A 138,635-nucleotide genomic window follows, 5' to 3' on the forward strand; every position below is an offset into this window, starting at 1 on the left:
AGTAGCTTCCACAGTTAACTGGAACAGATTTTTAGCTGGATTCCTTCATTTGCAACCACTCCTGATTATTAGCACCATCTTCTTCCAAAACTTAAGATGTTCTAAATTCATTGTTGAATTTTAGTTTTAAGTGCCACTAGGCCCTCTTCTTTCTCCCCAGTGCTAATTTCCCCCACCCCTATGTCTGTTTGTGGGTCTCTTGGCTTGGTGGGATGGGGTCTTTCATCACTCACATTTGCCTTCTGTTCCTGTGGAGCTTTTCAACATGGACAGAGTCAGGGCAGGGATTGTTAAGCAGGCCTTTGTGAAACAACAGCTATAAGAGACCCAGCTTCAGTGGCCGCCTATATAACTGGCTGGTGGCTTCATAAGCTCATCATTTCAGGCCTGATTCTCATAAGGCCCCTTGCACTAGTGCTGGTGGCAACATTTGGCCACATCTCGTTCTCTGTGCTGCCAGGAGCTGGGAAGATGTACCCTTCTGTCTCAGAGATCCTCCTAGACCATCTTCTGGGCCTGGGACTCTGAAGGGAGATGGCTGGGTACAGTGTACAGCTTTCTTAGAACAGGGGAACCTAATTACCTCATGAACTCAACTTTGGATCTTAGTTGCAAACAAAGGACCACAGGAAAACCCTCCTTGCTCTCCCATTCCTCACCCAGACCCACAGAGAATATCCTGGCTTATTGTACATATGTTTCAGTAGCTTTTTAGACCATTTCACCCTAGAAATCACAAAAGCCTGAGCCTCCCCTTCCCCATCAGACACCAAGTTGCTCACCCTGTCTCCTTCCTCAGTCCAGCAATGTCCACTCTCTTCTGAGAACTCCAATCCAGCCCTGCTCCTGCCTCCTGCCTGCCTGCAGCAGGCTGCCCTCCCCTTCTCCTTCTGGTTCAAAATTCTCATTCTGCCCTGAGTTCTCTGACCTCTGCTGCATCTCACTCATTCTCAGTTGGAAGCATTTTAGAAGCAGGGATGAATTTTATGGGCATGGAAATATTTCTAAAATATTTAGTTACTAGCTTTCCTATTACATTAAGTGCATTGAAGTGCAATTATTTAGTGGCTTACAAATTGGGATTATAAAAACCACCTGGCTCTCAGAGACCACCCTGGGCAACTCCCACCACTTCAGATTCAGAGAGAGTAGAAAGCTGTCCTCATGCTCCACCTCCAGCTCAAAGCTGAGATACAGCCAGTTCCTGGTTCTCCTTGAGGTGTCTCTGCCTCAACTTTGTGTTAACCAGCAAAATAGAGGCTCTGCAGCAGTGCTTTGTTGATTCACATGTTTTACATCTAACCTGCACAATGACCTGAGCTTGTGCCGCACGAGAGAGAGATAGATAGATAGAGAGACAGAGAGAGAGAGAGAGAGAGAGAGAGAGAGAGACTAATTTGTACCCATGCTCAAGGGCCCCATGATTTGTGCTATTTTCAAGTACACATTGGTTTGAGATGCCTGTGGGACCTTGAGGTGGAAATAACCATAAAATCTACCATTTATTGGGGCTGTGGCTGTGGCTCAGTGGTAGAGTGCTTGCTTAGCATGCATGAGGCACTGGTTTCGATCCTCAGCATCACAAAAAAATAAAATAACAAAATAAAGATATTGTGCCCATCTATAACTAAAAAGTAAGTATTTACAAAAAAAAAATCTACCATATATTGAGCATGCAGCCACTGTCACTCCCTTTGCTAAATGCATGTACAATTATCTCATTTAACCCTCTTAGTCTCTTCAGGCAGGAGGACTGTGATCCATGCTTTTCTTTTCTTTCTTTCTTTTTTCTTTTCTTTTCTTTTTTGATACAGAGGATTGAACCCAGGGCGCTTAACCACTGAATCACATCCTCAGTCCTTTTTAAAATATTTTATGTAGGGACAGGGTCTTTCTAAGTTGCTTAGGGCCTTGCTAAGTTTCTGAGGCTGGCTTTGAACTTGCAGTCCTCCTGCTTCTGCCTCAGGAGCCACTGAGATTATAGGTGTGAGCCACCATGCCCAGCTGATAAGTGTATTTTGATGTTTGTAGTTGACTTCTCCTGTATATAGGAAGGGCTTAATGTTGGTTGTACTGTCAGGGAACGGCAGTTGCCTTGGGTGGCAAGATGGCCTCCAGGGAAGCAGAGTTCATGAAATGCCAGGTGCTGAGCTGGAAAACTCTTTGAAGAGATGTCCCAAGTGCCAATAATCATCCTGTGCACATGGGGGATGTGTTGAGTCATTAAGTGGGTATCAGTAGCAACCTAGGGCTCCCCATCTTTGGCTGGGTCCCTTGCTCTCTCCTTCCCCTTGACAGAGTGGTGTGGGGCTTAGAAGACTGGTTTTAGGTGTCAGGTGGACCTGACTCTTCTACTTACTCTTCACAGCTGTGTGACCTGTCCACTTAACTGAGTGCCAAGGACCTCTGGAGTGAGAATAGTACATCTTCCAGAGGCTGTCATTAGCCTGCCCCTCGCTAGTTCTAGGACTTTCCCATAAGGCACATGCAGGACTGCCCTTCTTTGCTCTTTGATGTGACTGGTTCCACATAGTGAGGTGTGAGGGACAGTGATGCACTTACTTCAAGTAGTCCTGAAGTTCATTGTCAGTGTGATACTCCCCAGACTCTGTCCCCTGCCAGAGCAACTGGAAAAATTCCAGGGAATGGTTCTGCCATTGTGGCTGGCCCAGGGGCATCAGAGTCCTCAGGCCACAGTGGTGGACGTATAGTATGAGTTGGAAGTGAAATGCTGTTGTTTTAAGCTACTGGGACTTTTAGTCTGTTACCACCAAAAAGTGTAGCCCATTCTGGCTGATCCCCTCCCCTCCACACATGGGATTATAGGGTAAATCAAAGGAGCCCATTCCTGCCAAGCACTGAGTGTATTCTGCCTGTTGAGAACATTTGATAATAAGGGCAATGTTTGTCATTTTTCTTCATCGTCTTCATATTCATATCCCACGGGCATCTCAATCTCAGCATATCTAAAACTGAGCACAGGTGCATACCTACCTGAACTTCCCCCTGCTCCCTATGTGGTGAGATTGCACCACCTGCAAGGCTGTTGCGCCAGCAGCCGACCTGTGACCCAACATCTGGACCACTCACTTCTCTCTCCCAACATCCAACACATCAACAGGCTCTTCCAGATGCCTCCTGGTTCTTTCCATCTCCCTTCTCTACTTCCTCCAACACTATCTTAGCTGTCTTCTTAGCTCAGGCCTATTTCATGTGATAGCTTGTTAAGTGAATTTCTGCTTTAAGTTCTGATAGTATGTTTTTTACCCCACTACTTAGTTGGTCTGGTCATACAGCCAATCTCTTTCCTCCCATCCATCCATCAATTCACCTGTCACCATCCAGCCTAATCCCACCACTATTGTATGGCATTATGATGAAAATTCTTCCCTGTCAAGGAGAAAGTCCCAACTCTTAGGTGTGATGCACAGATTCCATGTCTTGGCCCTGCCCATGTTTCCAACTTCACTTCTCATCACTCTGCAGAGAAGGCCTTGGGCTCTAGCCATGCTCACTAGCTGTGCCCAATGGGCATTCTTGCTTGTGCCTCATATTTCTGCACACACTGCCTGGGCATGGGAATTCAAGACCTGGTTCTGGAACCATTTTCTTTTAACAGAGCCTGGTATCTTTGAGTGTCTCTAATAAAATGTTACGGTACTAATCACACTGTACTGTAGATGTTTGATTTTCCATCTTGTCTAGTAGACTGTGAACTATTTGAAGGGAGGGACTGGGTTTTTTGACCATGTTGACATTGCTAATGTTTAGTACAGTGTGGGACAAATAGGATCTCAAGTAGTTGTTGAAAGAGTGGACGCGTGGATGATATTAAGGCAAAGATTCACGGTCAGGAAGGAAGATGAACATTCAGTGGCCACTATGCTGTCCGTGTGCCATAGAGCATCAGCTGGCATGGCTATTGTACCCTTGCCAGACATATTCAGGAGTTAAGTAAAGGCTGGCCGCCAAAGATGAATGTCAGGGGGAGGAGTTTTGGGTGGTAATAAATAGGGTTTGTTCTGTAGCTTTGCTCTCTGCCAACAGGGCCCCCCACTCCAGTCCTGGTGGTTTCCTACCTGGGGAATTGTTCTTCAGTAGCTGAGCATATCAAAAGATCCAAGCTGAGATCTTCCCTTCTATATTTTTTGGGACACCTCATAATATTGCTATTGTTCATAAGGAATCCAACATTCTTCAAGCTGGAGGCAAATCAGAAAAATCATGCAGGGTATTCCTGTACTCACCAAGTCCATAGAAGAGCCCCAGCTTTCCTTTGGCAATTTATCTAGCATTCTGCAGCTCAAAGACTGTTTCTATTTTGCAACATTTATCAGAATCTGGGTTCCTGAATAGCTCTGTGTAGGACCGCATCCCTGCTGACCAGTGTATACCCTCAGCAGTGTTAAGTAGGAAAGGAATAAGAATTATTGAACTTGAATCATTCAGTGATTAGTGGGGCACAGCAGGGTGAGGGTAGGGAGTGGTGGGAGTGGTCTACATTGTGTATAGGCCATAAGGGTAAGATTGTTTTTTTGTAGAGAATTTTAAAACAACAATAAAATGGACTAAAAACCAGTCTGTTTTCATTATCACCAATCACTATAAATTTAAAGAATGTCAATGATAAGATTCTTTCCCACCAGAGTAGATTGCTTCCATCCCCCTCCTCACCTTGATGATACATCACTGGAACCATTGTCCATACTTTTAAAAGCAGCAGCTATCCTTCCTTATAATACAGGAATACAGCAATGTATTTAGTTATCTAGGAAGTTCTGTCTTCTCCAAATTTAGGTTTTTCTGGGGAAAGTGGTCCCAGATGCTTGGCTCATAAAATTAGCATACTTTGTGTTAGGTGGCCCTGGGCACAAGATAAGCAGGATTAGGTCTGACATTTGAACTTGAACTATAGGTAATCGTGACCAGCCTGAGTGTCAGAGAGCAAGCCAATCTTGATGAGGAACTCGCCCAATAGGGATGCTCCACATGGAGTGTTGGGGAAGTAGTCTAATCTGTTTTTATCTTTGGGAGTATACATGTGGTGCCCTTCTCTATCTTTGGGAATATACATGTTTCTCAGAGAAAACAGCAGGAATGTCTTCACTCTTGTGAAGATAGCATGGCATTTGGGTTACTAGAGATGCTGTTTATATTGAATAGCAATGAGCCTTCTATGAGTTTTGTACACCTTGAAGCAACTTGATGCTACTGGTGAAATGGATGTCCTGGATTCCTCATGTCCTTAGTCTCACAGTAATCTCTCAACATGTAAACTGCTGAGACATGAGTCTTCCTGGAATCCCGAAAAGCATGATGAATATAAGGAATTAATAAGTAGACATGGAATGTTAACAAAAAGACATAATTATAAATTCTCAAATTATTGGGATGGACCTCATGTCATAAGGACAGTTCACTTTATATAGATGAAAGATCTTTAATATAAGGGTGAGGAGAATCATACTCTGAAGAAGGCATTTGAAATTCCCTGGACTCAAGGAAGGAAGTATTTAAATAAGGATAAAAAGATTGAGAAAAAGAAGCAAAATTATGTGGGAACCAACCATCTCATAAGAGGCTGGAGAGGATGTTTTAAAAATAAAGAGTAGAAACCTTTAATATTATTGAATGAAGAATTTCAGACATCAGAACACCTGAACATAGATGCTAAAACAGAACACCTGAAATTCTTAAGATTCTTCCCCAGTAGTTTTATCTATCAGAGGGAGGAGGAAACCATGAAGATAAGTGCTTCTTCATCCAGGAAGCTCTGGTTAGTGATGTGGCAATAAATGAACCCAGAAGAAAGCGACCTTGTCTCTAGCAATGGAAGAACATTTTGGACAAATGAGTATTTTTATTAAGACTCAAGAAAAGTACCTATTAAATTTAAGTTTCAAGAAATTATTAGTATGAACACAGTTGAGACCATAATAAGGAATATAAAATGAATTCTGTTGGTACTATCATGCATAATTTTAATGAAAAAGGAAAGAGATAGGTATTTAAAGAAATCAATGTTGCTAAAGAGAGAGATAACGGAACCAAGATTTTAGAAGGCTACTATCATATTACTTCAAAGGCAGGATGTTTTATATTGATTCCCAAAACAATAACATAAATTTGTTTTATTTTCCAAGCAAAATTATTGGAAGCAAAAGAAGCTTGGTGGGCACAGATGAGGTGGGCACAGGTGAGATGAGGGACAGGGAAAAAATGCAAACAAAGACATTAAGAGAAACAAAGACTAACATTCAGGGTCTGATTGCTTCTTTCTTCCCCATCAGAGTGAAAATCTTCACACTTGAAAAGCAGGAAAGTCCTAAGGACACTCTTGAAGCAGGTGAGCCATAAGAAGAATTGAAGTTCAAATGCATGAGAGTGAGGCTGCATGCATTTTGATGCTTTAAAGGCCTGGGGTTCAGTAATCTCACATTCAGAGAGACTGAATGAACTTACAGAAATGATGACAATAATTACCAGAAATCTTGGGGGAATGATGTCAGCAAGATGATGGAATAGAGGTTTCAGTTCTCAGTCTCTCAGAGAAGAACAAATTTACAACCGTCTATGGACAAAAATGATAGAGAAGCTCCAGGCTTAGGAACTCTTCTATGGGAGAAAAGGACAGTTAACGAGTTTCCAACTTTGCCATGAACTTTAATACTGAGCTTTAATATTAACTCCAGGGCAAGCTCATTTAATACTAAGCTTTATCTTGCAGGTGAAAGATTCAGCAAGCTCAAAGGCATTTCATTTGAAATTCACCAGTCAAAGGAACAAAAAGATAAAAAGAAAAAAAGTGAAGAAGCTTATGGGGCTTAAGGATACCCCAAGCAAACCATTATACTCATTATGGGAGTTTCAAAAGGAGAAGAGAAAGACAAAAGCACAAAATGTTTATTCAAAGAAATAATGGATAAAAACTTCCCAAATGTGGGAAGGAAAATGGAGATTCAGATTCATGAGTTCCAAAGGATACCAAATAAGTTGAGCCTAGAGAGGTCTATATTGAGACTCATTATAACTAAACTGCTAAAAGCCACAGACTAAAAGAATTTTGAAGGCAAGAGAAAAGTGGCTTGTCACATTCAAGGAACCTACCCTCCTTCTTACCCACCAGTATCAGTGAATTTCCTAGCAGAACCCTTGCAAGCCAGGAAAGTGTGGGATGATATATTCAAACTATGGAAAGAAAAACCCCACCAATCAAGAATACTAACACCTGGTAAAACTGTCCTTTAAAATGAAGAAAATTCCAGTCCCATCAGATTTTCCACATCCTGGTAGTGGCCGCAGCCTTTGTCCACTTCTATGGGGTCTCCATCTTCAGGAATTCCGTTATGGCCTGGAAGGTGGCTGTACTGATGACTCCCTTTTCTGAGCCTTCCCACCTTGAGGTGGAGGAGGAACTTCTCAAGTGCTTTTAAAAATAACTTCTTTGCTGAAGTGAAAGGAAGAGTCTGAGTTGTCTGTTTCTAGAAGAGACCTCTTAAGAGAATTCAGCACCCATTAAGCTTCAGCTCACTTTCACAGCCACTGGGCAGGGACCTTTCCGTTTAACCCATTCACCTAGCTGGGGAGAGTGGGGGTGGTCAACGTAGTCATCCGCCTCCTCAGCAAGACAACTACTGGTCCCTCACAAAGACAGTACTCTGGAGTTCATTGTGAGATTTTATCCCCTCCTTCAACCATTTTGGAAAAAAATTATGGACTGGGAGTCTTCAGAAATTCTGTTTTTTTTTCCTGAAAGAAAATGTCCCTCCTTTACCCACATTCTTTCTTTGTAACCTGGTTCATAACAGGCCATCCATTTTTGTAGCACACTTTTCAAAAACAGTTATAACCTGGGCCCATCTTTCTAGAGCCTAGATCTGCTTACATAGCAGGAAGAATAAAGACACTGACTTTTATGTAGCCCAGCTAATCATGGAAGTGTGAAATTCTGTTTTTTTCCTGAAAGCCTTCAGATAACTTGAGTTTAAAAACTTTTTTTTTTCTTGGCAGAGTAATGTGAAATTAAACTGGGGAATGATATTTAATACTAAGCTTTAAAAAGAAACTCGCTATCATTGCTATGCATCTTGATGCAAAGACTATGATGATAATAAAAGAAAGTACAGAAGACAAAAGAAAGAAAATATTAAGACTTTCCTGGGCAAACAAAAGCAGAGGCAGTTTGTCCCCACTAGCTTAGCCTTACAAGAAACGTTAATGGGAGTTCTTCATGTTGGAACAAAGGACAATGGCGCTGGGTAGCAACATAAAAACATATGAAAGCATTAATTTCACTGGTGTTACTGTTTGGATGTGAGGTGGCCCCCAAAAGCTCACATGTGAGACAATGCAAGAAGGTTCAGAGGAGAAGACTGGGTTGTGAGAGTCTTAACCAATCAGTGAATTAGGGATTAACTGAGCGATAATTGAAGTGGTAGGGTGTGACTGGAGGTGGGCATTGGGGGCGTGGCTTGGGGGTATATATTTGCATCTGGCAAGTGGAGACCTTTCTCTGCTTGCTGATCAACATGTGAGCTGCTTCCCTCTGCCATACTGTTCTGCCATAAACCCTGAGGAATGGAGTCTGCTGTCTATGGACTAGGACCTCTGAAACCATGAGCCCTTAAATAAACTTTTCCTCCTCTATAGTTGTTCTGGTTTGGTCCTTTAGTCACAGCGGCAAAAAAGCTGGCTAAAACAACTGATAAAGATAAATATACAGACAAATACAGAATCATGTAATATTGTAATACAAGTATAAAAGTTAAAAGATGAAAGCAGGAGGGCTAACTATAACCACAAATGTTGGGGATAGATACAATAAAAGAGGTACATATTGATATTAAGAACATAAAGTGATAAAGTAAAAGTAGAGTTTTTACATGCAATTAGAGCTGTCAGCTTAAATTAGACTGTTACAGCATACAATTTGGTTGATACAAGATGAACAAGTACTAGAGAACTACTGTATAACAACATCATGCCTCCAGTTAACAATAAAATATTGTACACTAAAAAATTTGCTAAGAGGATAGATCTTATGTTAAGTTTTTTTTTTTTTTTTGGTTTAGGAATTTAACCTTTATTTTTATTTATTTGTTTTTATGTGGTACTGAGGATCAAACCCTGGGCCTCACCCAAGCTAGGCAAGCACTTTACCACTGAGCTACAACTCCAGCCCCTGTTAAGTGTTTTTATCAAATAATAATAATAATGGTGACGATGATAATAATATAATGATAGAGTGTGGTAGGAAAATTTTACTGGTGATGGGCAGGTTCATGACATAGATGGTGATGGTGGTTTCATGATCTTTGAACTCATTATGTTGTATACATCAAATATACATAGCTTTCGGAAAGACAGTTATACCTCAATAAAGTAATTAAAAAACCCCAAACATAAAAAACAAGTCTGTAAACAAAACGAAACAAATAAGATCTTGATTCTGGGAACAAGATGGGGGCTATTGAGGTTGGAGAGGTGGTGATCTCCTGATTTCCAAACCTGGGAAGAGGAAAGTTTTGGAAATATTAAAATAGCCAACTTGATGTATGAAGGACAATTCTGGAACAGGTTGTTTTAACCAAGGTAATAAGTATACACGAGGAAAAGTACAGTCGCCTCTTGTCCATCCCACCTCTGCACTCTGGACTGAGTTTGTGTAGACAGAGATGATGCAACAAAGCTGGTAATTAATTGGGTTGATGATGAGGGTAAGAAATTGATATCAAATAATTTATCTGCAGATCAAAGTTGATCCTAATATTTTCTTATCACTTCCAGCTCTCCCTATCCACTCCCTTGGCACCCCATTCCCACCAAATTAATTTACTGGGACGATGTCAATCCTATAGGATGTCCTTTACCATGGAGATCTGCACAGTCTGGGGGTGGGGGAAGGTTGCAAGAAAACAAAACTTAACTGATTTTAGCCAATCTCACATTCCTGTCAGGCTTTGCCACATCCGACTCGGCTGGTAGAAGACTCCCGAAAAAGAGAAGATGAAAAGAAGTTTACAGAGTCATGTATGGTGCTGAGGATCAATGAAGTGATTATCTATCTATCTATCTATCTTTCTGTCTGATCATGTTATCTCTCAGTCTATCCAGTGGACTTCTAGCATGCACACAGTGGAGTGACGGTCTCTAAAGGTTTTCACTACAAGGCAGAATGCCTGTCTTCCCTGGGAAATGTTAAGAGTCATCTGCTCTGACCTTGGTTTGTATGGTGGAGAACACTGGGGACCAGTGAGGATAGGGGACTCGTACGAGGCTGCACAAGTCAGCAAAGCCAGGAAAGCACTGGTGACACTTAGCTTTTGCACTTGTCTCACTGTATTACTGCCTTTTTTGGTTGTGAGGACAAGTGTAACCCACAAGTGAGCCTGGGGCCTCCTTGGTCCCTCCTTCTCTCAATGTCAAATTCAATCTGTGAAGAATTCTCTTTGGCCCTTGCTTCAACTTCTGCTCACGGCCGATCACTTCTCACAGGGCTTCCTCCTGGCAGGAGCCTCCCCCATCTCCTCAGACCCAGATCTTCACAGCCCTCTCCCTCCTCTCTCTGCTGCCTCACCCACCGTCTGCTTCATGGCGGCCATCATAGTGGTCTTGTTAGCATGTCAGGTCATGTCACTTCTCTGTACAAAACTCTCTGAAGTTCTACCCGGCTCTCTGTGGGAGCAGATGTCCCCACAATGGCATGCTGGCCCTTCACGATCCGGGTGGAGCTACCCCACTTGGTATCTCTCTGGTCTCTCCCTCATTCTTGCTGTACAAGCCACACCAGCCTCCTTTCCTTGGTCCATGTGGCTTATCCCTTTCACCTCCCCAAAACCTTTCCCAAATAGCACCTTCTCAGTAAGGCCACCTCTGACCACCCTGTTGAAAGTATGCTCTCTCTCCCTTTTAGCCTTTCTGGTTACTCTTGTTTCTTTCTGGTTTCCATAGAATTTATCGCCTGAAAAAGGAAACTAACAGAAACTAACTAACTGAGACCAACCCTGCAGAGCGTGGATAGTGAATGCTGGTTTCCACGTTGCTGTCCTTGGTTAGCATGTCCGCTGTGAGGGAGCTGCTCATATTTGGACACACCTCTTCCCCACTGGTTGAGGTTATTGTGGAAGCTGTACTTCTGTGGAAGGTGAGGGGCAAGGCAGTGGCCAGGGAATGAATGGGTGTTTCCTTCAGAGTTGGGTTTATAGGGCATCTCCCAGCCCTTCTCTGGTGACTTGGGTCCCCCAAGGGGCCCTCTCCTGTAGACTCACAAACAAGGCCTTCATCTCAGACTGGTGCTCCCTATGGCTCTCTCTGGATCCATCCTACATTCTGTGATTCTGTCTTCTTTGTCCTCTTCCTGGGAGGGGTGTGTATGTATGTTTGTGTGGAGAGAGAGAGAGGGAGAGAGAGAGAGAGAGAGAGAGAGAGAGAGAGAGAGAGAGAGAGATACAGACAGACAGAACCCCATTCTCTCCTGTTGTATTCGGTTCTTTTCTTGTGCACCGCTGCCTCCTCCCTGAGGGGGAGTCCAGAAGATTACTCTTCACTCCTGTTTCCTGCACAGAGAGCTTTCCCCATCAACCTGGGGGCTGCAGGTTTGGCCTGACTGTGGACAGGGCTGTACTGTGCCCTATGGAAAGGCAGGTGCTTTCCCCTGTTGCACCCCATTTCCATGCTGTCCTAGGTGCACTAAAGAAGGTGTCCTGTAAGATGGGGTGGGAGTCATGGATAGTAACCCCTGTCTTTGTGAGGGATCTCACGCACTCAATCGTTCCCTCCAGGGATCAGGTTTGCAATGTGGCTCTGCATCCCAGCCTGTTCTCCTGCCAAAGCTTATCATCACTGAGGACTTGGCTGTGGTCTTGCCTCCTCTGTGACCCTCCAGCCAGCCTCAAGTGGCCCTCCTCAGAAAGCAAGGGCACGCCCTCTGTGCTCTGTCTCTGGTTCACCATCCCCCCGCCCCCGTTTCCCATGGATCTTTCCCACCTCTGCCGGGTCTCCCCAGTTCCTCAGGGGCCACCTCTGTCCTTGTGCTTTGCATTCCTCAGCACACAGGCTGGGATCTTGTTCTGGTTGACCTCAGCATTTGTCTGCTCCCAAGGCAGCTGCTAATCTGGCCTATGGTGGAGCGTCCATTAGCAGTTGCAGATGAGCTAGAGCCATTGGCCACTCCTTCCTGTGTCAAGGCTGTTTGGTCAACCAGTGCTTCCTGAGGACCTGACTGTGCTCGTTGTTAGGAGGATAGGAAGGTAAATAGATATGCTTCTGGCCTTCGAGTGGCAAACTTGAAGTGGTATTCAGTGGCCACCCTGTGGGTGAGGGATGGCAAGGGAAGATATGAGGAGTTCCCACTTGTGCTGGCCTGGAAGGTCTCACTAAGGCCATGTGGGACCTTAATGGGTTATAGGACCCTTTAGTTCCAGGAAAGTGCTGGCTCCAGCCTCCACCTGCCTATGTGGGATGGGGACTCCTGGTCTAGTCACAGCATTGGAGGGAAACGAGGGGCTGGATGGATCTGTGTGGGCCCGTGGGGGTGAGAGGCAGGGGAAGGGCTTGTTGTCACTCAGGGTCTCCTCCGTGTGCCTATTAAAAGAGATGAGTTTCAGCAACCTCATGTTGCCTAGCGGGAGATTCCCACGCTCGTAAATGGCATTAATAACTTTCTCCTGCCTTTTATGTGGTCAGGAAGTCTGTCCTCTGCCCAATAAAAGGCAAGAGCAGTGACAGGGCTCTCTGTGAGGCCTTGTCATCCTTCACTCCTCTCCCTGTCTGTCCAGCACAGCAAAGGCATGGCAAGCCGCTCCTACCGCATCAGCTCGGGCCGCGGGGTGAGGAACTTCAGCTCCTCCTCTGCTGTGGTGCCCAAGCTGGGGGCTTACAGCTGTGTCAGTGCCATGGCCCACCGTGGGGGTGGTCCTGGGGGGCCGGGCTACAGACTCCTTGGGGCCTTTGGCAGCAGGAGCCTGTGTGTGGTGGGCTCCCCCAGGGTGGCAGTGAGTCGCCGATGGCCCAGTTTTGGCTACCGGGCAGGGGGTCTTTGTGGGCCCAGTCCCCCCAGTATTACCTCTGTGTCAGTCAACGAGAGCCTGCTCACGCCCCTCAACCTGGAGATCGACCCCAACGCGCAGTGCGTGAAGCACCAGGAGAAAGAGCAGATCAAGCACCTCAACAACAAGTTCGCTGCCTTCATCGACAAGGTGGGTGTCCTGGATCACAGGGTTCCTGAACAAGGGGTGTCTGTGAGCTCCTCCCTGGGGCTGCGGCTTAGGAAGGAGCTAAGTTTCAAGTAACTGATGAGGGGTTAGGTTCAAATTCTGCTACCAACTGGCTTTTGGCCTGGAAAACACAGCTAAATTGGGGTCTTGGTTTTTAAATGTTGTCATGAGAGTCAGGTCTAAGAATGGATGTGAAACCACTGGACTGAACGGAAGGTTTATTGCTGCTGCTCATGCTGCACAGCAAGCTGAGTGTGCATGGTGACCCTGTCTCCCCCTCAGCTTTTACCCAGTAGGTGGTGTGGGTGGGGCATGCAAGTGTCTTAGAGAAGATGCTGGCCTCCCTGGCATGGAGAGGGGACCTAGGACCAAGAGGGTTTTGTCTTGCTTCTTGTTGGGGTGCTCTGGTAGGAGGCTGCATTTGCCTGGAGGGCACATCTTTCCCTAATTGGCTCAAGGTACTGTGAGGGCCTGGCCATGCAGACTCAACAGGATGTTTGCGCGTGGTTTTCAGGACATAGCTCCTCAATGCTTTCCTCTGTTGAGAGGAGTCAGTTCCTGGTCTGGGGAGATACTCACCACTGTCCCAGGCCAGTTTTCCCCTCATCTGGAGCTGCCGATAGATAGCCACTCCCCCCCTCCAGGGTCCTTCCTTTGGGCTCCAGATGGCTTTGGGCTCCAGACTACAAACAGCATAGATTTGATGGGTTTAATCCTGCAAAGCAGCAAGCCAGAGGGCTATCCATGGCCTTGACCTGCATGTTCAATCTCAAGGAAGATGCCCTTTGGATAATCAGGGTTTGGGGTCCTTTTCCACAAGCATAGACAATTGAGCATTCTTTGTACCAGGCTTATATTCCCAGATTGAGCTCCAGAGAAAATCACTTGGTTTGGGGCTGGCAATCACAAATTTAGGTGGGGGTGTGGCAGGTGGTGTGAATGAAGCCACACGGAGAGGTGTGCCTATCTGGGAAGGGGGTGGGGGAAGGTGGCGCATAGCTGCTACAAGACATCAGTCATAGGCCTAGCATTGCCAGAGCCTCTGTTTGCAATAAGAATTGGAGAGAAGGAGGCCAAGTGGCCTGGTTGGTGGCCTAATTAGGCAGCTGGGTCCCCTAATTCCTGGGGCCCTCCCCCCTTCTGGGTTCCAGTGCCCCAGGATCAGATTGAGTGAGAGTTGTGGAGGGTGCATTTTTTTTTAAGAGAGAGAGAGAGAGAGAGAGAGAGAGAGAGAGAGAGAGAGAGAGAGAGAGAATTTTTTAAATATTTATTTTTAGTTTTTGGTGGACATACATCTTTATTTTATTTGTATGTGGTGCTGAGGATCGAACCCAGCGCCCCGCGCATGCCAGGTGAGCGCGCTACCGCTTGAGCCACATCCCCAGCCCAAGGGTGCATTTTTTAATTGCTGCCATATGAATGCCCACAAACTTAGTAGCTGAAAACATCACAAATTGACTTTCTCATGATGCTGACACCTGTGTGTCGCAGGGCTGCATTTCTTTCTGGAGGTCCTGGAGATTGTCCATTCCCAGGGCCATTTAGGCTTTTGGCAGAGTTGAGGTCCATGTGGTTGTAGGATTGGGATTGTGGTCCCTCGCTGGCTGGCTGCAGGGGTTCTTCTAGAGACTGTCTATAGCCCTTGGCTAGTGGACTCTTCTGCTCATAATAGTGGGTTGATGTCATCCTATGTTTCAAAGGGTTCTTTGCCTCCTCTGAGCATCTCTCTTGCTCTTCGGCCTTCCTCTTCTACTTTGAAGTGTCCCTATGACTACCTTTTGCCCAGCTGGAAAATCTAGGAAAATCTCCCAATCTTCAGGTCCATAACCTTAATTCCATAGGCAAAGTCCCCTTTGCCGTGTAACATAACACATTCACAGGTCTTGGGGACTAGGGAACAGACATCTTTGAAGGACCATTATTTGGTCTTGTGGTACAGAGTCTGCAGGATCAGATGCCATTTTGTTCTGTGCAGAATGAACAAATGATGGTCCATCATGTGCTCCTTCTGGGATGGGTGGAGGACGTTACTTGGGGAATGATTATGACCTGAACGTCCAGACTTTGCCAATGAGCTGGTCTCCTTGGGAAGCTCATGGGCTTCTGCAGGGCAGGTGCTATCCCCAAGGGCTGAGAGAGTTCTGGCGGACATGGCGCCCTCCCTAGGTTCCCACCCTGAGTTTTTCCTCCACTCTGGGTGGCAGGTACGTTTCTTGGAGCAGCAGAACAAGTTGCTGGAGACCAAGTGGCAATTCTACCAGAATCGCAAGTGCTGCCAGAGCAGTCTGGAGCTGCTGTTCGAGGGCTACATCGAGACCCTGAGGCGGGAGGCCGAGTATGTAGAGGCTGACAGTGGGAGGCTGGCCTCGGAGCTCAACCACGTGCAGGAGGCGCTGGAGGGCTACAAGAAGAAGTGAGCACGGGAGGGTTGGCACAGGTCCAGGGAGTGGAAGTAGGGTTTGGCTGAGGCCATGCAACTCTCCTGGAGACAGAGACTGCTGAAAGTCAGGTTCTGCTTTATCATACTGCTCTGTCTTGTCTCCACTCCCAGTGTTCACAGTCCCGTCCTGGAAACCAGGGAAAGATTTGGAGCAAAAAGAGCTTCTAGTGTAGGAGGGGTGGAATATACCACTCAGGACTCAGATTGGCATAGAGATGGAGGGAGAAGAACAAATGAAGGTGGAGGACCAAGGGCTCCCAGTAGGGCTGGAGAGCAGGACCTGGGAGAAGCCAGTCTAGCCTGGGTGGCAGGGAAAGGCCCTGGAAGAGGAAATCTTGAAAATGGTCTGGCTGTTGCTGCCCAAGTATCCGAGGGTCTTGGATGGGTCCTTTCTTTCTTTTATCAGATGTTGATGGACCTTTATTTTATTCATTTACTTATATGTGATGCCAAGAATCAAACCCAGTACCTCACACATGCTAGGCAAGTGCTCTGCCACTGAGCCACGACCCCAGCCCTCGTCCTTTCTTTACTCTGCAGATAAATCATCAAGCTCTCCTTACATCAGGCTCCACGATTCAAATGCCAGTGTCCATCTTTTGTTTGAGCCTGAATTATTGAGTTTGGCCATTATCTGTGCTAAGCTCACTGGGTCACTGTTAATCCACTCCACCCACCACCGCCCCACCACAGATCCAGACAGAGTGAATAGAGATTGTGACATGAATCCATCCTGGGAATTCTAATGCTAACCTTCCTTGGAATCATACCTTTTACCATCTAGAGGGACACAGCAGAGGGTCTTTACCTCCCTTGGGGTGAAGCAAATACACATATAATTTTCAGTGGTCAGGTATCAAGGTCTGTCTCCCATTTGGGGCATGTGAGGACTGGTAATTACAGAGCTGAGAGTTTATTGCAGCCCAAATTTCCCTGTAATTAAAGAGTCGTGGAAAGCAAGCTCTGGGAACTCTGCTTTCCTTGTTAGCTAGGGCCAGTCTCCTCCAGGGATGGGGCCTCACTGGCAAGGGGAAGGGGACCAGGCTGGTGGAGGAGGCTTGGAGAAATGCCCTAGACTGTGCATTGCCTCCAGGAATTCAAGTCTTGGGATACTGGGGTGGGTGGAGGAGGGGAAGACAGAACCTCATAGGGTGTAGCGTCAGAGAGTTTCATTGATGTTTTGAACAATTTCAGAGTTGAAAGACTTGAGGGAACGAACATCTGTGTGCCTTTCACTTATCACACAGATATTTACTGTGTGCCTTGCCGCAGAGCAGATGACTTAAGCCAAGATGCAGAGAGTCAGTGGTTTGCAGTGACTGTATTCCAAGCTGGGACCACAGTCCAGTGTCCTTTTGCAAATTCTTTTGTGTTTGGAAAATAGAGATTCAGAGAGACCAAGCCTCTTCTTCAAAGGTACACAGAAAGAGGGGGAAGACCAGGGCGTTTTGGAACCCTGGGCTCTGGCGGGCTGTCTTACAACCTGTGCCCTCTCCTCAGGTATGAAGAGGAACTGGCCCTCAGGGCCACAGCTGAGAATGAGTTTGTCCTGCTGAAGAAGGTGAGTAACTCTGACTTGTGGGGAAGAGCTCAATCTTGGATGCTTGAGATTTGGATACTGGGTTGTGTTCTCATCAATCCAAACCCCTGGCAAATGATGGTGGACTGGTTTGGCTGCAGAAGCCATTTTGGGCCCCCAGCAATACAGACAGTGCTGATGAGGCTTGAGAAAAAAAAAAAATCTCATGATGTTGGTCTGTTTATAAGCAGCTTGATTATCTGAAATGTTCACTTGTGAAGCCAAGGATGCAGCTCAGTGGTAGAGCACTTGCCTAATATGTGAGGTCATGGATTCAATCACCACATACACACACACACACACACAATCAAAATGTTCACTTTTACAGCTGTTTAAAGCACATGTGAGCATGGCCTCCTCCCATCATCCCAGATGCCAGGTTCTTAGCTTGCTAGTGATTTTGAAAGTATGACTGTCATTCAATGCCACCAGAGAGGATTAAAACAAAACAAAACAAAACACCCTAAACTCAACCCAACCCAAACCACAACAAAAAAACAACCCAGGAAAAAACTGCTCATGATTTCCTTTTTGTTTCAAATTGGTGAGTGAAATAATGTGCTTGCTGGGCATGTTGGCACACACCTGTAATCCCAACAACTCAGGAGGCTGGGACAGGTGCATTGCAAGTTTGAGGCCAGCCTCAGCAACTTAGTGAGGCCCTAAGCAATTTAGCGAGATCCTATCTCAAAACAGAAAGGAAAGGGGGCTGGGGATGTGGCTCAGTTGTTGAGTTCCCTAGGTTCATTCCCTGGTACCAAAAAAAAAAAAAAAAAAAAAGAAAGAAAAGAAAAAAAGAGAAATAATGTGCTTTTCAGTCACTTGATTTGTAAGTGATGGTGGAGTGGAGTGGAGGGCTGGTGACAAATCTGCCAGCTACAGTGTGACCTGGGTCTCAGGCAGGAGTGTCGGTTGTTGGGTGTGGGGTGTTGCCTGGCCTGGGCCCCTTTGCCTGCCTATGCTTGTGCTCTGAGGGCAGCTGGGTGGGGAGGCAGTGAGGCCAGGCCTTGCTTTCAACAGGGTCCTCAGCCCAGGAGCGGGTCAGACTTCACTTCCTTCCTCCAAGTGGTTCCATGTTCATGCCATGGGAGGGAATGCAGTAGCTGATAAAAGAGAGAGGCCCTGAAGGGGAAGATGAAGAGTCCAGGTTGGAGGGAACACGCAGGCTGGAGCAGGGACAGGCCAGGCAGAGAGTGGGCTGGGAGATGGCCTCAGGCCCCAGAGAGTGCAGAGGCTTAGGGAACAGCGTGGTGGGTGTGCCCTCCCAGTCCTCTCTTGTCTGTCTCCACAGGACATAGACAGTGCCTATCTGTGCAAGGCAGACCTAGAGGCCAATGTGGAGCCGCTGAGGGAGGAGGCCATCTTCCTGAGGACCCTCTACGAGGAGGTAACATAAGGGCATTTGGGGTGTGTCCCCTCCTGGTTCCTGGGTCCTAGGAACATTCTTTACCTTCCTAGGGCCAGAACACCTTCCTTTCTGTGACCCCCAAGGGACTTTCCTCTTGTTTAGGCCTCCTCTCAGAATGGGTGATTCTCTTCCTTTAAAATGATTTGAGAGACTGTGATTCATTCCCTGTCCACTTGGCATGACTGGGAATGGAGATGTGACAATTAATTCCCTCCTCTGGGTAGTGTAAAAACCCAGTTAGATAATTCAGGATGTTAACTCTGGCTGTTACCTGATAGATTCCATTTGGACGGGTAGCTACAGCTGGTGTGAGGAGGTCAGGGCCAGCGGTGGAGAGATCAGTGGGTCTGCACACACAGAAATCTGTCTTTGGGGGTGCTAGTGGAAATCTGTCCAGGTGCTAGTGGAATTCTCCCTTGCTCACTGCCTGGGCTCATGGGCCTCTTCTTCTCAAAGCTACATTTCTAAAACGTCCTTTCTTGCTGGTAGTTTTCTAATTTCTTTCTTAAGGTCTGGAGATGGGGCTGATTGCCCACACAGATGGGATGGGAGGGGGTTTTGGAGTCAAGGGCACTGGTTGTCTCCCATAGGAAATCCTCATCCTTCAGTCACAAATCTCTGAAACCTCAGTGGTGGTGAAGATGGACAACAGCCGGGAGCTCAATATGGACACTGTCTTGGCTGAGATCAAGGCTCAGTATGATGATATTGCCGGCCGCAGCCGGGCTGAGGCCAAGTCCTGGTACCAAACCAAGGTAAACGGGAGGGCGAGGCTGCCCCTCTGAACCAGGAGGATGGCTGTGAACCTGGAGCTGCCTGGGACATGCACCCCTGCGCCCCAGAGGGGCTGCAGCTGAGGTCCCAGGCAGAGCAGGGCCAGGGGGTGGGACTGCTACAGAACCATGGGCTGGCTAGTAAGACTCTCGTGGTGACATCCCGCTGCGCCCTCCAGCCACTGTGTCTGTACATCTGCCTCCCAACCTGCAGTGCGAGGAGATGAAGGCCACAGTAACCCAGAAGAGTGAGAACCTCTGCAAAAGCAAGGATGAGTTCAACCAGCTGAACCGCAGCATCCAGAGGCTGACAGCAGAGGTGGAGAACGCCAAGCAGCAGGTCAGGGATGCGAGGGCCCTTGGGGCCTCAGCCACTCCTCTGGTTCTGTTTTCCTGCTCTCTTGGGGAATGCCACGGTCTTTGAAGAGGCTTGTATTCTAACTGTGCCAGAGAACCCATCCCCTCTCCTGTTGCCAGCACTTGCCATTGACTTCCCAGTGCTTATGGATTTGATAGATGTAAACAGCATCAATCTTTTATTTCTCTGGTTTTATGAGTGATAAGGAAATGTCCTCATGCACTTGCTGGTCATTTGTCTTTCCCCTCCTCAGGATTGCCTGGGTGTGCCAGTTGCCCGGTTTCCTACTGGGATTCCTGTCTTTCTCTTGGTGATTTGTAGCATTGCTGGTCCATTCTATCTAGATTGTAGCCCTTTGTCAGCTGAGTGTGTGTTGTGATCCATTGATCCTCTCTCAGTGCTCATCTGTTTGCTTTGCTTAGGGTCCTTTCCTGAACAGAAACCTTCATCCTGGATGTGGCCAAATCTATCAGTTCTTCCCTTAGGGGCTTCTACTTAGAAAGTTTTGAGATAAACCATAGTGGCCTCTAATATTTTTGTCTTCTATTAAATTATAGTATTACCTCTCACATTAAATTCTTCAGTCCATTTGAAATTTATTTTTTGTCTATATAGTGAAGAGGGTTTCAAATTTAATCTTTCTACGTATAGTAAGAAAATAAATAATGCATTCTCTGTCCCCAATTGTGATACCACTTCTAATGGAATGCTGAGCTCACACGTAAACCTGGCTCAATTTCCATCCTTTCCCTCTTGTGTGGCTCTTCTCAACTACAGTTCAAGATGTATCACAAGTGACTTGTCACTAGTACTAGTTGAGCTAATGGCATGTGGGAACAGATTACTATGTAGAAACGAAACTGGAGAAGGTTTAAAGTCGTCCCCATCCTGATGTTGGTCTTGCTCATTTGCATCCCGATGGTCCCTCTCCGTGGGACAGAAGGTGAGGCTGGAGTCCAGCCTAAGGGCAGTAGCTGTTCTTTGGACTCACTGGGCCAAACAGTGAGATCCTGTATAGTGGCTTCTGAAAACCTGAGCTTGTCATTGCTTAATTGGGTAGCCTAGGACAAATCACAGCCTCTCTGACTCTCAATTTCTTCATCTGCCTAATGGGAATAATCATGCCTGTTCTGACAAGCCCACAGAATCACTTTGAAGGTCAAATAAGATAATACCTGTGAAAATGCCTTGTAAACTAACATTGGTGTTCAAATCTATGGTAATATCACTAATGATTATCTGCGCTATTCCGTTGTTAACATTTCCTCCCTCTAATGGTTGGCTTGTAAAACTCAACTGGGTTATACAATAAAGTGGTACAAAAATGAAGGGAAATAAACTCCAAATGAGCTATTCTTTTTCTGCCCAGTGAATTTTCCATTCTTCCATTCCTTTTAGAAAGCATCAAGTTCCGAAGTTGACCATTTTAAATGGAGGCAAATAGGATGACCAAGGCCACTGGAGAATTACCAAGGACTCCACGGTCTGCGTGCCCTTTGCAAACTCTTTATCTCCTCTTTTTCCCCACAGTGTTGCAAACTCGAGGCTGCCATAGCCGAGGCAGAGCAGCAGGGCGAGGCAGCCCTGAGCGATGCCCGCTGCAAGCTGGCTGAGCTGGAGGGCGCCCTGCAGAAGGCCAAGCAGGACATGGCCTGCCTGCTCAAGGAGTACCAGGAGGTGATGAACTCCAAGCTGGGCCTGGACATCGAGATCGCCACCTACAGGCGCCTGCTGGAGGGCGAGGAAAACCGGTGAGGGCTGCGGGAGGGTCTGAGGTCCCTTCACATCCTCACTCAGGGCTGGAATGGTGCCTCCCAGGACTGGAATTCTCCAGGCAGAGAATGTTCAAACTGGGATCAGCTCAAACTGATCATTGAGTTTATCCATTTTCCCATTTTGTAGACAGGAAAACTGAGATCCAGAGTAGGGAAGGGGCTTGCTCAAGATCACAGCCAGGTGGTGGCTAAGCTAAAATAATACCAGTATAGTGCAAAAGCAAAGGAACTTGGCTCTAATAGCTCCCTCTTTCTTTTACCTGCAGGTTGTGTGAAGGCGTGGGATCAGTCAACATCTGTAAGTTAGTTGTGGGGTGGGTGTGTGGTTGTGGGGGATGGCTTTCTTAGGTGTCAGTCTTCATATCAGGGTACATCTAACTGGGGATTGAACCTCTGTTTGGATGAGGGAGACCAGAGCTGAAGTCCCTGAGATATAGTCAAAATATTTGTCCCCAACATGGACCCATCTGGAATATCCATGAATATGATAAGTTCTGATCCCTCTAATTGGTTCTACAAAATAGCCTAAGCCCTTCTGTTATACATGGGTGACTCCTCATGTGGTCTCATGTGAAAAAAATGCTAGATTTATATTTTGATCATTTGGGGCCTCTGTAGGTAGCTTGATTTTTTTTCTGCTGTATATACCCTACCAGGCCAGGTACCTATTTCTGACCCATTTGTTTTGTCCACCTTTCCAGCAACCATATTTCTAGATGATTCATTTAGTGTGATCCATCAGGTTTTGCATGAATACATCTTAACTCCAGTCTGGTCCAAATAGAGTGAGGAGTCCAATTTGCATATCACATTCCTGTAAGAAGCAGATTGTAGTGGCTTTAGGTTTGCCTAAGACTTATGTTGCTGGTCCCTCAGAGCATGAAGAGAATTAATCACAGGTTATAAAAGATTCTGGGTCATACCATGTCTGGGATAGAAGAGACTTCTGACCTGGTGTTTCTGTCCACAGGTGTAAGCCGTTCCCACGGTGGCGTGGTCTGCGGGGACCTCAGTTCCACTGTCTCTCGTGGCCTAGGGGGCATGGCCATCGGTGGAGGTGCCTTGTGCTCCCCTTCTGTAGTGGGGGCCTGTTCAAGTGCAAGATCTATGCGGTTTGCATAGACGGGTGTGGGTCTCTGGATGGATTGGGTCTCTGGGGGGCACTGGGTTTCGAGGGGCAAGTCTTTTTTCTTATGGCCCAAATGTCAGTTTAATAACTTTCCATTTCAGGAGTATAGAAGTAATTCTCCAGTTTCCTTCTTATTAGAGTTGTGATTATTCATCAATTGTAAACCTTGGGTTTGGCAGGGAGGTAGGTAGAAGCATGCTTAGCATATGGGAGAGTCCTCATGCTCTGCCCTCAGATAAGAGGGGCTGCAGATGCTGCCTCACATGGTAGGGGTATTGGGGGATGTGGGACTAGGGTTACAGGGAAGCCTCTCACTTGATCTGAGAGATTGGATGTTCCCTGAGCCCCTTACTGGGCCTCTTATGTATTCATATATCAGAAATAAATGATTGGCTGAGGCTCATCAGCTGAGTGTGTACTGTTGATTCTTTGACATCCTGTTGTGTTTGCACATGAGTTTTCCACAGGACTCCTTATTTCTTCTTGTGTGCTTGATTAAATGTCAGTGGCAAAAGGCTATCTCCTGGGGCTGGGGATATAGCTCAGTTGGTAGAGTGCTTGTCTTGAATGCACAAGGCCCTGGGTTCAATCCCCAGCACCACACACACACACACACAAAAAGCTGTCTCCTAGCAACCGAGTGCCAGCCTCCTTCATCGTTTCCTCACCCATCCAGAGTCCTGATTGTTTTGGTGCTTGTCAGGATATGTTCCAGGGATGACCATTCACATCAGTATCCCTGTGGGTTCTGGGCTCCATCTAGACTATGACTCAACAACTCTAGGGATGAGCCCAGAAATCTGGATTTTTACATGCTCCTGGAATATTGCTGTGCCAATTAAAGTTTGAGGATCACTGGTTCATATGGGCAGAGGGAAGAAGAGGGTCAGATAATTCTGGTTATGGTGAGTTTTCCTCCGATTCTGCAGGCGAAATGAGTTACTCCCTCTGTGTTCTTCCTTTGACTTTGCTGAAAGGTCAGAGCCACAGCCTGGGCCACACACACCAGAATGGGGTGTGGGTAAGGGGAACCTCTGTTCATAAAGCATCTACTAAGCATCCGGCACATTATGTACATATTTCATTCATTCCTCACAGCAACAGTATTATTATTCTATTTTCTAGATAAGGAAATTAAGGCACAAAGAAGTGACTTTATTAAGGTCATACTTTTGGTCCAGGATCCAAACCCCATTTAGGGAATGCGAAGTTCAGATACCTTTCCACTGAATTCTCTAATTGTTCCTGCAGGGTCAACATTCTGGCTCATCAGGTACTCCTGGGCAAGGGATTCTACCTGACTAGTTGTTGATACTTCAGGGATAAGAAATGAAAGGGGACATGGAGGGCATCTTGGAAGCTTTGTACAAACATCTCCCCATGGACTCTGTTCTCTAAGAATTCTGGATGGATCTTACAATAGTGCATTTAAGGCAGGCCTTTTGGGTAGGGATAATTCCTTTTTAGTAGGTAGTTCCCCGATGGCTTGGACTGAGGTCCAGGGTGAACTCTGCTTCTGGCCCATTCCTGAGCTGAGAGTCCCCAGGAAGTGTCACCTGGGGAAGACTGCACAGAGCCTCCTCTTGTCCAGGGTGACCAACACTGGATATGACGTGTTGATGAGAGGGATCTCAGATGGGAAACTTTGTTTCTCTTCTTGTATTGGAAGAACTCTGCTTTTCTCTCCTTATTTAATTTGGAACCTATTTTTTTTTATTAGTTGCTCAAAGCATTACAATGATCTTGACATATCATACATTCGATTCGACTAGTATGGTTGTATGTATAAACGTGGCTGTATAACCAATGTGATCCTGCAATCTGTACATGTAGAAAAATAAGAACCTATTTTTTTTTAAAGATTTATATAAACCTGGCTGGGTAGAAGATATTTTGCCACAAGAATACATATTCGATCTCAAGACAGAAAAACCTTTGAAAGTACTCCTGGGCAATGCAATCCCGCTGACATCTTTGGATCATGTCTCCAGGGTCCTCATTGATCAGGTTATTGTAAGAAAGTTCACAATTTCCCTCTGAAGGTTCTGACTGAGTCTGCTTAGATGAACTGACAATGGACAGGTTAATAAGAGAAAATTCATATGATTTATTAATGTGAAAATGTGTATGGGAGACACAGACAAAATCGAGACTCAAATAAAGGACCAGATGGTTGAAGCTTCAGCAGCATTTTGAGCTACAGAAAGAAATAGGGGCTTGAGGTTCCTGGGAGGTGGCAACAAGTTACGGGAAGGTGAAGGGAAAAAATGTACTTCAAACAGATGTTGTCGTATTACGTAGATAAAATGTCCTCAGTGCTCTCTCAGAGTTACTTTTAGAAGAATAGATGAAAAGTCTGTGCATTGGTGACTTTGAGTTTTTACTCTTTTCTGGGGGTTAATTTTTCCTGGTTATTTGATGAGAATTCTACTGAGGGGGCTTAAGAAAGCTGCATTTCTTTTGAAAGAAGTTTCCTCTGCCAGATAGGGGAGAAGAAGATGATCAAGGGACTGTGGGGGTGGGGGAGAAGGACACAGAGACTTTGATTCCAAGTCTGTTTCTCAAGTTCAGCATGTCAGGGGGCGCTCTTTGGAGTGTTGTTTTCTGAGCCCTTCTCAGTGCTTTGACCCAAGAGGACTAGGGTCTTTCTCAGCAGGTTAGTGCTCCAATTTTCTTTTGCCTCCGGCACCAAGAGGGTCTCACAGGGGGCTATATCATGTTCTGAATCCCACCAGGTTTGGGGTAGGGGCAAAATCAGGTTGAAAGGGCCACTCGAGTAGCTCTGAGTCCCATAGAACACTTGCTGTCCTGGAGTGAAGGATCATGAACGGGAAAGGGTCTGTGTTTCCTTTTTGATGATGGTGGTGGTGATGGTAGTGGTGATGGTGATGGTGGTAGAGGTGATGGTGATGGTGATTGTGATGGTGGTGGTAGGGGTGATGGTAATAGTGGTGGTGATGGTGATGGTAGTGGCAATGGCAGTAATCGTCATGGACGGTGTGTATTTACCAATTTGTGCTTTGGGTGTTTCCTTCATTTTTAATGTATAAGCTTATTCTTTGTGTGCTGCCCTCTCACCCACGTCCCATGCAGGCGACGGAACTGGGGCTCCTCTTGGTGAAGTGGGCTGGCTGTAGAATAAAAGCTAAGAAAGAGAAGGCGGTGACAAAGCCACAGGGCACAGAAAGTAATTTTTGAAAAGCGAGGGCAGGATGGCGGGAAGATCTTGGGGAGCAAGCTTCCACACTAGAAAGAGAGAGGGAGTCCACGCTTGCTTTATTTATATGGGGAAACATCAAGGTTTTCCATGGAATGTTGTTTGACAAAGGAAGGAGGTGGGCAGACAGTTCCCAATGGGTTACACCCAACTCCGGAGCTACGAGAGCTGTCTCTAGTAGAGTGAAGACAGAGACCTCATGCCTTGGGTGATCTGATGCACATGGGAGAGCTGGGATAGTTCCCAAGGGAAAAACCTAAGTCTCCATGGCTTGGTATGGAGTGAAGACCCCTCAAGTAGCTCACAGGTGGCTCCCCACATGGCCCCTACTCTATTCCATTTCTATTCCATTTCCTGACTGATCACTTTTCACCATCACTGCCCAGAAGCAGTGAATTACGGTGGACACATTGGAGATCTCGCTCTCTTTTGCTTTTTTTTTTTTTTTTTGGTATTGGGGATTGAACCCAGGGATGCTCTACCACTGAGCCACATCCATAGACTTTTTTGTCTTGCTAAGTTGCTTAAAGTCTCAGCAGATAACTGAGGCTGGCCTCAAACTTGCAATCCTCCTGCCTCAGCCTTCTGAATTGCTGGGATTATAGATATGCACTACCACTCCTGAATGGATCTCTTGGTATTTGAACAAAGCAAAAATGCTCAGGCATTTCCAGGGGCACAAAAGTGTCTAGTGAGATTTGAGGAGGAGAAAAGTAGCACAAGGCAGTGTGAACTAAGCCTTCTTCCATTGCTGGTTCTTCCAGATAGATACCCATATCCAAGAACAGCAGAGCTTAGTGTTAATGTCCTAGTTGCTATAATCTTCAATAAACAAAACACCCTCTAATGTCTTTGTTTCCAGAAAGCAGTAGTGATGTGAAGAGTCCAGATAAGGGGTAATTCCTAGATGGTCATTTCCATGTCCATGTGGAACACACTTTGTAATTTCCTCAATAATGTGCTTAATTTGTGTTTCTCATGATGCTTGGGTTAGGTGAGTACTAAAAAGTCACATTTCCTGAGATCTCAAAAATTGAAGCAAGCACCAATCCAAGACCCTGGGGCCAGGAGAAGGAGCCATCTTGGGAGTGTTGGTGAGGACAGCCGAGGCAGAGGGGAACTGAGACTTGGTGGGGGAGTGTTAGTGCTTTAGGAGGGAGATGACCAAGCTCAAATTTGTCTGTAGATTTGGAAGGGTTATAATCCATACTTTTCAAATATTTGGAAACTTTGTGTTTGGGGAAAACATTGAATATTTAAATAAGAATTGATTTCAGACAAAGATGAGATTTCCTCTGATGAAGATGTTAGCTTGGTTTGTGATGTTTCAAAGGAAAAGAGAGCCTAGGAAAGAGATCTAGACTCACTCCCACAGACAGTCCTTTACTGGGGCTGCTTCTCTTCTGACTTTTCCTTAATCTCTCAATGTCAGATCACGTGACTGCAAACATTTCATTTCTAATTAAACTTCAATCCTTAGTTACTTGGATCATTCCTGTCGCCTCCCTCAGGGAACAAAGCTTTTACAGGGAGAGAGATGCAGGAACCCCAGAGCCTGAACCTAGAAGAGTGCGCTCTGACTGAATCAGTTGCCTCATCTGTATACCAAGCATGTAAATGTATTAAAAAGCTTATTAACATCTTCCAGATCCATCAATTTAACTTTGTGTGGTTCTTTGTGTGTGTGTGTGTGTGTTGCTAAGGATTGAACCCAGGGCCTTATGCATGTGAGGCAAGCACTCTACCAACTGACCTATATCCCCAGCCCTCTATTTGACTTTTTAGTGCATGGTTTCATATATTTTGGTTATCAAATCTAGCATTTTAGTTTTTCTTGATCCACGGTGACATAGTTGTTTTCCCTAAGCATGTGCTCACTCCAGCATTCCAGATCCGAAGGAGGTGGCTGGGCTGGAAAGACCTTAACCCTCTCCTCTCACAGTCCCCCAGAATGATGCCCAAATTGTGAGAGAATCTCTGAAACCTGGCAGTACTGGCAGAATTGGGGCTCAAATCTCTATCTCCTGACACTTTAGCCTTTGAAAGTTAACCTTTCCTGTGGACAATGATATACCCTAAATTGTAAGCATGCCCTCAGGGACAAGAGAGCCAGGAGAAAGAAGAAGGACAGGCAAAAGTCGGAGGAGGCCTGCCTGGGTGACCCATGAACGTCAAATGCAGTGGCAGCCTGAGTGCCTAGAAGCTATGAACCCAGAAGAGCTGGGAGACAGAATAAGAGATCTCATCTTGGGGCTGGGAGGGGATGTGTGTGGTGAGGGGAGGGCTGGCAGGCAGGGAGCAGAGGAGAGTCCTGAGAAAAGACCAGCTAGAGGAGGGGCATGGGCTGGCCCACGTGGAGGTGAAGAGAGCGGTCCCAGGAGCCTCAGAGGGTGGACTTGCCTCACTGCGGGCAGGTCCAGGTCTGGAAGGATCTGCCCTGGGCAGAGGGCTTGGACGTGGCTGAGGAGTAAGTGGGGAAAAAGGAAAGGGAGGGAGTCGCCACTGGTTTAAGAGGTACACCTGTGTTGGGAAGTCATCTAAAACTGGCAAAGGGGATAGGGTTGTGGCTTCTGAGAGGGGTTATAGGTATAGGGGTGCTGGGGCTGTGGTCCAGGCCTACAGGGACTGAGGAGGACCAAGTGGAGTCGGGCAGTGGAAGTGGACAGGAAGAGGCATAGTCATGGGAATGGTGGCAACAGGAGGAATCCTGAGTGGGGCTGGACTGGGATTGGTTGGCTGGTCCTGGGGCAAGAAGGGAGCAGAGATTCTGTAGCTTACAAGATCACATACCCTTCTTGCATTGCAGCAGCATTTATTGAAACATAGATTGAGACAACCCAGAAGGCATGGCACCCACAGACAGTCATAACCAGAGGGGACCCAGGAAGTGACCTAACCTTCTCCATCTGACCAACTCTGCATTGGACAATCCCCTTTTTCTCTGGGCAGGGGGAGATCTGGAGCAAACATGGAGCCTTTGAAATGTATAAAGGTGCACTGAATAGCAAGACCTGTCCAAAGTCCCCTAACCAGGGGTTACAGGCAAAAGGATTTCCACCATAATGGGCCTCTCCACTGGGAGGTCACAGGAGGAGTCTGGCTGGAGCAGGTTAACCCAGAAGAACAGTCAGCCAGAGAGACAAGCAAAACACAATAAAGAATAAACAGGCAGGGTCTTGCCCAGAGGCCATTCTTGCTGGCAGTATAGGGAGTGCTGGGAGTGGGGCCTCCTCTGGTTGCGGGAGGCCTGGCTGGGTGGTTAGGATCATGCCTTGACCCAGGGGAAGGCTCAGCTTCCATGCTGTCCAGCCCTACAGGGTCTGAGGAGGACCAAGTGGAATTGGGCACCCAAGTGCAGTCAGGTGACTGGTAGTGTCCCAGAGAGCTTGGTGAATAATTCAAATTGGCCACAGGTATTTGGAGCTAGCTGGAGTTAGGTGAGGGCTAGGAATGGCCCTCTAAAACTGAAGCCAAGAGGAGAACTAGGAAACAGCTCCCTAAAACAAGAAGGTGGAGGAAAGCGGCCCAGGGGTTTTTCCCTCTCTAGGAACATCTGGGAGATTCTGGAAGCAAGCACACATTTTCCATTCACACATCATTCAGTGCTGGGGTGGACACCGGTGGGGCAGGCGGCTTGGCAGGAGGCCCCCACACTACGCAAAGCGGACTGAGCGGCTGCTCGCGCAGCTGAAGCTGGAGGAGCGGGGCTGGCAGGGGCTGCAGGAGTCGGGGGCCATTACTGTGATGCTGCCCCCGGTGGCTGAGGGCCCAGAGGTGATCTGGCGCCCAGGGGTGGTGCTATATGAGAGGCCCCCACAGGTGACTCCACCACGGGAACTGCTGACACCTGTGGGACAAGGAGACACGGAGGGGTGAGGGGCTTGCTGTGATCATCTAGTCCACCCCAAGATGGGTCCAGAGCACTCCTCAAGGGGGCTAGTGGTCAATGGCGGGGCCCAGTTCCTCTCAGCTCATCGGGAAGGAAGCGAGGACTCCTGGACCCTTTTCCAAGCCTGCAGCTCACTAAGGCCACCCATAAAGGGACTCAGCTCTGGTTCTGTTCTTCCCTTACTGGTCTTTGGTGAGAAGCCAGGGGAGAGAAGAGGTCCTCTCTCAGTGGGGGACAATTGAGGTTCACTGGCTTAGGCCAACGGGTTCACCTTTGCCCATCACAAAGCCACTTTTCTGGGGAGTTTCAAGCAATACTTACAGACATTCACGGAGCCCACACCCTCGCACAGCCTGGGGGGAAAGAAAACTCCATGAGTTCTAGGCACTGAGTAGAATTCTTGAGACCCACGGTTGCCTGGGGACAGAAAGTCATCCTGTGTCCTGTGTACAGAGTCTGTTCCTGAGGGGGTCCCCCAAATCTCACTCTCTTTAATGGCTCTCCCTCCATAGAGACCAGCTCCTCTTTTAGCCTGAGTGCGGGTGGTGGTGGTTAAGAGAAGACCTTCTCTTGCTGCCTCCAATCAGATGCCCGTGCCCCCCCGCCCCCCCCCCCCAGCACCGGGTTTTCTAAGGGAGCTCTTGGCAGAGCAGAATCCAGTGCTCTAGTGTGTTGAAGAGCTTTTGGGGTGGTGCAGAGCTATGTGGGGGTGCATCATTGTGTGATCAAGCCCCGAGCAGCCATCTGAGGAAGCTTTGCCACAATAATGGGTTTTAGAGGCACGTGACTTAGGTGCAGGTCCCAGCTGGGCTGAGCTGCTGTATGGCCATGGGAAAGGCGCTGAACTCCGAGCCTACTTCTTTGTCTTTGGATGGAAAAAATGAGACCCACCTCATTGGATGGTGACGGTTATAAAGTGAGTGCTTGACACCGAGCAAGCATACTATTAAAGATACTATTAGATACTATTAAAGCCCAGTACTACCCTGGTCAGTTATGGGTCACACTTGGACCCAGGACAGTTCGCTCTGGGAGACCAGGGCCTCCACCTTGTCCCATTCAAGTGCTCCTCAGGCCTGACTCTGCTTGCCCCAGGCCTGGGCACACTCAGGGCAGTATAGCTGTAGACAGGCCTTCCCCTTCTAAGCCCATAAGGTCTTTCTGGGACTCACCTGTGCTCCTCGCCCTCCAGCAGGCGCCTGTAGGTGGCGATCTCGATGTCCAGGCCCAGCTTGGAGTTCATCACCTCCTGGTACTCCTTGAGCAGGCAGGCCATGTCCTGCTTGGCCTTCTGCAGGGCGCCCTCCAGCTCAGCCAGCTTGCAGCGGGCGTCGCTCAGGGCCGCCTCGCCCTGCTGCTCTGCCTCGGCCACAGCGGCTTCCAGCTTGGCACGCTATGGGGTGGAGATGTGAGGCAAGGCTGAGAGAGAAGGCTCAGCTTGCCTCGCCTGAGCTCATGAGGCTAGGGCAGGGAGAGGGAAGACCTGCAGAAAAGGTCGGGGCCACGACCAGGTAGTTCATAGGCTGGAACATGATGGAGGAGTGGGGTGTGCTTTCACCTTCCCACGGATGCAGGGTGCCTCTTTTGGAAGTCAGTGGCCTGCTCATCCCAGCCAGAGTGCTGTGCAGTATGGGGGAGCCCCTTCCCTCTCTCTGGGTCCTTGCTTCCTCCTGGAGGCAAAGGACCTGGCATTGTAGCCTGCTTGTGCTGAGTGCTTGAGTATTCCCTGTAACCTACCTGGCACTTGGCATTCTCAATCTCAGCCGTCAGCCTCTGGATGATGCGGTTCAGCTCATTGATCTCCTCCTTAGTGCGGCGCAGGGTCTCCCCGTGCCGGATCACCGTGGCCTTCATCTCCTCGCACTGGGGAAAGCAAAAATGCTCATGAGGCTCAGCATGGGAATCCCCCCCTCTCGGGATACCAAGGATGCCTGACAGGTGGTACAGTGCTCAGCCTTGGCAGCTTGGCCCTGCACCCAACCTGACAGCTGTCAACCCTTACCATCTCTTACCATCCTTCAAGTAAAAGAAGCCTTTTCTAATAGGCAGTTCACTTTCCTCCCACTGCCTTGTCAAGGAGGCAGGTGTCCTAAGTCACTCACCTTGGTGCGGTACCAGGACTCAGCCTCAGCCCGACTGCGACTGGCAACATCATCATACTGAGCCTTGATCTCAGCCACAACGCAGTCCATGTTCAGGTCACGGCTGTTGTCCATCTTGACAATGACTGAGGTATCTGAGATGTGGGCTTGGAGAACGCGGATCTCCTGTGGGGCCAACAGGCAGTGCATTTGGGTCTGGTGCCTGACCCTGGCTGTGTGCTCCCCCAGGGAACCAGGCTCGCTCTTGGGCGGGGGGGCTGATCAGGAATGCCGTTTACCTTCTCCTTCTGCTACCACCCCCATCCACACATATAAAACAACAAGGCTGGAAAGGGCCCTAGACATCATGTCAGAACAGCCTCTGACCTCACCATGGGAAAACCAGGGCCCAGAGTGTAAAATAGGCCTGTTACCCAGTAGGGGAGCAGGTTGTGGTGCCCAGGGGAGTGATTAGTCCACTAGTTAAGGCCCCTTCCTATGTGGGAACCCCCACCCCACATATACCTCTATATTTAATCATAGACCAACACTCCACCGACCAGTGTAGACATGACACTCCAACCCACAGGGGTGCTCATAGACCCCGGAAGCTATGCACACACATACACTCCATTGTTCTCATACATATGAACACAGATGTGGCCCAGGCACATACACCCCACATACCACACCCTACCCTGGTCCCCTCTCACATGGGTGCCCTTGTTCTTTTCACTTGGAAACACCACATGCATACGCACCCTACCCCAGCTCCCCCAGTCTTGCAACCTCCCTTCCAACAGCCCTGGCTGGTTGGCAGGTGCCCTCACCTCTTCGTAGAGGCGCTTCAGGAAGCTAGATTCCTCCACCAGGGCCTCCACGTTGGCCTCCAGGTCTGATTTCCGCAGGTAGGCGCAGTCCACATCCTGGCATTTGAACAAAGAGGAGGTGGGGGAAGGAGGCCAAAGGAAGGACCTTGAGTCAGTGTGGTTCTGTGCCCAGTGCTGGAGGTTGCACAGATGGGTCCCCTTCCATCCCTCCCTCCCCTGCAACCAGCCCCCTTACCTTCTTTAGAACCACAAACTCGTTCTCAGCTGTGGCTCTCAGAGCCACTTCCTCTTCATACCTGGAGTGAGAGAGAAAGGCTGGGGCTGAGAGGTCTATTCAGCTCCTGACCAAGCTCTTCCAGGGGTTGAAAAGGAATGAACCCTCTTCAGGTATTATCTTGTCTTCTCTGTCATCTATTAGTACATGGTTCATGGCTAGCTCTGTCCCAGCCTGGCTTCATTTCACCCAAGTCCTCTGCTTCTGGAATGAGATCAGGAATGCACATTCCACCCCCAAGCCTAATGTTTGTGCATCCTGGATCCAAAGAGAGCGAGTGTTACTGTCAGGAGAGCACGAAGCCTGCATCAGAAAGGGAAGCGATGACGGCTGTAGGACTCTCTGGGCTTCCTTTATTTACTTCCCTGGAGATTAATTCCAAGACTCACAGGGCCTCCTAGGGGTTGAGGGGGAGCCCAGGAATTTGGGGAAATCTAAGTCTCACCGCTCAGCCCCGCTGGGTCCCAGGAAGTCTTGTTAAGGGAATCTTTAAGAAACTGTTACACAGGGCTCGTGGACAGAACCTTCTAGATTTCCCTTTGAGTTGCCCTGGGCATAGGCACTCACTTCTTCTTGTAGCCCTCCAGCACCTCCTGCACGTGGTTGAGCTCCGAGGCCAGCCTCCCACTGTCAGCCTCCACACACTCAGCCTCCCGCCTCAGGGTCTCAATGTAGCCAGCAAACAGGGGCTCCAGGTTGCTCTCACAGCAGCGCTGGTTCTGGTAGAACTGCCACTTGGTCTCCAGCAGTTTGTTCTGCTGCTCCAGGAAGCGCACCTGCCATTTGGGAGAAAGAAAGAGACTCAGGGCGGGGAACTGGGGAGGTGTCTGGTACCTAGAGCTCTCTGCTCTTGGATGCTGGAAGCTGAATAGGGTTGAGCCATGCAGTTGAGTATCTGAGGCTCAAGGGACCCTGTTCCCAGCACTTAAGGGAGTCACTTGATTGACCTAGGCTTGGCTCAAAGCCAAAGTTCTGGTTAAACTTTCTGCCACTTTAAGTGGGCAAGTTTTAAAACTTTTTGGTATTAGGTTTTCTCATTTCTAACACAGAGCTAATAGCTGATGGAGCTGTGAAGATTGAACCAGTTAATACATGTAAAGTTCTTAGAACAGCCCCTGACATGTATTAAGTGCTCAGCCAATTTAACTATTATAATTACCAGTTTTCCTTTTATTCATTTATGCAACAGACACTTAATTTATGCAACAAACACTTAATTGCAACAAATACTCACTATGTGGTTCCAGGGCCTGCACTGGGACACACACATCTTTGTATCTATGTCATCTGTCATTTGATACCCTGTGGATTATCACAGTCCTGCAGGGGTAGACCTTGTCTTGCCCATATCACAAATGGGGAAACTGAGACTCCCAAGGTGTGAAATGACCAGCTCATGGCAAGTGATGGAATGAGGACTCAATGTCCCTTGCATCCCTGTCCACTGTCTTCACCTGCCTACCCCAGTATGTCTATCTAGCAGCTTATCTAAACTCTCTCAGCTCCTATTTGTTATTATAATACTCCAGTGGGTTATTTTCAGGATTAACTAAGATCTCTAAAGAAAAACAGGAAGGTCACCCCTTTGCCCCAGAACCCCAAACCTGATCCTTCTGCTGGGCGGGAAGGTGGCTTCCCGTCTCCCTCCAGTCTCCATTGCAGCACTCCATCCGTGAAGAGGCTGCCAAGCTTGGGTTAGTTAACTGTCACTCACCCACTACTGTCTTTGGAAACTAATAATAACAGCGAGCAGTTATTGAGCCTGGACTATTTGCCAGCATTTTCTATGCAGGAGCTCATCAGTCCTCCTAACGAGCTGAGGAGGATGGACCTGTTATCCAGACATATAACCTGTCTGGGGCCTCACACTGCTGACTGGCACAGCAAGTTCTTGGGGGAGGCAGTGTGCCCTGAGTGGTGCCCATCACTTCACATGCCATTGGGCCATGCACCATGATGCCTTTTATTCTCCTCTTTATCTCCTGCTCTTCCCACACTCAGGGCCCAAGTCCAGTTTTTTAAGGACAGCTCTGTGACTGCCATTCTCTTGGCTGCAGAAGCCCACACAGCCTGACCACCACAGACACAGTTTCTAGACCACACCTGGACCTCATAAACTTGGCTGGAACAAAGTGATGGAGATGGATCCTTCTACCTGAATTGGTCTGCGTTTCTTTCCCTCTGCGGTTTCCAACCTGGCAGCCAGCCTGTCTCCCCAGCAGACTTTTCGAGGGAGGGCAGGGCTGAGGTCTTCTCTGCACCATCATAGGCCTCAAAACTGACCTTGTCGATGAAGGCAGCGAACTTGCTGTTGAGGCACTTGATCTGCTCTTTCTCCTCATGCTTCACGCATTGCGCGTTGGGGTCGATCTCCAGGTTGAGGGGCGTGAGCAGGCTCTCGTTGACCGACACGGTGGTGATGCAGGGAGCGCTGGGTCCGCACACGCCGCCGGAGCGGTAGCCGAAGCTGCGGCCGCAGGACCCAGAGCGGAAGCCCCCAATGGCCATGCGGGGTCCGCAGGAGCCCAGGTTACCAAGGCTGCGGCTGCTGAAGCCCGTGAGCCCCCGGTAGCAGGACACTCCCCGGTAGGGGGTGGCACTGATGCAGCAGCGGTTGCCAGTTTTGGGGGCCACAGCTGAGCAGGAGCTGAAGTTCCTGGTGACCCCACATCCTGAGCTGATCCTGTAGGAGCGGCAGGACATCGTGGGAGTCTGAGCAGAGTGTGAGCGGCTGTGAAAGTCAGTGCAGGCTGTGGAGCTGAGGCTGAGGATCCTTCTGGTCTCTCTGATCCTCCCTGGTCCTTTTATTGGTGGGGAGAGCTGGGGTTGGCTGCATAAAAGGAGTGAAAAGCCATTTTATGTTGTTTATTGGCTTGGGGAATTTTCCAGCAACTCCCAAGGACTCATCTTAAAGGTGAGCTCAGCAGTGATTCCGGCACCGTAAAAGTATTGAAGATGTTATTAGGGACACTGTACGTTTGCACTTTTCATCTTCAAAGCTCGTTTACACACATTAAGTAATTAATTTTCTCGCAGTCTCTCTGTGAGATGGCCCCAACCCACACTTGGAGACGGAGTTGAACTCCACAACAGTCTGGGGGTGGATGGGTTTGGGTTATAGGCAGGGCCATCATCTCAAGGGAGAGTTTTTGGGGTCTCTGGTTCGGTGAGCCCTGGGGAGCCATTGCTTCCACCCAATTGTGGTAAGGCACATTCTCTGGTAAATCACTATCTCAGGAACTGATAGGTCAGGAGTGTCTACATGCACCCCCGCAGCATTGACTGGAAGGTAGTTCAGGACCAGAGGGGTGTTTTTGACCATGTTCCCTCCAGTACAGAGGCTGCAGGGGACCATCCTTTGGAATCTTCTGGATTTCAGCCCAGAGGGCTCTGTTTCAGGGTCTTTATTTCTCTCTAAGCAAAAATGCAAACCACTCAACTCTCAGTGGCCACAATAATGACCACTTGTGGATAATGGGGAGACTCCCCTTCAGCCACTTTCTTCTCTGTGGCCCAATGGAGTGGAGAACCCAATCCTGAGATTATCTGGTGGCTACAAATTGCTCTGGGCACCTTCTCTTTGCTCTGGAAGAAGAAACAAATCCTGTGAGTCTCCCCTCCTTCTGACCACCAGCCAGAGGAGGGGAGCTCATTCAGTTCACCAGCCCTGGTTGTCCCTCTTAGAGGAATGCTTAGAGACTGCTCTACACTTGTCTCAGGACCCTATAATTTTTGGCTCTAGGGGGGCTCTGAGAGTCTTGGCTGTTTATGTCCCTGCGTGTCCTTGGGCCAAATATTAGGATATTGATTGCTATCCTTTTAACAGCACGAACCTTGAAGATGTGGTCTCTGCCCCTGGGGAGGCTAGTCAGTGACCTGAGGTGTTAGGAACTTAGGAAAGAAGATCTGATGAACTTCCTCAGAGGGTGACTCCTCCTTTAGGGGCCTTTCAGAACCAAACTCTGCCACTGCCATCCCCCGACATCCTCTGTAGGGTACCCTGCATTCTATCCTGATGTTCATGGCCAGCCACCTTAGGTGTCCATCTAAAATCATACTGACACTCCTACCCCATGTCTTACCCCTGTTCTTCAGGGAAGGTAGAGAGGTCTTTGGAAGTGGGTTGAGGAGAAACATCTGGGGTTAGTAACTTGGGCAATGGAGTCAAAGTTGAAAGACCTGGTTCAAGTCCTAGCTATGTGGCTTTGGGGAAGCACTTAACCTCTTTGAGCCTCTGTTTCTTTTACTGTAAAGTGGGATTTATTCTTACCCTCCAAGGTTGTTGGGAGAGTTAAGTGGCTAATATGTGAAAATGTTCTCTAGGTGTCATAAAACTCTGTATAAGGAAAGGGATCATTGCTTCCGGTCAGAATCAGCCCCCTCCCTCCCCAGCATAGTGGCCCCACCCAGGGTCTTTACCTCCCCTGTACATTTATGACTTCTTTACCCTTTCAAGATTGTGTTTAATGTTTTCTTTAGCCTGATTTCACTCGTATAAAAATTTGGGGTGGAGTCTGGGGGCAGAGGGAGAAGACTGTCTTGGGGGGAGCTCAGGAGATGACTCCCAGCCTCACCCCTGGGCGGGGTCCCTGGGTTGTTATTCTCAGTGTCCTGAACAGGAGTTCACTGCCCAGGTGTCTTGGAGACCTGGGGTCATGTGCTATGGACAAGAGGGATTGGGGAGGAGGACCTGGTAAGCAGGAGGTAGGGGCGCCTTGAAATCTCATCACCCCAACTTGTAGAAGCCTCTGCTCGCCTCCGTTTGCTCAGATGGTGGAGTCAGACCCAACCCTGCTCTCCTCAGAGGCAGCAGGAAGGGGAAGCTCTGTCTGAATGGAGGTTTTATGTCAGTTGCTTTGTCTTCCCCAAACTTGCTGTGGAAAAGATGGAGGACTGTGCTGGGGAGAGGGGAGGGTGGCTGACTCCTCCTGGCTGGTCCCATGTAGGCCAGAGCAAGTGAGAGCTCACAGGCCAAGTCAGCCTGGAACAACTGCCCTGGAGGGGCCTGGCCTTGGCTGTACGGTTCTACCCTCTGGAGGGGCAGGGCGTCCTGAGCCCATGCCCAGCTCTTCCTATCAGCCACACACTCTGGGGGACCAGGCCCTATCCTGAGAGTCAGGATCTTTTGTGGGTGGGGTGGGAGGCCTCCCTCCTTTTACTGGTCTCATCATCTCTGCCCCCCTATATCCTGCTGATTCCTGCACTGCACCCCTCTCTCTATCTCTTAGACTTCTCTCCAGGCACACCTTTGTCTGGAATGTTCCAGAGCAGCCACCTCTTCCAGGAAGTCTTAATGAACTAATTAGAGGGCGGCTGGGATTTCTTCTCCTGGTGTCTCCTAAAATGCCCTCTCTGGGCTTCTCAGGTAACTCCCAATTATCCTCCTCTGCACACTCTTGAGCTCGATGCAGTCACGCATCACCCTCTTTGGTCCTGCCCCGTGCTGGCCCCTAACTTTGGAGGCCCCCACCCAGTGCCAGAATGTCTACTGGAGTCCATGACCCTTCCATGATTTAAAATGCTCCTCAGAGGACTCTTCTTCCAGGAAGCCTTCAAGAGCTAATTGGGAGAGAGCAGTTCTTTGCCCCACCCAGGAGCCCCTGGTAATTTCTAAGATCCTTTAGGAACCTGCCCCGGTCCACTAAGCATACTCCCAGGGGCTTCCTTAGAGGCCTTGCAACTCATGCCTCAGCCCCACCCATGCTGGTCCATCCTCCTCCTTTGTTTGACTGAAGCTGGGATGCCTTAGTCACCAGGGACTCATTACCTCCCTTCCCCTCTGCTCTTTCTACTATGTCTGACATTCCCCATCACCACCTCCAGGAAGACTTCCTGGATTTGTCAAAAGGCAGGAGAGCACAAATACCTTCTGCCTATCCTTAGAGCCACCGCAAACCCTCCCAGTTTTGTATTTGTATCTGCTTGGGTTATTCTATCCTTCCTGGCTGGCTGGTTCTCCCGAGTGGATGCTGATGAGCTCCCCATAGACAAGCCCTGTCCCAAGCAGGGGCTTGATGGCTTCCTGTACATCTGGTTCACAGTGGGCCCTCATGCTGTGGACCACACTTTCATTATGCATGCAAATCAATGCCACCTGCCTCCAGTGGGACATGGCTCTTGAAGGGGCATCATAGCACCATGACCCTTTCTTTGGCATTTGGAGGCTTGGGTATGATTCAGAGACTCGGTGTGGGAGGGATGAGGGTCAGAGCTGTAAGAACTTGGCTGAATGGACAGCTGCTTCTCTGTGTCATAGGGTGGTTCCTCTTCCGGCTGGCCAAGGGCTCCGTGGCCTGCCCCCCTTTCTTTCTTCTCAGGGCTTCCCCACCAGGAACCCCAGGAAACTCACTTTCCTCCCAGACTCTGTGCATCTTCCTCCCTGTGGTCACTGTCCCTGGTGGCTTGTCTTTTTCTCAGAGCTTCTAATTTCAGAATTCAACTGTATTAATTAATGGTTTTGAGATATTTCTTCTTTTAATTTTAGCAATAGAACCATTTTCCTAAATCTTAGTAGGAAACTAAATATATAAAGCTATAAAATCACCCCTGGGTATCCATGGAGAAATGGTTCTGGGAACCCCAAGGATACCCAAATTAAAGATGCTCAAGTCCCTTACATAAAGATGGTGTAGTGTCTGCTTATAACCTGTCATATCCTCCTGTATGCTTTAAGTCACCTCTAGATTACTTACAAAATCTGGTACAATGTAAGTGCTATGTAAATAGTCTGTCATACTGTGTTGTTCAGGGAATAGCAAGAAAAAAAGGTAGTTGTTGTTCAGTTTAGACACAATTTTCCTCCACTCCATGGATGTGAAGCCATGAATAGTGAAGGTGACTTGCATATTTTCTTAGAACAAATAAGCGTGTCATGTTAGTCTCCCTGCTGGCTGCTCGCCCCGCCCTCTGGACTCCATCCCCAGCACAGGAGGGTACCCCATAATACATTAAGTCAGATTGCTCCAAACCGCTGTGACTCGACACCCCACCCCTGTCCTAACGATGGCTCAGGAGGTCTTGCTCTGCCTGTCGCTTGCCCATTCTCACTTCGTCTTCTTCCCCTGATTCCCCACTCTCAGCAACCACAGTGCTCCTTGAACATGCTGGGAGCCCTCCCATCAGGACTGTGGCACTGATTCTTTCTTCTGCCCGGTGCTGACTTGTCATCCACATGACAGGCTCCATCGCCTCCTGCGAGTCTTTGCTCAAAAATCACCTCTTGCAGCCCTCTTTTAAAAATAGTAACCTGCTTTCCTATCCTAGGGCATTCTGCGCCTGGCTTATCTTTTTCCGATCTACTTTATTCTATTTATTTTAGTAGTTGCTTATTTATTTATTGCTGCTTATTTGCTGACCAATTGAAGTATACATGTGTAAATGAATGAACATCTCAGATTTTTTAGATGTTTGAGGTTTGGCAGAAATTGCACTTGTGGAAAGCCTTGGTCTTTGAGCCCTAAGGTGCACGCCCGGTTTGAAAACCACAGGACTCTTGCACTTCAAGGCTGTAGATTTTGAAAGCACCCTTGGGAACAAAGTGAGAAACACAGGTGATGGAAACAGGGTTGTGTAGTGCTGGTAAGAAAGGGAATAGATTTAAGAAAATATATTCATTGTTGTTATGTCTGTGTCCTTCGTGCAATTTTGGTTGGGGAAAAAAAAAAGTTGAAAGACTAAGCTCACCTTTCACAATGTTAGCCTTTGAAAATTCCCTGTGCCCTGTCACTGTGGAAGGTGGCGGCCAGCAGAGGGCAGCAAAGCCCCATGACTAGCCTAGCAGAGTCCGTGTGGTGGCAGGAGCAGGAAAGGCCAAGGAGGTATCTGCTTCCCTGACAGCTCAGACTTTAGGCTCTTCAGAAGCTGGATGCAGTCCACTGACTCTTGCCTAGACTATTGCAGTAGTTCCTAACTTGGGCCTCAGTGGTCGCTGTAGGAGTGATGAGAGGCAGTTGGATTCTGGCTATTATTTAAAAGCTTAGCTGATGATATTGGTGGATAGATTAAACATGGGAACATGAGAGGAAAGAGGGGTTAAAGATAACTCCAAGGATTTTTGACTTAAGCAGCTGAGTGGAGTTGCCAATAATGTGGAAGGAGCTGGAGAGGGAAGCAGGAAGAGGAGCTTGTTTGGGGACATGATTAGTTTGAGTACCGTTAGACACACAGGGGGAGATGTTGGTGGGTGAGTTGCATATACCAGCTTGTAGCTAATGGGAGGTCTGGGCTGGAGACACAAATTCAGGAGTCACTGGCTTATCCATAGCATTTAAAGCTGAGACGGATGATGATGTCACCCATGGGGTAGGGCAGAAAGATGAGAAGGAATCTGATGACTAGAGCCTGGGAGTCCCAACATTGCCTTGTCATCTAGCTCGAGAGTTGGAATCAATGCCATTCCAATGGCATGCATCCGTCAGCCAGGGCCCAATCAGGAGACAGCACCCCGCAGTAACTTGAATGGGGAGTGTTTAATACCAATAATATGGGATGTCAGCGTTATGAGGCATTGGCCAGTGAGAAGTAAAGAGAACTCCAAAAAATAGAGAAGCAACAATGTGAGAAACGGTTCCTACCCCTCGGGCCATGGTGGAGGGCCCAAGGGAACAGGCTGGGATCTAGACCTCCCTGGAAAGAGCAGAGTGTCACTCACTGGATGCCAGAGAAGTCACTGGGGGGGGCCACTCCAGTGGAACTTTCTGGAAATCTTCAGAGCTGGAAATCCACCTTCTTTGGTGTGGGGAAGGCTTTTCACAAAGAGGGAACTTGCTGGAGGCGCTTGGCTTTGAAACTGCCCAAGAGGGTATCAAGGGCAGCTATTGGCATCTGGTGCAACTGGCTGCTGCTGTGTGTTGCAGGAGCATGGCACTGTAGAAGCCTCTGTGGGGAGGGAACTTGGCTCTGGAGAACCCAAACAGGGACCTGCAAGGAGGCACGTGGAAGGGAATCTCTTATTTGAAACACCAGCCGACAAAGCTTGGAGTTATCTTTAACCCCTCTCTTCCAAAGGGACCAGATCATTTTCACAGTGTAGGCAGGCAAGGGTGACCTTAGAACTGAGGCCATAAATTGAGCCCTGGCACAGGGTGGATGTAGGTCTGGCTGAGAGGCACCAAGGCCACATGAGGAAGCCTTGGTATTGCTGTCTTGGAGGTGTGTGCAACTTTGCATAGGGGAGAGGAGCTGGAAGTCAGGAGCCTCTGGAAATGGGGGCGGGGTGGCTGGTGAGGCCAGGGTCAGGCAGGCCTGAGGCTGTGAGCAGGGCACTCTGTATGTCCTTGGGTTGTTGACCAGGGTCTGGGTAAAGCTGAATATATAAAGATAAAACATGTGCTTCCTGATCTCTAAGAAGAGCTATCTGGGGGGAGGCTGACCAGCAATCAATTCCTACTATGACAGATGTGCCCTAATGGAGCGCATCCAGGTTCCTGGTCATGACCCACATTGGCTGATTCCTATTTCTGCTTGAAATAGGAATGCTGTGTCTTGGCCTCTATGATGTAGCCAGACTCAACTCCGGGCAAGTCTCAAGTTTGTCATGCTCTCTATCACCTCTTGGTTTTTGCACACACTGTGGCCTCTGCTTGGAGCACTTCTTTCTTCTTTGTGTGGCTAAGGCATCATCCTTTGCTTCTCTGATAGGACATCACATTCTTTAGGAAGTTTTTCATGATGCCCCAAGTCTGCATTAGGCCTCTACCCTGTGCCAACTCTACTCTTAACAAAGAATCTATCAAATCGAGACTTAATTACTTGTGCATCTGTTCTACCAGATGGATTGGAAACTCTTCGGGGATAAGAATCGAATCTCATTCCCAACTCTTATGTAGTGGGCATTTATCAAATTGTTGAATGTGAGTAAAAGATGACAGGCCGGAAGTGAGGTGCATGGAGGAGATGGCAGTAGGAAGTGTGTGGGCAGATCACGAAGTCCTTGAAAACCATGTGAAGAAGCCTGGGCTACTTCAGGAGAGCAATGGGGAGCCATTGAGGTCTATAAGCAGGGGAGAACCACGACTGGTCTTCCATGTGAGAAAGATCTCTCCAGCAGCTTGGAGATGAATGAGTTAGGTGGAAACAAGAGCAGAGATGGAAAGACCCCAAGGTCCCTGCAGTGATCCCAGAGGACCTGGCACTGGGTAGGACCTGGGAACCAGGTGGAAGGGTTCACTTTGGTGAGGAGGAGGGCCCCTCTGAAGGGTAAGGTGAGCTTGGGGAGAAGTGGGCTGTTTGTCACTTGTTCTGAGAGTCTTTGCTCCATGTCTTCTTTGTCTTGAAGAGCTGAGCCCCTCCCTGGCAGGTTCTGAGCTTTCTTTTCCCAGTGCTTCCCCTGGGCTCAGGACACCAGTCCTTGGCAAGTCCTTAGGAGGATGGACTGGGGGCCTCTAGGAGACAGTCTCCCCATCCCCAGTGTAGTCCAGAAGGAGAGGCCAGAGTCCTGTTAGAGTGAGCTTGGCAAGTTTATTGAAAACCCAGAAACATAAAGAGCAGAACAAACAGGTGGCACCCCCACCCCCACGTCTCTCTGGAGCTCGTAGACATAACCCTGCTGTGGCCAGGGCTGGGCCTCACACCACCAAAGGACAGGGGCAATGGAGTGCTACAGAGACCACCTCTCCAGCCGCAGCCACCACCTCACCAATACCCCAGGAAGAGGAACACTAGGACATAAGCCACTGGAAGAACCACTGTGGGTGCCGTAGGGGTCCCTGAGCCACCAAAAACTGTGGGTATTTCTGGGCCAGGAAGAGAAGGAGAGAAGTGTCCCCGGGCAGGGAAGGCAAGAAGCAGGAAGCAAGAGTTGGGGACACCTGCACTGTGCAGTCCACACTGTGCTCCAGCTCTACCAAAGCCGCAGGTGGCCCTGGAGCCCAAACACCTGCTTTTGGCTTGAACAGTCCTTTTCTCCCCAGGTACACTGCGTCTGGAATTGGGCTCTACCTGCATTTCCCTGGGAAATGGACCGTGAGGAGTGATCCCAAGGAAGGAAATTGGGAATCAGAGAGAAGCCAGTGGGGCTGAGGCTGTGGGCAGGATATCTATACTGTGGCAAGATCCTTTAGGGGATGTCTGACAAGGCACAGCTGCTGTTGGTGACTGGGCAGGAGGGGTGGCTGGAGACTTCTCAGGGGCACAAGCAGGGGACGTTGAGTTGGTTCTCCTCTGGACAGAAGCTGGGGCCTGGGGGTTGGCTTAGTACTTGGTCCTGCCAGAGGTGGTGGTGGACGAGAAGCGGACTCTGGAGCTGCGGGTACTGCGGCCACCACTGCAGCTGCTGAAGCTACCCTCAGTGGGCAGCGGGCACGGGACGCTGGGGGCGCAGGCCTCACCCACAAGCACTGAGCCCCCCTTGGTGCCCGCGCTCAGCAGGTCCCCGTGGCTGCCCCATGCCCCACCCAGGCTGGAGCTGCAGGAAGTCAGGACCCCTCCTGTGGTGCGGATGCTGCTGCCGCCAGAGAAGGTGACTCCGCTGCGGGACAGGGTGGAGCCAGCGACCAGGTGCTCAGGCCCACACACCACGCCACCCCGGGTGCTGCTCACAGCTGCGGAGAAGAAACCATCAGAGGGGCTGACTCCAGGAGTCAGGGTCCTCTTTTCCTTCTCTTGTCTTGGATGCCCAAAGACTGTGACTGCACTAAAACCCAACAGCCAGGTCAAGGTGGGAGAATTCTGGAAATTCCTCTGGATGTTTGCATCTGTCCATCTGCTGACTATCATATGAGGCCCAAGTTGGTGGGAGTGAGGGTGGGGGCGGAGTGGGCGGGGTGGGCTGGATGACCCAGGCACTGGAGCCTCTAGGAAGCTGTGACCTTCTCTCTGCCGTTATACTGGGTCCCTGGTGCATCCCCACGTTTTCCACTTACTCTCCCATAAGAAACCCTGTCAACATGGGTCCCTTGTCAGCTCTGGACACATTTCCATGTCCCAGGACTTGAACCCTAACCTCTGCATAGACCAGCCCCAGCCTGTCACTACACACTCTTTCTGCCCCCTTCTCTCACCAGGGTCTTTGCTCCATGTGATCTCCCCTGGAGCTTAACCTCCTGCTGAAGGGCCATTGCCTGCTGCTCCTTCCCCTGCCTCCAGGGGCACTCTCCTCCTGGAAGGGGTAGCTCTGACCATCTGACCCATCCAGATTAGCACTCAGTCCTACCACGCATCTGTGTACATTTGTGTTTTCGAGTCAGAAATCTGGACCTGGATTCTGCCTAGTTTTGTGACTTCCAGCAAATCACATCTAGTATGCCAAGGCCTGCTCCTCCTCCCAGGGGTCCTTCCAGGACTAGGGTGGCAGTAACTAGGACTCACCTTTGCAAGAAGATTGAAATTCTAGAGAGCAGGGGCTGGCCTGGAGCTACCCCATAGTGCTCTGCTCAGTGTCCTGCGTACTTTGGGCACAACTAGTACTATTTGACAGGAGGGGGAACTTCCACTCAGTTTGTCCCATCCTTGCCATCAGGGAATGACAGACCTCCCTGGCACAGGCCTTTCCATTCCTTCTTTCTCTGAGATGGTTCCCTTGAAGGACAAGGTCATTCAAAGCAAAAGGACTGAGTCTCTTCTGGAACTTTCTCCTACTTTGATGACTCTGCACACCCTTGTCAATGCTTTGCTCTGGGGAAGGCAGACTCCAAGAGATCTTGGACCTCAGCTGAGGACATGTCCCAGTCCAAGGGGCAGGTGGCCCCTGCTTCCCTAACTGTCTTGGTCATAACCAAGGAGCTTCTTGGGAGGGCCCTGTACCCTGCATGAGCCTGAGTTTAAAAGAAATTTGAAGGAGAGAGAAATGTGAAGAGGAAAAGGCATAAACTACTTACATATGTTAACTGGGCCAACGCCTTCACAGATGCTGGAGAGAAAGGAACAATTTAGTTCACAGGCAGGGGACACTTGGCTCTCAGTCTCAGCTGTACATGCGACTGGGGAGCTTTGAAAAAACCATATGTTCCTAGAGCCTACCCCCAAATTATTTTTTTTTGTCACCGAGGATTGAACCCAGGGGTGCTTAACCACTGAGCCACATCCCCAGCCTTTTAAATATTTTATTTAGAGACAAGGTCTTGCTGAGTTTCTTAGGTCCTCGCTATGTTGCTAAGATCTTCTTGCCTCATCCTCCTACCTCAGCCTCTTGAGCCACTGGGATTACAGGCATGTGTCACCATTCCTGGCTTACCCCCAAACTACTGAATTAAAATATTTAAGGAAATGTATTGTTATTATTTTTAACAAACCAGCCAAGCAAGCAAAACTCATGAGACACTGTGCAGGTTTACAGACTTCACATTCGAGAGCACAGATCTAGAGCTACCTTCTAATCTCTGGACAAGGACAACCAACTAATGTTTGTGGGAAATGTATTGCCATCTCTGGGAGCAGCTTAGTTTAGCAATTTTTCCCCTGGCTCCTCCCCTTACTTGCTTAACCTTCCCAGATGCCTGTGTCTGACCTCCTCCCTCCCAGAGCGCTCACCGGACTTCCTCGCCCTCTAGCAGCCTCCTGTAGGTGGCGATCTCGATGTCCAGGCCCAGCTTGGCATTCATGAGCTCCTGGTACTCCCGCAGCTGCCGTGCCATGTCCTGCTTGGCCTGCTGCAGGGCGCCCTCCAGGTCCGCCAGCTTGCATTTGGCGTCATTGAGGGCCGCCTCGCCCTGCTGCTCTGCCTCTGCCACTGCTTCCTCCAGCTTGACTCGCTGCAGGGAGGGCAGTTTGCAGTTGGGCTTTGGCAGGGGCCCAGGGGGGTTAGAAACACTGCCCATGGCTGATAGGGATGTAGCTGGGGCCAAGCCAGGGATGGAGCCTCTGGTGGCTGTTTTCCTAGGGATGGTGATCCTGTAGTTTGCTGTCACCAGAGGGTAGAGCTTGACTTTCCCTCCCTTTCCATCCACATTGACTTCACCCTTCCTGATTTTTGCTGCCCATGGGGTCCAGAGAATCCACCTGTTCTTTTGACCTCCCCTCCCTCTCTGGGTCCGCCTCGGGTCATTCCTCCTACGTGGGAGATTCTCCCTTCTTCCCTATTTCCTCCTCCAGGAAGTCTTTCCTGCCCAAAGCCTCTATTCCTCTGTTTCTGGGTCTTGGCATGACCCTGACTTCATCGGACTTGGGGCTCCCTAAAGCTAGGGGCCCTACCTCTCCCGCTCTGTGGCTTTCTCTCGTTTTTTTTTGCCCACCTGAGCCTTGGCATGCTCGATCTCTGCCTTCAACCTGTGGATCAGCCGGGTCAGTTCATTGATCTCATCCCGTGTGTGGCGTAGGTTGTCACAGTGTTGGCCAGCTGTCACTCGCATCTCCTCATACTGGGATCAGAAGGCAGTGTTTTGAAGTTTCAAAGGTCAGGTAAAGACCACAGCCCCCACTAATTTGGGAACTTCAGAACTTCCCTGGCTCTACTCCATTGAAAGGAGCACTCTCCCCCCAGGGCTAGCCACACCTCTTTTTGCCCACCTTGGTCTGGTACCAGGCCTCAGCATCAGCACGGCTGCGCCTGGCCACCTCCTCATACTGAGCCTTGACTTCGGCGATGATCCCGTCAAGGTTCAGGTCCCTGCTGTTGTCCATCTTCACGATGACTGATGTCTCTGAGATGTGCGACTGCAGCAACTGGATTTCCTGTGTTGGAGGAACAGCAAGGCAGAAGGGCTCAGAGTCTCATCTGTGGCTCAGACCCTGCCATAGAGTCCCTAGGATGTGACTGGGATCAGGGGCAGAAAAACATTGCTATTTGGTTTAGGACACATCAAGATCCTCTACACTGAGGGTAAGGGAAAAGACGTGTCCGAGAACCATTTCAGTGTCACACTAGAACCTTTGCTATCTGCTGGGAGATAGCCCTTCAACCCTCTCCCTTGCTTAGTAAATAGTAAAACTGCAGTGTCTGTGGACTTGGTGGGGAGAGTGGGAGCCATGCTAGGGATTCAACTTTTCTTTGGCTCATCCAGAAAGTGGCTTTGCTGGTCACATTCCATTGAGAGCTGCCAATATTTTAAACCATGGCCTCCCAAGTCTCAGAACTAGGAGGCTGGAGCTGGCTGGCAAGGCGAGGGCTCCTGGGAGTGTTCACTCAGGGTATCTTTGCTCAGAGCTGAAAACTCAGCTCTGCCTGGGTCTGCTCCAGACAAAACGGAACACATATGAAGCAAAAGATAACGAGTTAGTTTGGCTACTGGATCAGAAACACGTTTTCTTACATCTCCTGGCAAATCAGTTTTCCAGAGTCATCTGGCCAGTAGAAAGGAAGTGACATTCCTAGACCCCTGTCCTTAGCTTGGCTTATGGAGATTTGGATCACACATGCAAGGTGGCCATTCATAGGCCTGAGCCAGGCTGCTGAGAAGCCTGCTCCCCTGACCTGCTCCACTTGCAGATCCATGACACAGCACATAGACTTGGGTGGTAGGATGTAGGATGCCAACGTTTGAAAATATGCCAGCCTAGGCTAAGCCACCGGGAAGTCCAGGTCAAGCACTGATCCCCTTGGATGCCTTAGAGACGAGCCTCACCTCCATGTACAGGGTTTTAAGGAAGTCAATTTCCTGAGTTAGGGCATCCACGTTGGCTTCTAGATCAGATTTATTCAAGAAAGCTGTGTCCACATCCTGCATAGAAGAGAGAAGGATAAGATACTTATTACCTGTATGCTGCTTACCCTTCCCAACTTGGCAGGATCTGCGAATGGGTGGAAGATCTGGTCAGTTTCCACAGGACCAATTCCTACAGGCTTTTGGGATGGGTGGAATGTCACTGAGTGGAAGTGACTATGGCTCTTCTGAGAACTCCTCCAGAGGCTGCTGGAAATTCTCCAGTGCTCATTTGAAAGCAAGGATTATCTAGCTAATTCACAATACTTAAAAGGTCATCTTTTCATACCTCTGATTCAAGTGACCCAATGAAGTAATCTGATGCCAAATCAGAATTTCCAAGGGAACCTGATGTGATCTTTGGGATTCTGCTGTCTTTGTGTACTCACAAAGCACTGATCTCCTCAGATGCCTGAGAGATGAGCCTCACCTCCATGTACAGGGTTTTAAGGAAGTCAGTTTCCTGAGTCAGGGTTTCCATGTTGGCTGAGTTAGGGTATCCATGTCTATATCTGAAGATAGATGCCAGCCATTCCTGGCAAGGCATAACTTGCAGAGGAAAGTAGGTGGGTGTGGTACTACGAGGTGTATTCTGGGATTGTAAGTCATACCCACCACCTCAGATATCCCATCCACTGAGATGTGTAGAGCTGGAGAAGAACTCACAGCCCCCAACCCCATGTTAGACATGGAGACACTGGAGCTCACATTCCCTTCCATTTTCAAACATAGTCCCTGATTCCATGGGACTCCCTGGGATGTTTCTGGGGGTTCTTGAGAATATTTGCCCTTCTGGAGGAGAAATTTGGGTTTGTTGCTCTTCTTTACCTTCTTCAGAGTCACAAACTCATTCTCAGCATTGGCTCGGAATCCCACCTCCTCCTCATACCTGGGTAATAAAGATGAAGGGGTTAGTTCTCACTGCAAACTGAGAACCAGTTACTCCTAAGCCCTCAGCAAGCCTCCTGAGGAACTCTCTGCTCCATTGGGTAACTTGGCTCCCTGTTCCATCTTTAAGACCTATGAGTTGGTGGTCTTAGTTCTTCCAAATCCATTTTACCTTTTCAACTTGGATTTGGGGGTCTGGAGATCTGGACCATTGCTATACTCCTCTATTAGAAATGACTTAGGGTCATTGCACTTGACCATTGACAGAGTAGGATCTAACTCAATGCTGAATGTGGGCATTGTTTTCAGAATCAAGGGAATCCTTTTCCTGGGAATCTCACTTATTCCCACTGGCAGTATTAGGGACAAACCATGCCCAATTCCAAGACTTCTTTATCCTCAGGACTCGTGGAGGCACTCTTCCTCCCCTTCACATATTACTATCCTAAATCCTGTCCCCAAGCTGTATATTGTAGCCAACCAATTCCCACCCTCCCAGTTGCTGTCATATGAGCTGGGCTGCTGCTTTGGGAGCAGCCTGTGCCTGTCATCAGTGTGTGCAATCCAGGTTCCACTCACTTCTTCTTGAAGCCCTCGAGGACATCCTGCAAGTGGTTCCTCTCAGCCTGCAGCTGGGCCTGGTCATTGACCAGTGTCTCCAGCTGCCTCCGCAAGTTGGTGATGTAGTTCTCAAAGAGAGGTTCTAGGTTGCTCCTGGCACATTTCTGCTCTTGGAGGAAGCTCCACTTGGTTTCTAAGAGCTTGTTCTGTTGCTCTAGGAACCGTACCTAGATCCACAGGGACAAAGAAATGAAGTGTTTGATAGAGTCCCCACACGTTGGCCAGTTCTCTAGATGGCTGGCAATGAATCTCCATCACATATGGACAGTGTTGTCTCTTTTGTTGACTTTCATTTCTCTTCCAATGCAGGTCACACTGGAAGGGCATATCCGTGACCCTCTACTCACGTTCAGTCAGTCTTGACTACAAATAGACATGTTTCAGTACAATACCCTCTTTCTCCCCCTAAGAAAGATGTAAGACAGTTCATGGGGAAGGTGGAAAGACTGATTCTGCTTAAGCTGGGGTTTTTCTATAGCTGAAAACAGATGCCAGCCATTCCTGGCAGACCATACCTTGCAGAGGAAAGTACATTTGGGGTGGGCGTGGTACCAGGAGGTATATTCTGGGATCATAAGCCATACCCACCACCTCAGATATCCCATCCACTGAGATGTGTAGAGCTGGAGAAGAACTCACAGCCCCCACCCCCATGTTAGACATGGAGAAACTGGAGCTCACAGAGTTTCCATTTTCAAACATAGCCCTAGCTTCCTTCTCCATGGACATGGCCTTGGGAGGTCAAGTCTTTTGGAAGTTCATGTCACTGTTCCTCTGCATCAGTGACTACCAGTGTTGGGACCTAGATTTCCCTCAATCTAGGCAACTTGGCTAAACATTCACAGGAGGATGTATTTTTTTTTCTTTTTACATGAAAATTACTCAATTCACTGTCCAATTTCCTAATCCTGCACAGATGGGGCCACCCAGCTTCAGAAACTGAATATCTTATTAAGGAAACCACAATTTCAAAGGATTAAATCTTTTGAACTTACAACACTCTACATCTGACTGAAGTCCTGGTACTTCCAGCCTGTTGAGGAGACATTTCTAAGTGACCAGATAGTAGGTCTCATTTTTTCCCAGATGCCCTCAGCTTTGGTTAGCCGCCCCTCCTTCCTCCAGAAGACATGACCAGGCCTTGGCCTGTGTTACCATGTAGCAGTTTCTCTGGCTTGTCCTCGTTCCTTGATAGAACCTCCCAGAGGTCATACCTCAATGCTTTGGTAGACACCCAAAGGATCTGGGTCAAAGGTGCTGCCCCAGAGCTGGACTAGTTCTTTTTAAGAGACAGAACTCCCAAGACTTTAGCCTCCCTATCCCAGACCCAGAGATTCAGCCATTATAACTACCTTGTCAATGAAGGAGGCGAACTTGTTGTTGAGGGTCTTGATTTGCTCCTTCTCATCCTTCTTCACCCTCTGGGCATTGGGGTCAATCTCCAGGTTGAGGGGTGTCAGCAGGCTTTGGTTAACAGTCACCGCTGTGATAGATGGGGCTGCTGGTCCTCCAATTCCTCCAACTCTGTAGCCAAAGCCAGGGCTGCTGAAACCATGGCCAAAGCCACTGCCGCCTCCAAAGCCCAGACCAACACCACTGCAGGCCCTAAATCCCAGACTGACACCACTCCTGTCACCAAAGCCGAAGGCCATCCTACTGCCAGGACCAAAGCCAACTCCACAACGGGTGGGATGAGGGCCTACAGCTGCCATCCGGGGTGCATGGGATCCAAAGTTGATGACACTCCGACTACCAAAGGCACCAAGGCCCCGGAGACCAGGCCCACTCTTGCAGGAGACAGAGCTGGCCTGAAAGTGGCTCAGGGTCTGGGGGGTCACGGCTGAGCAAGAGCTGAAGTTGCCCATCCTGCATCCAGAGCTGACTCTGTAGGAGCGACAAGACATGGTGGCTTCCTGGGTGAGAGCCAAGGATGATTGCAGAGTGGGGAGAGCTGGAGTGGGGAGTCCCTTTGAGGCTAGTGGATCCCTCTCACCCCTTTTATGTATGTGGGGATCTGAGGATGGGCCCCATAAAAACAAAAAAGGCATTTATGAGCTTGGGTAGTTAGCAGAAACTCTTCATGCCTATAACCTCCTTAACAATGAGCTAACTCGGACACACCTATTCTCATCAGGATGAGGACTGAAACATCAGACCCATAAACATTAAAAACACATAAACACATAAACATTATGGTCCTATTTTTCCTCATAAGTCCACCACAATTGCCATTATGGGGACATTAATTTGCTTTGGTCATAAATTCAGAGGTTTTTCCACTGCCAGTGTGGCTAACCACCAGAAGGTTAGGATGCTAACAGTCACGGCCAGAGGCTCATGAGGGGTGCATCTGTGCAGACATGTCACCCTAAAAAGGCGAGTGGGTGTACAGAGGAGAGAGACAGGGTCTGTGCAGCTCCACATAAGAAGCGATTGCAAGAGAATATGTTTTTTTTTACATCCCTGCGGATAGATGGAATAATCAAAAGACCTTTTGCAGTGTTTTATCTCTTCTCCATGGTCAGGTTTGGGTGTTTACGTAAGAGTTAAATCCATAGTAAAGTTTGTTTGGGCCAGTGTAGACATAGTTCTGATTTGAGACGCTCAGAGGAGATTCATTCATTTAAGAATTGATTGTCCACCCTGTGCCAGGCTATGTGGGTCTGTGTGTAAAGTTAACCACAAGGTTTGGAGTTCTTCCAATAACAGACCATAGATCTGATTTATAATCCTGCCTATGCAGGTTCCTTATTATTAGTGAATCTTTGGTTAGGGTACAGATACACACAGCAATAAGCATCTGGATAGAAAATGAAAAGTTCAAAGCAGCTGGATATTGTTCTTGTCCACAACGTTGGACATTGAAGCTGATTTACCTTTTCTGTTCTCTTATGTGACATGGTTCCTCCTTGTGGTCCTGTGCCTGGGAGAACTTGTGTTTGGAAGCTTGAGCTTCTTTGAGAAGCTTGGGATTCTAACTAAGAAGGGAATACGTGCTCTGGACAGGAAGTATACAGCTCAGGTGTGCACTATTTTCTGTAGATTCAGGTATCAGCTGTGTGTCTAAGAGGAAGGAAAAGCTGGAAAATAAATAACAAGTCGAGCTCCCAGTGGCCTCTGTGTTGCTGGGTTCAGTGCTGTTTTGGGTCTTCTTTTCCCTCAACTCAGCCATATTTAACATACTTGGTTCATCCTTGATGCACGTTCTTGTGTCCATTTCCAAGCATCACATTCTCCCAACTTCTTTTTAGTCTTCTTAGCCAGTTCTCCCTAACTTCTACACATCACAGCATCCCTGGGCTCAGTCCTGTGCCTTTTCTCATCTTTGCATACACCTTGGTGACATCAGTCAGACTCATGACTTTAAAGACTGTGCATCAGCTACTCCCCAGGCAGGGCTCTCCCCCAGACCTCCCCACACATGTGTTTTAATTGATAGCTCCATTTGGATATTAGACAGGAAACTCAAACCTAGTGTCCCAAGATGTTCCCCTAATCATTCCTATTAAATACTTTCTACTTGCCATCCTCAGTATCCCTGAAGCAGCTCAGACCAAAAATCTTGGAGTGGTCCTTGTTCCCTCTGTTTTTGCCATATCCCTCGTTCCATCCATTGGCATGTATATCTGGACTCTGACTATTTCTTGCCACTCCACTGCTGCCATGTGGGTCTAAGACCATCACTCCTCACTGGCTCCATCCATTCACCCTCCAGCTAGACTCCCTGCTTCCTGGACTGCACCTTCAGACTTCTCGCAACATTATGGTCAGTGGGATCCTTCGAAAGCCTGTTCGGCTACATCATTTCTGTGCTCAGAGCCAATGCCAAGGAAGATTCTCCAGCATGCCTCCCATTCCTGCTCACCCTGCTCCCACCACCGTGGCCTCTGGCTTGTCCATCAAACAAGCAGAAACACTCCTGCCTTAGACATTTACCGACTTGCTGGTTTCACTGCAAGGACATTTCCTCTTAAAAGCTCCTCAGCCATGTCCCTCAACTCTTCCAGGTCTTTGATCATGTTCCCTTCTGACCTCCATCCAGGCTCCCTGCTCCCTTTTCCTTAGCACTTCTCACCATCTGAGGTCATCTCTTGCACAGAATTGCAGTCTATCATCTGTCCACCCTGGCTGGAGCATAAGCTTTAAGTAGTGACAACGTTGTGGATTTTGTTCTCCTGGGTGACCCCAGTGCTTGGTAGAGTGAGGGCACATGGCAGGTATACTACCTAGTTCTGTTGAATGAATAAATACACCACAAAAGTTAAAAGCAGGAAGAGAAAGGAACGAGGGGAGCAGGGAGGATAAAGAAGAGGAATTGGGACATTAGGTTTTTGCAGATATTTTAGAAAGAGAAGTCTCCAGGCTTCACAGTGAGCAGGAATGACCCTGGAGATGCTGGTAGTGCAGAAACTCAAGAGCTCACAGGAGAACTAGTCCAGTTTCTCCAGATCCTGCTTCTAGGGCTTGAATCTGTCTGGTTGAAGGAAAAGACACCTCACTCCTCTAAGGATAGGCAAAAGTTTCCAGGATATTGAGAAGGGAACCAGAGGAACCCCACTGGAGGAGAAAGAGGGAGGGGAGCAGGAGGATGTCATCGAGGGCACCAGTGAGGACAGAGAACTTGATATAGACTTTGGAATCAGATGGACCCGGGTTCACTCCAGTTTTGCCACCTGTCAGCAGTGTGATCTGGGAGAGGGATGCACTGAGGGGAGGATGGTGACAGCATCCTGCTTCAGGTGGGTACAGGCCGTAAAGGGTGCTTGATTGTAGACAACTTGAAAACAGTAATGCAACCAGCTAAAATCTGTCTGTTTTTCATTATCAACATGCCCTGGCTGTTCTAAATAATGCTGGTAGACAAAGATCACCCTGACTCCATGGCATATCAGTGACCTTGGCCAGGCGGGTGGGGTGTTTAACCTCTCTGAGCCTCAGTTTCCTCATGCGTATATGGAGTTAGACCTTCTTCACATCGTTCCAAGGATTCAACGTGGACACATCTGGGATGTGCGTTGTCAAGGCCTGGGGACCCTTCCCGAACTCCATTGCTTTCCCTCCTCCTTTTCCTCCTTCCTGTCCTCTCTACCCTTTTCTCTCTCTTTAGCCCAAACCTCCCTCCATTTCTGGGCAGTCCTCCCTATTCCTGTCCTGCAACCCACACCCCTCCTGTGGCTCATTATCCCATTAGGCATTCCTGGGCTGTCCCAAGTTTCAGCTTCCTTGATCCCTGAGCAGAACGGGTGGGGTGGGGGTGACTGGGACCAGCCAAGCCTAACCCTGTCACCATCAGCACTTTATAGTTCTGAGGTATCATTTCACCAGATGATGCATAACACAACACTCAGACATTTTCAAGGGGGTGGCAGGTAGAGAGTGGGGAGGAGTTGTCCTGGCAACTCTGGGCTCGAGGTTTTGCTGCCATGACAGTTTCTTTTTGCTGTCGTCAGTCCACCTGAATGTAATCCTGGAGATCTGGCTGCGCCCAGCCGCGGCTCCTCAGCTGTGTCACTGGCCGACTGCTGGGTCATCATGATGCTATCTGTGGAGTAGGGAGGCGGGCCGAGTGGCAGGGGAGGGGACCCCCTCCTGGTTGGCTGAGCAGGGTCTGGGAACCCTGGGCATGTGGTGTGGCAGGGTGTGTGTGGGTTGGGTGGGGGGGGGGATGAAAGGGGGCAGTCCAGGCGCTGAGTAGCCTTTGCTAAGTGCCGCCTTCTGAGTGCTTCTGTTTTGCCTGGGGAAGAGTTTGTGCTGGAGCGAGACACTGGCCAAGGAGGAGGTCCTTTCTCACGCTGAGACCTGCCCCTGCTGGGAAAGCACGTTGGGAGTCCCCACAGAAGGAGCCGGAATGGGAGGGGAGGCTGAGTCCACTCTTGCCCATACCTCCACTTCTGCCCACTCAGACTAATGACCACTTGCTTGAAACCCAAACATCTCCCCAGGGGAGATAAAATGCATCCTCTTATTGGGCACCCTCTTCCTGCAGGAAGGATGAGGTTTCAGGTTTAAGCCAAATTCCTCCCATTACTCACGCAGTGCCATCTGGCCAGAGTGAAAATGTTCCTGCTAGGTGCGGTTTGCTTCAATAACCCTTCACTGAGTGCTCATGTGTGCCCAACACTGTAACTAGGTGCTGGGATGGCCAAGGGAACCCTTTTTCTGCTATCAGATCCACTAACTGAATCACTGTGCCATTTAGGAAGTCATTGTCCCCTGCCAAGATTCTTTCTGGGTGCTCAAGTAACCCTAGTAGAGAGAAGCAGCAGTTAGAGGGCTTGGGGCCACAGTGAGGAAGGGACCATTTGAGGCAGAGGCAGTGGGCACCTGGGGATGGGCCATCGGAGCAGGTCAGGGTGTGGGGGGACAGGAGAGGCTCTATGTGAGTACTTGAGAGCCAGGGGAGGATGAGGGACAAGGAAATGGAGACATTCTGGGAAGACAGGAGCTCCATCTTGTCCTTCCACCATCCCCGACTTGCTTGTTCCCACGCTGTCCTCCCTGGCACTCTGCGTGGGATTGAAAGCTGGATTCTCCAGGCAGAGTCAAACGTCGTGAAGTTCTGGCTTGCTGTAGACTGTTCTTAGCCTGCCTCCACCCCAGGCTGGTTCCTTTTGTATCCCAGCATCCAGGGAGCTGGCCCAGAGGGGAAGGAAGCTCAGGAGGTGTTTGCTGAGTCGAATGGAATGAGAACACTGTGCTCCCACCAGGAGGCGCTTTTGTCTCACCTGTTTTGAGTCATCACCACCCCATGGGAGGAAGGGAGAATGGGTTACTGCCAGACAGTGAGGAGTGGGGGAGTCCTTGGAATGTTCTAGAGGGGACAAACCCAGGTCCATGAGCTTGTCTCCAGACCTGAGCAGGGGGCGCCCCACTGCTGGGATGAGTAGTGCTTAGTACGTGGTTCCAGGCAGCCTCCCCTTTCTAGCAGATCTGTTAAGGGCCCAGGTACTCGGGAACCAAAGTCTCAAAGGGGTGGCAGGCAGGCCAGAGAGGCCCCTTGTGAGGGTGAGGGATCATTTTAATTTTTACTGAGCTCAAACACCTAAAGGGGGCGTCCCCGGGGCCTCAGATAGTCTTCTGTGAGATAGAGGTGGCCAGTCTCTTTGGAATCCCAGGTTTTGGTGTACTCCTGGCCAGAGTGTTTCTGTTGGTTCCAGAGCTGGGCTGGGAGTTCCGCTGGTTTCGGGGCCAGGTCCAGAGCAACAGGGATGCAAGTGGCACTGAGGCTCCTGAGGCCCACCATCCCCTCCCTCTTTCCCTTGCACCTGGCACACACCTCTGGAATCACAGGCTCTGCTGGGCCCTGGGCACATGTCTTTCCACTAGAAGCTCCCACTGGCTTCCTTCCCCTTACAGTCCTGCGGCTGTTAGGATTCAGGCTGGCCTGCTTCCTGCTGCTTCTCCTGGGGAGCTTCCAGAGTCCTGTGACTCAAGAGGGACCCTCGGTTATGTTTCCCATGCCCCTCTGCTCTGCCACCTTCACAATAGTCCTGGTAGCTGGAGTTTCCTGTTCCAGGCCCAAATTACTGCTAAGCTGTACATTCCATGGTCTTGGGCCAGGCTCCTTTTAAAAGGAGCCTCATGGACCTGCTATACTCATTTATAATGTATGATTCAATGAATTTAATCTATTCCCAGATATGTGGAACCATCATTGCAGTCAATTTTAGAACATTTTCATCACTAAAAAAAAAAAAAGAGAGAGAGAGAGAAATTTTAGTTATCTCCCAACTCCTGTCACCTACTTCCTCCAGCCCTAAGCAGTTACCACTCAGCTCCCTCCCTCTCTAGATTTCCCTGTTCTGGACTTCCAATGCATTTATTATGTGAATGAAATAAAATAATAAAGAACTTTCCTGTGTGGCTTCCATCACTTTGTAAAACGTTTTCATAGTTCACCTATGTTGTGGCAGGTATAATTATTCCATTCTTTTTTTATGCCCAAGATAGGATTCCATTGTATGGATATGGATCCTATGTTGTTGATCTATTCCATTCACCTGTTGATGGGCATTTGGTTGTTTCCGCCTCCGGCTACTTTGAAACATGTCGCAAGTTTGTTTGGCCATGTATTTTCATTTCTCTTGGTATATACCTAGGAAAGGAATTGCTGGGTCATATGGTAACTCCATGTTCAAGAGTTTGAGGAACTGCTAGAATGTTCTACACATCATTGTACCATTTTACGGTCCCTATCCTGGGTCCTCAGTGCTGGGCCTGCTGTATGTACAGGGCTGTCTTGTTCACCATGGTGCTACCAGGTCCTGGATGGTCTGACCCAAGCCGATGCTTGATAAATATATATTGTGTGACTGAAAAAGTGAATGAATGAGTTCTATTGAACGTGTTGCCACAAATATGCACCTCCAGGCTTCCTGTCAGATTCTGTCCTTGCAATCTTCCCTTTGAGCTTCTCTCTGACCCTCTTTCCAGCACAATCATTTGTTGCTTCTTGTTGTTCTCATACTTTTTAGCATCATTATTTATGACTCCTTGATGAGGCTGAGAGTCCCTCCAGGGATAAGAGGGTGTATTTGTCATCTCTGTATCACTGGCTTCCAAAGCAGTGCTTGGCATGAAAGACCCTCCGACTCCCTGTCCAAGGAAAAGCACACGAGACACTGGCTGCAAAAGCAAGAGGCGATTTATTGATACACAGGCACCTGCGGGTGCTCAGCGAAACCTCAGCCGGAGCTTCGGTGAACTGGCACACCGGGCTCTAGGGCACAGATCTTTTATAGGGAGCAGGGGGTTAGTTTTTAGCTTAGCACGGTAACAGTTATTCTATTGGTTTCTCTGAATCCAGTTGTTAGGTCACCTGGGGGGTAAACTTGTTTTTCCACTTTATGTTCTCGAAAAACCATAAAATTGCATCCTGTCCTTTTAGTTCCTGTTTTTACCCTGTTTGCTCAAGTTTGGCCCCTCCGGGGTTATCTATATGGAACATCTTGTGGTAACATTGTGCGAGACTTGAAGTGCTACGTGCAGCTGGTGGGGTTTTGACATGGGGGTTGGGTAAGGGAACATCTTGCAGCTTCAGGGCACAGGGGTTAGTTTTCCTAATGTTGGGCCTGGGGCCTTGAGGTCCTTCAGGCACAGGATGGGTGCTCTGTGGCAGTGAAGGGAGGGCTTCATCCCAGCTCTCAGGAGGGGGAGAGAGCCCTAGGGGAGGGGCTGTTTCAGGGGTCATTGAGGCAACAGGGAAGAACACTGGAACCTTGCAGAGGGTAGAACCACTGCCACTGAATCTTGTCTCCAGGTCTCAGGGTTTCCAAATGGGAAGAGGAGGTTGAAATGTCCTGGGCTTCCTTCCTTGCTGGGCTGCTGCCCATCTTCACTGCTTTGCCCAGGCCACGACTATGTAGGCCCTGGGAATGGTCCAGAATAGGGAATGGAGCCCAAACAGGGTTTGGGAGCTGCTACATCTAAACATGATAGTGGGCTCCAGGGTTTTCTATAGATTGTATGCAAGGCCCCATGCAGTGAGGAGGTCTCACTGGGTGCAAAATCTGCACTGGGATCGTATAATACGGTTGCTTTTTTAACATGGCAAGTGATATGCAAACTAGTGGGGTGTGACATGCAGGTTTTGAGTATGAATTATACGGAGCCATATTTATTCCACAGGCCACTTGCAAATTGTGAATGTGTTGTTTTCCCATTGGTAGAATGACTTTCCTTCCCATTCCCAAGCTTCCAGTCCCCAAAGATGGCTCATGATTCCCTTCAGCCTTATCTTACCCCCCGCCCCCTGACACAGAGCAGGATGAGCAATCCTGATTCTCAAAGTGTGAATAAAGTTAGTTTATTGGGAACACAGAGCCCAGAAGCTCCGGGCAGATAACTTGTATCCCAGGTGGGCAGGGCTCCTGGGAGGTGGGTGAGCCCAGCACCTTCTCCTCCCTCTCCCAGATTCCAAACTAGAGCCTCCAAGTGGCTGGGGCAGCTCCACAGAACTGTTGTGGAGAAATGTGTTCATGTAGACCCAAAGCCCCAAATCTAGAGGGCTAAAGGGAAGAAGCAGGAGCTGTTGGCTATGTACAGAATATGGGGTGGGGGGTGGGGCTTAATCCCATTGAGTAAATAATGTCAGCTCTTGATCATCCATCTTCCCAGTAACTATTTCAAGTCTTCTTACCCTTTGTTTCAGGAATATTCCACCATCCGCTGCCAATGTGGGCTCAGGCAACAGACTCATTTGTGTAGTTTGAGATCAAACAAATTTGTGTAAGTAAAGCTACTACCCAAAGACTGCTTTTTGAGTTTTTGTGCTGGCAGGAGATTGGCAGATCCCAAATGATCTGAAATCTTGGCACTTGGTTTTGGAATTCAGAATGGGATTCTGGGGTGTCTCCTTTTGATGTTTACAATAGTGCATATTTCAGGAGGGTGCTAAAAGAAGTTTAATTTTTTTTTAGGTGCATGAGAGCCAGTGGAAAGGGAGGTGGGAGGCTTGGGTGGAGTGGGGAGGAGGAGGCTGGCTTTGAAGGGAAACTTGCATGGGGTTTTCTGCAAAGCAGAACTGTGATGTGCCCATTTGGTTTATCTGGAATTGAAGTGGTTGGGGTTATTGCCATTCCTGGGCCATATCAGGGCTGACTGTCACTAGTTTGGGAGGGACAAGAGAAATGCACCCTCTCTCTCTGCATCCTACCTCACCCCAGGTCCCAATGCAGATTTTGTACCCAGCTACTTGAAAATAAAGATGAACTTGAAGGTCAGCTCAACCCCAAGCAGAAATCCCAGGGGTCTCTGGAGTCAATACAGGAAGGGTAGGATTTTGGAACAGCCTTTGGCCCTAGTGGGGTACAACATCCAGGGCCCTGTCCCTGGGTCTCCAGTGTTGGGGGCAGTGCTAACACTAGTGCGCGCAGGAGCTGCCCCCAGTTGCCAGTTTCATGTTGGAGCTCCGCCCACTCCCACAGCCCAGGAGCCCCTGGGCCTCGCAGGGGATGTAGAGTTCCCCAGTGCCCACCACACTGCAGCCCCCGCTGCTCCTGAGGACACCTGTGCTTCCAGGGCAGTACTCGGTCCGCAGCATGGGTGTACCCACCACACAGGGCTCGTACAGGATGGCGCCTTTGGAACTGCTCACAGCTGTGGGAACATGAAGGGATGCTCAGGATCCCACCCCATGTGGCTCTGAGGGAGCTGCCCTGAAACTTCTCAGCCAGGCCCACACCTCCCACCTGCTGCCACTCATCTCCAGCTACCAACTTCCATGTCTCCCCACCCTAGCAACATCCAGTGCTTGGAGATCCCCATGGGCTTCTCTCTTTTCCTCAGAGCCTTGGAGAGGTCAGGCCCGATGTCACCTCCTCTCAGCTTCTCCTTGTCTTCTCTCTCCCTTTTGTGTCTACCTCAAACCCTTGCCCTCTAGCAAAGCATCCTCTGGTCTATGTGTCTTCTTGGGGACTCTGAGACCATGCTGGGCATCTACTCCTAGTTGTGATACCCCAAATATGGATAGTCCTGCCAGAGACCTTCTCCATCAACCCAGGGCTTTTTGTGAGGTGGGAGATGCCCCAGAGGTCTGGATGGAGTGGTGCCAACTTGTAGGTTGTGTTATCAACTCCCGCCACCTGGCACTTTGGGGCCAAGGTTCATCTACTTACAGATATTCACAGGCCCGATGCCTTCACACAGCCTGGAGAGAGGAGGAGGAGAAGACAGGGTGACTGCATCAGAAAAAAATGAAGTGGGAAGGTGCTTGCCTAGCATGTGTGACGCCCCTGGGTTGCCATCCCCAGTACCACAAAGAGAAAACAAAGAAATAAACAGAGTGAGGCACTCCAGGTGGAAGCTCCCCTTCTCTTGCCCTCACCATGTCGAGCAGGAGGGCTCAAGGACTGTGTGCTGTTCTGGATTTTCCACCACCCGTGGGTGGGTCACGGCAACACTTCCCCGAGGGCTGGGTAACACCCTGATCCCTGCCCTCCTTTGCAGAGCTCACCTGTGCTCCTCGCCCTCCAGCAGGCGCCTGTAGGTGGCGATCTCGATGTCCAGGCCCAGCTTGGAGTTCATCACCTCCTGGTACTCCTTGAGCAGGCAGGCCATGTCCTGCTTGGCCTTCTGCAGGGCCTCCTCCAGCCCCGACAGCTTGCACTTGGCATCGCTCAGGGCCGCCTCGCCCTGCTGCTCTGCCTCGGCTATGGCGCCCTCGAGTTTGCAGCGCTGGGGGAGAGGGCATAGCATGGCATCACTGGGGGCCCCTGAATCTCTGAGTGGGATGCTCAGAAGGATAAGCAGACATGTGGTGGCACCTGCCAGGTTTGAATTTGCTGTGGGCTTTATCCTAGGATTGTGACATCTGGTTCTCCTGGGTATAGGGAATTGTTTTTTCTGGAATACACTCAGGAGAGTTGAGATTTCCTCCTAGATAGGCTTAGCACTGGGGGTGGAGTGAGGTTAAGCTCTTATAGAAAGGATCTACTTCTTCACCAGTGGAGGCGGTCAGGTTTATTCCCTCCTCCGCGGTGCTCCCCGGGAGCGTTGGACCTGCCCCACAGCCTGCGGGAGAGTCACCTGTGCTGGGCTCCCACAGCAGAGGCCTCCCCTGCCTCACCTGAGCTTTGACAGTCTCAATATCTTGCTGAAGCCTCTGGATCAGCTTGTTCATTTCCAGGATCTCGTTCTTGCGGTTGCGGAGGTTGTCACAGTGGTTCCCAGCTGTCTGCCTCAGTTCCTCGTACTGCCGGGACACAGGTGTCACACCTCCAGGCTCTGCTCTGTGGCATCTCCTAGCTTCTTCCTCACTGTCCCCAGTCTTTTCTCCAGTGACTTCCTAGCTTGGTGCTCTCTGGCTTCTGATACTTGTCCTGCTTTCAATTCCCTTTTTATTTCTGACCAATGTTTATGTCCTTCCATGGGCCGCTCCTTATTTCTGTCTCACCCCTCAGTTCTGAGACTTCAGGCTTGTTAACTTCCCCTCCAAGCTCCAAGATCTTCACCTTGCCTATCAGATCCCCTTCTCTCTGCCCCAGAGCCCTAGCCGTCTGAGGACTCTCTCCCTTTTAGATGTCCCTCTGGATCTTGGGAGGGGTTTCTGGGCTCAGCCTAGAATGCTAACAGATCAATAACTCAAAACAATCAAAACCAAAATGCAAAGTTATGTCTTACCTCAGCTAAACACTTTTTGAAAACCTTGTCCCTTTGCATTCAATTTCTGAAGAGTAACTGTATACAGATTACATTTGTATATTATTTAAAAAGTTAGCCGGCTTTAGATTTTCTGATAGTGGATGGGAATATCTTTCATAAGAAAATACAAAGCAAGGGGATTATAGCTCAGTGGTAGAGGGCTTGTTTGACATGTATGAAGTCCTGGGTTTGATCTCAGCACCACAAAAACAAACAGGTCCGGAAAACATGGCAGCTGAGTCATTTCCCACTTAATTCATATTAAGCACAATCAAGTTGGCTCTTCTGTTATTGGGTTACTGTGGGGAAATCTGCAGCTGCCTAATAAATATCCACTCCTTTTCCCTTAAAACAGAACCCTTTGAACCCAGATAGGATAATATTTCCCAGCTTCTGATCAATGAGGTCTATGGTCATTGCTGGGTAGGGATTCTAGGAAAGCTTTTTAAGTGGGGAATGACTCAGCTGCCATGTTTTCCACCTTCTACTTTTCTCCTTCTTGCTGAACATTAGTGATGTTTGTAGCTATCTTGGGACATGAGGCAATCATGAGCCTGAAAATGATTGTTAAAGAAGGTAGAATAGGGTCTGGGGCTGTGGCTCAGCAGTAGTGCACTTGCCTAGCATATATGAGGCACTGGGTTCAATTCTCAACACCACATATAAATAAATAAAATAAAGGTACATCAACAATTAAAAAAGTATTAAGAAAAAAAATGATGGTAGAATTGACTGGGCAAGTGGCACATGCCTGTAATCCCAGTGGTTTGGGAGGCTGAGATAGGAGGATTTCAAATTCAAATCTAGCCTCAGCAACTTAGTGAGGTCCTGAGCAACTTAGCAAGACCCTGTCTCTAGACCAAATATATATATAGGACTGGGGATGTGGCTCAGTGTTTAAGTGCCTCTGGGCTCAATCCCCAGTCCAAAAAAAAAAAAAAAAAAGGCGTAGAATGGAATGTTGGAATGAGATGGACATCATCACCCTAAGTACATGTATGAAGACACAAATGGTGTGAATATACTTTGTATACAACCAGAGATATGAAAAATTGTGCTCTATATGTGTAATATGAATTGTAATGCATTCTGCTGTCATGTATAACAAATTAGAAAAAAAAAGGATCCTGAGTCCCTGGTGGTATGATCCTGGGCAGTCTATTTTTGTACTCTGTCACATGAAAAAAAAAAAAACTGAATTTAATATTTTTTAAAAAATTTTCTGATTCTTATAGCTAACTAAATACAATCTTTAACCAATAGAATCATCTTTATGGTTCTGACGGGATGATGGGAAACTGAGCTTGTGTCCCCTGAGCCCACTTGACTGATGGATGGTCCAGGAGCAACCAGAGAAGGGGCCAGCAGGGTGAAGCTGGCCATGGTTGGGCCACAGACGGAGTCACCAGGGCTGGCTCCAGGCCAGGGTTTGTTATTTCTGATTACCACAGATCTTCAGAAAATAGGCAGAGCAGTACTTGAGGCCCTGGCTGGGTGGGGTACCTATTACCTTCAGAAAGAGCCCCAAAATATTTGGCACAGCCCTGCAGACATTTGGCAACCCAGCCCCCAAAAGTCTGTCTGGACCCAGCTTCCTCACAGCACACCGGGATCTCACTTTCTTGCCTCTGCGTCTCCTGCTCCTCAGCCTGCTTCCCCAGTCCTCTGCTTATTGACATCTCTACTTACTGACAATTCTTCTGCCTGTTCAGGTACAACGTGTTGCTTCTGTCTCCAGGCCCCTGAATCTGCTGCTTGACCTTGGCAATCACCACACACTCTTTGTCTCTCATGGTGATTAGTTATACACTCCCCCTGTCCCCCAGAAATATAATTCCTCCAGAACAGGTCTGGTCTCACTCTTGGTATCCTGGATGTCGCCCTGCTCCATAGGGCCATCTTTCGCTGGCCCCCATCTAAGCCACCCTCCACACACTCCCTACCCTCTACCTGACCTGTTTCCTCCCTAATATACACCACTATCTAACATACATCCTCTGGACTTTCTTGTTTCCTTCATTGTCTGCCCCCTGCCTCTGCCTCTAAGAAGGAAGTGACATGTGGGCCAGGTTGCTGTCTATTCTGTTCGCTGCTGCATCTCCAGCTCCTAGCACTCGATGGATCCTCAATGAACAGTTGCCTGAATGCACGAACCAGTGAGCGGACGCATGCGCGGTGCCTTTCACAGACAGGGCAGTGACACTGAGATGATAGTGTTTGTTAACTCAGATTGCCCTCAGGGGCTCCCCTGCCCTCCCAGCAATCCCCTAATTACTAAGTCTGGGCCCACCTTAATCACTGTTTCTGCTGTACCATTAGTAACCACCCCATGCCACCAGCCTCCCACGTCTCCAAGCCCAGAGCCCTCTTTGCCATCATCACCAATTAGGTTTATTGAAGGCTGTTTAGAGGAGCGCTTCTGGTGAGTCTGAAGGTAAATAAAGCCAGGCACCCTGGTGACAGGCCTGGCCTATCTGTGGGGGTCCCTCCTACATGCTCTGTAGGGAACTGGCGTGAAGCTTGGCAGAAACAATAGAGCTGGGATTTATGGGATTCCCTGGCGCTGTGGCATGGCCCAGTCCTTACTCACTTCCTGGGGCCCAGAGCATCTGGGGGTCCTCCCCTGGCCCTGCCTATTTCCTCTCTCTTCTCCCCTCTCCCTTGCTCCCTGTCCCTCCCTACCCCCAGCCCAGCCTCTGCACCCCAGCTTACCCGGCACTGGTACCAGGCCTCTGCCTCAGCTTTGCTGCGGCTGGCAATGTCGTCATACTGGGCCTTGATCTCGGCAACGATGCCGTCCACGTCCAGATCCCGGCTGTTGTCCATCTTCACAATGACTGAGGTCTCGGAGATCTGAGACTGCAGCAGGAGGATCTCCTGGGGAGGGCCAAGGTGAAGGAGTGAGCTCTGAGAATCAGCAGCCGGATGGGGACAGCCTGCTCTGATCTCTTGTGGGAGATTTGCACAGGTCTCTGCTGTAGCTGTTCCAGGACTTCCGCCATCAATATCCTCCTGGTCCCTGTCCTTTAGTGTCCCAGAACTTTCCCTGAGGAGCCTGAGAGCCTGGGATCTGGATACTCCAATTTCTGAGAGTCTCACTCCCTGAGCTCCAGCTGTCCCCGGGGGATCTATCTGTTCCAGGCACCTGCTGGGTAGATGCCTTCTTAACCCCCTGGCCCCTGACCAGCCATCTAGAAGGCAGCATGGCTGCAGGTACCTCCTCAAACAGGCCTTTCATGAAGCTGATCTCCTGTTCTAGAGCGTCCACGTTGGTCTCCAGGTCAGCTTTCACCAGGAAGGCTGTGTCCACATCCTGCAGCAGAACAGTGACAGAATCATGACCTGGAGCTGGGGGTGTGTGGGGACCATGTCCTCCACCAGCCAGGTACCAGCTGATGGCAGGTGGCAGGTGTGGGGCCCACTTTTCCTCAAGGAGTCCATGTGGAAGTGAAGGATGGAGCCAAGGTGGAAGGGCGGGTCGCCGGCCCTGGGACCCCTATGCCTGGACCCGACACCCTGATAGGGAAGGATCTGAGGATTGTCGGGGTTTAGAGGAGCTACCATGTTGGCCTACCATGTTCTCAGCTCTGATTGTAGAGCTCAGCCTAGAAATCCCCAACTGTCTGTCTAAGGAATCCTGGCAATCAGTTCATCTTTGGGCGTTTGAGTCAGAGTTTTGTTTTGTTTTTGATTTGGCATAGCCACATCTTCAACTGCTTGGGCAGGTGCAGACATGACCCTACCTGGCTTTGGCCTACTGAGTTGGGAGTGGGGGACAAACCAACCCTTGCCCCTAGCAAGAGGGATGGGAGTGGACTCTGACCTTCATCTTTTTCAGGGTCAAGGGGGTTGGCAAGGGAGGGTGGGAGGGACTCTTTGGATGGGATGGCTGTAGACATGTTTGGACACAGTCCAGGGGCTGGGTATCTGAGGCTGGCCGGTCCGGCTCAGTGGCCTCTGCCTCCCTGTGTAGCCCCCTCACCTTCTTCAGGGCAACAAACTCGTTCTCGGCACAGGGGCGCAGGGAGAGCTCCTCTTCATACCTGATGGAGTGGGCGGGAGAGAGTCTTTAGTTGGCATGTGGAGTTTGGAAGGGGTCTTGGCATCAGGTATTTGGGGGCCACTGTCTGTCAGTGACTGACCACCCTAGGGAGCCTGTCTCTGGACACCTCAAGATAATTATTACCAGAGCTTCTCACAGCCACTTTCCAAGAATATCCCCTCCCACTTCCCTGTAGCCTGTTTCTGTGGTGAGTCAATCTCTGGGAAGTCCTCTTTGAAGCTATCTTCATTTTTTTCTTGCTGCTGAGGAAGCTCCTTCATCTAGTTGATTTCTCTGGGAATCCTCTGCTGACCTGGCTGCTTTTCTTGACCTGAGACTGGCTGCTGTTTCTGAAATACCCAGCTGACCTGGGGCCTCCTCCTTGCTGGGAGGGTGCTGAACCTGATTTCGACTTGCAGTCTGGTGACAGAGGTAGCAATTACCCACTTCACCAGACCCACGGAGGCAGCCCGACTATTTCCTGCAAGCTGCCTGGGAGCTCCGCAGCCCACACAGGGCTCCTCTGAGGGGATCAGTCAGGTTCAGCCTGGCCATGGTGACTCAATTGGATGAGCATCGTGGATCTATTAGAAGCGGCTCTGTGCTTCCTGACGCCCATTTCCCCCTTCCCAGGAGAGCCCCGGCACAGGACTCGGGGACCTATCACCTGGGTTTGAATCCTGGTTCTGTCACATGCTAGTCATGGCCAAGACGGGTAAGTGACTTGGCCTTTCAGCTCCTCTCCTGTGGAAGGAGGGTAACTCTGGTCCTGCCACACAGGGCTGTTGAGGGTCAGTTGATGTCTACCACACACTAGGACAGTGCCCAGCCTGAGCCTGGGCTAAGTGTGCTGTCAATGATGAAATACCAGTGGCATCTCATCCTCTCCTTTTGGCCATTTTGAAAATCCCAAGTTCTCCTCTTGAACTGCAAATCATGTCTCCCAATGTAACCTTGCTACTGTCTTCTCAAGAAGGGCATTGCTCCTTCTGAGGGGCCAGTCTCCACTTTCCCACAGCCTGCCACAGTCTGTTAGAGACGTTCCCCTTTCTTGGCACATTCTGGACCTTCCTTGTCTCCTGCTTCTATTTCTACCTGTTTCTGAGGTCTATTCTGGGCTGTCCTTTTGGAAGAAGCCATCAGAAGAGACGTTATCCCTCAAGGCCCCAAGCAAATGGTGCCTCCTCCAGGAAGCCTTCCTGGCTCCCCCTGCTCACTCCCTCTCTTGGGATCTGTTCCCTTTCTGTTCTGTTCTGCATTGCAGCTGCTTGGGTATAGGTGCAGGTGGTCATTGTGTACTAAACTGGGCCACCTAGAGGGAAGAAGCCACCTTTTCCCTTTCTAGAGCATCTCTATTTCCCAGCACAATGCCTGCCGCTGAGAGGGCCCATGTTGGCACCTATAGCATGAGTGTCCCCGACATGGCTCCCCTTCACTGGCTCCTATCTCTTAGGAACTGCTGCTCTTGGTGTGTGTTTCTCCTCAGTGAAAATGTATCTCTCTTGACTCTCTTTCACCAGCATGTGTTCCCATGAGGCCCTGCGCCCGGGGCAGACCCACTCAGGACTCATCAGGAGGCAATTTATCTGGCTTCCGACTCTTGCAAGCACTGAGCTGCTTTCCTGCTGGTTCCCCATGAACATGTGCTCACCAGTCACCTCCTCCAGGCTGTGAATCAGACCCGAGGCGGGTACTTGGGGCAGGAGAGAATACACGAGCCCAAAAGCACCGAGAAAGAGGGAGTTCAAGCTCCTAATAGTGTGTGTGTGGTGCATGTGTGCACGATTTTTCCAGATCATTTCCAGCTGTGCTGGGGAGGGATGAGGAAGCCGGAAGTCAAGGGTGAGGGGAATGTGGGCTGGCTGGATGGCTGGGGGGCAATGCTGAGAGGGCTTATCAGGTGGAGGGAACAGCAGGTGCATAATCTTGGAGGGAGGAGCCTGCGGATCTTTTAGGGGACTAGGAAGAAGTCCTGACCTACAAAGGGACTCATGAAGCAGAGCAGGTAGGTAGCTCAGAGTAGAGATGGGGACTCCTTCATGGTGGGTGAAGCATGCTTAGGGAGAAAGAGCGTGAAGGCCTTCCTTATTTAAGCAGGGTGGTGGGAAGGGAGATGAAGACAAATGCACACATTCAGGGCTTCCACCACGCACTACATACATGATCCTGTAGGATGCTCTGCCTATATTATCCCACTTAATTATTGTTCCACCTAATGAGTGTTTTCCCATTTTATGGGTGGGAAAATCGAGGCCCAGGTCGTTTCTGTAACTCATCCTAGATCCCCTCATGGGATGAAAGCTGAGCCAACTCACTTTTTCTTGTAGCCCTCCAGCGCTTCCTGGAGGCTGCAGAGCTCCGACTCCAGCCTCGTGTGGTCCCCTGACACGCAGTCCAGCTGCCTCCGCAGGGCGCAGATGTAGCCCTCAAAGAGGGGCTCCAGGTTGCTCTGGCAGCACCTCTGCTGCTGCATGAAGTTCCACTTGGTCTCCAGCAGCTTGTTCTTCTGCTCCAGGAACCGGACCTGCAGCCAAGAATGGGGTGCGGTAGGGGGGACCCTGGGAACCAGGTCTTGGAGAGGGTAGTAAGTGGCTTTTGACCTTTCCCAACACACCAGTGCCAATGCTCTGGGATTCGCAAAAGTTAAGGTCTCTGCATTGACTGGCACCTGAGGTGTCTTTGTGTCTCCTCGACTTTGGGGACAGTAGAGGATGCCTACCTTCCCTTCAGGAGTTGTGTGTTTTAGCTGAAAGAATATCACCCAAGAGGCCTGGGCAGGTCTGTAGTACAGCCTTCTCCGCCTGCCTCTCACTACCCTGTAGCCTAGACCAAAACCTTTACCTCTTCAAGCTCCACTTTGCTTCCCAAAGCTCCTACTGGGACTGTGAATGGGAGAGCATCCTGCAAGCCTGCGTCCTAAGGTCCCGCTGTGACACTTGGGAGGCCAGGCTTCTGGGCACTTGGGGAAGACGATCAGCTCAAGGGTGAGAGTTTTAGGACTCCAGCTCTTCCCACCCATCCTGTCCCATCCCACATGGCTGTAAAAGGAAAGAAGTCCCGGTCATAGGAATAGGGACAGTTTCTGGCCCACATCCCCCATTTTTGTGGACTGGAGCTGAGGTTAGAAGCAGCTGAGTGGGTAGACCCTGGTCACCCACTGGTCATGGGCACAGGGAGCATGGTCTCTGGGCCTTGCCCTGGGACTTATTCCCTTATGGTGCTTTGCCTCTCAAGAACATTGTAGAAAGGAAGTAGCCCCAATTCTGGCCAATGACCACATCAGCAGGAGGCTCCCGGCCTCACAGAAGGTTGATGACCAGGGCCCATGTTGTTGGATGAGTTTATAACCAGAACTTAAAAAAAAAAAACTAAGTGTGACTGAACGAGTTTATTTCTGAAGCATCCCTGTGGTGTGGAGTGCTTCCTTTCATCCTCCCCCTCTCTTCCTCCTTCCCCCACGAGGCACCGGCATCCCTGAGGCTGAGCAGCAAGTGCCTTGCTCAGGGATCTGGGCAACAGGAGTGGAGTCAACTAGGGGCCAGGACTCCTGGCTTCTGTCCCACAAGCCTAGCCACCAGAAACACCAGCTCAGCCTGTGGCATGGTCCAGATCCCAAGAGCCTCCCTGGACTGGGGACAGGCCCAGGGGCAACTGAGGGATGACGCCTGGTTCAGCAGCATTTAGAGGCAGTGTGTCCCCCTCCCTGCAGCCTTTCCAAGCTGGCTCTGGGGTGGACAGATGTAAGACTTGGGTGATGGCCACCTTGTGCTCCCAGCTCTGACTGCTCTTCTATTCCCTCACCCCAGGCCTAAACCAATGACAAATTTTGGGGGTCACAGTACCCATCCTCAACTTCAGAGCCTTCAAGAGCCTCAACACAGCTCAGGCACACAGAAGGCAGTTGGATTGTTAAAGCCTCATCAGGAAGGGCATTTCTTTGGTTATAACCTGCTTTGAAAGTTTCTCTTATAGTCTGACCTCAGGCAACCTTAGTGATTTTTTTCTCAGATAACGTCCAGAGAGACATAACTAAAAAAATGGACTGGAAGCAGAAACATTCAGTGCTGAGCCTGATCCGATCACTTTCAACAATGAAGGCTGGAGAGGCCGATGGGCAAAGGACAGCTTGTGTATTGCCGGCCTTTTCCTTGTCCCTTGACTGGCCACCAGGTACACTCTGCAGTGGGTCTTGTCCCCACCCCAGCATCTTAGGCCCACAGCTTACCTTGTTGATGAAGGATGCAAAGCGGTTGTTGAGACACTTGATCTGCTCCTTCTCATCCCTCTTCACCCTCTGCACCGTTGGGTCGATCTCCAGCTCCAGCGGGACCAGTAGGCTCTCATTGATGGTGACAGGAGTGATGCAGGCAGAAGACCCACAGGTGGCCCCTGCTCGATACCCAAAGCCAGGCAGGCTGCACCTGGAGGCCACCCGGGGCCTCCCGAAGCCCACATTGCACAGGCTCCGGGAGCCGAGGCAGCCTAGGGCGCGGAGGCCCCCACCAGCCCCAGGCCGGTATGGGCCCTTGCTCACCTCATAGTGGGTGACCATTCGGGGCATGATGGCCGAGCATGAGCTGAAATTCTGAGTACCATACCTGGAGCCTGCCTGGAAAGAGCGGCACGACATGACAGGAGAGAAAGGCAGAGAGACGGAGCCCTGGAGTGGAGAAGAGAGGGCAGGAGTGGCCAAGTCGTGGTTTGACTTCCCCTTTTTATCTCGTAGAGGGATGGAGGGCTGAGCTGGGTCAAACCCCAAATCACCATTAAATCTGGTTTACAGGCTTGGGATATCGGCAGCTTCTGGCGAGCAAGGTGGATAATTAGGGTAGCAGAAAGCCAAGAGAAGGAGCCAATGGCCCATGCTGGTGGGGCCTATAAAAATCCAAGACTTCCTTGTTTATGGGGGCGATGAAAGGGTCCATACAGACAGAGATGCCTGCCATAACCCGTGGCTCAGCCTCGAGGAGGGGTAGAGTGGGACTTTACATCATTTCACAGGAGGGAAGGGGAGGGACATGAAATACACACCCCAACTTCCCTGGGATTCAAGGGCAGATCAGACACATGGAGGATGCTCTCTTTGCCCAGGGCTGTCTCTGTCTTCCTATAGATCTTCCAACCCAAGTGCCCTTCATGGGCTCTAGGTGATCCCAGGAGTTCCTAGGGAGGTAGCCTTTTGGGCTGGAGGGAGCCTTGCTGGATCTTCCCCTTCTCAGGAGGCAAGGCTCTGGCTATGGTTCAGCGATCCAGACCCCCCCTGGGGTCTTGAGGGCGGAGGGCTCCAGGCATATACACTTCTCTCCAGGGACCCATTTGTACACACACACACACACACACACACACACACAAATGCTGTATAGGAGTCTCAAGAGGAGTTTTGGGAGAGGAAGGGATGCTTTCCCCCACACATGGGGGTCCCCCAGGACATGATGTTCATGGAGCTGGTCGGGGGATTCAGCCTTGGTCTGGGGTTCTGTTTTGTGCTCTGGAGCCTCCCTGAGGCACATTCAGCTTGAGGACCTCTCTTCAGACAGTGCCTGCTCTAAAGAATGTGCCAGGTGGATGTGGGTCAGGCTGTCTTCCCAGAACTAGGTCACAGACACAGTCTCTTGGAGAGGCCTGCGGCCCCTGCCAATTTTCTTTCCTCTTCTCTCGTCCATCTCCACAGTGCAAACTCTGCTTGGTCTTGCACTTCCATGCTGAGACTTTTTTCCAGGTCAAAATCAAGCCAATGATAATAATAGTGACATTGACTGAGGTTTAACATTTGCTGGGTCCCTCTGAACTCTTCCTATCCATTATCTCATTATCCTCCACAGCAACACTTTGCTGTAGCAACCATCTTACAGACAAAGAAAGTGAGGAGCAGAGTGAAGGGCTGTGTCCCCATCACTCAGCTTGTCAGTGATAAGGTTGGGATTGAGTCCTGTTCCTCCTAACCCCACCTTGCTCTGCTGCTCTGAAGGCCTGGGTTGGGGACGGGGAATCTGCACCAACATGCTTCACATTCTTTGCCTGTAGATTAGGAGCCTAGAACTTAAACATTTCAGCACCTTGAAAATTCTCAGTCTGACTGTGCCATTTCACACTGTTCCCTCTTCAGTAGTCTTGACTTGGGGCCTTGAAGTGAGGGGTGTCATGGGAGGCCTGGGGAATGGTGGGAGGTGGAGGGTGGTGTGGGCTGGGACACTGTTGCGCAGTGTCAGGGAAGGAGACTCTCACTCTACCCTGGTGGGCCCAGGAGATGATGTTCATGGAGCTGGTGCTGCTGAGAGACCTGGCCAAATTTCAGACTCTTTAGTGGATGGGGACAGGGCTCACTGGGACCACATGGTACAGTGGAGCTCCCTCAGCATATCCAGACACAATGGTAGTCTCAGTGACAGTGCTGGGCTCCCAGAAGCCCAGGACCAGAGCTCAGGGGCAGAGGGTAGGATGGTTCATGGCATTCATGGTGGGCAGAAGGCATGCACTCCCAGACCTCCTGATTCTGAAGCTGCCCTCCAGGTATAAGACAGGACACGACTCAGTCAAGACCTAGAGTGCTCAGTGACATTTTATTGAAGCAATTTCAGCAACTTGGCAAGCGAGAAAGGAACAGGGAGTTAGAAGTTTTAACTTGTTTTCTGGAGCTGTGAATTGGGTCTGCATGGCAGCCGAGTGGCAGGGAACCTCCTTCTCTTTTGATCGGGTTTGGTTTTGAATTCATGGCGGGTGTTTGAGGGTTTACAACTCTTCAAACGAAACAAGGAAATCACCCATGAAGGCCAACTCCAAAAAAAAAAAAAAAAAAACTCAGTGCAGCCCCTCACCCTGTTCACCTGCCTCTTCCCTCTGTTCCCTTGGTGAGACTGGGCTATTATGTCCCTTCAGAGGGAGGGGACACTCCAAAGCCAGGACTGTCTCTCCTCCAAGCTCACCACCTCAGTTCTTCCCCACGGGGCAGAGAGTTTGAGGTGCTGCCTTAGAGAGCTTTGTTCTCACTGGGACAGGAGAATCCTCATAGCTCGGAGACATTTCAGAGGCTGGGATGTGGGAAAAGAAAGGCTGGAAGAGCAAAAACAGAAAATATGTTGCAAAATGGGAAGAGTGGGAAGGATGAAAGGAGAGAAATAGAGAAGAGAGGCGAGGAGAGGAGAGGAGAGGAAGGGTGGGCAACGAGGGAGAACACACAACGAGGGGCCCTGAGGATGAGTAGGAAAAGCAGTGAGGGTGAATAAGGTAAAAAGGAAAGAGAAGCTTCCAGAAGAAATAGGTGGTTAGCATAAGGGAAAGGGAGAGAGGGCCGAGGCTGGAGCATTGTTTTGCAGGAGGATTCTCACAGGGCAGTTCTCTATATAGGCTAATTGGATTCCTTTTTTTGGTGTATCTTGTGCGGGCATTTTGGGCTGAGTGGCTGCCTCCTACCCCCTCATCACTGGGATCTTTCTGTTCAGAGTCAGCCATCTAATATTAGTTTCAATGAGGCAGATATGGAAAGGAATGTGGCTAGAAGCTCATGCAATGCAGCTGCAGGCCACAGAGAACTCGGGCTCTTGATAAATTTTTTCCCAATCTAGTATGAATAATCACAGTTGGTACTGTTTTGAGGGCTATTGATTCCTTGTTCAAATATTTTACTGGGGGGAGTTGCTGGTGGACTTGGCTGAGGGCCTGGACAGAGACAAAATAAAAGGAGGAGAGAAGGCAATATGTGTGACAGGGTTAGCAAAGATATTTCCTGGTCTGAGGGCCCAGCAGGAAAAGTGTCATCTTTAGGGAGAAACAACCTATGTAGAAAATTAGACCTAGACGGCCCTGGACTTCTTTAGGGTCCCTGGGTCAATTTTAAGGTTCCCATGAAGGACTGAGCAAGAGGAATCATCTTGGGATTGTAGTGGATCTGGGTCAGACAGAAGGAAGAGATCCTATTACATCTCCCAATTCTGGGAATTTCTTAAGGGCAAAATCCTAGCCCAGGTCTAAGCCCAGAGCAGTTGAGTCAATGTGGGCTGGAATGAACCCGGGAGGGCTCTGAGACCAGGATGGATGAGCTATCTCTGTGGGGCCTGTGACAAGAGATGGACAAGGTGACCTTTAAATTCATAGCCACTTGCCACTCCCCTGCCTGCTGCGGTGGATGTGAGCATGGGATGTGGGCAAAGCATCAGGCCTGAGGCTGGAAGCTTGGACCTTGGGGGTGGCTGCCCAGGACAGGTGGGCGCCTTAGCTCCTGTAACTCTTCTTGGTGGAGGACGACGTCTTGGAGATGATGCGCATGCTGGAACTGCTGCTGCTGCCACCGCGGCTGCTGGTGGAGCTGAATCCGCTGCCCCCGCCGCTGCCACCGTAGCTGAGGCTGCTGCTGTAGCCGCCCCCACCCATGCACAGGCCGCTGCCCCCGCTGTAGCCTGAGCCTCCAGAGGAAGAGACCACAGCTGTGGAGGGAAGACAGACACGTTAGCAGGTTCCTCTCTTTTCCCAAGATGCCCCTCTGGGGTGGGGTCTCATACCCAGGCCTGTCCTCCCACAGCGTCTTGCTCCAGGCAACACTCTCCCCCCAGGGAGCCTTGGGAACAGTGGTCAGGCTGAGGCAGGGTGGGCATGGGCCCATCATCCTACAGTTTTTAAAGCCCTTTCACAGCTATGACCACACTGATCTCACTGAGGCCTGAGAGGGCATCATTACAGTGTCCCCTTTTAAAAAGAAAAGATGAGATGCAAAGAGATCAAATGCCTTGGCCAAGGTCATGCCTGCCAGAATGAAGACTTCGGGCTCCTGTGCTGTGTTGGTTCCTCTTCTCTATCAAGAGGCTGTCATGTGGGGTGCAACATGAGGCCTCGGATTCAGGGAGAGGACCGCAGACTGCCATGTTGCAGAACAGGTCACCTGATGAACCCCTCCGGAATTGGAGTCCCCTTGACTACGTCACTGAGAGGCAACACTTTTGTGTCTATGCTATGTTTTCAAGGATGAGGAGCTCCCTCCTGACAGGGACAGCCTCCTGACTTTATCCAACACGAGAAGGCTTTGCTTCAACCCTCACTTTCAGAGTTGGCTTCTCCCCATGAAGATCCTATGACACCCCCATTCTGGAAATTCCTTAAGGGAAAAATCCTAGCCCAGGTCTTGGCCCAGAGCAGTTGAGTCAGTGTGGGCTGGAATGGGCCCTGGAGGGCTCTGAGACCCGGATGGATGGGCTATCTGTGGGTTCTGTCTGGAGGAGAGGGATGGCCAAGGTGACTGACTCCAATTGGTGGCAGGCTCTCTTCCAGGCTCCCAGGTGTTCTGATTCAGGGACGCCCAAGGAGCTTTGATTTCCATGACCAGGACTCAGGGCTCCTGTGGCATCACACAGGATGCCCATCTTTTCCTGGGTGGGGGGATGTGGCTCTGTGACATGATTCCTCCTGGTCTCCCTCCTGGGAGTCCAGGCCAAGCCAGGCCAGTGACTGTTCTACTTGTTCAGTTAAAGTGCTTAAATCTAAATAAAAGTCTTTTCCTTGAACCTGGTTCACAGCTTCTTATTATGTTAGTTTCTGAATCTCAGAGAAATCAGGCCATTGAACTGGGGACCCATCGCTGCTTGAGCAGTCCTGTCCCATAATTGGATCCTCAGGGGCCAGGCTGGTGTCACACTCCTGAGGACATGTGACCCCCACTGCAGCCAGCTTAGGGGGCGAGGGGTCACCTGGGGAGATTATCCCAGAGTGAGGAGAAAGTCTCTGAGCTCTACTCCAATTCCTTCCTTAGGGACATGGAATGTCCCAGTGCTGAGTTCTCTTGAACCCACTGGGAGGAGAGGGGTCTCCACAGAGCCCCAAAGAGGGTCTTAATGCCACAGGGTGTTCATTTTCTAGCCACAAAATCCTAATTAGTGATGCTGTTAGCACCCATTTTGCACCCCCAATTTCTTTCATCCCAAGACAGTTACTCACAGATGTTCACAGATCCAACGCCTTCTCCAGTGAGTCTGTGGCAGGTGGGGAGAGAAAGGGACATTTCATTGCTGAGAAGTTAGAGAGTCCTGGGTTCCACTTACCTCTTTAGCGTTTGGAAACTAAAGAAAATATGTGAGGGGACATTTAGAGGGGGGAGGGATTCATGCCAAAGGTGGACCAGGATGGTGACATTATAGGGCATCTCTGGGAAGACATGGGGCCTCTGAGGCTGGTCGTGAGTGTGGCTAAGTTTGCTATAGGCCGTGCATAGAGATGGCCTGCTTAGGGGTTCCACATGGTCATGATCACTCCTCTTTCTGATACTTTTGGCCCTGACTGCTGCCCTGGGTCCAGCAGGAATGGTAACAGTGGCTGCAGCTACAGGATGTCTCTAAAGGAGCATTGGCATGGAATTTCTCTGTGGGGGGCTGACACTGTGGGGCTCATGCAGCCTCTGTAGCATTATGATATGCTCTGGTGGCATCTGCTTTGGCCATGGTGGGAGCAGAAGTTGACCCACCTGCACTCCTCGCCCTCCAGCAGCTTGCGGTAGGTGGCAATCTCAATGTCTAACGCCAGCTTGACGTTCATCAGCTCTTGGTATTCTCGGAGCTGCCGCGCCATGTCCTGCTTGGCCTTCTGCAGAGCATCCTCCAGCTCTGCCAGCTTGTTCTTGGCATCCTTGAGGGCCATCTCCCCACGCTGCTCTGCATCAGCAATGGCGGCCTGAAGTGTGGCACACTGCCAGCGGAAGATGGGAGATTGTGACACCATTCACAGAGAATGTAATAAGAAGTGGACTTTATGATAAAAACATGGAAGGATTCCCTGAAATGGATTTAAGGTAAAGGAGGCTGGAGCTGGAGTGCTCTCTGTCCTCCTCGGATAATTAGAACTGCATCAGGATGGAGAAAATGGTTTTCTGAGGCCCTTTTCAATGCCACACTTCCCTGGCAAAGGGTAAGTAATGCAAGCCAAGGTGTGGCCATTTGAGACTCCACAGGAAAGGACAGGTCCTAGTGGATACATTTCTATATATCTGGAGACCATAGGTCCAGGAAGCTTTTCTCTGCATGGGTTGAGTTAGGCCCAGGTCCAGCTCTTCCCAAAGGTAAGGGCATGGATGGGATGACCTTTGGGAGCTAAGACTGACCTGTTTCTTCAGGTTATCAATCTCCGAGCGCAGTCTCTGCATGGCCCGGTTTAGCTCGGAGATCTCCATCTTGGTGGTGCGGAGGTCATCCCCATGCCGGCCGGCGGACCGCTGCAGCTCCTCATACTAGAAGAAAAGAGAAACAGACCTTGAGTAATGGATGTGTGCAGCTGGCAGGAAGAGCAATCGAGAGGAGAGCAGATGGTGGCTCCAGGCTCCACAGGCTTCCTTTGTCCTGCTTGGAGACTCCTGGCTTTGCCGGCATCCTGCCCCATCATAGCCCCTCACTCTCCGTGTCCACAGGCTTCACCCCACAGCTGACCCATGGCCAGGCTCTTCCTTCTCCCTCCACTCCAAGCACTGCACCCTCCCCCATACAGCATCACACTGGGTGCCCAGCCCTTTCTGTTTCCGTAGCTCCTCCATAGTTGTTTGTCCTGACACCACATCTCATCTTTCAAGATCCCCCAGCAGAGTGTCTACTCCATCCTGAAGAATCTCATTCTGTGACCTCTCAGTTTTGCCACCCCAGCCAGTTCCACCTCTCTTCTCTGGATGCTCTATCTTCTACCAGGAGGTTTTAGAGCTTCATCATGACCATGTCCCCTCCTCATCCTCCTGTTGGCATTATGGCTGGAACTGTCCAGTTGTACCTGTTCTCTGATACAGGGCATTGAAAGTGTGTGTCCATCTGTCCTAGCAGTGGAACTGATCATTTTCTGCCTGCATCTGGCTATTCCCCAGCTCCTGATGGTGCTAGATTAGAGGGCGAGTCTCGAGCTGAACTCAGATGCCTTTGACCCAGGCTGGAACATCTGAGAAGACAAGGCTCTCATCTTATTTGTGTTTGAAACCTTGGCTCTCTGTGCTTGTTTAATGGATTTTCTCTTGATAGCTCACCTTGGTCTGGTACCAGGACTCCGCTTCTGCCCGACTGCGGTTGGCAATGTCCTCATACTGCGCCTTGACCTCGGCGATGATGCTGTCCAGGTCCAGGCTGCGGTTGTTGTCCATGGACAAGACCACGGAGGTCTCAGAGATCTGAGCCTGAAGCTGGGCCAGCTCCTGTGATTGGGCCCAAAGGGGAGAGCTGAGGCGGGGCATTCATGTGCCTGATTGTGTTGGAAGACAGACCCTGGCATAGAGGGTCTTGTATTTTGGGGTCATGCTCCCTGATTATCTCTAGAAGCCTTCAAAACTCGGGAGGGACATTAGGAAGTTTACAGCTGCTTTTTATCATCATCGGCTCATCTGGCCTGGGGAGCAGCAGCACAGGTAACTCTAGCCAGAATTCTCCAGAAACCACTCCCATTGCGGGATGGCGGGGGGTGGGGGGAGCACACCTTGTTATGACTGTTAATGTTCTGAGAAAGCACAGCCCTTCATACCACATAAAGAAATCAACTTGGGAAAGAAAACTGAGTCAGAAGGAGCCAGACAACTCGGCTATGTCCTCATTCTGTTTCCCAATTTTGCTCCTCAGGACTGGGAAATGGAAATGAGCTTGGATTAGCAGAAAGCACATGGGGCTGAGAAATCCAAGTCTGGCTCTGCAGAGCAAGTTTGGAGAGCATCTCTGGGTCTCAGAGAGGCTCATCGCAATACTGCCTTGCAAGACTTCCGTGAGGGCTCAGTAGTAACCCATAAAAGATGTTTTTTGAACAGTAAGCCCACAATTAATTTGATTTGATCTATTTTCAGAATTGACCAAAGCAGTGGATTTTCTCACTTCAGATGGACAGTATCAGCCCCACCCACCTGGGAGCAGGATGGGAATGCCACATTCAGCTCCCCAGACATCCTCAGTCCAAGCTGGTATGTTAACAAGACTCCAGAAGGTTCGGATGCTTTGGAATCTGAGAATTGCTGCTCCAAAGCATAAATCAAAGCAAAAATACCCCTCTATCCTCTTTAGTACCAGCTGCTTCTTACATTTTCTGTTTCAGCAAAGGGCTATTTTGTTCTTAAGCTGCAGTTTGGTTTTTTCCGTACAGTTTTTCCTGCTCCCTGACCTCACTGTGGGTGGGGTGGGGGTGAGGTTCAGCCCATGGGCCTGCTGGACAAGGGGCCCCCTCAGATTTAGGAGCCAGCACCACGCTGGTTGCCATAATGAAGAGAATAAGCAGAGCAAAGGACAGCTTTTTGTCTCATGCAAGCTCTGAAATGGTCACTGGAGGCACCTGGTCTTAGAGCTGACAGTTCTGGTCTTGGAACATCATGGCAGGCTGCTGGTGGGCACCAAACATAGCTGACCCTATAGATGTCAACTGTCCTACCTGGAGACCTACCAATCCCCCTCCTCTCCCCACCTTGACACTGCTGTCCCACCTCCTCACTCTGCTCTAGCCATGCTGTTCTTCCAGATCCCTGTGGCTGAGACACAATCCACCTCCCCTTGTCTTTCTGGCTCATATCTTCTCTTCCTTCAGACTTATTAAATGTCACTTGCTCCTTGCCTTCCATGGCTGCCTCTTGCCATTTTTCTTCTTTGCCCCCATTATGTCTGAAATGGTAGTTATTTGATTACCTTGCCATTGCCTGACTCCCTAACTATAAGACCTAAGAATCTAGGGGTTCCATTGGGTTTTCTCAGTACCATCCTAGTGGTAAGTGTCTGAGAAGAGTATCCTTGAATAGAGGTGCTCAACAAAATCATGTCTTTAGGAGAAGCAGGCAATTGTGTTGCGGGCTTTCAGAAGCATCTGCAGGCTTGCTAATTGCTGCTTGATTTGCGTAATTGTGTCATTCTGCAATAATAGCTCTAGGAAGAGCAGCAGATAGGGCTGGGCTGGGCTGGGCTGGGGGAGCCAGGTTGCTCAGGTGCTTCTGTGGGAACTACAGGCATTTCAATCACAGGAAGTCCATTCTTTTGTTTGCCCAATGGAACATGGTTGGTTCAAGTGGTCGAGGCTAAATTTTCCACCTCTCCCTACCTTCTAGCTGTTCTAAGGAAACTTGTTTTCTCCCTTGTATGGGAACCTGCATCTGCCTCATGAATTACACCCACAGATGGAGAGAGGGACTGTAGCAGAAGGCCAGGGAAGGAATCAGCAGCCACTGTCCCAGCCACCAGCCCTTCCAGAGGTTGGGGGAACACTGGGTCCTCTTACCGCCTCATAGAACGCCCTCAGGAAGTTGATCTCATCCATCAGGGCATCCACCTTGGCTTCCAGCTCCACCTTGTTCATGTAGGCAGCGTCCACATCCTGGGCACAGAACATGCTATCACCTTGGGCCCACTTTTGGGCCCAGCTTGCTGCCTCTGGCCATGAGCTAGAGGGGTAGCTTCAGCTCCTGAGGGGGAACCTGTCTCTTCCCAGCTGTGGAGTGGAGGTTGGAGGAGGGGGAAGATCCATACCATAGGAGGAACAGAGTCCTCAGGGATTCTTCCTGGTTGTTAGCAGGTACCATGTGAAAGGTCTTCTATGGCACCTCACATGGTGAAGAGACCCCATCCTGGGACCCTGGGCTCCCACTGCCTCTAGGTTCTCCAAGCCTCCCCCCAAAGCCCACCTGGCTTCCAACCTTTATAGCTGCAGCTCTGTCCCCTTCCAACTCAGCCCCTGGAAGTTTCTCTTCTCCCTTTGATAGTCCCATCAAGCAGAAAGTTCCAGACCTCTGTGATCTGACCCCTATACTGCCCCCGTCTCCCAGCCTGGCTCTCTGTCCCCTCACCTTCTTGAGCACCACAAACTCATTCTCCGCTGCTGTTCGCCTGTTGATTTCCTCTTCATACCTGTGGGAAGAGTAGAGAAGGAGTGGGAGTGGAGGAGGGCTCTGGAGATAGGTCATTGGAAAATATCCTACTCTACCATAGCTCTCCAGGACACATATACCCCTAAGTCGCCAATCAAACACTGCCCCAGTGCAAACTGAGAATAGAATAAAACCACCCCTCATTCCACAGCTCATCTCCTTAGAATACTTGGGTCCCCGGATGAAGCAGACATGCTTCCTTATTTTATTTTATTTTCTAATGGGCTCACCCCAACACAAACAGAGGTAGTGAGAGGAAGAATGGAGAGAGCAGTAAGAGGCTCCTGGGATCTGACCTGGCTCCTGTATCCCACTATACTGTCCTGTCCCCTCTGGTGTCTTCAGCCTGCATACCCCTCAGGTGTCCTCAGCCACCTGAACCACACCTAAGGAGCAGAGTCCATTCCCCTTGTTGTCTTATTCTTGGGTTTTCCCCTAGGCAGCAACACACCCCCTCCTGCTCAATGGGGCTATGGAGATACTTTCCTGCTCACCCTTCTCTGAGAAGGGAGCCTCACTTCTTCCCCAGGTGACCCACTCCCCACCTGAGTCTCCGAAGCATCAGTTGCATTAGATAGCCGGGGTTCAGCTCTTGGCCGGGAAGTCCCGCCTGCCACTGAGTCACCCTGGGCAACTTCACTGGCTAGCTAGATCCTAACCTCTCTGAATTCTTTCCCGTCTATGGAATGGCAAGTCTTTAATCTTTGACAACTACCAAGTCTGAACACATACAGGTGTGTTACTAGAATTTCACTGCCCCGTGGGACCTGAGCACCACACACTTTCCTGCCATTGAGACTTCAGTGCTGTGCCTTCTTCCATGTTCTCTGGGAAAACCAATTTGGTGCTCCTTATTGTTGCCTTCAGTTGCCTTTTTATGAAATCTGAACATTTTTTCTTCACCTGACTCCATGCCACTGTCCTTGTCTTTGATGTCTCCCAGCTCATAGTCCCTCTGCTGCACAGGCCACCTGGATCCCACAGGAACACTGCCTAGCTGTTAACCAGGAACATGCTCTTCAACAGATCCCACGTCCCTCCCCCTGTGCTTTCAGCTTTAGTCTCCTCTTCCTCCAGAAAGCCTTCTCGGATTAAAACCCTGTTACCCCATGTTTGTACTTGCATTATAAATTACCCATCTGCTCCTTCTTCTCTCACCTTGGTCTGTATTACCACACACAGATGCCTAGTCATAAGGACAATCAAAATAGATAACATTTAAGGACTTACTATGTCAAGCACTGGGTGCCCTACCAAGCACTTTCCATGCAAGTTTTGATTTAATATTCTCAACTCCCTTATAAGTGGAGCACTATTGTCATCCCTATAACAGATGAACTGAGGTTTGGAGAAGTTAAACAGTTTTCTTGAGATCATTCAGCTAGAGAGTGCCATTGACTAGGTTCTATAGCACTGTCAGATAGAACTTTTGCAATGATAGAATGCTATGTATCTTTGTTCATTACAGAAACCATTAACATGTGTGATTGAGCACTTAAAATGCAGCTAGTGTGACTGAGGAATGGGATTTCAAATTTTATTTAATAGATTTAAATGTGACAAGGGAAGTTTCAGAAAGACTCTTATCCAGACAATAAGAAGATTAACAGCATTGATTAAAAGAACAAAATAAGAGCAGGAGAAGGGAGAAACCAAGACTTTGAATTTACGAAGTTCAAGTTTCTAACCCTATAATAGCTGTTTTGTGTTTTTGTTTATAAAAATAATGTAGAGCCAGATAATTAAAAAAATTTTAAGTTACTTTTCTTTTTAGTCCGGCACATGAACTTGATCTTTTGACAAATGAACTATATCATATTAAATTCAGTCAGTATGTGCCCACCACTGATCAGTTTTCTCGAGGTGTAATTGATCAATAAAATTGCATAAACTTAAAAAAAATAGTTACATGTGGATAGTGGCTACCATGTTGGTTAGGTTTTAGCAGGATTCTGTTTTAGAGTCCTGAACTCTCACTTCTACAAACAGTAACCAAAACTCATCATCAAGTTACTAATTTTGGTTGGGCCAAGATAATTGGAAATCAATTAGAACAAGAAAAATAAAAAGGAAAAAAAATCATGTTTATGGGCATGAGCATACCATGACCCTTAAAGGTGTGTGTGTGTGTGTGTGCGCGCACGAGTGTGCACACATGCGTGCTTGCGCATGCATGTGTGCAGATAGTCCTGAGGGAAGTCTGCAAATAGGCTTTCTTCTCTGTTCCTCCAGCTTCTTGGCCAGGGCCATAATGCATAAAGACTGTCAAGGAGCCCTGGGATTTGGTTGAATAAATGTGCCAGTGAGATTCTCTGGGTTTAACTCTTACCTCATGAGTTGCCACCTCAGAGCCTGACTTTCCTCATCTGCGGAGTTGTGTTTACCTAGCCCTTCGTACCCATGTCACTCATTGTCATCTGTAATTCTAGTTCCTCCCTAGGACCTCGACATTCTTGACTACCGGGTCCCAGTTCTCATTCTACTTTTGTGTCTATTTCTATTCCACCCCATGCCCCAGCTGTGCATCTCATTTCCCATTGGACTGGGCATTTCTGAAGAGCAGAGCCTATTTCTCTGCTGTCCCTGGTCTCTGCCAGAGCCCTAGGGCAGGACTCTGGCCCAGGAGCTGGCTGAGCCTCCACTCACTTGTTCTTGAAGTCCTCCACCACGTCCTGCATGTTCTTCAGCTCCATCTCCAGCCTCCCCCGCTCTCCTCCCAGGCAGTCCAGCTGCCGCCTCAGGTTGTTGATGTAGGCTTCAAACATGGGTTCGATATTAGCTCTGGTGGTTTTGTGGTCTTGCAGGAGGCTCCATTTCGTTTCCAGGACTTTGTTCTGCTGCTCCAGGAACCGCACCTGCCCAAGCCAGAGGTAAGAGACCATGAGGGCTTCTGTGCAGTAGATTCCCAGAGTGCTCTGGGATATGGGACCCCCAACAGTTCAGGAAGTCTCTGCAAGATTCAGAATCCAGGTGGCATTCTCCTCTTCTTCCCCATTGCCTGCAAGGATCCTGAGGTTTACAGATTTTGTTGCAGAGGGCTTGGGGCACAGGTGGTAGTTTGATTTGAAGGGGGACAAAGTAGGGAAGTAGGTGCAGGAAGCCATCTGAACACACCAAACCATACTGATGTGTGCTAACGTAAGAAAAGAACCCTCTGTCACCATGTCACTGGCGAGATTTTTATTTCTATTACATGAGTAGGAGGTTTATGGCAGAAAATTCCATCTGTCCATTTTCTGGGAAAGGATTTCTCAGGATCTAGGATGTAAGCTACCAAGCCTGCACACTCCAGAAATTCTGAGTAGGGGGTCACTCATGAGTTGTGTTCGGGGGACCTGGGCACAATTCCAGTTGTGTCCCTCACTAGCCATGTGGCCTTAGAAAAGCCCCTTTGTCTCTTTGCTTTCTTGAGTTCTTTGAGGTTTTGTGCTGTTAATTTGAGTTTCTTAAATTAGCCTGGGAGGCATTACCCTTCCCCTTGACCAAAGCCTTTCCACTCAGAGGAACCAAAATGAATAAAGGAACAGTTTCTCCAAGCCTTTGGAGATGGCAGTATCCTTATAGAGAGTTATTAACAAATGCATCCTTTCTAGCTTCTCCTGTTGTTGGACGAAGGAGAACATCCTATCTCTAAGCCCCTCCCTAGTCCTAGGCTCTCATCTCCCTCATCCCCTCCAGATGAACCTGGGAAAAGCAAGGCCCAGGATCTTCTCTTCATAGCCAGGCTCCTGAAAATCTCCCCTCTGTTAGTACAACCTAGGCTAGGTGGGATGACATGGGTGACAAAGCTAAAGGACCAGTGCCTTGGCAGTGCTCTTGGTGAGGTCTGTGTGCTCAGTGGTCTTGTCCATACCAGGAGGCACTCATAGTTTATCAGACCTACAAAGGGACCTTAGAATCCATCTGTCCAACCCAACTCAAACCTGAGAAATTGGTGACTCTTGCAGCAGTAGAACCAAATTGGAACCTGGCAGGTTGCCTCTTAGCTCAGCATTCTTTCATTCAGATTCCAGATATGGAGTCTGATAGATCAAGATCCTTGAACTGGTTCTTCCCAGGCAAAACCAACCAATTCCGGTGCAATGGGGATGCAGGGGTTCTTTCCCAGAGTTGGGAAGTCCCTAGAATCCCAGAGTGGGATTCAGGCTGAAGTCACAAGTTTCCTTTTTACCAAAGAACGTATGCTAAATGCTCTGAGTGTCCCCTCTCTGCCCACTTAGCTTCCTAGACATCAATGTCACCAGGCAGATGCCTACTGCCATGGGAACACATGAGTGCTGACTCAGCTGAGTAAGAAAAAAGGACCCAGTTCACTTCCATGAACTTGTAAACTTGACCCCCTTCCCTCAAAATGCATTCCCCTTGTGCTCATTTTAAGCCAAATACATGAGAAGAGCAATGTCCTCATAGTGGGTCAGAGAGCTCTTGGGTCTGAAGAGGGAAATTTTTTTGGTCTCAGCTCAGCAAAGTGGGAGACCACTCTCCCTCTCCCCACCAGCAGGCTGCTTAGTCCCTAGGACTGAAGGTCCTGGGAAGTCATAACAGACTTCAGAAAAACACCAGAAGGCTAAGATCCCCCGGCTTCGGTGCTTTCCAGGTGGGGACCCATGTGTTTCTCACCTTGTCGATGAAGGAGGCGAACTTGTTGTTGAGGGTCTTGATCTGCTCACGCTCCTCTTTGCGCACCCGCTGGAGAGAGGGATCGATCTCCAGGTTCAGGGGTGTCAGGAGACTCTGGTTGACTGTGACCTCCTGGATGCCCCCAGCTCCAGCCATCATCCCACCTCCCATTCCGTACCCACTGAAGCCTCCCCCCATTCTGTACCCTAGGCCACCGACACCCAGCCCACAGCTAGCACCCCCAAAGCTGCTGCGGCTGGAGCGGTAGCCCCCGCTGATGGAGATTCTCTTGCTTCCTCCCAAGCTGTGGAGGCTCCTTGTCCCGAAGCCACCCCCAAAGCCGCCCCCAAAGCTCTTTCCACTCTGGGACATGGAGACAGAGCTGAAGCTGGGCCGGCAGCTCGCCGGGAGGAGGCTGGCTGAGGAGGCACTGAAGTTCCGCGTGCCCCCCGATTTGATGGTGATGGAAGATCGTTGGGTCATGGTGGGAGCTAATGCCAGAGGGCGAGGGAGCAAAAATGAACGAGGAGCGTCCAAAGTCTGGCTCTCTAAGACTCTCTTTGACTTATATCCCTTTCAAGAACTGGGCTTGGCCAGAGGAGATCAAAGACCACTCTGTTGAGTTCACCCCAATGGCATGTCTGGCCACAGCCCATTTAACTACCCCGCTAATCACCATGGGGAACACCCTACCCAGGGCAGGACCAGGCCTGGGGATTCCGGCCTGTGGCAGGCCTGGGTTCCGAGCCCCCCAGCCAACCCCATTCCAGCCACAGGCCATAGACACTCCCCTTGCTTCTCATCTGCAGCTCCAGCCTCCGTTTCCAGATCTCAGGCTCTGAATCCAAGAACCTGACTATGCCCATCCCATCCTGGTCACTTAATAATAAAAAAAAATTCTGTTTACTGAGGATGCAGTCTGTGCCGGACCAAGAGGCAGATCTGCCAGGAGCGTCATTTCCTTTGATTCTCCTAACTCCGTGAGGGTAGATGGTGAAGATGATGGCCCACGCTTTTCGAGCAGCTTCTCCGGGTGGCTGCCTTACACCTGTGCTCTTGTTTAGCCCTGGACATCACTATGGAGTAGCTATTTTTATTCTTGAAGCAATAGAAGCTGAGTAATGAGGCAGCCTGGCAGAGGCTTGTGAACCTTCGGGCCAATATTAGAACTTGGTGGTCTGACCAGGTTACGTGCCTGGAATCATTGGGACTTGCCCAGCAGGGGAGTCAGGCCCAGGGAAAAGAGGAGGCTTCACTTTAAATTTCTATCCCTCTACGGGTCCCTTCCCTGGTCTTAACATGCCCTTCCCTGGGGACTGGAGGACCAGGGGATTGAACAGTTTCTCCCTTCCTTTCATCTTCATCCTCCCGAAATTTTTCATACTCGTCTCTCTTTTGATGCATGACTGCTCCCTCCCCTGTTCTTTAATGTCCTGCTCTTTCGCCCGCACAAGTGTTTCCACATCCCTGGTTTGTTCCTCTCATCATTTCCACTCTTGGTCCTGAGCATTGAGCCCAACCCCTCCAAATCCACCTTAGCCTCACTCTGGGTGAGCCCACCAGGCCACCCCAGGCTCAGGCCTGATGGGAGGGGACCAGGGAACTCATAAAATCAGGAATGTGGAACCTTCCTGGATGTCTCACTGCTGCCTGCAATTATGGTCTAAATGGCTCCTCTGCTTGGCCCCAGGGCTGACTTTTAACTCCTCTCTGTGGCCTGTTATTTCTCTGCTCAGGTCTGCAAGTTTGAAGCTGTCAGGGAACAATCGACTCCTTTGCTGGCAGAAGGCTGGGCCGCCCACCCTACGTCAGTGTCCCAGGAACAGTCCAGTTTGGGGAGGGGACGGCATCGCCCTGTATGACATACTGAAAGGGAAGCTGGGCAGGGCCTCTGCCCAGGGGCTTGGGCTTTCCAAACAAGGTATCCCAAAGAGAGGTAAGAGGAAGTGGGAGAAGCTAGGGGAGGAAGACTGGTGGTCTCCTGACCTCCCCATACCTCTCTCTTGGCTTCGAAGGAATGGGGCAAGGGCTGATGTGCTGGGAGCCTGCTTGTGAGTAGTTCTGCGCTGGGACAGCCTGGGAAGGAGGAGGATTGTTCTTGGTCCATAAGCTTTGCAAACAGAGGGCCTGATGCGAACACATTACACATGCATTTAATAGACATATTCCAGGGAGGGAACAGAGGAGCACTCAGACCAGCAGGCAGTTTATAAGCACCCTGAGACAGACTGGGACAGCCTGGCATTGAAACAGCCTCGGAGACACAGGCTCCCCATCACTGCAACTGGAGGGAGGGAGGGAGGAAGGGGGAGCCCAAGGGGTGTTTGCAGACTGCCGAGGCCTTGCAAGATAGGCTTCTTGTGAACTTTGGAAGAAAGAGGTCTTTGGTTTTTGCATGGCTAGCACAAAACAGGTGCCAGGAGGAGCCTGGAGACTGCCTTTGGCCAGGGAGTGGGGTTCAGCCAGGTCTCCAGGCTTCCCAGCATCATAGGTGGGCCTCGTGGAAGGGAGACAAGAGCAAGGACCTGGATGTCCAGGTTTAGGTGTGAGTGAAAACAGGCTTCAGGGTGGGGCAAGGGTGCTGAGGGGCTATGCTCAGTGCTTGTAGCTCTTCCTGCTGGAGGATGTGGTAGAGACAAACTTGACGCTAGAGCCACTGCCCCCCAGGCCCCGGTTGCTACTGGCAGTGAATCCTGAACCCCCCAGGCCGTGCCCGCCGCTGGTGGTGAAGGAGTAGCTGCTGCCTGCACCGAGACCCAGACTTCCACCTCCAAGGCTGCTACCACCGCCATGGCCACTGGAAACGGTGGAGGTGACTACAGCTGCCGGGAGAGAGGACACATGATGAGAATCAAGCACAGGAGGGAAGACACCAGGGCTGCCAGGGTCTGTGTCCTGAGGAGGTCCTGGGGGTGGGTCTAGGGTGTTCTCGCAGGCAACAATTTTTCCTTGCAGTCTCCCCACCAGCTTAGTGAGATTCTGTCCTCTGCTCCAGCCTGCCTTTCCCAGCTGTAGTGTTGGGTGTTCTCCTAGGTTAGAATGGCTTGCTGCCTGTCTTCTGTTACTTGGTACCTCCCTTCTCCTTCTAGAACCTATTGGAGACTACCCCTCTCCAGGAAGCTGTTTCCCTGTGACTCCACCACTGTCTCCCTGCTGCTCCATCTGATACTGGCTCCCTCTCTGGACCTGGCTCTGGAGTCTCCCTTCCTTCTGGCAAGTTCTAGGGGGCAATCCTGCTGCTTCTCATTTGCTGTCCCCAGCCTAGGCCCTCTGAATCCAAGAGAGGGGCTAGAATATTCTTGAAACACCAAAGATGAACCTGTTGTTTAGTTAACTCTGCCTCTTTTCTCCTACCAACCTGGTATTCTCCTAACTCATTGCCTTAGACATACTAATACCCTGGTTTGGGTCTTACAGAAGAAAAACTGAAATGAAAAATGAACTCTTAGCAGATGAACCATCCTTCCCCAAACTCTGTTAAAGCCCTAATTCCAACCACCTGAGAATATGGCCCATTTGGAAATAGGATCTTTGTGGATGTAGTCAAGACAAGTCTTTAAGGGTGGGCCCTGATCCAGTGTGACTGGTCCTGATTAAAAGATGGAAGACAGCTGTGTGAAGACAGGTGCACGGGGACAAAGCCACATGATCACAGAGGCAGAGACTAGAGTTAGGCAGCTGTAAGCCAAGGACAACTGAGGATTGATGGCTGCCACAAAAAGAGGCAGGGATGGATTCTCCCCTACAAGTTTCACAGGGAGCACAGCCTAGCTGACACCCCAAGGTGGACTTCTCGTCTATAGGACCGTGAAAGTACGCTTCTGTTGTCGTAGGCCAGCCCGTTTGTTGCAGCAGCCCTAGGAAACTAAGGCAGACTCACAGGTGTATTTCAAGAGAAAGGAACCTCAATGTTATGCCATTTGTTCCCCAAATTAGCTTCGAGGGTGTCTGGAACCACTAGACGAGGCATTAGGGAGGGCGGACGCTAGGGTAGTTCAGAGGACTCTGGCTTCTAGAATCACTGGTTTGTTCAGTCAGTTGCTCTTATGAATCCTTCATCAAGAAAACCAAACTCACTTGTAGAGTGTGAGCTGCCAAAGTTATTTCTGTTGGCCTCCCGATACCAGCACTGAGCTCTGTGAGAGACAACTTCTGCTCTTACTGGCACGCTGGGAACACCTCTCTTGCATTGCGACCACTGTACCCAACTGCCGTGTCCCATGCTGCCCTGGCTGCCTGGAAACCCCTGGCAACTTCCTGTGCTTGTGCTCTGCAAGGTGGAGCCACACACTGAATTCTTCCCAAACTGTTTGGAGGCAGGGTCCCCTGATGGGCCAGGCCCTGGTGCCTAGCATGAAGGCTGCCTCCAGAGATCCAAGGTAAACCAGTGATTTTCCTAAGTTCTGTCTACATCAGACACTCATCTTGGAGGTCTGAGTTAGACTTGTAGCCCCCAGTCTCAGGTGTGGAATTCTGGGAGATGAGAGAGATGGCAGAGGTTTTCTAAACCCATGCAGAACAATTACAGCAACCCGCCTCCCCAGTCTTCTTTCTGTGGCTCTGTCATTCATAAAGAGGTAAGAAATGTCATATTAAAGCCTCTCTCCTAATATGGCTTTCTTTTAAACAGACTTAAAACTTTAAACTCATTGGATTAGAGAAAAGGGAATGAAGGAAAGGGAGGGGGGATGGGAATAGGAAAGACGGTAGAATGAATCAGACACACATTTCCTATCAGTGTAACTCCACATCACGTACAACCACAAGAATGAGAAGTTGTACTCAATGTATGTATGATATGTCAAAACACTGCACTCTCATGTATATCCAAAAACAACGACAACAACAGCAAAACCCTTAAAACTTCTCAGAACGTAACCTTTCAGTGGGATTCCCCCTAATACCTTTTCCCTTCTGCAAGCCCACCACCTCCCTTCCCTTAAGCACACACTCCAAGTAATACAAAAAGGATGTCATACTCACAGATATTAACTGGAGAAACTCCTTCTCCACTCAGCCTGATTGGGAGGAGGGGAGAAGGAAGGTTACTATGGTGTCCAGCAGCTTGTGGCCATTGGCAGTGACATTTTTGCAATTACTTTAAATGCATTAAAAACCCCTTTATTATTTTTATTGCAGAAGTTATGCAAGTTGAAATTTTGTAAATACTTATAGTATCAAAAATAATCTAATGAGTGACGAAGTGTGGAGATTGAGGTTCATGGGAATGAAACCTATAATCTCAGGAACACATTTTTTTGTTAAATTTGTCACACATTCTAAGAAAATAAAGGCTAATCACAGACTAGTGTCAGTTGGAAAGGCAGAGCTTGTCTTATAACAAGACTTCTCTCTCAACAAGGGACTATTGTCATATACTAGGCCAGCACTGAGGTTGTTATAGGGAGTCTGAGTCATAAAAATAATAATACCAACAATCAGTCTATTATTGTCTTAGCAACTGGTATGCACTCATAAATGAGTACTTAGAACTTTAATAAGAGCTAACATTTATTGAGTACTTGGGACTTACATTATGCCACTTAATTCTTTCAACAACCCCATTAGGTAAGTATTAATGTCTTAATTTTACAGAGGGAAAATTAAAGCTTTAGAGGTTAATTATCTAGCCAGTGGTCAGAAGGCTGGGTTTGAAGCCAGGTCCATCTAACTCCACAGCCCTTAACCAAATGCTAGCCATCATTTATTGAACACCAGTTGCATACCAGGCATTGTTCAAAGAGTTTCATGTACAGTCTCTTATTTTAAACCTCTTAATACCACATGAGATCAAAACTATTATGATCTCCTTCTATAGGCACAAACACAGATGTGGAGAGCTTGAGAAATTTGCCTGTAGTTATATAGTTAGTAACTGGCACAGCACCAAGGAACACCAAGCTCCATCTGAGCTTTGGGGAACATATCACATAGCTCCTTTGTTTTGTCATTGAAGAAACTGAGGGCCAGGGAGGGGAAACTGACTTTCTGAAGGTTACATAGCTAGGTAGTGGGAGACCTAGAAGCCCAAACTACTGGGATAGTATATGCTGGGTCCAGAGCCTTTTAAACCACATTTTGAGATTTGCCTTGTAACCAGATTTCTCCTTTGATAGAATGTGATTCCTTGGATCTGCTGAGGTGTTAGATTTTTATGGGGTACTAAATGTAGTTGCACCTCAAATTATTTACCAGCCTGGAAGAAAATTACACCTAAGTTCTTAGAGCCCAATTCTACCTGTGTTGTGGTCCCATTTTCAGCCTGCAGCACCCTGAGCCCCTCAGAATGGCCAGGCAGCTGAGGGAGCTCCTTTTGCTTGGAGGATGGAGTTGGACATCTGCCCCTCACCTGCACTCCTCGCCCTCCAGCAGCTTGCGGTAGGTGGCGATCTCCACGTCCAGGGCCAGCTTGGTGTTCATCAGCTCCTGGTAGTCACGCAGCAACCGGGCCATGTCCTGCTTGGCCTTCTGCAGGGCCTCCTCAAGGTCCACCAGCTTGGCCCGTGCATCCTTGAGGGCCAGCTCTCCGCGCTGCTCTGCGTCAGCGATGGCCGTTTGCAGGCTGGCGCACTGGAAGGAAAGGAGGGAGCATGAGTCCTGCTGCCAGCCCCGGGAGTCATGGTGCCCCCAGGTACAGTCCTGTGAGACGGCAGGAAGACCCAGAGGAAATGAACATTCGAGGAGCTCTTGGCCTTGTCCAAATTTTACCTGTTTCTTGACACTGTCGATCTCGGCTCTCAGCCGCTGGATCATCCGGTTCATCTCGGAGATCTCTTGCTTGGTGTTGCGGAGGTCATCTCCATGCCTTCCCGCTGTGACCTGCAGCTCCTCATACTGACAAGACCAGAGCAGACTTGGTCACACAGCCAAACGCCTGGCCTAGGCACTCCCTGAGGGCCACCAACAGGCCCACTCATTCCCCAGTCCCTTGCTCCTGCCTCTCTCTATTCAGCCAGTGCTCCTTGAGCGCCCTGCTTGTCCGGGAGGCAGCAGGTAGCAGGTTCCTAGAGGTACTGCTCTGGGAACACCATGAGCAGTACAGTCAGGCCCCTGCTCCCCCAAGGCTCACAGCTCACTGAGGGAGACAGCCACTAATCCCATCAGCATGTTTCCAAAATTACACTTTCAAATGGTGAAAAGTGTCCTTTAGGAAATAGGGTCCTTGAGAGTGTCATAAAGGAGCCTGACGTAGACTTGGAAGTGGGGAGGGAGTGATAAGATAAGTCTCTCTAGGGATGGAGATGCTTGAGCTGTAATCTGAAGGAGGGAAGAAAGGGTTGAAGTGGTCAGTTTGTGGGGAGAACATTCCAGACAGATGAAACTGCGTGTGAGGATTCTGGGGGCAGGAGAGAAGATGGCAAGTTCTAGGAGTGAGAAGTGGGCTTGGTCACTGTCCCTGGGGAATTTCTGGCCTCAGGCATGTATCCAGACCAAATGTGTGCTAGGGAGATGAGGTTGATGCTGCAGAGACTGCAACTTTTTTTAGCTGTAGATGGACACAATGCCTTTATTTATTTATTTTTATGTGATACTGAGGATCGAACCCAGTGCCTCACAAGTGCTAGACGAGCGCTCTACCACTGAGCCACAACCCCAGCCCGAGGTTGCAATTTTGACCTTTGTAAAAGAGTCTCCAATCTCAGTGGTTCTGGGTCTAATAGTGCCTATCTGGGACACATTCACTTAGAAGAAATCATTCTACCCTATGTCCTCTGGCATACCAGAGTCACACCCACACCTTTCTTGACAGAAGGAGCACCCTTGCCAGAGCCAAGATCTCTTCAGTTTCGGAAGTTTGCTGCCTCAAGTATAGCCAGCTTCCTCTGTTTCTAGATATTCATGACTAGAAGGAACAACATAAGGAGTTGCTCACTGTAAACTTCCATCACTTCACCTTGGGGTGAAGGGCACCCTGCCTCTTCTCACTGCCAAGGATCTGCCTTGTAGACACCTGGCACCTGATACCCTCCTTCCTTTCTACCGTGCTGCCAACCAGAAGGGACTAAGTGCAAGGGACAGGAGCCAGTGTGTGGGTGATTGGCTGCCCTCTGAAAGGGGCCTGGGTTTGGCAGGGAGCTGGTCTAATGGTAAATGCTGCCTTTGGACAGCAGCTCTCTGTGGTCACCCCACTTCCCCTTTCACTCTCTTATCCACAAGGTGCACGCTCCCGCCTTCCAGCTACTGGTTCAGCCCTCAATATTTTCCTGCTTCTTTGCAACCGTTTTCCCTTCTTTGTTTCCCTACTGGGCTAAAGACCCACTTCTTTTAATAATGGCAGCTTTTTATTACTGCCATCTTTTCCCCTTCCATAACTCCCAGATCTTGGGTTCTCTGTGGTTTATTCATTTACAACCCTGTAACCCTGCTTGGCGGATGGTAGGAGCTCAGTATATATGAATGAGATGAATGTCCCCTTTAGAAAGTGCCCTGTGACTATTTCTTGGTTATTTTAGAGTCTCCACTGCTCACCGGGTGAGCACCGTGGAGCCCTGCTCTGGGTTTTGAGCACCCAGCATTGCCCTGGCAATATATGATGTTTCCACATGCATTTCGGGCTAGTTGCTCACAGCATCAAAGATGTTCCTGCCAAGTGGAAAGAAATGGAAATGCTTCCTGAGTGAAGTGATGATGTGGAATCTCAGGGAACACTGACCCTAGAACCTATCGGCAAGGTGCCCACACTCACCTTGGTCTGGTACCAGGACTCTGCTTCAGCTCGGCTACGGTTGGCAATATCCTCATACTGGGCCTTCACCTCAGCGATGATGCTGTCCAGGTCCAGGCTACGGTTGTTGTCCATGGAGAGGACCACGGACGTGTCACTGACCTGGGTCTGCATCTGGGACAGCTCCTGCAGGGCATACACTCAGTCACGCAGGTACAGAAAGAAGGGATCTTGGATCCCCACCGTGACTAATTGTCTAGAGTAGGAATTCCTTCTTTGGTGTCCCTAGCAGAGATTCTTTCAGCTGTCCAAGGGGTACTTCCAGCTACTGAAGGGATTCCATCCTGTCCTGGGAAGTTTCTGGGCCATTGACCTGTGTGGTGGGAGTCTTTTTCCCACTGTCACCTCTCAAGTTTCCCATCAGTGTGCCTTCCCTGGGTATGAGGATGGGTAGAGTCTTCTGAATCCATACTGCATAGACTTGAATATGACATATCTTTATTAAAAAAACCAGCACGAGTGGTTTCTTCAGGATCAGGTGATGTTTAGGACCTGGCTACCCCCAGGTCCTTCCTTCCTTCCCCTCTCTCCCTTTGCAGATGCACCCAGATCTTAGCCTTCAATGGGGCAAGGTCCTGAATGAGGCATCTTCAGGGGGCAAGAGACCCCCTGGACAATGAGCTGAAGGGCGGCTAGCCTCTTTGAACTTTTCTGGGAGGGGGAAGGGAGCAGGTAGGCCTGGAGTCCTTGGGAATATTACCAAGTGACCTAAAATTTGGAAATCAGCATATCCTCCTTGGTAGGATTGCCATGCCGTGGAGTCAGGGAAGAAGTCTCAGAGCTGGGCTAGCTTAGTGTGACAAAGTTCCAAACAATTCTCCCTGGTTCCCACTATCCCCAAGACCCTTAGCTTGAGGCATCTGTCAAGGTTCTGGGTAGAGACACTACGGGAATGACATTCTGCCACACCCGTTTCTTTCTAGGCTTCAGACCTGGGAGGAACAAAAATACTTGCAGACTTACTGCCTCAAAGATCATCCTGAGGAAGTTGATCTGGTCTGTCAGAGAGTCGACCTTGGCCTCTAGCTCCACTTTGTTCATGTAGGCACCATCCACATCCTGGAGCAACAACATGGGGGGCTCCTCTGAGGTCCCTGCCCCAAGCAGTCAGCCCCAAAGCAGCAGAAGAGAGACCTTCCCAGCCCTTCTAGCTTGAACCCGAGAGAACTCAGTGTCTGGGGCTTTGGGGTTGGGAGTGAGCCATTACTGAGGCTAGGAGCTTGATTTCCCTGGTTTAACAGTAAACCTGAGCAGGTTTACTGGGGACTTAAACACTGAGGGAACATTCGGGCAGGTTAGAGCTCTCTAGATAGCCTCAAGACTGAGTGACATTTCTTGGGTGTCACAAGGGTCAGGCTCCCTCACACTCCTAGATTCAGTGCTAAATCTCCTCTGAGAGACATCGCCCCTCACCTTTTTCAGGGCCACAAACTCATTCTCAGCAGCCGTGCGCTTGTTAATTTCATCTTCGTACCTGTAAGGACAGGGGCGAGGGGGTGGGCTATTGAGCAAGACTTCCCTTTAACTCTTCCCAGGCTGGTGGAGCAAGAATTAAGAGACCTCAAATCCTTCCCACCTCTGCGGCTGACCTGCATGTGACTATGGGTGATTCACTTAACCTCTATTTCTTCCTCTATAAAAGGGGGATAATTTCTTCTGCTAGGTATTAAAAAAAAACTTTTATAAGGCTAGAAGATGAGCATAAAACTAATAGGAGTAGAAATGCGTGCTTGGGCAATGTCATCCCTTTATAGAAGCACAATTCGAATTTTCACAAAAGTTTGCTGCCTCAATTATTGGCTAAAACTATAGAGTAAGCTTTGCTTGTTCAGGACACTGTTCCAGGTAGAATTTGACATATTTCCCTGAACTTCAGGGTGGCCATTGAGCAGTGAGATTTTTGTAACTAGGTGTAGCCCAAACTCGGAAGCCCAGGGTATGCCAGGTAAGTTAGCTAGAGCTGTCCCCTTCCATTGGCTACCTCCCATACCATGCAGACAAAATTTGCCTCCATGAGGAAGGTCAGAGTGGCCTATGGAAGCTCCCACTTCTTCCTTGCTACCTCGCCTCACTCCTGAGCTAATGCCATCTTAGTAATGCAAGTTCCTCTGTCACTGAGTCCACATCTGATGGAATGAAATAACTTGCTGAAGGTAAAATAGTAGTATGCTTCTAGCATCAGGAGCAGTGTTTTTAGTTAGATGATGCTGGCAACCCTTTGCAGTCATAGCAATAGATAAGAATGGGCTCCTTGTTAATAGTTACCCGTGAGATGAAGGTCTCTTTGTGACCCCCTCAATGCTGCTTTATCTATGGGATCATGATGACAAGTTCTGAAGCTCTCTGCTGGCACTGGCATTTGCTCCTTTGGACCTCTCTGGTCCTCAGTAAAAGGAGCCCTGGAATGGCCATGTGTGGCCAGGAGCCTGTCTCTGATTTACCTGACTTTGAAATCTTCCACTACCTCCTGCATGTTCCTCAGCTCAGCATCCAGCCTGCCCCTCTCTGTGGTGATCCCCTCTAGCTGCCGACGGAGGTCATTGATGTAGGTATCAAAGAGGGGCTCCAGGCTCTGCCTCACGGTCTTGGTGCTCTGCTCCTGCAGGAGGGTCCACTTGGTCTCCAGGACCTTGTTCTGCTGCTCCAGAAAGCGCACCTGGAGGGGAGCAGAGAGAACCAATCTTGAGCATCTTGGGGAGGTAGCAGTAGATGCTCCTATTCAGAAGGGAGGGAAAGATGTTTTTTCACCCAATGACCAACTGGCAACTATGTAATTGACAGCTCCAACCCCAAATGAGAAAGCCCATGAAGCTACCCCAAAGTTCCCCAGGGTTTCTATGGAGTGGGTACAGGCGCCCAGAGCTTCTATGGATAAGCCTCCATGCTTGGGTTGTTTTGCACACCTCCAGCTCTGGTGAGGGTTTTCACTGAAAGCTCTCCTGTTCTCCACATTGAACCAGCACCGAAGACCCCCAGAGAGGACAGTGGAGCATTTCCACAAGGCGGGTCAGCTAGCCTGACTTGAAAATGCCAGGGCTGCATGACTGGTACCTGTTGGATTTGAAACACTTCCCAGGGGACCCTTGTGTTAGTGTCTCCCTCTGGGTCGGGCCCTCCCCCGGAGTCTGTTTACCCAAAGGCAATGAGACAGAGGAAGTCTGTCCCACCTTGTCGATGAAGGAGGCGAACTTGTTGTTGAGGGTCTTGATCTGCTCCCGCTCCTCCTTCCGCACCCTCTGGATGGTGGGGTCGATTTGCAGGTTGAGGGGAGTCAGGAGACTCTGGTTGACGGTGACCTCTTGGATGCCTCCGGAGGGACAGGCGGGGAAGCCAGGGCCACCAAAGCCCCCTCCAATGCTACCCCCATAACCAAATCCACTGCTGACCCCATATCCACCACTAGCCCTGTTGCCAAAGCCACTTCGGAAGTTGCCGCCGCACCCACCGATGGAGACCCGCTTGGTCCCCCCTAGGTTGTAGAGGCTGCGGCTTCCAAAGCCGGCCCCAGCACCACTGATCCTGCCCAGTCCTCCATTGCCCCCAGTGGAGCGGGCCACGGAGACGGAACTGAAGCGGGAGCGACCCAAGGCTGGGGTGGTGGCCGAAGCTGTGCTGAAGCCCCTGCGGTTGCCCGTCTGGAAGGTGATGGTGGACTGCCGAGACATGGTGGGTGAAGACGGTGGCCAGGAGTTCCCGAGGTAGGCGCGAGAAGAGGATGGAGAAGACAGCAGCTGGGGAGCCGTGGGTCCGTGGGCTTTTATGGGCACCCAGGAGGGGCGGGGCTCCTCTAATGAAGGGGGCCTTGCTGATGGCATCCCCTAGGCATTCGCCAGGCGTGAGCTCACACTCAGCACCCCCTGGGAAATGGCAGAAAAGCCACTGGTTGGTTCCCTGCCTCCCTCCCCCACGTGGAAACTCCTTTCCAGTTGCAACTTGATCAGCAGACCAGTGAGAAGCAAGTTAATTACTTTCAGTCATGTCCTAATCATGCATCTTTTAATGGACTCAAAAAACACTGCCTCATTTCTTAACCGCTTTCTTAGGCCTGGGACCAACTCCCTCCTGTCCAAACAGCTTGTGTCAATACAAGCCACTGCGATTCACTGTTTCCTGTTCCTTGGCGTGCTTCCTGTGCTTGAGGATTTTCTCAGAAGCTACTGCCGGTTCCTCCCATCCCATCAGGCTGGCCCTCCAGATCTTGAAAATTCTGCTGCACACTTCCACAGACATCCACCTGGTGTTGCTTGTCCTGTTCTTTTGCTCTTAAGCTTTCATTTCTCTTTCATAAGTCACATGTGATTTTCTGGTGCATGAGTGTGTATATGCATGTGTATACACACGTGTGCACCCTGCCTAAGTGACTTTAAAGGCCAGCCCTCCATCTTCTGTGGACAGAAGTTGTGGGAGAAGAAAGAATTGGGTTTGAATGCTAGTCCAGCCAATGACAGCTGAGGGATGTTAGGCATGTCATGCAACTTTTCTGAGCTTCAGTTTGTGTGTAAGATAGTTGTGTAATGAGTGTCATTGTGAACACTATTTTTGCTTTGACTATGTAAGTGCTCAATAAATCTATTTTTCTTTTTTCTTTCTTTCTTTCTTTCTTTCTTTCTTTCTTTCTTTCTTTCTGTACTGGGGATTGAACCCAGGGACACTTAATCACTGAGCCACATCCCCGGCCCTTTCACTGAATTGCTTAGGGCCTCTCTAAGTTGCTGATGCTAACTTTAAACTCATGATCCTCTTGCCTCAGTCTCCCAAGTTGCTGGGGTTACAGGTGTGCAGCACTGCGGCCAGCTAGTAAATGTTTCTTGAGTCCATTCCTTCCTGATATTCAAACAAGTATTAATGAGGGGCCAGCTCCATTCTATCCTGTGACAAATCCTGTGGGGATTCAAAAGAAACACAACATATGAACATTGTTTCTTTAGTAATAAACTCATGGTCCTGTGAGATGCTAAAGAACTTTCTTTTTTTTTTTTTTTGGTACTGGGGATTGAACTCAGGGGCACATGACCACTGAGCCACATCCCCAGCCCTATTTTGTATTTTACTTAGAGACAGGGTCTCCTGATTTGCTTAGTGCCTTGCTTTTGCTGAGGCTGGCTTTGAACTTGTGATCCTCCTGTTTCAGCCTTCCAAGCTGCTGGAATTACAGGCATGCACTACCGCACCCAGTACTAAAGAAATTTTGAACAAGATGGTATTGATGGTATCCAGTGAAGCGCTACTTCTAAGCTATCTTTGAGGCTTTCTTCTTCCAGATGGGTCACAGACATCCCCTCCTCCCAAGGATGGGGATACCCAGCTCTTCACTCCTTCATCAAAAGAGCTCCAAATCTGCATCTAGTGGAAGATTTTTTCTCCCCCACCCCTGCACTAGTGACAGGCTGACAAGGAGTCTATAATGCTCCTTGTCCCCCTTCTTCCTGTTTCTCCTCCCCTTATCTCTACTATGGGGACATTCACCCAGAGAAATGGCTAGATTATCTTGATTTTGTTGACCTTGTTTCTTGCTGTGGGTTTGAAGGATGGGCGAGTGAGAGAGGAAATGATAGATATTCAGTCTCCATTGTGTGGATAAGGAAGTGAGGCAAGTGATTAATGCAGAAGGCAGGCTATCATGACCTCTTTGGTGAGCAGAGCCAGGTGCCATGGTCCTTCCACACAGCTGTCCTTTGAGAAGCACATGGGTAGCCAGTGGCTGGCAGATGCGCTCACCTGCTTGGAATGGCAACTTGGCACTTGGAGTGGTGGATCTCTGTCTTCAGCAACCTCCTCCCTGAGGCTCTGGTCAGGGGCTGGGCCTCTGCTCCAGTTAGACGTTGTCTGCGAGTCTCAGGTTCCACAGGGAACCTCTGAATCACAACTTTTGTTGACATAGGCCAGGAAGAGCTCAGGAATTCTCTCAACGGCTTGCCAATGTACCCAGGGCCTAGCCTGGGTGGTGCAGGTCTGTCTTCTCCAGTGGGAAGAATAAATATCTTTGTTTTCTATACTCCTCATTACATGACAATCTGTCTCCCAGAAGGAACGCTTGTTTGTTTTCTGAGATGAGCTGAGTAAACTCCTTGGAGCTTTCCACAGAATAAAGGTTGGTAAGGGTCTGGGCTCCGGAGCGGAACTGGCTCTGAGATGCCCAAGGGAAGGAATGGAAGTCCCACTGTCTGCCTGAGTGCCACCAGGGGGAAGCTGACTCCAGGCTGCCTACTTTCCTGCCTATTCCATCCTTTCCCACTCTCCCTCCTGGGAATCCCACTTTCAGGCATGGCCATCTCATTTCCACTCCTGTTTCTCTCAGCCATGACCTCTGGTCTGCTTATTCTTATTCTTCCTCCTCCTCATCTCTCTAATGTTCCCACCAGGATGGTGGTTTTCTAACGACATCGTCTTACTAGTGGCAGTTGGTAAGCTACATTGACAGAGGTGAGTCTTTCTTCCCTCTTCCCCCTTCTGACCTTTCCCCTGCACTGTGACCTTTACCCTAGTGGACAATGAATGCCTAGGACACCAGGCCCACTTGACAGCCTGTGTCATCACACTCTTGAAAGCTCGAAACTTAACTGTTATTGTCCTTTGCTCTCTGTCAGGAAGGGTTTGGTGTTGTTTTAAACTCCCTCTGTAATTCTGCTCAAAACTTCCCATCCCAAGAAACCTTCTCAGATAAACTGTACCGAAGTTTGTCCTTCAGGACACTTGTGTGTGGCCTGTTCTTCAGCGTGATGGTTTTCTGCTGGCCTGGGGGTTAATCTACCACTGAGGCTTGGGTAGCTTCTTTTCTCCTCAAATTGCCTCCTAAGCTCCCTAAATTGAAATGTGGCAGAAGTTCATGTGATCGAGGGTATCTGGCTTATATTCCCTTCTGTTCTCCAAGCATTCTTGAGTCTCTCCAACTCTATATTATTGAGTATGTTTGGGTGAAGTTTTCTTGAGGTTTGGAGGAGTGGTGGTTCAAGGGCAGGCTATGCACTCTGGCATCCAAAGCTGGGACAGCCAAGCCCTCTATTTTCCTGAGGTGTGCCCCTCCTGCTCAGTGTGTTCCCATCTGCCTCAGAGGGACACAAAGGCCTTTAGCAGGTGACTGATTCCAAGGAGGCTGTACCAGTGGCAATCAGGTTGTGGAGGTAGAGGGAAGATGTAGAGATACACCTCCTCAGGGTTAGAAGTTGGGTATGCACCATGGAGCATTGGCTTTTAATCAAGGCCAAAGGAGGAGCCTAGACAAAATGCCTCTCTCCATAGCAGACTGGTCTGATGACCCAGGCCACAGTCACTGCCCCGCCATTGCCCAATATGCAAGATTGCTTCTGCACCCCTCCTCCTCTCTGAGGGAGTCCTGGCTTTAGTGAGTAAGTATATATTAGCACCTGTCATGTGCCAGTACTCACTGTACTAGACATAGGATAAGGAAGTGAGGCAAGTGATTAATGCAGAAGGCAGGCTATCATGACCTCTTTGGTGAGCAGAGCCAGGTGCCATGGTCCTTCCACAAACAAAGCAGACAAAAGCCCCTTCTCTCCTGGAGCGCATGCTGGAAGAGGAGGGGGAGCAGAGGTGTTTTGCAGGTGCAGTTGTAACCTGGGTCTCCCCTTGGCATGCTCCTTGGGCCGAGTGTGGAGAAGGTAACTTTTGCAGTGGACCCTGAGGTAGCCCAGCCAGAAACATTTATCTACCTTGACTATTCATGCAGGGACAGCCATACTTCCTCAATATTTGCAATGTCTAGTAGGTGCCACCCAGCCTGCCTCTAAGGGGCTCAGACCTTCTTCCTCACGACCCTCTTGCTCCTGCATTAACTGATCATTATCAGTCTCCAAAGGGCACTGACAGACCAGTTGATCTCAATCATCTCTTGAGATTAAGGACTTGGGACTTTACCAACATGTAGCCAGTGTCACTCATCTGCTCCTTCCACTGGTCAAACAGATCAGGCCTTTCTCGTGGACCCCGATGGATGGGCTGCTGCAGATCCTTCTGCAGGCTACAGACAGCCCTTGAGACCACTTTGGTGTACTCTTATCATTCAAACTTGTGTTTAAGAAAAGCAAGATGGAGCTGTCCCTTTGCTTCATGATCAAGTGCTTGACACAGCCAACAGATGTACCTGTACAAAGCTCAACACAGGCACTAAAAACTTTCACAAAACAGCAATCTAACATGCATGTGCTGCTGACTGAGTGCATCCGGAAAGAAAAGTGAAGCAAAGGAGCAGAATTTGTCTTTTAAAACCTGAAGAAGCCATGCAGATGAGGAAACCAGGGTCAGTGTGGGAACAAAAACTATAATTCTGTAATTCTGCTCAAAACTCCCCCATGTAAAGAAAGCTTCTCAGATAAACTGGACCCAAGTCATGTGCTTGCTGATTCCTAAATCTCTCTGCTCCCCACATTTGCTCTGAGCTTTCCTGACCTTATAAAACCCAAAGAGAAAAACTCCCTGCTGCTGGTGACACACAGTTGGGGACTTCGTAGGGGGAGGAGTGGCTAAGATGTCAGCATCTCTGCAGAAATCACTGGAAGGTTTTAGACAAGACAGGCTTCCAAGTGTTCCTTGGCCATTCCTCCCAACCACTTTCATGTCCTTGTTTGTTCCCAGAATGGGGATGCTTCATCCACCAAGTCTCTCTAGTTTTTGCAGAGATGGAGCTGCCCAACGAGGAAACTGGTGAGAGGAAAGTGGGGGTGGGGGTGGGGGATGAGATGCTGCTCCAGTTTTTCCTCAGAGGAGGGCACCCAGCAGCCACTCTGAATTGAGGAGTGCAAGACCTAGAAAACCGGCATGCTGAGCACTGGCACAGAGCCACAGCCCGTGGGCACAGACTGGTGGGCTGGATGATACTGGCACACTGAGGGACGCTGTTGACACCACCTCATTGGCTTGTGACTGGTCTGGTGGTTGCTGCTGAGGGTTGGGGGATGTGTCACCTGGTAGGAAGTAAGAGCCAGAAGCAGGCACCTCACCCCTATGCCAGGCCTGGTGCTGCCTCTGTTTTCATGAACTTAAACATCCTGAAAACTCATGACTCCATCTTGCATCCTGGCTTCCTTCTCTCAGCCTAGTTAGGTCTAAGAAACACTTCTGACTTGAGCCTTCAAATAGATTGCACTTGTGCATTCATTCATTCGTTCTTTTAAGAAACACATGTTGGGGACCTGTGATATGCTTGGCACAGGGACATAACAATAGATGGAGAAAAGTATCCCACATTGTAACAAGAAAGTGGGTCATACTGGTGAGCTGTCACCTTAGAGGTAGCCCAGATGTGCACTGGGAGCCTTGAGACACCCGGAAGGGTGCCGTTCTTGGTGACCAGGCAGTGACCAGCTGTGAGTGCATGGGCAGTGCCCAGGCCTTTTTTATCTACTTCAGGTCCAACAAAGTTCATGAAGTGCACAATACAGAGGTCCCATATTTTATGGGTGAGGAGAGTGAGGCCCAGAGTCCTACAGGAAATTGAGAATAAAACTGGGACTAGGATCATCATCTCCTATCCCCTAGCACAGTGCTCTATTCCCATGCCACATGGATCTCCAGGCTGGAAAATTATCATTCTTTATAATTCCCACGTCTTAGGGGCTTGCTGAGCTGTGGAAGATAAACCCAACATGTCTAAGCAATAGTCATATAATGATGGAATTAGAAAATGTGAAATTCAAGGAGTAGTGAGATTCATCTCTGGATGGGACTTGAGGATTTCAGATGAGCCTTGCTTACACTTTTGGCTTCAAATATCACATTTTGGGCACTCACAGAAGACTGCAGGAATCAGCCCTGGAGCATAGAAGGGGAGGTTCAGCAGGCTGGCTTGGCTTAAACATTTCTCAGGGATAAATCACAGAGTGAATCCACCCACACTTGGGATGGGATTGCATTCATCTGCAGAACATATACCTACCTCATCTGTATCAAGCTGCACTCCTACATGAGACATCTAGGTGATGCACTGTTTACCTGGGTGTTTCCAAGGACAGGGCCATCTGAATGTGGGTTGTGTTTCCCATGATCCCTAGGAAGGCTAGTTCCAAGGGGCACCCATACTTGTCTAGGAGTTCCTGCCTCATTCTGAGCTGTACAATGCCCAACTGAACTGCAGTACCAAATCAGTCACTGGTAACAAGGTGGCAACAATGACATTGATGATGATTTTGGGAAACAGAGCCATTGAACTGGGACTGGTTGACTGGATATAACTGTAGAACAAGAACCTTTTCTTGCTCTTCTTTAAGAAGGGTAAATATTCCAAAGCCTGGATATAGAGGAAAGGAACATTAGGGCCCATGACTCATTAGTACAAGGGAATTAGTCTCTTTGAAGAAGGGCACGGCACAGGGCTGTCTCATTAGTCAGCTCTTTTGGTATGCAATCCAAGTGCAATTGATCAACATGCAGCTTGCAGAGGGTAAAATCAGAGAGATGTCCTACTGGAATCTATGGAAGAAATGGTGTCCATGAAGCAGACCAGCTCTGTGTCCATGATGAGCAGCCAGGATACTACTCTCTCCTCCCTTCCAGGGAAAGGGATAAATGGCAATGACCTCATGGGCAGATGCCCCAGTGCCCTCTGTGTGATTCCTACCCTGTGCATATTCTGGATGTGCTTCATCAGGCCAATGAGAGAGACAAATTCCTTTTGAAGGAAATACTTGCAAGTGCCTTTCATTCACCCCTGAGCACTAGTTTATTAAGCAAGAGTTGGCCAGCCCTTGAGGGAGCCCAAAAACTCATGCAAATGATGAATGAATTGGGAAATAGGAGGTATGAGGAAAGGAGAAAGGAATTGTGATCAGAGACCAATCTGTTTCTTTGTCGTTGTTATTATTGATACCACTAGGGAGTAAACTTAAATTTCACCAAGTGGGATTCAATTACTTCTACCTTCTAATACCAAACAGGAATGTATTCCCTGGAGGGAAGTTTTAGGGATGAATATAGATTCTTTCTGGAATAATTTATGAGATATTATTGGGTAATAAATGGAAGTGAGGCTTCTAGTTTGTTTTGAGTGCTGAATGTTTCTGTAAGATCCGCATGTATATACTCTGCTATGATAATGTTATTTGGGCATCATGGTATTTTATAGGTTTAGTATTGAAGCAGGGTTTCCCTACATTTTAAAAATTTTGTCCTTGAAGGAATGGGTGCTACTGAGCACCCCTGAAGCTGGCCTGCCATTTCTCATGGGCCTTCACACTTGGCATTCATTGCCTTGCCTCTGGGGCTCTCTCTCTCTCTCTCTCTCTCTCTGTGTGTGTGTGTATGTGTGTGTGTGTGTGTGTGTGTGTGTGTGTGTTATGGGTAGAGTTCTAGCTTGGGCAGGTGAGAAGTTTTGCTCACAGGAGACCCATAAGTCAGCCGCACTTAACAATGTACCTACATTCCTTTAAATTATTCTTTAGGGTCCAGAACCTTGCCATGCCATAGGCTGCCTTTGACTACATTGCCAAGTGACTGCTGGACTGATAAATGACAGAGGGCACATAGGAGTGAATTGTGAAGATATTTTCAGAGGCAAATGTAACGAGCTAATTATGGTCACACTCTACTCCTTCCTTCCTCATGGCCCAGGAGTAGACAAGAAGTCAAAGTGGGAAAAGTGGAAAGGAGGCTTTAGAGAGGCTCTTGGAAAGAGGAAGGACAAAACTGGCCAGAGTTCACAGCTAAAGGAGGAGATAGTGGCAACAGACCCAGCCTGGGAAAAAGCAATCATCTTCCTCCTAGTGTGGGCTGGACTCCCCAGGCTAGAGGGGAGGTGTTGCTTGGTGTTTTTGCTGGTGTGTATGTCATCAGCTGAGGTCATGGGCCAGCATTGCTTCACTGAGGTGAAGAGAGAGCTCCTGCCACTGCTTTTGGCAGCCCAGGGCAGGGGTGCCTCCACCAGAGGGCAAGAAATGCAAGAGGCTGGAGCCAAGAGAAGGCACGGGTCAGTCCCTCCCTATGGCCAAAGGCCAAAGGCCAAAGGGGAGCAGAAGAAGCCTGAGTCCACGTGAGACCACACATCCCAGAGAAGGGGAGAAGCACAGATTACGAATCGAGGCCCATCAACCCTTGGATCCTGCTCTGCCTCTTCGTCGTCATGTTACTTAACTTTTTTGAGGCTTGGTTTTCTCATCTTTAAAATGGGGATGAAGTTTAACAAGGTGATTGGGTACAAGAACAAGGTACAGAAGTCAACAATATTCACATGCTAGCTTTAGATAAGAGAAAACGATGCAGCAAACAAGAAGAGTAACCAGAAAATACTGAAAACAAACCATGAGTAGGACTTGCTGAATCAGGAAACAATGTATATAAAAAGCTGTCATATAAAGCTCTACAATGGTGTAATCAGGCACAGAGATCAATGTGACTGAAGAGAAAACGTGTGAATTCGTGTAATAAAAGTGGTATTGCAGTGGGGCAGGGCAGCAGGACACTTATTCTTATGTAGCAGAAAAGCACAAAAAGAAAAATAGTAATTATCCAAGTTCTCACTCCTCACAATCAAAAACTTAGTATTTTAACATCTTTGTGTCCCTCCTTTTTTCTGGGTTAATATCTTTTAATAAATAACAAGCATAATAAATACATTGTCTTTTAAAACAACCTATGGGCCACCAGCTGGAGGATCAGTCTTGAGAAATTGTAGGACTATATCGAAGGAGTGACAAAGAGGACCACAAAGACTAAAAGCCCTTAGGAGAGCCCAGGCTGCTGGAGTGGGGCAGGTGCATGAAGCAGAGACCTGAGATGACGGTGAGGGGAAGGTGCAGAGGAAAGGGATTTATATTTGGTCCTTGCCTATTGTCTGTCCTTCAGCAGAAATCCAAAGCAACAGTCCAGCCACCCTTGCCCTCATCACATTCAGTATGAGGACAGATCTATCATCTAGGCAGGGTTACCAGATTTAGCATAAAAATACAGATGTGCAGTACAGGTAAACAACAAATAATATTTTAGTATAAGTGCATTCCATGCAATATTTGCAACATACTAAAATATTTTTATTGTTTTTCTGAAGTTCAAATTTAACTGGGTGTACTCTGTTTTGTCTGGATGACCCTATTCATACGAGACAGGGGTAGTAATAATGCCTGCTCTAACCAGCAATCAGCTGGCATCCAGTTGGCCTCTTCACAATTGGGTCCTTGCATGGCCTTCACAGAAGGGGTACCTGTAGGTGGCCTACTGTCCTGGAGTTCTCCACAGGGAGAGGAGAACTGAGTCTGTCTTGCCACTTTGGGATGTTTCTCTATCAGCTTCTGGGCTTTGTCCAGTGTGGCAGTTTCAAGGTCTGCTTCTATCTTGCCTTGACCTCAGACTGCAGTGGTAGACACAGAGGGAAATCACTAATCCCAAAGTCTCCCCAACTCCCAAGCTTCTGCCTAGTGATCTGTCCAGGAGTAAGACCCTTGCCTACCTGTAACAGCCATGTAAACAGATTAGACCTAATCTGATCAGAGAAGGTATCCATTGTGGCTTGAAATTAGCAAATTACCATTACAGTTGAGATGGGTATTGTTGTTCTAGTGGAAGTTTCCCGTGCTATGTATTCTTTTTCTTATAGATAAGACATGCTGTGGAATGTCTGATTAGCCAGACTCCAGAATAAGCTTGTGTAAACATGGCCTAAAATCTAGAGAGTTTGTCTCTGCCTAAAGGTCAAAGACATTGATATCTAGACAGATTTAAATGAACCTCCCACATCTAGTTTTGCTTGTCAAAATTTGCATAGATGTGTAAAATTTAAAAAATTTTTAAACATCCTAATGCCAAGTGACAAAGATCTTAAGAACCACGTCCTCACTAATCTGAGTCATTGACCAACATGGAACATGGTTTAATCTCATCTGTGCCAACAGTACTTTAAAACAAAATCATTAACCAACACTGCTTTGAGATTTTAGTGATTGATTTTATTGACTTTTACAGCTTCGCTTTTTTTTCAGGGTTATTAAGGTGTGAGGTATAGACAAATAAATTCACCATTTTTAGGTGTATAGTTCTATGTGTTTAACCAGCCTCTTGCAAGAGGCATCTTTCTTGAACTCAAGTACGTCTGGGTTGTGTCAAATTCATCCAACACATTTAGCAGCATGTGGCTACAAATCCACACCCTGAGGTCCTGGATGCTCCTCTCTGTACTATGTGGTTTGATTGATACATCTCAGGGTTTGTATCAAAGCAATCTCTGCAACAGTTATATTAATAATCAGAGAGAGAGAGAGAGAGATGAGTATTGTGCCTTCTTGCCAACAGTTTCTATTTTGTAGGATCTGTGTAGTGTCTCCCAGGGGTGGGGGAATGGGAGGTGGAGTTTCTGAAGGAGTCTCAGAGATAACAGAGGGACCAAGCCACAAAATGATGGTAACAAAAGAAAAAAATAAGTGAACTTCAGTTATAAGATTGTGCTGATCCATCTTCCAGGACCCAATTCCCTCCTAGTCTTAATGCTTTTTAAAAGACTCTACTTGGGGGGAAAATCCTGAAGTGTGGAAGGCTGAAGAGTATTGGTGATCTCCATCTAGAAAATTCCTACATCACGTTAGGTATGGAGCACGGTGCACTGTCAGTGGGAGAGGGATGGTCCCCCAAAGATGATGAACAGTTTGTAGAAAGAGAGATTCAGAGTCAATATGGAGCATGAAAATTATCAACAACAACAAAAAACCCTTAAAATATATTTAAAATGTACTTTATTTAAGAGAACAAATAAAGCCAAAGAGACCAGAGAAAAATAGTGTGGGGATACAGACTCAAAACACCAGAGGGGTTATGTCACATAGCGTTCATTGCCAAGGGAACAGCAAGACCATGCATGGGGCAGATGAGGAATCCCGGAAGGCAGCTACAACAACAGGGAAGTTAGAAATCAGAGGGAGGATTCCTTGTCTGCAGTGGACTCATGTTCAGTTCTTAAATGGAGCATATGGAATAGGCATCACAGAATAATGGCAATTCTTATACAAAGGAACATCACAACGATGTTCCCATGTCTGAGTGACAATGGTTATTGACATTCTACAGATGAGCTGTGGAAACTCAGAGGAGAAGGTAGACAGAGGAGCCAGGAGGGCAGGGGCCTTCCGCAGCCCCAGCTAGAGAGCAGAGGTGGAGGCAGAGGAGGAAAAGATCCTGAGCAGAGGGCTCTACACCAGAGGGCTGAGCAGGGTGGGACAAGGGCCAGTGCAGGACTTCAGTGCTTGTAGCTCCTGCTGGAGGTGGTGGAGGAGTATTTGATGGTGGAGCTGCTGCCACCAGAGGAGCTGAGGCCACCCCCGATGCCTCTGCCACTGCCAGAACTGAAGCCACCTCCAAGGCTGTGACCACTGCTGTAGGAGTAGCTGTTGCCTCCGCCCAGTCCGAAGCCACTGCCGGCACCCCCAGCGCTGCCATAGCCGCTGGACACAGTGGACTGCACCACAGCTGTAGGGAGGACAACAGGACACAGACACCGTGAGCTCACTCTGTCACCTGAGCCAGCTCACAAGGTCAACAACTGGGAGGCAGACAAGCCAAGTACTTACAGATGTTGACGGGTCCAACGCCCTCGCCACTCAGCCTAGGAGGAGAGGAACACAGAGGATGAGCCCTCCACAGCCCATACTTGATCCCAGGAGAAGCCTCCACCCGAGGCTCATGGAGACCGCCCACCCCTGATCCAGAGAGTCTCCTGACAGCACCCATCATTACTGGCCACAATCCCCTGCTCAGGGCCAGACCCCTCCCACAGGTGCTCAGAGGGGTGTGTCACCCACCTGCACTCCTCGCCTTCCAGCAGCTTCCTGTAGGTGGCGATCTCCACGTCCAGGGCCAGCTTGACATTCATGAGCTCCTGGTACTCCTTCAGCAGCCTGGCCATGTCCTGCTTGGCCTTCTGCAGGGCGTCCTCCAGCCCTTCCAGCTTGCTCTTGGCATCCTTGAGGGCCATCTCCCCACGCTGCTCCGCATCAGCAATGGCGGCCTGCAGGCTGGCGCACTGCAAGGGGAAGCAAGGAAATGGGCTTGGAGCCTGGGCCTTCCAGGAGGCTCATCCCTGCTCTTCCTGCCCAGTGAAGAAGAGCCCGGGAGGCTGGACTGCATGGACAAGCAGCCCCGACCCTGTCTCTGCCCTGTACCTGCTTCTTGACGTGGTCGATCTCCGATCTGAGCCTCTGGATCATGCGGTTGATCTCAGCAATCTCCTGCTTGGTGTTGCGCAGGTCATCCCCATGTCTGCCTGCTGTGACCTGCAGCTCCTCATACTGTCGTGAAGGGGGGAGAGGGAGACAGAGAATGCGTGGGGTTTTACATGTGCACAATGCTGTCTCGCTTCGGAGTCAGACAGTGAGTTATCTCCACCTATTGGATTCTCCTCAATGAATTTTAGAAAAGTTGATGTTAAGTGGCTGGACACAGTGGAACCAAGCCACAGAACATCTCAGTTAGGGAACCAGAGACTTCTTAGTTCTTTCAGGGACTGACAATGTTGTGCTCTGTGTCTCTGAGAGCCATCAGTGAGAATGAAGTTTAAGCAAAGATGACTTGGTCCTTATCTATGGGAGCTTGCTCCTGCCTGGGAGTGGTTCTTCTGCTTCCTAGACACGGACATCATATCTGAGAGAGTTTATTCTAAGCATGTGGGGTACAGCTTCTGTGAGAGGACTTTAGCCTCCTTTCAGTAATTCCCCCATGAAGTCAGGAGGCTTCTCGAGCTCAGGGTGGGGCTGGGGCCTCCTTAGCGGCTGCCAAGTCACTGCTCACCTTGGTCTGGTACCAGGACTCAGCCTCAGCCCGGCTCCTCTGAGCGATCTCCTCATATTGGGCCTTGACTTCGGCGATGATGCTGTCCAGGTCCAGGTTGCGGTTGTTGTCCATGGACAGCACCACAGAAGTGTCTGAGATGTGGGTTTGCATCTGAGACAGTTCCTGCAGAGCACAAGGTCCTAAGGTCATCTTGGCCTGGGCTGCTTACCAAGGTGCCCAATGGGGACATAGGACTCTCCACCCTGCAGAACCCATCTGAGTAAAGGAAATAGGGGTGGAGATGCTCACTGCCTCATAGATGGCTCTGAGGAAGTTGATCTCATCCATGAGACTGTCCACCTTGGCTTGCAGTTCCACCTTATTCATGTAGGCAGCATCCACATCCTGGGGAAAGAGCAGACAGTTTGGAGTCAGCTGAGCCCTCCTGCCCAGCCCCCATTTTATCACCATGGCAATGGTCTTGTGAGATGGGAGGGGGATGCAGAGTCATGTCTCTCCTTGAGCAAGAAACTAGAACCCTGATTAATCAGCTCACCTTCTTCAGGGTCACAAACTCATTCTCTGCTGCTGTGCGTTTGTTGATTTCATCTTCATATCTAGGAGAAGAGGGTTGACACACATCTGAGCTAGTGTGTGGTTGAAGCTGAAAAGCAGTCTGGGATCTAACACTTTCCATAGATAGAGAATATCCAACTCTGTGCCACAGAGATCCTGAAGGTGCCTTCATTTTTCAGATCTTTGGCCTCCTGTGTTTATTGATACCCTACTTTTGTTTTATTTTATTTGCTTCTAGCCTTGAATTTTGATATTCACCTCAATGAACATATAGTGCTCAGTGGTCATGCCCACATCTAGCCCTGGCCACTCATTCGTGTCTAGGTGTGAGCCTTGGGATCCTGAGCCCATTCCTCTTTAACCTACTTTTTCTTATTGTCCTCGACCAGGTCCTGCATGCTCCTCAGTTCTGAGTCCAGGCGGCCTCTCTCCCCAAGGATCCCATCCAGCTGCCTCCTGAGGTTGTTGATGTACTGCTCGAACAAAGGCTCCAGGCTCTGCCTCACAGTCTTGGTGCCCTGCTCCTGGAGCAGGGTCCACTTGGTGTCCAGGACCTTGTTCTGCTGCTCCAGGAAGCGCACCTGGAGGGGAGCAGAGTGTGAAAAAAAAAAAAAAAAAAGAAAAAAAAAAAGAAAAGCTTGCATTTCTTGTTTCCATGTTCTCCTCACTCTTGTATGTCACCGGCTGTCCCCTAAACTTTTCCATGTGCCCTGCCCTCCTGGGTCTCAGAGGGGAGGTTCAGAGTGAAGTACCCAAACTCATTCCTCTAGGGAAGATCGGCACATCCTGCAGGGCCCAGGCAAAATCTGGAAGAGCTGGCTGGAGCTGTGGGTGGCCTGGTTCCGAGGGCCATGAAGGCACTCGGGCTGCCACCAGGTGAACACATCTGCCTTCCTGTGCCTCAGCCGTGCTACAGTGGGACACAGAGCTTGTCTCTCTCTCCAATAGTAATCATGGAGCCCTTCGTGGATCACCTTTGAATGAGAATCAGGCTCTGGCTGCCAGTCCAACTAAGAAAGGGGCCCCCAAATGTAGGACTTAGGAGCAAATGGGAACCCCTGTAAAACAGTATTTGCACAAAGCCTGAAAATTCTTCCCTCTCCTCTCCTTCTTTGGTATTTATTACCAGACTCAGAGTGGATTTTTAGGTAGAAATCTTATCTCACCTTGTCGATGAAGGAGGCGAACTTGTTGTTGAGGGTCTTGATCTGCTCACGCTCCTCAGTCCTCACCCGCTGGATAGTGGGGTCGATTTGCAGGTTCAGAGGAGTCAGGAGATTCTGGTTGATGGTGACCTCTTGGATGCCTCCAGGGGGGCACACGGGAAAGCCTGAGCCCCCATAGCCACCACCAAAGCCAGCTGCACCACCGAGCCCAAAGCCACTACCAGCTCCACCTCCAAAACCAAGTCCAGTGGTGAAGCTGAAGCCGCCTCCAACTCCGCTGCCATATCCGCCGCCATATCCGCTGCCCATGACGCAGCTGCCCCCTCCAATGGAGATCCTCTTGGAGGCCCCTGTGCCATAGAGGCTCCTGCTGCCAAAGCCTGCGCCTCTGCATGCTGCCCCCATGCCACCACTGCCCCTGGAGCGGGACACAGATATGCTGCTGAAGCCAGAGCGGCAGAGCCCTGGGGCTCTGGCTGAGCTGGCACTGAAGCCTCTGCGGCTGCTGCTGCTGCTCTGGATCCTCGTGGTGGACTTGCTGGTCATGGTGCCTGGAGATGAGAAGGCTGGGCAAGGCGAGAGAGACTGAAGGGCAGAGCAGAGAGGAGCAGATGAAGGAGATGGACTGAGGCAGAGCTTATATATGGTGTGAGTGGGCTGGGCTCAGGGCTGGAAGGTGAGCTTGCAGATTGGGAAGGGCTGGGCTTTACAAACAGTGAGATCACACCTGGATTATTAGAAAAGTTATGAAATAACCAGATTGCATTTTTGGCTTCCTTTAGTCAGGGAAAACGCTTCTGCCTACAGCTGTGACTTGATCTCAGTACAATAAGACTATTCTCAATTCACTGTAGCTGGGAGTTAGTCATTATCCTAACAAAGGTTCTCCCATGTCTCAGAGCATCCTGAGTGTCCTCTCCCCAATCTTTCTTTTCTCCTAACAGAGAAATTAGGGATCCAAAGAAATCTACTGCATAAGACTTGATAGAAAGATTACCTTTTTTCCCCAATGATTACAAATGGTAATTATAAATTGTTTTTTCTTTATATGAAGTGTGAACCAGGTAGAGATTAGAAGAAACATAAAGGTTGCCTCTATATCGGTCACATAGCTTTAACTATTTCTATGTCATGGACACCCTTATTTCTTCCATAATCTGCCATATTCCAACTCCAGACTATTTGAAAACAAATCATTGACTGTATTATTTTTCAGTGAATAATTCAATGTCAGCATCAAAATGATATACCCTTTGAACATAGTCATAAACCATTTTTAGATTTTAAAAATGTATGCATTCCTTAAAGTCAACAAATGTCTGTTGGATCTCCCAATATCCCTCTTGATATTACTAATTTTATATTTTGTTTTTTTTTCCAAATCTGGATTCCCAATAAGTACCATGTATGTATTATTTGAGTGACATATATTTTAAATGTCTTTCAAATAATTAAAAATTTAAAATATCCCTTCATTTTCCCTTGATTTATTTGTTAAGATAATTAGGTGAATTGTCATATATAGTCTTTCAGTCTGTGGGTATTTCTGATTGCGTGTTCCTGGGGTTCATCTGACATGCTACTTTGTCCTTTCTATTTTCTACCAACTGATAGTAAACATTAGAAATGTATTAAGACTTCTCTCTATATATAAACATTCCTTGTGTACATATAGTAGATTGCCTATTTAAGTATTAGACATTGTTTTCTACGCATTCATTCATATATTTACAAATTAAATTCATAATTCTTTTTAAAAATTTTTGTTAATTGTTTTATAGTACATGTTGAAGGAATAAAATATATGTTCAAGGCCATCCTCACCCAGTTCCTATATATGGAGGCAATTAATGTTATCAGTTCCTTTTGTATCTTTCTCACAATTTTAGTTGGACGTTTCTGTGCTGTTACAAGGACATGTATGAGAAAGAGCCTACTAGAGAGGTGGGGGTTTATATGTGTACAGAGATAGCGGCAACGTAGAAAGGTATTTAAATAAATAAATAAATGTTTACCTTATTTTTCTATTGCTTTCATCTTTAGAGTGTGGATCCTGTCATGGTTCTTTTTTGGCACGTTCTCATCTTTGGATGAGATGAATGCCTTCTGGAACTGCCATTTGCAAAAAAGTATTCTGATATGAGGGGCCAAGGCCATTTCTGTGGTAACAAGAATTCTCATTGTAACACAGGTCTGTGTGAATAATTCCTTTATTCTTTAACTCAACCAACCTTACAAAGATCACTGCACACAGAGGCTCATGGTTTGCCATTTCTCTGCTTTCTTTGCTTTACCACCTAAATGCTACCCCGAGGTCTTTTCTCTGATGCCTTATTTAGCTCTGCCTTCCCAGTTTTAAGAAGCTTCTTGATGAATGGGGTCCTAACTGTGGCTCGCACACCCAGTTCTGTTGGCTTCAAACAGGGATTCTTGGATTTCCACCCGAGGACATGCCCTCTACGTTGATGTAGGTGAGTTTCATGAGTCAACAGCGACTGTCGTGTAGCAAGACCTCAGTGTTAGGCTTTGTTTGGTTTTCCATTGTGGTTGCCATGTTGTCTGATTTTGATTTGTTTGTTTTGAGAGTGTCCTTCACTGGATTTTTTGTTTTTTGAAAGCCGCAGCTGTGGGCATCTTTTCTCTGAGCTTTCTGAACAATTTCATTTTGATTTTGGTTTCTGTGAGAACATTCTTTTATTTTTTGGTTTAGGGATTTTTAAATCTTTTATTTTGTTTTTTGAGGGTGGAATCTGCCTTTATATTTCTTGTCCTCTATGTTGTTTTTAGGTAATTTCTAAGAAGGGGGAAATGCCTCTCTTTCCCCTACTAGGTGAAATTCAGAAACCACCCATTCATCTATTTGTATTTAAGTTACCACATTTAAAATATTAACCTAAATTAATTAAAATTTTTTCCACTATAACTTCATGAAAACAATTTTATTTAATTAATTGTCATTGCTCTCAGGGCCTTGATCTTCCTTAGAGTCATTTTTGAATCACCTGAAGGTTTCCTAATAGGACATCATTTTTTTTTCCTGTCACTAGAAATTGTAAAACGTATTTGTGTTTTTCTTAATGTAACAAGCTATTTTATTGCTTACACAAACTTTGCATTATTGAAATCTGCAAGCGGATTCAATGAAAGTGATGAATATAGAAACCTCCGTGTACCAGTATTTTCTCATCATTGTTTCATGTATCTACTACTTTTTGGTTGAAATATCTTACAGAAAATCTAGAAATTAAGTGGCCTGTAAATGTCTGTTTGTATGTCTAATAATAAATTTATAATTTAATTGCATAAAATTATTGTGTTTTTCATTATTGTGTTTTTCATCCCTTAATGAAATCTAATGCCACCTCATATTGTGACCTTCGATTATCTCAAAGATGCATTATTATGGCTGCTTTTCTTGAAACAATGTCCTAACTAGGTTCACCTACCACATTGGGCTGCATCTCTTAAGATCCTTGATCCGATAGCAGAACTTGTCCTTTTCTTTGATATGCTGTTGATCTGTGGAGAAAATTTTTAGTTTCTTTCTATAAAGTGTCCTTATGCTGGATTTGGCTCATTATTTCTTCCTGGTGTCACCCAATTCTTCTAGCCTCAGTTTTTCCTAGGTACGACTAAGAATCATAGTAGAAACTTGATTAGATTAGATCCATTGTCATAGGCAAGATTGTGTGGTAGCTGCTGAGGTGTCCTCCCTCTGTTGTGTCACATTGCAAAGAACCTAATGTTGATTGTCCAATTTTTAGTCATGTTAAGACTGATGAGGGGATTTCAGTGGTTTTAGCTTGCTCCTTCCATTACAAAATACACGAAATTTTCAACTAAGATTTTATTTATTATTTATTGTGGGGAAAAAAAGCATAATTAGAATTATTAGTTGAACTCAGATTAGATGATTCCAAACTCTTCAGCAAGGCCCAAAGCATCATTATCAGGAGCCAGTAGAACACATGCTTTCTTCTCTTCATCAGCCTGAGCAGGGCACTGACCTTGGCCACATCAGTGTTGTGGAGTTTCTTCACAACCTGTTGGATCTGATGCTTGTTGACCATGACATCTACAATGAGCATGAGAGTGTTGTCTTCCCTCTTCATGCTGACTCAGTGGTAGGGGACCTTAGTGATGGTGCAGAGGTCAAGCTTGTTTCTCTGGGCTCGCTCTTCCAAGGTGTTTTTTCTCCCTCTGGAGTGATGGAGGTGGGTGATGTGGACACCCTTTCTGTGCTCCTCTTGGCCTTCAAAATCTATGGTTTGGATTTGGCTTTGGGAGGGGCAGGAGCTTCCTTCCTAGAATTCAGTGCCATCTTGGATAAAGGCTCATGTAAGATTTTAATGTTTACTGATCAATTCTCAGATTTACTACTTCAATTCTCTGATTTCATGACTTCACTATTTCATTATAAATTTGTCTTTTTTTCTGATTTTTATCATGCCTTCATTAACTAGATGGGATTCATCTTCAAAGAAGGACTCTTCATTTACTTTTTAGGTAACCTAATATTCAATTCTTACTGGAAGGTCAAAATAAATGCCCGATTCTTTCCCTTTATTTGCCACTCTTGAGAGTAAGGAATCTAGCAATCTCTAAATGTAATCAAAAAGGTTTTCTGTTAGGCCATTTCCTTTTTTAGATATACATGACAGTAGAGTGTATTTTGACATATTGCATGTACATGGAGTGTAATTTATTCTAATTAGGATCCCATTCTTGTGGTTGGACATGACGTGGAGTTTCACTGGTGGTGGATTCATATATGAACATAGGAAATTTATGTCGATTTCATTCTAGTTTCTTTCCTATTCTGATCCCTTCTCCCTTCCCTCCATTCCCCTTTGTTTAATCCACTGAACTTCCTTCCCCTTATTGTGGTTAGCATCTGCTTGTCAGAGAGAACATTCAGGCCATTTTTGTTTGTTTGTTTGGGGCATAATTATGGATTCACATTAAAAAAATATATTTGGTGCGTTTCAGTCTATTACCGTCATTAATCCTCTCCGTGCTTAAATTGTCCTGCATGACGCCAATGGAAGTTTTCCAGATTGGCTTCCATATCCCTTTTAAAAGTATTTTTACTTGTTGTCAATGAAATTTTTATTTTATTTATTTATTTTTATGTGGTGCTGAGAAATGAACCCAGGGCCTCATGCATTCTAGGCAAGCCCTCTACCACTGAGCCCAACCCCAGTATCCTTTGATATTCTTTTGACAGGATCCCATTCTGCTTTGATAGTTTCCTTGTTTTCTGGCATCAGATGGCTGGGGCTTACCTTGTACTCACCTTGCAGCAGAGGTGAGAATCAGTCATTTCTCCAACTAGATCTGATTCTTTTTATAGGGAGATAATATACATAAATTTAGTGGCTGGGGTGCTCATTATCACCATGTTGTCATTGCTGCAAATCCCTTTTCAATGGACAGAGCTAAGAAAAATGTAAAAATGTATAAATAGCAACAAATCAGAGCATTATACTGATATCTTCAACTCAAATAAGAGATTATAGGATGATTTTTATACCTGTATGTAGATTTTCTCACATTGGAAAGCTTGGCTCTGATTGACATTAACACATCATTTATGTGTTTTATCTTATAACATACCTACAGTATTCTCAAAATAACAATACCAATGTTAATATTATAAATAAGTCTTCTAAACGTAGTTTATGATTCCTTTGTGGAACTCTTTGTTCTAGAATATATCATAGTGTAGATACAGATCTAAATTTTATATTTTGAACTCACTAAACGTAAACTTTTCCCCTGTGTGTTTCATTTGTTTTTCATTTTTGAAGGTGTCTTTCTTGCTCCTTTTAATATTTAAAAACAATGTGTAAAGCATTTACATAATCCAATTAAAATACAAATAAGTTATATTCACAGAAGTCTTACTGCCATTCTTTTCTCCTTTCTCTACCCTGCTCCCTTCCTTCCCCACCATGGGTAATCCTTCTTCTTCTCCTTCTCCTTCTCCTTCTCCTTCTTAACCAGGATTGAACCACCCAGGGATGCTTAAACATTAGGCCACATCCCAAGCCCAGGGCCTTGCTAAATTGCTGAGCTGGCTTTGAACTTGAGATATTCCTGCCTCAGCTGTATGAGCTTCTGGGATTACAGGCATGTGCCACTGCACCTGGCTCTTCTTCAATTTTGGTCTTTCCTTGTGTTCCTTGTATTTTAATAACAGTTCTATATGTCTATATTCTTCCTTTTGACTTAAAATTAAAGCATCCTATAAATGCTGTTCTGGAACTTGCTTAGGCCTGTATGTATCTGGAAGACCCTACTTTTCTGAGTTCCACTGGGGGAAGTAGATGATCAACTGACTTAGAAAGACAGAGTGAAGGAAAACGTTCATGAGCATCCAGATGTACTCTAGGATAGTTAGCAGTTTTCAAAACAGAAGCAAAAATAACATTCTTTCTGAAGTGACAGGGCCAGGGGGCTGATATCAGATGACAGTGGCCTTAAAGAAAGAGCTTTTGAGGAGGGAAGGAGGCTGAAGACCATGAGACACTGGGGATGATGTTGTGTCTATGGGAGCACACCTCAAAGAATCACAAGAGGGTGATTTTTCCTTCTTATCTCTGCTTTCTAACACTGCAAGAAGGAGCCTCATGGGTAGATAGAGCCCAGTTCCTTGGTCATAGACTCTCAACCTCTTTCGGTGAAAGATGAGCTTGCACCTCCATCAGACTTCAGGGTGTGTTTGGTTTGGAGCAGTGGAGTATGGGAAAAGCGGAGCTCCTGCTTCCTGGTCACCAGGTGGGATCCCTCCTATGGCACTTAGGGTCCTAGAAGCACGCAGAATGCTTTCTGATTAAGACTAATGCTTGCTATAAAAGTATTGGAAGGTCAAAGGAACAAATGAAGGCTGAGAGGTGTCCAAGGACTTGAGCAGAAAACTATTTCCAAAGAGAGTTTCAGAGATGAAGAGATGAGGATGCTGGGGATCTGGCAAGTGACGGCACCGTGGAGAAGGTGAAGGGACTGCTGAGCAGGAGCCGGGGAGAAAGGGATACAGTTACTGCCAGAGACAACACCACAACCCCTTTTTCCTCCCATCCTTTGATCTACTGCCAGCTTTTCTTAAGGCCAACGACAACTAACAGTCAGCCAACAAGGAAGTCTGCAGGGCCGGCTCCTGCGGCATGGAGCAGCCTGTCTTAGCAATCTTTGGAGCATTCTCCCCTCGGAATGGGCTGCACCCTCCCTCACCTGAGACTGATTCCATGCCTGGGTGGCTGGAGTTCACACTGGACCATTCACAGGTAATCAGCTGCATCACAGAAAATTCAGGTAGATGGACTTTAGACATGCCTTCTAACAAACAGAAGTTCTTAGATTTGAGGGCCTTATTTGTTATTAAAAAGATGTATTTGCTATCTTTTTCAGACACATGGACTGAAAAATCAAATCAAATATCTGACCAGTCTGTATTAAGGCATTCTTCCTTTCCTCAAAAGCCATCTATGTTGTCGTAAAAAGAATTAATTTCTTCTTATTCAGTCCCCAGGGCTGGAGGAATGCAGGTTAAATGTTTCTTTCCCATGGACCTTAAATTTACGTTAAAAAAAATTTTTTTTTTGACATGGGCTCTCACTATGTTGCCCAGACTGGCCTCAAACTCATGATCCTCCTGCCTCAGCCTCTGAGTAACTGGATTACAAGTATGTGCTACCACATCCAGCTTGATGGGCCTTAAATCCAGAGACTGAAGCTCAGAACACTTTCTCTTTAGTACTAAAATGAATAACCATGTTTCATCTCAGACATTCCTAAAATTAAATCATTGTCAGGGAAATTATTTTCTCTCTCTCTTTTACAATTCTTTCTAGTGATGTTTCTAATAACTTTCAAATACATGCTTAATATTAAACTTGGTGACCTGAGATAAGTGCTATAATTATTTTATCATATATTCCTTATATTCTATGATTTCTTTTCTTCTCTCTCTTTCCTTCTCTTCTTCCTTCCTCCACTAGTAATTTTGTACAAATTAATGTTAGTTAAAAACACAGAAGGCATTTTAAGCCCACACCTTAGGAATTTTTTAAATGAACTTTTTTATTGGGGATAGATTTAGATAGAAATATTGTGATGATGGTTCAGAGAGGTCCTCTGTACACCACCAGCTTGCCCTATTATTGCTTCACATTTGTAAGGTATATTAGTCACAATGAAAGCACCAATGTAACATATTATTAACTAGTCCATATTTCATTCATATTTTTTCTTAGTTTTTTTACCCAATGACCTTTTTCTGTTCCAGAATCAAGCTGTCACATATAATACATGTCATATGCCTCCTTTACCTCTCTTGACTGAGAGTTTGTCAGGTTTTCCTTGTTTTGATGACCTTGAAAGTTTTGGAGAATACTGACCAAGTATTTTGTAGACTCTTGATTGGACTTTGTCTGGTGTTATTCTTGTTAATAGTCTAGGGTTCTGGGGTTCCAGGGGAAGGACCACAGAGGTAGAGTTCCATTCTCATCACCCTACAACAAGGGTTCATGACTTGTCGCTACTGATGTGAACCTCGATCACCTGGTTAAGGTAGTTTGTCAGACTTCTTTGCTGTAAAGTTAACCTTATACCTCCTCTCCACACTGTACTCTTGGGAAGTCATTCATCACAGCCCACACTTGGGAAGTGGGGAGGAAGAGTTCTATTCCACCTCAGGGAAGGAGGAGTGCTTACATAAACTATTTGCAATTCTTCTGTATGAGAGCTGTCTATCTTCTCTCATTGACCTATTCCATCATTTACTTATATCCACATAGGCTCACGAGCATTTGTTTATTTTGTACTTTGGATCACATTCCTATTGATTTATTTGATGACTTAAATTGTTCCAATTTAGCCATTGGGAACTCTGTCAGTTGTGTTTTTGTTTCTTTTCTTTTTTATTTCCTTTCTTTCTGGCATGGCAAGCTCTCAGATTGTCTTGTTTATTTCCTGTCCTAGTCTTAAAATCAGTAATTTCTCCAAGGGATCCTTGCTCTGAGTAGTATTCCTTAGAGCCCTTCAGAGAAACAGGACATAAACGTATAGAGATTTACTTTAAGGAATTGGCTCACATGACCTTAGAGGTGGGAAAAATCCAAAATGCAGAGCGGATGTGCCCATTTGCACCTGAAGACCAGGCACTGCTACAGAGCCCAAAAGACCTAATGTCCCATTTCAAAGACCCATGAGCAGAAGCCTTCTCTCTTACTCAGAGGATAGTCAGCCTTTTGTTCTATTCAGGCTTTCTACTGATCTAATGAGGCCCACTTCCACTAGGGAGGGCAATCTGCTTTACTTGGTCTACTGATTCAAATGTTAATCTCATACAAATATATCCTCACAAAAACATACAGATAAATATTTGACCCAATATCTGGGCACTCTGTTGCCCAGTTAAGTTGACATAAAATTAACCATCACACTAACATTGGGTAATAGTATTAGAAGCCAGGATCTAGATACTAGATTTGTTTATTGGGTATTGGGGCATCATTGCTTCTAGGCCCTGTTAGGTGACAGAACAAGAAATATATGTATATGTGTGCACACACTATATACTGACTGTATACAGACTACATACAGAGTGGTTCCCAGAATCTGCCATCCATTTACCCAATTGTTCTATTTCACAATGTGTGTTGTGATGGTTGATTTTATGCGTCAACTTGAAAGGGCCACAGGTTGCCTGGATATTTGGTGAAACATTATTCTGGGTGTGTCTGTGAATATGTTTCTGTGTGAGATTAACATTTGAAATGGTAAAGCAACTTGCCCTCCCTCACTAGTGTGAGCAGGACTCGTCAAATTAGTTGAAGGTCTGAATAGAATAAAAAGGCTGAGTCAGAGGGCATTCCCCTTGCTGACTACCTCTGAGCTGGGGCATTGTTTTGTCCAGCCTTTGAACTCAACCTGAAACATTGACCATCCAACTTGCTGACTGTAGATCTTGGGACCATTGACCTCCAAAAGCACATCACTCAATTTTTTTTTTAATAGTAAATCTATCTCTGTCTCTCTCTTAGTTACATATGTAAATAGATAGACAGATTTAATTTGTTTCTCTGGAAAACACTGACTAGGCCACTTGTACTGTATGTTCAGAATTCTCAGACTGTATCTCCATGGGATCAGTGTTACCAATTAGAGTACAATGCTTATGTGGAGTTCCTTTGCCCATAGGCTTACAGACGTCACTCATTTCCAGAGTTCCTCAGGTCAGCCTTTTTTCGCCCATCCCTCTTCGGTGAGGTTATTTTGTGCATTCATAACGAAGTTAAACTCTTTTTGTCACATTGGGCATTCTCTTGTGAAATGTCTTAACATTATAAACTTTTAAAAATTCTACACATTTAGGTTGATTCTATGCTCTGAAATTCTATGGGTTTTGAGAGAAACATGGTATCATGATTTTACCACTACAGTATCCTGAGTTAGCCTTCATCACTCTGAAACGCCCTGCCGCCTGTTCACCTCACAAAGCTCTTTTGCCTGTCCATATGAACTTTAGTTTGTTAGGACTTACAAAACAGCTTACTGAGATTTAAATTGAGATTGTGTTCAATCTACATAGCAAGTCAGAAAGAAACTGACAGCTTAATAATATCAAGTCTTCCAAACTGTAAGTATGGAATATCTCTTCATTTATTTATATATTTGATTTCTTTCATTGGCATTTCATCAGTATTTCAGCTGCAGATTCTCCACATAAGTTTGTCAGATTATGTCTAAGTACTTAACCTTTTGGTGATGTGAATAATATTTATTTTTCACTTCTTCATTATTGGCATATGAGCAAGTTATTTTATATAATAATTGCGTATCTTGACACTTTGCTATTTTTACTTACTAGCTCTAGGAAATTTTTGATGTATTCTTTGGATTTTCTACATAGATTATAATAAAAATATGAGAATAAAATAATTTTATTTATTTCTAATATATATAAATTTTGTTGCTTTTTCTCATAGCATTGTTTTAGATGGCTTTTCAGTATAATTCAAATAACTAAAGGGAGAGAAAATACTGTCTTATAAATTTTAGGGAATAAAGGTTCAGTTTCTCACCCTTAAGAATCCTATTAATTCAAGAACTTTTTCAGACATTTTTTACCAAGTTAAGTTACCCTCTACTTCTTGTTTGCTGACAGATTTATTTATTTATTTATTTTAATCTGAATGTGTGCTGGATTATGTCACATATACTTTTTCTGCTTTAACTGATATAATTATATGACTTCTCTTTTAGTACTTCCCAGTAGCAAATTGTTCTGATTTCTTTTCGACGTTAAACTAGCCTTGAATATTTAGACTAAATCCTGCTTCATCCTGGTACATAATTCTTTATGTACTTGATGGTTTTAATTTGGTTTCATTTTGCTGAGAATTTTATTTTATGTTCATAACATGTATTGATATGTACTGTTCTTTTCTTAAAATGTCTTTATATGGTTTTGGTGTCAGAATGATGCTTTCCTGTGTAGAATGAGTCAAAATTTTTTTCTCTCTGCTTCTAATTTCTGGGAGAATTTGTAAAGAATTGATGTCATTCGATGTTCATAGCAGCACAATTCACAATAGCAAGACTGTGGAACCAACCTAGATGCCCTTCAATAGACGAATGGATAAAAAAAATGTGGCATTTATACACAATGGAGTATTACTCTGCATTAAAAAATGACAAAATCATAGAATTTGCAGGGAAATGGATGGCATTAGAGCAGATTATGCTAAGTGAAGCTAGCCAATCCCTAAAAAACAAATGCCAAATGTCTTCTTTGATATAAGGAGAGTAACTAAGAACAGAGTAGGGATGAAGAGCATGAGAAGAAAATTAACATTAAACAGGGATGAGAGGTGGGAGGGAAAGGGAGAGAGAAGGGAAATTGCATGGAAATGGAAGGAGACCCTCAGGGTTATACAAAATTACATACAAGAGGAAGTGAGGGGAAAGGGAAAAATAATACAAGGGGGAGAAATGAATGACAGTAGAGGGGGGTAGAGAGAGAAGAGGGGAGGGGAGGGGAGGGGGGATAGTAGAGGATAGGAAAGGCAGCAGAATACAACAGACACTAGTATGGCAATATGTAAATCAATGGATGTGTAACTGATGTGATTCTGCAATCTGTATACGGGGTAAAAATGGGAGTTCATAACCCACTTGAATCAAAGTGTGAAATATGATATATCAAGAACTATGTAATGTTTTGAACAACCAACAATAAAAATTAAAAAAAAAAGAATTGATGTCATTTCAATTTTAAATGTTAATCAGTGAAAATATTGGACTTGGTGTTTTCATTTTAGAAGCTCACATTATTGATTTAATTTACTTAATAGGTATATGGATATCCTGATTATTTCTCCCTATATAAATCTTTGCAGTAATTTTTAACTTTCAAGGATTTAGTGTATTAAACCAAAGTTATCACATTTACTGATATAGAGTCATTTATAATTTTCCTTTATGATATTTTAAATGTCCATGTACCTTAAGATTTTAACTTGGCTTAAAATATGCACACACACATATACATATACACTCTCTTTTATTGTATCTTTTTTTGTACATAGTCATATCTTAGATAATTCTCCTTGTCATTTATTTTCCTTTCCACTATGCCTCATGGATACATAGTAGTATGTGTAGTCTGAGCATAAAGTGAAGATGTGTCAATGTGAGAAGCTGCCCATGTTGCTGGGGGGACGATTAGAAAGGAACACAGAAGGATACTGATAGAGCAGGATCCAGAAATACATTCTATAAATTAATCAACCCAAGAAAATGTCTTGAGAGCTCCAAGATCCAGAATGTTAGGGAGACAATTACCACTTTGTGGTGGAAACAGGGACTGACGCAGCCCTAGGAAAACACAAGCTGACTGATCAACCCATTATATACTGAGTATTCCGTTACTTGGTCAGGTATGTCAAACCAAGCTAGTTCACTCCTGAGAAAGGAATGAGACCCTCTCTTCTAAGCACCAAGGACATGGTTTCTTTAAGTCTCTGAAAAGCTTAGGGTGTGATAAGAAAGAAATTTCCATTTCCATTTTTGTTTCACCTTTGCATTTCAAGAAAGAAACATCAGAGTTTGTGTCTATTCTTCAAACTGTTAATTTGACCGGTTGTAATGTCTCCAGTTTTCTCCATTTGTGAAGATAGTTGTGCTGCATATTTATGTACATTCACGTTTCTACATTTGCACTATTTCCTCAGGATACATAATTGTATCTCAGTACAATTTCATCTCAGAAGTATGTTCACTTTAATTACTCATGATAATTAAAGTGTTGTCAGACAAGTTTTTTGGTCATAAGACATTTCTAAGTACAAATATCTATTCAAGAAATATCTATTTTTCTTCTCAAATGACTTTAGCTATAATTGGCCAGAAGTGTTTCTCCAATTGAGCATTCAGACTAGACACCAGAATAGAAGGAGGAATGATCTCAGAGGCCAAGGCACTTCCTGATTTGGATAGTTACAACAGAGCACCCCTGAGCATGGTGGTGTATACCTGTAATCTAGCTACTCCAGAGGATGAGCTGAAGGATTGCAAATTCAGCACCAGCCTGGGCAATTTAGTGAGACACTGTTCCAAAATAACATAAAAATTTCCAGGTGCAGTGGTGCACACCTGTAATCCCAGTGGCTTGGGAGGCTGAGGCAGGAGGATCTTAAGTTCAAAGCCATCCTCACATTTTGGTGAGGCCTTAAGCAAATTAGTGAGACACAGTCTCAATATGAAAAATAAAAAGGGCTGGGATGTGGCTCAGTGATAGAGCACTCCTGGGTTTTATTTAATACACAGTACCATTTTACATATATATATATATATATATATATATATATATATATATGTTGGAGATGTAGCTCAGTGGTAGGGCACTCTTGTGTTGCAAAACCACAAACAAAAGCAAAAAACAGAGCAGCTGAGTATACTATATCTGTTCTACATCTCAGGATTTCATATCTGTGGATTAAATCAACAATGCATGGAAAACATTTGTAAAAAATTGCATTTCTACTGAATATATAGAGATATTTTCTTGTCATGGTTTTCTTAAACACACTGCTGTCATCTTAAGTACTATAATATAGATATAATTCAAAGTATACAGGAGAGAGCGGGAAGAATATACACAAATACTATGCTGTTCATCGTAAAGCACTTGAGCATCTGCAGATTTTGGCCTCTGTGAAGTTCCTGTAGGAACTAATGCCCTATGAATACTGAGAGACTACTGGCAGAGCAGACACCTCCCACTCTACTGCCAAAAAACTTGGTTTGTGCAGAAACCCTGAACCTCAGGGTGCCATGGTGCAGGATGTTTGTTGACCTCCTCTAAAGAGGGGAAGTGAAGGACAGTGGGACTGGGATTTTTCCCTTAAAGATGAAGACACATTGTCAGTTGAAAGGCTAAACAAACATTAGTGACATGCATTATTTTAAAAATCTGCTTTATTTAGCATTTAAAAGAGAGAAAACATCACAGTGATACAGATACTGCACATCTGAGGACTCATCACAAGGCTTCCAGGTATGTGAAGTGGGTGCTCAACATTTGTAAGATGTTCTTGGGTCAAGGGAAATTAAAGGAAATTTGCTTAATTTTTGCAAAGGACCTTGGCACGAATTTCTGGAATGAGAGGGGCAGAGATAATTTTCTTGTAATGCTCAGCTTCAGAGATAAACTAAGAAGGTAAGAGCTAGATAACTAGGTAACAAAGTGAGACACCAGATGTGACTGAACCATGATGTGAGATCAGAGGATAACATTCTGAGGAGAGCCACTGGATCTCTGAGGAGCAGGTAAACAGAGGAGCCAGGAGGGCAGGGGCCTTCCGCAGCCCCAGCTAGAGAGCAGAGGTGGAGGCAGAGGAGGAAAAGATCCTGAGCAGAGGGCTCTACACCAGAGGGCTGAGCAGGGTGGGACAAGGGCCAGTGCAGGACTTCAGTGCTTGTAGCTCCTGCTGGAGGTGGTGGAGGAGTATTTGATGGTGGAGCTGCTGCCACCAGAGGAGCTGAGGCCACCCCCGATGCCTCTGCCACTGCCAGAACTGAAGCCACCTCCAAGGCTGTGACCACTGCTGTAGGAGTAGCTGTTGCCTCCGCCCAGTCCGAAGCCACTGCCGGCACCCCCAGCGCTGCCATAGCCGCTGGACACAGTGGACTGCACCACAGCTGTAGGGAGGACAACAGGACACAGACACCGTGAGCTCACTCTGTCACCTGAGCCAGCTCACAAGGTCAACAACTGGGAGGCAGACAAGCCAAGTACTTACAGATGTTGACGGGTCCAACGCCCTCGCCACTCAGCCTAGGAGGAGAGGAACACAGAGGATGAGTCCTCCGCAGCCCATACCTGATCCCAGGAGAAGCCTCCACCCAAGGCTCATGGAGACCGCCCACCCCTGATCCAGAGAGTCTCCTGACAGCACCCATCATTACTGGCCACAATCCCCTGCTCAGGGCCAGACCCCTCCCACAGGTGCTCAGAGGGGTGTGTCACCCACCTGCACTCCTCGCCTTCCAGCAGCTTCCTGTAGGTGGCGATCTCCACGTCCAGGGCCAGCTTGACATTCATGAGCTCCTGGTACTCCTTCAGCAGCCTGGCCATGTCCTGCTTGGCCTTCTGCAGGGCGTCCTCCAGCCCTTCCAGCTTGCTCTTGGCATCCTTGAGGGCCATCTCCCCACGCTGCTCCGCATCAGCAATGGCGGCCTGCAGGCTGGCGCACTGCAAGGGGAAGCAAGGAAATGGGCTTGGAGCCTGGGCCTTCCAGGAGGCTCATCCCTGCTCTTCCTGCCCAGTGAAGAAGAGCCCGGGAGGCTGGACTGCATGGACAAGCAGCCCCGACCCTGTCTCTGCCCTGTACCTGCTTCTTGACGTGGTCGATCTCCGATCTGAGCCTCTGGATCATGCGGTTGATCTCAGCAATCTCCTGCTTGGTGTTGCGCAGGTCATCCCCATGTCTGCCTGCTGTGACCTGCAGCTCCTCATACTGTCGTGAAGGGGGGAGAGGGAGACAGAGAATGCGTGGGGTTTTACATGTGCACAATGCTGTCTCGCTTCGGAGTCAGACAGTGAGTTATCTCCACCTATTGGATTCTCCTCAATGAATTTTAGAAAAGTTGATGTTAAGTGGCTGGACACAGTGGAACCAAGCCACAGAACATCTCAGTTAGGGAACCAGAGACTTCTTAGTTCTTTCAGGGACTGACAATGTTGTGCTCCGTGTCTCTGAGAGCCATCAGTGAGAATGAAGTTTAAGCAAAGATGACTTGGTCCTTATCTATGGGAGCTTGCTCCTGCCTGGGAGTGGTTCTTCTGCTTCCTAGACAGGGACATCATATCTGAGAGAGTTTATTCTAAGCATGTGGGGTACAGCTTCTGTGAGAGGACTTTAGCCTCCTTTCAGTAATTCCCCCATGAAGTCAGGAGGCTTCTCGAGCTCAGGGTGGGGCTGGGGCCTCCTTAGCGGCTGCCAAGTCACTGCTCACCTTGGTCTGGTACCAGGACTCAGCCTCAGCCCGGCTCCTCTGAGCGATCTCCTCATATTGGGCCTTGACTTCGGCGATGATGCTGTCCAGGTCCAGGTTGCGGTTGTTGTCCATGGACAGCACCACAGAAGTGTCTGAGATGTGGGTTTGCATCTGAGACAGTTCCTGCAGAGCACAAGGTCCTAAGGTCATCTTGGCCTGGGCTGCTTACCAATGTGCCCAATGGGGACATAGGACTCTCCACCCTGCAGAACCCATCTGAGTGAAGGAAAAGGGGTAGAGATGCTCACTGCCTCATAGATGGCTCTGAGGAAGTTGATCTCATCCATGAGACTGTCTGCCTTGGCTTGCAGTTCCACCTTGTTCATGTAGGCAGCATCCACATCCTGGGGAAAGAGCAGACAGTTTGGAATCAGCTGAGCCCTCCTGCCCAGCCCCCATTTTATCACCATGGCAATAGTCTTGTGAGATTGGATGGGGATGCAGAGTCATGTCTCTCCTTGAGCAGAGAAACTAGAACCCTGATTAATTAGCTTACCTTCTTCAGGGTCACAAACTCATTCTCTGCTGCTGTGCGTTTGTTGATTTCATCTTCATATCTAGGAGAAGAGGGTTGACACACATGTAAGCTGGTGGGTGGTTGAAGCTGAAAAGCAGCCTGGTATATCTAAATCTATCTTTCTTGCCACAGAGAGTCTGAGAGATGATTTTTGTAGTAACAACTAAAATTTCACTTCTTTAATATCCTTCAACCTCCTATATCCCTATTTATCTTACATATTTACTTTTTAGCAATAATGATTTTTATTTCTATGACTATGGTTGCTGCATAATGGTGTCCACCTCTAGAACTTGTCACCCAATTATTTGGAGAAAACCAGCCCATCTTCTTGTTTGACTTACTTGTTCTTGTAATCTTCTACCAGATCCTGCATGCTCCTGAGTTCTGAGTCCAAGCGACCTCTCTCCCCAAGGATGGAGTCCAGCTGCCTCCTGAGGTTGCTGATGTACTGCTCAAACAAAGGCTCCAGGTTCTGTCGCACTGTCTTAGTGCCCTGTTCTTGGAGCAGGGTCCATTTGGTGTCCAGGACCTTGTTCTGTTGTTCCAGGAACCGCACCTGGAGAGGGACAAGATGATCATTTGTGAGGCAAAGGCAGGAAGAAAGAAGTGTCTCTGTTAGCAGTTCTCCCTGTGGGTCTTGGTTCTCCATTTTGTAGAGCTGCTTCTTAGCATGGACAGAGGCTCAGTTTTGTACCCACACCAAAACGTTTTTCTTTTGCAGCACAGAAATCCACCAGGGAAATTCCCCCTTGGACCATTGAGGGGTTCTCATCTTCTAAGTTATGAAGCCAATCAGTGACTTTCCACATTTCTTTTCCTCTTTCCAAGAACAATCACAAATGCAGTTTAAAAATAATATTTTCTGATATTTCCTGCTAGGTTTTAACAATGTATTGGATCTCAGTTATAAATGATATAAATGTTCACTAATGATTAGATTCCTGTCTAAGTTCCAATTTAGTGTATGTCTCCTCAAATTTATCCATTTTATGGTTGTTCTTTGTTGAATAAATTAGCATTTCTACATATTGTTTAAGTGGTTCTATTGTTTTCCTAATCTAGCCAGAAAAATTCTTTTCTTGTTTTCTTTTCTCTCTCTCTCTCTCTCTCTCTCTCTCTCTCTCTCTCTCTCTCTCTCTCTCTCTCTTTCTCTCTCTCTTGATTAATATTTTCCCTCTTACACAGACCCCAGAGTGGAATCCCCAGCCCAAACACCACTGGCATCATCTTGTCAAGAGGGGGACTGGATTCTTCCCAAATCCCATTGCCTCATCTGTGCTTCTGGGTATCAACAGTTCAGGGGTCCCCCTGTCAGGAATGAGGGCTATGGAAGAGACCCAGCAGTTCTTCTATGCTCTTGACTCTATGGGGCCAATCCCCATCCCTGTGGAGAGGTAGCCTGAGGTCCTTTTCCCTCTTTCCTAGTTTTTTCCACCCTGTAGGAAGTCTATCCTGTTCATAACTGGGGATTCTGAGGTGCCTTGCGGATGGCACTGTTTCCTGGCTCACCTTGTCGATGAAGGAGGCAAACTTGTTGTTGAGGGTCTTGATCTGCTCACGCTCCTCGGTCCTCACCCGCTGGATGGTGGGGTCGATTTCCAGGTTCAGAGGAGTCAGGAGATTCTGGTTGATGGTGACCTCCTGGATGCCTCCAGGGGGGCACACAGGGAAGCCAGCGCCCCCGTAGCCACCACCAAGGCCAGCAGCACCACCGAGCCCAAAGCCACTACCAGCTCCACCTCCAAAACCAAATCCACTGCTGAAGCCGAAGCCACCTCCAACTCCGCTGCCATATCCGCCGCCTATGGCGCAGCTGCCCCCTCCAATGGAGATCCTCTTGGAGACCCCTGTGCCATAGAGGCTCCTGCTGCCAAAGCCTGCGCTTCTGCATGCCGCCCCCATGCCACCACTGCCCCTGGAGCGGGACACAGACATGCTGCTGAAGCCAGAGCGGCAGAGCCCTGGGGCTCTGGCTGAGCTGGCACTGAAGCCTCTGCGGCTGCTGCTGCTGCTCTGGATCCTTGTGGTGGACTTGCTGGTCATGGTGCCTGGAGACGAGAAGGCTGGGCAAGGCGAGAGAGACTGAAGGGCAGAGCAGAGAGGAGCAGATGAAGGAGATGGGCTCAGGCAGAGCTTATATATGGTGTGAGTGGGCTGGGCTCAGGGCTGGAAGGTGAGCTTGCAGATTGGGAAGGGCTGGGCTTTACAAACAGTGAGATCACCCCCAAGTTCTAGAAAGGTATGAAACATGAAGGTTGCCTTTTGGCTTCCTGTAGTCATGGAGAAATTCTCTTGCCTTCCAGACTTGACTTGCTCCTAACACAATGAGCCTGGATGCAAATTCACTGAAGTCATGACTTAGTCATGTTCAGGAACAAAGCAAACAAGAAGCTGATCTGTGATAATTGTCCCTTCCTTCTGCTTATTCAGACACTCCCTGTGTGCCCCCTTACACACAGGTTTCCATCTCCACCCGCACCTCCCTTCTCCTCTGGGTGGGACTCTCCCTGAGGGTTTCCAGCCATTTTCCCATGGGCCTGAGCAAGAAATGGCCTGCCATGTTTACCCACCATGTTCGATTCAGTTCTTCGGTAGCTCCTGGCTATATGATCTGGTGATCTGAGCATGGGAATGGGGTACATAACCTTCCTCTAAGGCCAGAGGGATGGAGGAGTTGAAGTTTTCACTATTTAGAACCATGTTTGCTCTGTGCCCCCTGTGTGATAAGCTGCCCACTTGGCACTTTCCTGAGAGGACAGGTGCAGATCTCTCCTAACCTCTGCTAGGAACTTCTATCCATGCCTGTGCCTCCTGCCCCAGGATCTTCCATCCATGCTTGTGCCTCCTGCCCTATGGGTTTGCTTGCCCATTGAGCTGTCTTTCCAGCTGAAATTCATAGACATTTTCTCTCTGCAGTTTTTTGGAATGTTTAGTTAGAGCTTAAGTTTAAAAAAAAATCCAAAATGATTTGGACAAGAATCATGAAAGAATTCACGGAGGTTTTATTTCCACTAATTTTGACATTTCAGAAGAATCCAGAATTGAACATCTTAGCAGGGTGTGTACAGAAAGTTGAGGGGCATATAGAAGCAATGAATCATTAAAATGTGTCCTTACAAGTATGATGATTTCATAAGTAAATTCCAGATTTATATTTCTAATCTCAGTGCTTGAATTCTCAAATCTCTAAACCCTTTCTCAGAGAGCAGACAAGCCTTCAAATGAGAGTAGCACTTGGTTCACAGGAACTGAGTTTCATGTTTTCTAGTCCATGCATTAAGCACCATGAATGAGAATTGAGAACAACCCTAGGTGTATGGTGCTCTGAGAACATTTGTCTAACTGAGCAACTGTGGGAGGAAAGACCAACTCCCACACTGAGATGAGTTCCCTGAAAGTTCCAGTTACTATTTTAAATGCAGTCCCTTCTCTCCCACAAGTTGAGGGGCACAGCATCCAGGATGGCAGGGAGTTCCTGTCTAAAGCAGGTGCTAAGTCAGCGTCTGGCAGGAAAGAGATACCTTCTCAAGACAACGGAAGCAGCTGCCCTCCTCCACCCTGATTGCACAATGGCTCTTGAAGAATGTGCTTCCACCCAGTTCTGGGAAAGAGATGCTGTTCCTCATGGTCCAGGACACTGATGCACTCTACTGTTCCTGGTTAGGGGCTTTAGGCACGGCATGGGCTATGCCAGGCTTGGTAGGAAATGTGGTCAGGTTGGGTGGGAACACCCTACTTTTGTCCACCATCCCGTGTCTATGTCCATGCCTGATGCCTATGGCCACTTTACACCACAGTGGCAGAGATACGCAGCTTACAACAAAACTTGTGACTTGCAAAACCTAGAGTATTTGTCCCTTTAAAGAAAACCTTTGCTAGCCCCTGGTTAAGAACATGGGTCCTAGGATCAGACTAGGCTCCTTATGCAAATCACTGAGCCCTTTTTCTGCTGATTTTTACACCTGTAAATGAGTGTGTGTGTGAAAAGAGTACCTGCCTCATGGTGTTGTGAGGCTAAAATGAGGTAATTTGTGTGAAGGTTTAATACAATGTCTGGCATGTGAGTTCTCCACGGAGATGAGCTAACATCATTATCATGAAAGTAGGAAGAAGTTCAGTGTGTAGGAATCCAAGAGAAGCTTCAAGAATCAGAGCACAGCAGGGTGCAGTGGCACACACCTGTAATCCCAGCTACTTCAGAGGCTGAGGAAGGAGGATTGCAAGTTGGAGGCCAAACTGGGCAACTTAGAGAGACTTCATCTCAAATAAAAAAATAAAAAGAACTGGGGATGTCATTTGGTGATAATGCATGTCTGGGTTTAATCCCCAGTATGGGGTCGGGGGGGACAGAATTCAGAATATATGTGTGTGAATGGGAACAGTGGTTTGAGGACAGTAATGGAGCCAACAGTGCAAGATAGTAAGGACCTAGGAAGCCATGTGGAGGGGTTTGCCATTGTTCCTCAAAGCCGCGTAGAACTATAGCAGGCAGGAGAATGACAGGATCAGAAGAATGATTTGCAGCTTGCAGGTGCTCACAGCAGCAGAACCGAGTGGGAGCAGAGCCCACCCCGACCCTGACTCCCACCCTCCAGCAGATGTGGCAGGTAGTCGAAGTACCTGGAAGGAAACAACAAAGTCAGGGAGATTCTGAGTTTGGGGCAGGAGCCCAGCAGGCTGATATCCCTCCTCTGAAGCCACACTGCCCCGCTCATCCTCTACTGGGTCTCAGGCTGTTCTCTGGGTTGTGCATACAGGGACAGGCTGCTGTCAACCAGCACAGATAACCCCAACAGTCCCTCTTTCAGTCCTGATTTCATATCTTTGAGAGGATTGGGGAGCATTCATCCCTAAACAAAGTAGATTATTTCGATGCAGCTGAGACCTCCCATGTACTCCTTTAGCCTGTCAGAAGATGGGTTAACTTTAACATCTAACCCAAGCCCAGGCTTGCCCGGTGCACTAGACAGCACCAACAATGTAAAATGTCATGTTCGGTTTCCTAACACAGGTGTCTCTCTTACTGGTAGATTTATGAGACGTTTTCTAAAATAAAATCCTTGTCCCCACTTGCCAGGGAATGCTCTGGAAACCAGTTCCAGTGACCTCAGGAGACAGTAAGGTCAGCTTGGAGGGCCCAGGAGAGATGAATAGGGCTGGTAAGATGGTAGAGGAGAAGAGGGACCCTCAGCCCAGCAGATCTATTTCTGATTCCATTTCCTCCTAGCCCCACTACACTTAAAGTCTAAATATGTCCTTGGCTCATTTGTTCTTGATTTTTTTATTTTTCTTTGTCTGGGTATGGGAGGTGACCAGTGTTCCTTACCCACTTTTAGCCTGCTGTTCTGGGCTGGGCTGGGTTTCTTTCTCCTTTAGAGTCCAGCCCTCCCCCTTCTGCCTTCTGCTTTAGCACCAGGGGAGGGCTATGGTCCTAGGCAGTTAGGACCCTTGGATGTTTAGAGAATTGCCTTCTTGGATGACCTCTCCCTGGGAGATCTGTTTTCCCAGAGCAGCCACGTGGGAAAGGCCCAATCTTCATAATAAGATTAGAACAAAGGGTGATAGTTCAGGCAACTCTGTGAGAGACACTGAAGCAAGCAGCTGAGTACCTGAGAGGACAGTTGGCCTCCTCCCCAGAAGGCTGCCAAAGCTACCTGCTCTCTTCCAGGAGAGCCTTCCTGCCTTCTGTTTCCTCTGATTGCCATGGAATGTAGAAGGCCTTGTTCTTGGCCCAGGGGTTCACCTGCATGGCTCACATTGTTCCCAGCATGGAGGAGGGGAAGGAGGGAGGCCCTGAAGCTTGAGCCCATGGAAAGTCGCCTCAAGAGGATTTGCCTTGTCTTTCTGCCTCCCTGGGTGGAGCTGCCTGATGGGAATGAGGGAGAGGCCATTGTCATCATCCTTTAAGACTAAGCACCTAATCCTCAAGCCACAGCGCTGGATGATGCCTTTCAGAGGGAATCCCACAGACCCAGTCCAGTCCCTGGGTCACATGGGGCCACATGCACACAGGTGTGATAACAGACAGCTGCTCCCGGGGTGGAATAGAAAGTACAGCCTCCTCATAGAGTGGTTCAGAAAGTGCTGAAACTTACAACACTGTATTACTTAGTAAGTAGGTTGTTTATGGACAGGTAACCTATGCTATATTGTGCAGCTTCCCTTATAGCTCTCAAGTTTCACACACACAGTCCACCCATTTTTTTCCCCAGGGAACACTGGGACGGGTGACATATCTGGACATGATGCTGGCTGGCTGGCTCTACAGCTGCAGGAAGTGTCCGACATCTTTGTTTTCCAGTGGGACAGGGTGCTGCCTTAGGTCCATTGTGAAGTCCACAGGCCAATGAGAGGACGTTTCACACAGTGCTTCATAAGAAGCATTTATGATCTCCTGCCTCTGGACTTGTAGTCCCAAATTCCAAGATGTCACTTGGTGTGACTTTTTCTGGGATATTCCAAGAGCCCCTTTCCCCACAGACTTGAAGGGACCAAGAGGAGCATTAGGACTGCCGTTTTAACCACCAAAAGCAGCATGTGACAACGGATCTGGGAGGAATTGGAGAGGATCATTAGCCTACAGGATGGATGCCTGTTCTATGCCTTAGATATTGGATAGGCAGGTGCAGTTGGATGTTTAAGATGTTGGTAAAAGCAGAATTAGGCTAAGGGCTGAGGACATATTTGGAAGGAGAGGACAGCCCTTGGCTTACCTGATTGATGCAGGAACACTACTCATTGGAAGAAGAGCAACATATCTCATGAAGGAGGCATCTTGATGATCTGGGGTAGGAGATAATGCTGGAGTGACAAGAGTGCTTTAGAGAGGATGGGAAGGTAGCAAGGGATGAGCTCAATGACAGAACCAGGTCAGCGTGTACCTGGGAGGACTAGGGTACACTAATGTTGCCAGAAAGGCCTCAGGGGCATCTGATAATACCCTTCTCCTTTCCCCTGCCCTTCCCTCAGCCACTTTACGGAACTAGCTTGGATTTTTCCAGATAGGCATAGAACATACATGGCTGGGAAAGTCTGGACCCTGGGCAGAAATAGTTGATTTTTCTCTCTGATGCTTTCCTCAGAGTCATACCGCCTTTCTTATTCCTGTCCACTTTGAGCTTCTGGTTTCCACTTCCTTAGCACTATAGGGCCCACCTCACTGTATTGTGTGACTTATTTTTTAAATGTAGTAAGGGAAAAATATACCAATGATTCCCCAGTGAGATACATAAGACACCTGGCTTAGACAATCAAAGCGACGGGTGAGATGCAGTCTTTGGGAACCATGTCTTACCATATCTAGGTTTGGGTTAAACTCCCTTTATTTCAGTAAAGGAGAAATGTCTGGTTAATAAGGATGATTTGGAGTAATTCCTACCCCCAAAAATCAAGTCAAAATCACTTGACTCTTATAGTACAAAAATCCTAGACAGCAAACAAGCCTCTAACTATCTGTTTTGAGATTTCTTGGCATTTAATGGCTGCATCCATCTTTAATCCCTTATGATCTCACCTGAAGCCTCGGGTTGGGATTAATAACAGATCTTTGATAACTCTGGCAAGTTTGTGGAACTAATGTTGCCAGCAAGGCCTCAGGGGCATCTGATAATACCCTTCCCCTTTCCCCTGCCCTTCTCTCAGCCACTTTAGGGAAATAGTCTAGATTTTTCCAGATATACATAGAACATACATGGCTGA

The 138,635-nt window shown here is 48.2% G+C and overlaps 8 protein-coding genes across 8 annotated transcripts; 1 reads left to right on the top strand and 7 right to left on the bottom strand.

The window, feature by feature from the left end:
- The first annotated feature begins 12,749 nt into the window (after window positions 1-12,749).
- Window positions 12,750-23,052, top strand: LOC124087387 (keratin, type II cuticular Hb5-like). Its single transcript, XM_046436279.2, has 9 exons — window positions 12,750-13,196; window positions 15,419-15,627; window positions 17,155-17,215; window positions 18,525-18,620; window positions 19,232-19,396; window positions 19,629-19,754; window positions 21,303-21,523; window positions 21,814-21,845; window positions 22,518-23,052. Exons 1-9 carry the CDS (start codon window positions 12,789-12,791, stop codon window positions 22,667-22,669), a joined length of 1,470 nt encoding a protein of 489 aa, XP_046292235.1. The 5' UTR covers window positions 12,750-12,788; the 3' UTR covers window positions 22,670-23,052.
- A 5,633-nt stretch (window positions 23,053-28,685) lies between these two features.
- LOC124087001 (keratin, type II cuticular Hb5) lies at window positions 28,686-35,752 on the bottom strand. Its single transcript, XM_046435576.2, has 9 exons — window positions 35,251-35,752; window positions 33,535-33,743; window positions 32,929-32,989; window positions 32,694-32,789; window positions 31,885-32,049; window positions 31,520-31,645; window positions 30,955-31,175; window positions 30,104-30,135; window positions 28,686-29,740 (listed from the first exon to the last, which is right to left on the bottom strand). Exons 1-9 carry the CDS (start codon window positions 35,668-35,670, stop codon window positions 29,547-29,549), a joined length of 1,524 nt encoding a protein of 507 aa, XP_046291532.1. The 5' UTR covers window positions 35,671-35,752; the 3' UTR covers window positions 28,686-29,546.
- A 7,653-nt stretch (window positions 35,753-43,405) lies between these two features.
- Krt84 (keratin 84) lies at window positions 43,406-52,008 on the bottom strand. The gene is made up of 9 exons (XM_046435578.2): window positions 51,404-52,008; window positions 50,010-50,218; window positions 49,371-49,431; window positions 48,465-48,560; window positions 47,410-47,574; window positions 47,136-47,261; window positions 46,435-46,655; window positions 45,783-45,814; window positions 43,406-44,507 (listed from the first exon to the last, which is right to left on the bottom strand). Exons 1-9 carry the CDS (start codon window positions 51,953-51,955, stop codon window positions 44,158-44,160), a joined length of 1,812 nt encoding a protein of 603 aa, XP_046291534.1. The 5' UTR covers window positions 51,956-52,008; the 3' UTR covers window positions 43,406-44,157.
- Window positions 52,009-58,697: 6,689 nt separating this feature from the next.
- Window positions 58,698-71,922, bottom strand: Krt82 (keratin 82). Its single transcript, XM_046435579.2, has 9 exons — window positions 71,459-71,922; window positions 69,549-69,757; window positions 67,174-67,234; window positions 66,409-66,504; window positions 65,904-66,068; window positions 62,617-62,742; window positions 62,005-62,225; window positions 61,667-61,698; window positions 58,698-61,148 (listed from the first exon to the last, which is right to left on the bottom strand). Exons 1-9 carry the CDS (start codon window positions 71,861-71,863, stop codon window positions 60,913-60,915), a joined length of 1,551 nt encoding a protein of 516 aa, XP_046291535.1. The 5' UTR covers window positions 71,864-71,922; the 3' UTR covers window positions 58,698-60,912.
- Window positions 71,923-73,774: 1,852 nt separating this feature from the next.
- Window positions 73,775-87,304, bottom strand: LOC124087005 (keratin, type II cytoskeletal 5-like). Its single transcript, XM_046435580.2, has 9 exons — window positions 86,687-87,304; window positions 84,713-84,921; window positions 81,986-82,046; window positions 81,421-81,516; window positions 79,211-79,375; window positions 78,311-78,436; window positions 77,678-77,898; window positions 77,155-77,189; window positions 73,775-75,653 (listed from the first exon to the last, which is right to left on the bottom strand). The coding sequence occupies exons 1-9, from the start codon at window positions 87,167-87,169 to the stop codon at window positions 75,442-75,444; spliced, it is 1,608 nt and encodes a 535-aa protein (XP_046291536.1). The 5' UTR covers window positions 87,170-87,304; the 3' UTR covers window positions 73,775-75,441.
- Window positions 87,305-88,819: 1,515 nt separating this feature from the next.
- Window positions 88,820-99,147, bottom strand: LOC124087006 (keratin, type II cytoskeletal 75). The gene is made up of 9 exons (XM_046435581.2): window positions 98,579-99,147; window positions 97,853-98,067; window positions 96,825-96,885; window positions 96,375-96,470; window positions 95,373-95,537; window positions 93,395-93,520; window positions 93,036-93,256; window positions 91,670-91,704; window positions 88,820-89,508 (listed from the first exon to the last, which is right to left on the bottom strand). The coding sequence occupies exons 1-9, from the start codon at window positions 99,074-99,076 to the stop codon at window positions 89,282-89,284; spliced, it is 1,644 nt and encodes a 547-aa protein (XP_046291537.1). The 5' UTR covers window positions 99,077-99,147; the 3' UTR covers window positions 88,820-89,281.
- Window positions 99,148-110,091: 10,944 nt separating this feature from the next.
- LOC124087007 (keratin, type II cytoskeletal 6A) lies at window positions 110,092-114,455 on the bottom strand. Its single transcript, XM_046435582.2, has 9 exons — window positions 113,852-114,455; window positions 113,052-113,266; window positions 112,666-112,726; window positions 112,419-112,514; window positions 112,128-112,292; window positions 111,503-111,628; window positions 111,143-111,363; window positions 110,912-110,946; window positions 110,092-110,810 (listed from the first exon to the last, which is right to left on the bottom strand). The coding sequence occupies exons 1-9, from the start codon at window positions 114,395-114,397 to the stop codon at window positions 110,581-110,583; spliced, it is 1,695 nt and encodes a 564-aa protein (XP_046291538.1). The 5' UTR covers window positions 114,398-114,455; the 3' UTR covers window positions 110,092-110,580.
- Window positions 114,456-128,328: 13,873 nt separating this feature from the next.
- Window positions 128,329-133,042, bottom strand: Krt6a (keratin 6A). The gene is made up of 9 exons (XM_046435585.2): window positions 132,447-133,042; window positions 131,279-131,493; window positions 130,914-130,974; window positions 130,666-130,761; window positions 130,376-130,540; window positions 129,751-129,876; window positions 129,391-129,611; window positions 129,160-129,194; window positions 128,329-129,058 (listed from the first exon to the last, which is right to left on the bottom strand). The coding sequence occupies exons 1-9, from the start codon at window positions 132,978-132,980 to the stop codon at window positions 128,829-128,831; spliced, it is 1,683 nt and encodes a 560-aa protein (XP_046291541.1). The 5' UTR covers window positions 132,981-133,042; the 3' UTR covers window positions 128,329-128,828.
- Window positions 133,043-138,635: the final 5,593 nt, after the last annotated feature.

The sequence above is a fragment of the Marmota monax genome, unplaced genomic scaffold (genome assembly GCF_021218885.2).
Source record: "Marmota monax isolate L192 unplaced genomic scaffold, Marmota_monax_Labrador192_F-V1.1 WCK01_AAM20220418_F8-fsc00012, whole genome shotgun sequence".
NCBI classification, from domain to species: domain Eukaryota; kingdom Metazoa; phylum Chordata; class Mammalia; order Rodentia; family Sciuridae; genus Marmota; species Marmota monax.

What these genes read in the sequence shown, in the direction of transcription:
- LOC124087387 (XM_046436279.2), top strand. Translation starts at nt 12,789, where the DNA reads ATGGCAAGCCGCTCCTACCGCATCAGCTCGGGCCGCGGGGTGAGGAAC. An exon ending in CTGGAGGGCTACAAGAAGAA is followed by an intron (nt 15,628 to 17,154) that starts GTGAGCACGGGA and finishes CCCTCTCCTCAG; the next exon opens with GTATGAAGAGGAACTGGCCC. An exon ending in CGTGGGATCAGTCAACATCT is followed by an intron (nt 21,846 to 22,517) that starts GTAAGTTAGTTG and finishes TTCTGTCCACAG; the next exon opens with GTGTAAGCCGTTCCCACGGT.
- LOC124087001 (XM_046435576.2), bottom strand. Translation starts at nt 35,670, where the DNA reads ATGTCCTGCCGCTCCTACAGGATCAGCTCAGGATGTGGGGTCACCAGG. An exon ending in TCGCTGCCTTCATCGACAAG is followed by an intron (nt 33,744 to 35,250) that starts GTCAGTTTTGAG and finishes CCCAAATGGCAG; the next exon opens with GTGCGCTTCCTGGAGCAGCA. An exon ending in AGTCCTGGTACCGCACCAAG is followed by an intron (nt 31,646 to 31,884) that starts GTGAGTGACTTA and finishes TGCTTTCCCCAG; the next exon opens with TGCGAGGAGATGAAGGCCAC.
- Krt84 (XM_046435578.2), bottom strand. Translation starts at nt 51,955, where the DNA reads ATGTCTTGTCGCTCCTACAGAGTCAGCTCTGGATGCAGGATGGGCAAC. An exon ending in CTCGAGGGCTTCAAGAAGAA is followed by an intron (nt 49,432 to 50,009) that starts GTGAGTGGAACC and finishes TTTATTACCCAG; the next exon opens with GTATGAGGAGGAGGTGGGAT. An exon ending in AGGCCTGGTACCAGACCAAG is followed by an intron (nt 47,262 to 47,409) that starts GTGGGCAAAAAG and finishes TTCTGATCCCAG; the next exon opens with TATGAGGAGATGCGAGTGAC.
- Krt82 (XM_046435579.2), bottom strand. Translation starts at nt 71,863, where the DNA reads ATGTCGTGCCGCTCTTTCCAGGCAGGCTCCAGGTATGGTACTCAGAAT. An exon ending in TGAAAGGCCTGTTTGAGGAG is followed by an intron (nt 66,069 to 66,408) that starts GTACCTGCAGCC and finishes GGCCCTCCCCAG; the next exon opens with GAGATCCTCCTGCTGCAGTC. An exon ending in CATCGGGCCTGTGAATATCT is followed by an intron (nt 61,149 to 61,666) that starts GTAAGTAGATGA and finishes ATGTTCCCACAG; the next exon opens with CTGTGAGCAGTTCCAAAGGC.
- LOC124087005 (XM_046435580.2), bottom strand. Translation starts at nt 87,169, where the DNA reads ATGACCCAACGATCTTCCATCACCATCAAATCGGGGGGCACGCGGAAC. An exon ending in GTGGAGGACTTCAAGAACAA is followed by an intron (nt 82,047 to 84,712) that starts GTGAGTGGAGGC and finishes CTCTTCCCACAG; the next exon opens with GTATGAAGAGGAAATCAACA. An exon ending in CTGGAGGGCGAGGAGTGCAG is followed by an intron (nt 77,190 to 77,677) that starts GTGGGTCAACTT and finishes CACCTGCCACAG; the next exon opens with ACTCACTGGAGAAGGCGTTG.
- LOC124087006 (XM_046435581.2), bottom strand. Translation starts at nt 99,076, where the DNA reads ATGTCTCGGCAGTCCACCATCACCTTCCAGACGGGCAACCGCAGGGGC. An exon ending in GTGGAAGATTTCAAAGTCAG is followed by an intron (nt 96,886 to 97,852) that starts GTAAATCAGAGA and finishes CTGTCCTTACAG; the next exon opens with GTACGAAGATGAAATTAACA. An exon ending in AGTTTCTCCAGTTAATATCT is followed by an intron (nt 89,509 to 91,669) that starts GTGAGTATGACA and finishes CTCTCCCGGCAG; the next exon opens with CTGTAGTCACCTCCACCGTT.
- LOC124087007 (XM_046435582.2), bottom strand. Translation starts at nt 114,397, where the DNA reads ATGACCAGCAAGTCCACCACGAGGATCCAGAGCAGCAGCAGCAGCCGC. An exon ending in GTCGAGGACAATAAGAAAAA is followed by an intron (nt 112,727 to 113,051) that starts GTAGGTTAAAGA and finishes CTCTTCTCCTAG; the next exon opens with ATATGAAGATGAAATCAACA. An exon ending in TCAGAGCCATCTATGAGGCA is followed by an intron (nt 112,293 to 112,418) that starts GTGAGCATCTCC and finishes TGTGCTCTGCAG; the next exon opens with GAACTGTCTCAGATGCAAAC.
- Krt6a (XM_046435585.2), bottom strand. Translation starts at nt 132,980, where the DNA reads ATGACCAGCAAGTCCACCACAAGGATCCAGAGCAGCAGCAGCAGCCGC. An exon ending in AGTTTGTGACCCTGAAGAAG is followed by an intron (nt 130,762 to 130,913) that starts GTAAGCTAATTA and finishes CTCTTTCCCCAG; the next exon opens with GATGTGGATGCTGCCTACAT. An exon ending in TCGACCACGTCAAGAAGCAG is followed by an intron (nt 129,612 to 129,750) that starts GTACAGGGCAGA and finishes TTCCCCTTGCAG; the next exon opens with TGCGCCAGCCTGCAGGCCGC.